At 45.0% G+C, this 144,179-nt stretch overlaps 3 long non-coding RNA genes across 4 annotated transcripts; 1 reads left to right on the forward strand and 2 right to left on the reverse strand.

The window, feature by feature from the left end:
* Positions 1-6,603: 6,603 nt before the first annotated feature.
* LOC128345900 (uncharacterized) lies at positions 6,604-17,282 on the reverse strand. The gene is made up of 5 exons (XR_008316689.1): positions 17,067-17,282; positions 15,624-15,707; positions 14,086-14,174; positions 7,361-7,486; positions 6,604-6,938 (listed from the first exon to the last, which is right to left on the reverse strand). It is a non-coding gene; the product is annotated as an uncharacterized LOC128345900 (long non-coding RNA).
* A 6,753-nt stretch (positions 17,283-24,035) lies between these two features.
* LOC128345903 (uncharacterized) lies at positions 24,036-67,367 on the forward strand. The gene is made up of 3 exons (XR_008316691.1): positions 24,036-24,144; positions 66,106-66,192; positions 67,115-67,367. It is a non-coding gene; the product is annotated as an uncharacterized LOC128345903 (long non-coding RNA).
* Positions 67,368-98,707: 31,340 nt separating this feature from the next.
* Positions 98,708-106,410, reverse strand: LOC128345904 (uncharacterized). 2 transcript variants are annotated; one of them, XR_008316692.1, is made up of 3 exons: positions 106,268-106,410; positions 103,925-104,948; positions 98,708-99,990 (listed from the first exon to the last, which is right to left on the reverse strand). It is a non-coding gene; the product is annotated as an uncharacterized LOC128345904 (long non-coding RNA). The 2 variants fall into 2 exon arrangements; XR_008316694.1 differs by having other exon boundaries at positions 106,206-106,410.
* Between the last annotated feature and the right edge of the window lie 37,769 nt (positions 106,411-144,179).

Below are 144,179 nucleotides of genomic sequence, written 5' to 3' on the forward strand. Positions count from 1 at the left end.
ACATTTTTAACAAGATACTACCCATTGACCTGGACATACCACACTTTGCATGAACAGTCCTGTCACTTAAATTAGCTGAATGTGTTACGTTTTACTCCAAAACATGCTCAAGGAAAGCTGGAAACTTTTTTTTTTTTTTTTTTTGGTATTTTTGTATTTTGAGAAGAAATTATGAATAGGATACTTCCCACTGAGCTGCACATACCACCACATCTTGAGCCAAGGAGCACATGCTGGCCTGGCTGGCTTGCAGATGCTGCTGCAGTGCCTCTCTTTTTTTTCTCCCCGCTGCCACTGCTGCTTGGGGAGTGAGCTCCGGAGTCTCAGCCTCCAAGAGTGTCAGACTTACCTGCTGCCCCCACCCCCCGCCGCCAGTCAGTGATAGCTCGGCTCTTCTGATTACCTCTCAGTGCTTGTGCATGCAGCATGCCAAATGGCTGAATGACGCATGCTGAAGCAGCTCGTGCGTTCGTGCGTGCAAGTATGACAAGTGCACACAGTGCAGGTGCTGCATGCTGCCTCAGAATGACCAGACAGGGAGAAGCTGCTGCCTGCTCTTTGGCAGCTTCTCTCACCCGGTCCAGCCCACTGCTACCCTGAGTGCTCCGTGGACAGAGCCTGGCTCTGAATGGTCTGGAGGGAGAGATTGGCCTGACTGGCACGCTTGGCCACCTGGTATGGCATGAGTGGTCTATTGTGGTCCACCACATCTCTGCTGCTGCTCCTTAACACAAGCAGCAGAATTTGGGGTCCCCCAAACTCAGTGGTAGAGAGGCGGGGCGTATCTAGGGAAATAGTGCCTAGGGCAAGCACTGAAATTGTACCCCCGTCCAAACAGGGATGATGGGACTTGTAGCCAACAATATCTGGAAATCCCTGTTAAAAGGAACACTGTACCATCTAGACTAGAACACTGTACCATCTAGACATGGTTGTTGATCAAAACCTGAAAACATGAGCCATCTCTGTTAAAGACTTAGAACAACAGCCAGAATTTATGTGAGGATTCCAAGTGTCATTTTCTGTCTCATCTCATACTTTTTAAAAAACATGACTTTGTCCTAGAGGATCACCTGCCCAAATAGCCACTAGCAAAATAGGGGAAGAAGGTGGCGGGGAGCCTATAAACCAGTGAATGATTCCTGCCAGCCTTTGTCTTGTGATGACTGTTGGCTCATGATGGGGTATATGTGCATTCACCACACTAGCAATAGCAATAGCACTTACATTTATATACCGCTCTATAGCTGGAAGCTCTCTAAGCGGTTTACAATGATTTAGCATATTGCCCCCCAACATTCTGGGTACTCATTTTACCGACCTCGGAAGGATGGAAGGCTGAGTCAACCTTGAGCCCTTGGTCAGGATCAAACTTGTAACCTTCTGGTTACAGGGCAGCAGTTTTACCACTGCGCCACCAGGGGCTCTATATACCTAGTATATATATAGTATATATACTATATACTAGTGCTTACTTTGGCACCAGGAGGGGGAGGATACATTAGTTTGCCACACTAGACAGAAGAATTTGCAACAGGAGCAGACAGACAGCTTCTGCCAGGGCCAAAACCAGCCCTTTCCAGATGAAGAAATCATTGTAATTTGCCCCCTTCATGTCACAAGCAATGTGCTGTTCTTTTATTATTGACTCTAACTCTCAGATGTCCCAGTTATGGATGGAGAATTCAGGGTCAATTTACAAGAGACACATTTTCTACATGGAAGTTTCTTCTGTGCAGGTGTTATGCAGAAACCCATGTGTAGTATCTATTCTGCCAGGGGCATAGCAAGGTTGGAATGGGCCCAGAAACGAGATTTTAAAATTGGCCTCCAGCCCATCAAAGTTCAGGGCCTCCACACACCCCAGGCCCCCAAGGATTTAAGTCTGATATTTCAAAATAAGTATGCTGCCTGGAAATACATTCCACTGAATACGCACACGCACACTTCACAATATATAGTGATATACATTGAGTACTATTTATTTGTGCTACTTTTAATGCCTAGAACACACTAGAAACACTAATTATTAAAATGGCCCCCTTGCTGCAGATTAGCAAAGGAGACTTTCAACCATGCAGTGCGAGCCTATGTATGTTTTCTCAGAATTCTGAACAAATTCAGTAAAGTTTGATTCCAGGAGGTTTTTCACACTATTAAAGCCCTTTAACACACATCTCTTCTAGAATGGAGGTGCTGCATTCACATGTTAGCCAGATTTACCCTGATGTCCCTGCGAAATATTGGGGAGCAGTTCACACACAATTCAGGTTTTTCACTGCTCGTTAGAACGTAGCCTGATTTATATCTGGAGTTTAAAAAAAAATCCACTATTATGCGTTGGTTCTTTAGGACAGCTTCAGTTTCGCAGTAAAGCCTCTCAGTAAACTTGCAGTAAAGCCTGCTGTGTGTAAAAGTCCCAGGTAAGTGTGTGGAGAATTGCAGCCTCAGGCAGCATATCTAACCACATTTAGGTCGAAGTACATTTCATTGAAACCTAAAGGACTTCCTGGCAAGAAAAGCATGTCTACTTAAACTGTCTGAGATCCTTCCCTAGTAAGTGCATATAGGATTGCACATGCTCAGGGATGTAAACCAAACCAAACTAATTTGTGCTCCCAGCATATTTTGCTCCCTACAGGAGACCAGTAAGTCCCACTGAAGCAAGGAAGATAGGTGGGGAGAAATAGAGAAAAGAGCAAGAATTACCACCATTCCTCAGGAGAAAAAGAGGTGGGGGAAAGCGAATGAGGAATCTGCCTCTTCTTGGTAAAATTTTAAGATAGATGAGACATGCCGGGGCTCAAGGAGCTCCTGAAGCTGTGCCCTAGTCTGTCCTAAAATTCATTCTCCCTGCTCCCCAATGTGGAAGTCGGGCTGGTTGTGGTCTCTCACTGTACTGAGATAAAAAACACTCTCTGCAGGCAGGCGTGCCTCGTGAACTCTCCTCGGGGGGTGGGGGGGAGGGTGGCTTCTTTAAGGTAAACGGAGCTGGTGCTCCATGCCGCCCAGCAGCCCCCACGGCGGGGAATAGCCTCTGCCACTCACCTGGATGCTGGCGGGGGCTCGCCTCCGCGGGAGCCAGGTGAGTGGCTGAGGCGATTCCCCACCGCCTGGGCTGCTGGGTGGCATGGAGCACCGGCTCCGTTTACCTTAAAGAAGCCCCCCCCCCCCCCCGGAAGCGCGTTCACAAGCTGCGCCTGTCTGCAGGTGCTCAGAAGCAGGGTCATCCCTAGTGGGGTGTGGGGCAAATCAGCATGTGCAGGGCCTCCTTAGCATTTCATATCATTACAGAATCATACTGACTGATGACATACAATGTAAATAGTGTGAGGTTTTTGGACATGTCCAACCAGCTTTGACATATAATGCATTTCTAAAGAAATAAAAATAAAACACCCAACATATGCTTCACAGTTCTCACTCAGACCTTCTGGGTTGCAAAACAACTTGAACATAAGTGCGTTTATAAATGAATGAATGAATGAATGAATGAATATAATATTGTTTGTTCCAGAAGTTTTTGTAATTTTCTGCCATGAAACAAGCCACTTATAGGGCTTTTTAGACAGTTTTTTAAAAAGGCATCAACTTTTCCAATCTGTTTCAAGTTAAATATTCAGACTTCTCAGGCCCCCCCCACCCCAATCAAAGCCCTATAGCAAGCAGAGCCCTATATATCGGGGGGGGCGGGGGGGAGGAAGAGCAGCTGGCACTCAAGTTCAGGCTTCAAGGAGGCCTGCACGGAGGCCTCTCTGGAAGCCCCGCCCACCCACCAATCAGCTGAGAGGTGGGGAGAGAAGGAGCTGTGTTGCAGTTTGCAGGCTGCTCAGATTGTAGGCCAGAGGGAAAGGCAAGCAGGAGAGAAGGCGAACAGGGCAAGTGGCTGAGGGGCCCTGGGCTGGGCAGGTGGGCAATGGGGTGGGGTTAGCAGGCACTGGTGTGGCACCCCCCTCAGTAACGCCTACGGCAGGTGCCCTGGCTGCCCCTCCCAGTTACACCAACGAGAGAGGGTCCCTAGCATTTCCAGGTAGGGATGTTCTGGCGTTTGAGCTGGTTCGGAGGGATCCTTTAAGGGGCAGGAAGGGTGCCTCTTACCTGCCCATCCCTGCCCTGCCGCTTTCCCCCTGCCGACACACTGCTAAAAAGCATGGCTGCGGGGCTGCAGCGTTCCTCCTCGCAGCCCCGTTCAGTGTCAACACAGAAGTGGCCAACACGTTCAGCATCAACAGGAATACCAGCAAGTCCACCATCTCTGCCAAGTTAGTGGTCTTCCACAAGACCACCGACCACCAAGCGGTGGGGAAAACAGAAGAGGCCTGGCTGGCTTGGCTTGCTCTCCGCACCTCTTCTGCAGCTGCTTTCTGGCCAGGAGTGCGGGTGGGTTGGGGAGGGAGGGAGGCCGCCAGCTGGGTGATCTTGCGGAAGACCACCAAAATACAAGTTTGTTTATTTTATTTTATTTTTAAAAAGTTTTTTATTCATTGAAGTGAACATTTTTAGAAGTGCACACCACACATGCATGGTAGGAGGGGGGGGGGAAAGAAGGTACAGCATCCCACCTACTCTTGAAAGCCATTGGCCAGAGAAAGTGGTATGAATGGTCCACGGGAAAAATGGGAAAGGAATGGAGGGGACACCTCATCAAAGCAGCCCTATGCGAACACCCTCAGTATTGTTACTATTTCATTTTCAGGCTGCGGTTTCTGTGTGACTAATGATTAGTCCTGAAATCCCGCAATTAAGCCTGCCGTCTGGGAAAGCCCAAGAGAAAGCACACGGCATACCTCTGGCCATCCTGAGGGTGGCACCAGAAGGCTGCTTCTGAAAAGCACCACATTCAGTTGGACTTCCCTGTGTGAGAGAGCTAGAAGCTATGGGGGAAATATAGGATTCACAATCCTGTTTTTACCCTCTTGATTGATGCTGGGAGGGTGCTGGTGGGGGGTCATTTGCAGGAGAGAAAATGGGAGGGGGTTGTGCTCTGAAGCCAAAACTCAGCCTGCCTTGGGGAAGTACTTGTAGGGGAGAATTAGCAAGTGCAGAAGAAGTTAAGCATCTCTCCTTCTTAGCAATCGTGCTCTGTAAGTCCCCCCCACCTGCCCCCATTGCCTGTTGTCTTGGCAAAAGTGGGGTGTGGACTGCTCATTTGCTGAGAATAATGTATTTTTGGTCCTGAGATTTTACACTTGAAGAATTTATGAAGCCTTCTGCATGTGAAACTTTCGGTAACTGTGTACAGTGTGCATGGTTACAAATGCTCCCTGAAAGCGCTGCCCCTGCTCTGACGCATCATCGTGTAAGCCCCGCATCCACTCACCACGAGGAGATTGTGGGGAGTGGGGGTGGGGTTGGACTTAGTGATGCTGCAGCATGGGAGCAGAGCTTGTGAGGAGTGGCTGACATCCTGACCAAAGCTGGGTGCATGCTTCTAATAACAGTGTGTACACAGTGCTAGTCCCCACACTTCCAAAATGCTGATACTCTAACACAAGAGCATGACTACTTTGAGCACTCTCCTCATTCTCCAGAAGTGCTCCATTACAGTGGCACATCCCTCATCCTACTGTGCTTATGGAGTGTGGGGAGAGTGCTGAAAATAGACTCTCTTGCTCAAGATTGCCCATGCTTTGGAAGTGCAGGGGCTAGCGCTGCATGCTGTTAGAAGCACGCATGCAATGTTAGTCAGAATGTCTGGCAGTGTTCATAACAATGTACCCTCTACACGGCTACTGAATGACTGCAAGAGCTTAAGTAAACAAGTGAGGGACTACATAGGAACAGAGGAAGCTACCTTATACCAAGTCAGACCATTGGTCTATCTAACTCACTGTTGTCTACACTGACTGGCTTCAGCTCTCTGGGGTTTCAGGCAGGAGTCCACCCACCGGTGGGGGCAGAAGAGGCCCATCTGGAGATGGCAGGAATTGAACCTAGGACCTTCTGCATGCAAATCAGATGCTCCATCCTCTGAGCTGCAGCCCCATCCCACTATATGGGATCTAGCTTTCATAACGAGAAGATGAAATGGAAAGCCTGTGTCCCAACTCTACCACCCCAACAGCAAATTGTGACTCACAAAGGTGGACTGCTTCTTTTTAAAAAATATTCCCCGCACATAGACTGCAGTCCTATACCAGTTTGCATGGTGGTAAGTCTTATTGAAAGCATATTTTGAAAACATGTGTTGGTTTGGATGTCATTCCCTCATTCCCAAATGAGTAATTATTTGATCCAATGGTGTAGGAAGGACATAGGAGGCCTGTGTTTGGGCCGTTCACCCCCAACCTAGCTGCACCCCCCATGTGGTGCCCCCCTCAGCTGTGGTGGAGTGGCAGCAGCCTCGCTGACCATTTGAGTGGCATGTGCGGCAGTGAGGGCAGGGCAGCCTACCCCGGAGGGAGACCGAGGCATCTCTGGGAGAGAAGGGGCACCACATGGGGGCACCGCTGCTGGATGCCCACCGCAGCAGCGGCAGGGAGAGAAAGGGCGAGAGTGGCGACTCCAGAAAGATCCGGAGGCGGCCCTGGCGGCAGCTCTGCATGTTCGTTGTGTTGCAGAGTCATTACTTATCCTCTATAAGTAATTGAACAAGATGCCAACTTTAACTGAGAAACAGGAGTTTGATATTTATTACTAACTAAACATAGGCTAAGAGAACAATAAACAGACTAGCAGTCTCTTCTGCAGAAGGAGGGAAAACCTCTCAGTTTGAATTCAAGGCAACAAATGAGCAGACAAACAAACTTTGACTCCACCCTCGAGCCAGTACACAGAGACATTCAAACAGAGAAGCATGCCCTGTATAAAGGACTGAGACAATGTTTGTAGCAAATCCCAACACGTTGAACCCTGTGTACAATTACAGCTCCGTCTCTGCTTGGATCCACAATAGTGATTTTATTCAATCTACGAAACACATAATAGTTGCGGTTTACCTAAATCAATCAGAAAATACCATTAGAAACATCTTTTATACAATGTAATTAAGCTACTTGTATTTACCATAGGTCCACCAGGCAGTGTCTGTCCTCAGTGACAAATCTAAGCTCAGGACAATTTCTTTAGGCTCTGCAAAGTTATTCTGGGGTCAGGCAAGATTAAAAGAAAGCAGTTTTTTTTTTTACTTTCTAGTGTTGGGATAATGTAATAATTAAGAGTGCAAGCTGTGTAATTCTCGATCAAATCTCACCTCACCCCCAACTCTCTATAGTACTTCATATACTTTACCTTAAAAACCACCACAACAAAAACAGTCTTCCATTTTTGTAACAGATATTCTAAATTCATTGGTTGCAACTTATTTTATTCATGTGTCTCCTGCTGTTCATGTTAGACCTAATGCCTGACAAGATGTTACCTTTGGCTGGCAGCCATTTTTCCAAGTTGAATGTTCATGGCAACTTTCTCCCATGAGGCCTCTTGTGGTGTGTCCTTTGTCCCCTTTTAAAGCAAGAGAAGACTGTGCTGATAGGAATATGCAGCCCTAGCACACAAAACAGGGGTGGTTATTATGAAGTAATGTCTGCACCACGACATGCTCTTGTGTAATTCAGGGCTAGGACAAATATTCAGTTGACCTTTTACGGTGACATCATCTTATTTATCCACGTTAGGGAAACAGAGTGCAAGTTGGCTAAAGTTCAACCCTGACAGAATGTAGGCTGTTATCAGTATTGCAAACAAACAACTGCTGCTTTATTTTATGGGGAGGAAGGGAGTTGACTTTTTTTTTTTAATGATTACTTTTGGGGATGCCCTGTTGGAAAGTCTATTTTCTCTTCCTCATACGTATGCATCATCCCCATTCTGAGCCAAATTCTGCCCTTGAGGCTCTGCTTGTTTTGCACCATGTTGAATATCTGAGGGATTGCCAGCACGTCTATGTTTAAAGCATGATTGACCAGATCCTTATCTAAACTTGTACAAGCTGAATGGGAAAATGTTTTGTGAAGGCAATAAATGTCCAAACTGGTTCCATTGTAAATCTCTCTCCATACTGATAACAGAATCATCAGAATAATTCTTGGAGAGGGAAAGATTATCCCACTTTATGACAGTGATGGCCTATTGGTTGCCTGTGAACCAAATCCAGCCCCAAAACAATTTTATATGGCCCTTGGTGCTCCATTAAATTTTCGTCAAGATATAGTGAAAAGTTTTCCCACAGTTTCAAACAGGGGGAAAACATTTTCAAATGGTAAGAAATAGCAACATGATATCCCACACTTCTAATATTACCTCTCCCATTTGGATTTTGAATGCAGTTTCTAAGTGTTTGCATGTTATGTAATCCTATGCCTGAGTTCCATAACTGTGAAGCCCTTAATGTCAGGTGGTTGGCACCAGCTTTATTATGAAGGTGAACTGGTAATAAGAAATCAGTTTGTGCAGCAAAATATATTTCTAGTCCCTGGATTACTGTTGGGAGAATAGATTGACACTCAAACATTCAGCATTAGACCATCCCTGGCCAAAGAGCTGCTCATTATCTCCCAGTAGCACTTTAAATATCAGCAAACCCTGCCCTTTTTAATTATACAAAACCTATAGCAGGCAGGCACAGTGACTGCTAATCCAATAGCTTCAGAATTAGTGTAAAGAGTGGGCATTTCTTTCTTTTTCCTTGACTGTATTGAAATCTAAACCCCTTAAGAAAGTTTTGTGCATGAAGGGGTCTAGCTATTGAGACTGGATCCTTGTGCAAGTATGAAGGATTGTGCTTAGGATAAAGGAAATTTCATTAGGTTTCAAGGCGAGATATTATTTGGGTTAATTTTTTAGATCTGGACATCTGTCCATGTTGGAGAACTAATTAGCAATGATATCCTATCTTGCAGCTGAGCTTTTCGTTACCAGTGATTATATTCAATTCTCTTTGAAACCTTCTGGCAGGTTAGTTTCAGTCCCATTGTGAATGCCTGTTTCCTCAAAGCTACAGATAATACTTAATATGTATTTAAGTTATGTTTTTCTAAAGTGTAATTAATATATTCTTAGAATATTTAGTCAGCCAATTATTTGTTAAGCAAATTATTGGCAATGGCCCATCAATGCATCCTTAATGGGAGGTATCCAGGAGATTTTCCTGGAAGGTGGGAAACCATCAGAACTTGTCACTTCCTACCCCTGCAACTGATGGAAGGGACTGATTGGTGTGTAAAGAGGCTGCCTTTTCCAGATTCTGGATGAGACAGAGAGAGAGCGAGACTGAAAATTAGGGAAAGAAAGCTGGAAGGAACCTTTGGGATGCAGGATCTTTCTCTGAAGAACTGATATGGATTTGCTGCCTTTTAGGAATATGCATGCTCTTTACCTCCACCTAGTAGTCAAATTGTACATTTGTAGGTTAACTAATGCTTACAAAGACATCTGGAGTCTGTATTATTATCATCATGTTATAGATGAGATGGAGGGGGTCTGAAAATGAAGATCAAACTAGATATGATGTTAAACATGTCATAATCTTGTTTAGGGCTTATTTTGATTTTAAAATAGCAGCCATGTGGATGTCTGATCTGGATTGGGACTATGTGGTGCAGGGATTCTCAACGTTGGGTCCCCAGATGTTACTGGACTTCAACTCCCATAATCCCCAACCAAAGGTCATTGGGGCTGGGGACTATGGGAGTTGAGTCCAATAACACCTGGGGACCCAACGTTGAGAATCTCTGGTGTGATGGATGTAGGGGCTGTTTAACCCTTTTCTTTGTGCTGCCTTCTGCCAAAAACCACCCCTCTCCCAAACAGAGCCAACAGCAGGTTAACATAGTTGGGCAGTGGCTGAGGACCCAAGACCCCTAGAAGGGCTACTCCTGATACCTGAGACCACCTCTGAGCTCATAGCCTTCACATGGCGGTGGTGGTAGAGTCACATTCTTCTTAGGGTTTTCTCAGGTTAGAGGGGGCATGTAATGGAAGGTCCCATTATAACTGAAGCTGGCCCTACCCCCAAACTGCTGCGGGTGCCAAATGGACTATTGTAGCAAATGGCACCTTTGGGGGCTCATAACATCATAGCAAATTTGGGTGGCGCAATGGTGCAGAAGAAAAGGATTAAACACCCCCTATCTCAGCAACACAGTCTCTGTGCAAATCAAGTCCTTGCACAGCTGCTATTTTTAAGTAAAAGAACACTCCAAGCTAGACAATTGTATGTTTAACATCACGTCTCATTGGCCCTGAGATAATGTGATTTGCCTAATACAGCCCAATCAGATAATGAGATTTAAACCAAGGGCTTTTAGTTCATAGCTTATACCCATAAAAGTTACACCAGCTTGCTGGCTGAACAGCTGCCTTTCACTGAATCAGACTGTTAGTCTGTCTACTAGCCCCACACTCTCTGGCAGTGCATCTCCAGAGTCTCAGATACAGCTTTTCCAGCTCTGCTGCTTGAGATATTTTCAATTCAAGGTGCCAACGACTAAAGCTGGGACTTTGTGAATGTGAAATATGTGCTTGGATGCTTCTCAAACTTCACGAAAGCATGCTTACTAGATCTTCCATGACCTCCTTCTGAATCTATAAACACCATTGGATATACCTGCCTGTATACCCGCTCCTGTATACCTGGAGCACTTCTCCTTATCATTCCTATACATACCGTCTCCTCACATCAGTTTCTTTCCTTCCTGAAATAATTGGGCCCACAGCATTTAAAAACTTCTCCCTGCTACTGCAGTTCTGTTTCTCCCTCCTAATTATCAGTGGAGCTATGACCTACACTTTCGGAGCATTCTTCACTGTCTTGGTCTAACCATGTAATCTCCTGCTTACCTGGTGTTCCATTCCTATTCTGAATGCAGAGGTACTCAGTGATACAGTTCTTTTGCTTAATGATATTTTAATATATTTGTTTTCCAAGTTAAATGTGTTTCTGTATATTTTGAATTCTATCCAAGACAATGGGTGCTTTTTCTCTGAACTATAGGTTAATTGAAGATGATTTTTGGAAAATATATTCCCCATTTATCTCCTTAGATCTTCACTCATGTTTCTGGCACTTGTTGCAAGAAAACTGGTTGTGTCTTGAGCTAGGTATGAGGGTGAGCATGCACACACACACACACACACACACACACAGTTCCTGCTGAGGTTGTTTTGAAAACAGGAAGAGTTTTTAATTTCTGTCCAGAATTGAGATATTTAGTAACTTGTGCAAATGCTTCCCTAGTCATTCTGAAGCTTGGTTTTAGTGATGCTAAGTTTTGATCTTTTATTTCTACTGATCTGGGTTATGGCACAGGCTAGAAAACCATTCCTTGAGATAATCCAAATAACATGAATATGAAGTATTAGCAAAGGCTGTGTAATGAAGAAAGGGGAAAAATGTTTTCCATATAAAAGTAGTGTCACGATATGTGATCAGTTTATAGCTCAATACAGTTCTTTTTAATTGGAGACTTTTCCTTGAAGTAGCGCTTTACAGGCATCATACAAATCCCCAGCACTCAAAGTGAGATATTTTGTAGCTGGGAAAATATAGTTCTTTCCCCAGATAACATATCAATAGCAATAGCACACACTGTGTGGAATGTGTTTGTCTGAACATCACAAGGACCTACTGGATAGTGCATATGACATCAGAAACAACAACTCACCCATTCCATTTTAAGAACTTTTCTTTAAAGGCTTGTGCTCCCGCACTAACCAGCTTAGGCTTGGGTACACTCATAGAGCTCTTACAAAATAAAGTGACAAACTGTAAGACTACCTTTGCCTCTAGAAATGCATTACTCCACAGCAAATTTGTGAACCTTCTTCATTTTTGTTAACCTGAAAGTTTTAACCACTATTATTGGAAGACTAACAATAAATACTGTAGATGATTATTCAGTGAGGATAAATTGTCATCAGTGAGACTGAAGGACACATGTTTTTGAAGCCAGGGATCCCTTCAGTCAGGGGTGTTCTGAACAATTTTGGAGTCCCTTGTGGGCTGCACTGAATTAAAATGAAAACATGTTGAGAGAGTCCATATGTCTCCCATGTCATGTCTACTTTTGCCTTAAAAAACAAACCGTGCTGACATAACAGACTGATGATGACAAAAAGTATGTTGCATCATTGAAACAGGCTGATAAATTGACTGCCTGGGTTGCTTGGGATACTCTGTTGAGAAGGAAACTGGCAGATCACTTCTGGGAATGAGAAACAAATAAAATTAATGCTGAAAAGAATGTGCTTGGTATGGGAAGGTTCAGCTTTCTCTCCTGGGTGCAATAATGCCAACTTTATGTCTTGATCTCATTTGGAAATATCCCTTCCTCATTCTAGTAACATGCCTCAGCTGTGCTGTCACCGTCACTTGCTACTGTGCATCTGTTTGGTGAAATGGAAGGTGTGTGGAATTGCAAATCGGGTAAGTTTAATGGAGTGCTCCTTTTTGGCATACAGTGGCCAGGACAGATGGCGTGTAGATTTTCAATAGCACACTGGACAGGATGATTTGATCTGTGCAGTCTGCTTCATAATCATTGTGCCTCCTGAGACATCAAATCTGATTCTGAAGAGACTCCTGGGCTTTGTGTTGCTTGTTGGTATGAGCTTCTGAGTATTCTATCCAGAACTGAACTATCACACTTCTTTCACATTCAAGGTAATGGCTGGAATGACGTATTCTCTTCAGAGATTGGCAGACTAACGTGTTGGCAGACTCTATCATTGATGAGAAATGAATGTTGGCTGACTCAGATGAAATCGCCTTGGGGTTTTCTTTTAACGAAAGGCGGTATAAAAATGTAAAAATAAAATAAATAAAATAAATAAAAAATCAGCCTTCCAACATTTGGATATTTGTGCAAAGCTTAAAAGCTTACCTAAGCTGATCCAAATCTGATTGGAAGTCTCCAGTCCTAATTGACCCAACAAAGGTTACACCTACCTTTAAAAACAAATTCTCTTTGCTTACGATCATTTTAAACCACTCCCCGTCCCACCACCCGAGGTAACACTGATCATTCTGCAAATGGCAGCAACATCAATAATGGGAGCCCTTTCTCACAAGCAGTGAGAAAGGGCTACCTGGTTTGTGGGGAGGAAGCCTGAAAGTGCTTACCTCCCCGCAGATGATCGTTCTGTTATCCTTGGGTGACCAGATCACCCGCCCAGATGAGCACCAACTGCTGCTGGCAGCTCCAAGGGTTGAGATGCCGGGACGTGCTGCCCCGCACTGCCCCACCCCCTCAGCTCCAATAATGCACCACACGGTGCATGCTACATTATGGGGATCCCCCCCCCCGCCTCTATCCGAGTCTGCCAGCTGCGGCTGCTTGCAGCCATGGCTGACACGCGAGCAGAAAAACGGGGTTAAGGGAAAACTCACTCAATCTCATTTTAAAGGGTGGCTCAGTAGGCAGGCTTGCTGCCATGGTGCCGCTGGGATTGGGCCCAATCCTGGTGGTTCACACGTGCATGAAAAACCAGGCTGGACTCCCTTAGCCCAGTTTTGCACACGTGTATGAATAGCCTTTGGACACACAAACAGGACTTCACAGAATCAGTTGTATTTTGTTGTGTTGTCTGGTTCTCCTGGGCAAAAATGAGAGATGGGTGATCCTGACACAGGTCTTCACTTAGGGTGGGTTCAGACAACACTGCGGCAAAGCCAGTTCTGCCAACTGTCAGCTCCTGGCAAGTGCATGCTCCCTCTGCAAGCTACTAGTTCCCTGCCTTCTATGTCATCCAAACTTAATGATCTTGGGTGGCTGAGCAGCACTTTCCTGTGCCACCCAACTACAAATCTTGGTGACAGATGTTGGGAGTGCAGGGAAGTGCACTCAGCCACCTGACATTGGTGGGTTCAGATGACAGAAGGTGGGGAATTAGCTTCTTCTTTATTTATTTTTCTATGTAAACCACTTTGGAAACTTCTGTTGAAAAGCTGCTCACAGCAGCAGGAGTGCGTACTACAGTGGCGGCACCGGGGGTGGCGGGGACTGGGAGTGGGCACAGAAGGGGCAAAGAGCATTTATGAGTGAGTGAGCCATGTGACACATGTTAGATTTCTGAAACAAATCTGGGGGCAGGTGGGGGTGCGCTTGCCCCCCTGCCTCCCTCTGCAGCTGCCCTTGGGGTACTCACCATCAGGAACCAGTAGTGGGCAAAACCCAACTTGCCATTGTCTTTTCCGGATCTGCAGCTAGGGAACTCTTTTCTCCGCTTTCTACATCCTGGTTAAAAAAAAAAGGGGGGGGGGTTAAGCACTTGCAAAATCATCATTCAAAGGTTGAACAAGAAAATGCAAGTACATTTTCCTGTGTGTTGGCAGTTTGAACATCTGAACCCTTTTACGATTAAGAAGATAGGCTATAACAATGAGAGCAGTCTGGAGAAGTATTTACTCTTTGGCTTAGTTGTTCATTTGCTGTGTTCAAAGTACTTGCATCTCAAGACGTTTTGCACAAATGTTGTTTTGCACAGTACTTTTGCGTGTGTTACTTATTTGTGACGTGCAAGCCAAATGTCTTCTTTAAGGTTACCCTTTTGAATGCAGGGATGTCAGAGCAGATACTTATCATATGTTTTGGTATATTTCTTAGCCTCTGCTCCTTTCCCCCCAACACCCTCTGTTTCCTTTCTGTATCTGTTGTAGTCTATATCTTCCCTTTTTGGATCTTGTATGGTTCATTTTACTCATTCATTCATTCGATTTCTATACTGCCCTTCCAAAAATGGCTCAGGGTGGTTTACACAAAGAAATATTAAATAAATAAGATGGATCCCTGTCCCCAAAGGGCTCAAAATCTAAAAACAAACATAAGACACACACCAGCAACAGTCACTGGAGGTACTGTGCTGGGGGTGGATAGGGCCAGTTACTCCCTCCCTACTAAATAAAGAGAATGACTACATCAAAAGGTGCCTCTCTGCCAAGTTAGCAGGGGTTATTTTCCGGCAAACCCATTCACACCTGTATAATCTGAACTTTTGTTCAGCCTCATTTTGTTGGAGAAAACCATTGTTGTTAACTAGATTTATATATACCACTTAAAAAAAAAAGTTCTCAAAGCAATTTACAAAGAACAAGAATAAGAAGATGGTTCCCTGTGTCCCCAAAGGGCTTGCTACCTAAAAAGAAACACAAAGTGGATACCAGCAACAGCTAGTGGAGGGATGCCGTGCTGGGGTTGAACAGGGACAGTTGCTATCCCCCCCCCCCTAAATATAAGAGAGTTACCACTTTAAAAGGTGTCCCTTTTTGCAGGGGTTAAAATCACACAGGCTGACATTCTGCCTGCCTTGTTCTGGAATGTGCACGCAGTTGCACTAGAGCACTTGTGTGCAAACATGGGAAATTGTGCAAATGCAGTTGCACATTTTATGGCCTTTGGAAATAATGGCCATCAATCGCACCACTGTGTTTGCACAATGTCCTGCATTGTTCTTGTGCAACTGCGCGCATGTCCCTTTACAACGCAGATAGAATGTTGCACAGTATGTCAGCCACAGTTCTTTTGGCAATGTGTGCCTGTTTCCTATGCAGGCAATTCTGAACCATCCACACTGCTGCAGGTGTCTAAAGCAATGTCAGCTCTTTACCTTCCCCAATCATACCCATATGATTGCTAAGAAGGCCCTCATTCCTTCTTAAGCCACAGTACTACACTTGATATAATCACCTGTAATGCATCCCATCTCTCAGCCTTGGGGCTCACTCCTCTGCACTGATCGCTGGAGAAAAAGGGATTGTTTTGGTGGTGTTGCTTTAAAAAATGATAATAATAGTAATCAGTGAACAACAGCAAAGCTGTTCCTCTGTAAGAGGGTACAACTCAACCACTTCTGTTATGCCTGCCATATATTTATTTATTCACAGTTACATTTCTATGCCACCTTTCATAAAACCAACCCAAGGTGGTTTACCAAAACACATTTAAAAACAATACACAATAAAATCCATTTTAAAAAATCAATACAATTACCAACAATAACAAAACCACCATACGCACAGGGGCGTGGCAAGGTTGTAGTGGGCCCAGAGACAAGATTTTAAAATGCCTCTCCCTCACTGAAGCTCAGCTCATGAAGTAAAGAAAGATTTTGTAAATTGTGAATGATGCAAGTCATCTAATGGTACTAGAGAAAGACATGCTGTTCTGGTAGCTCCAGGTCTTAACAATTATATCAATTTAGGAGGATGAATACAACTGAAGGAAGCCCGGATGGGTGGGCAGCTGGAGGAGTCAGTCATGTGACTTGCCTCTGGGGGGCCTCCCAAGGCATCCCCTTGCCCTATTATAGTTACGCCCCTGCATACGCAGCATTAATAGAAGCAAGATATTGTGCTATTATTGCTGAAACCTCACTTTCAGGACCATTGCGGAATGGCTAAACATGCAGTTGGGGCAGGCGATTCAACAAGGACCTAAGAATAATTGCCACAGTGCCATTTGTTGATATTTTCACTAGGTGGCATTGCTTCAGAAAGTATACTGTGCTATCTGGAAAAACACAGTAGGAGAATATGAGATATGACAGGGGTTAAAGATCAAGAGGCAAGTGCTTGCAGAGGGGGTGGGAGGGAGCAAGGGAGATTTTTGAATAGTCTACAAAATGCTTTTGCAAGTTCCCCTCTTCGAGTAAAGACTTGTTAAATCAGGCATATAATTCTTAACTGTCTGTGTGGATTGCTAACCAGGCCTCTTTACAGGAACTAGCTTTCAACTTTTCTAGTCTTTGAAATGGAACTGTCCTGCTTGGAATTAATGGGGGAAGAGATGATAAGGAGTTGTTTTATTTGGGGCATGGCACGAGGCAAGGTGGAGAGTGCAGCTGGAAAGGACTTTGCAGAGAGACTCTCCCATTAAATTTTTGATGATTATCAGAAGGACTTTGAATTCTCAAGGCGTTTCACATCTTTATTTCTTTAATGTCTCTTGCACACACCCAAACGTCTGCAGTGTAACAGTATAGCTCTCTGATATGCAAACTTTTGAAAATGACTGATTTGCCCTTTGTGTATGTTGTAGAACTTAAAAGAACATTCCATCCCAGTCAATTCTGCAAAACCAAAAGAGTTAATGAAATTATTCTGTTGAATTTTTGGATAGGCATAGACTCACTGGCCATATTTAGATGTAATAAGAAACTGGAGGTCCTTTTATCTCTGATTTCCATAGCTGCATGTCCAAATGCTGGAAAACGGAGTTAAGGGTGAAAAGGGACCCACTGTTTCCCTCCCTGAACTCCACTCTGAACCTTTGGTCAGAGTGGATTTTGCCGCCTTTAAGTCTGGTTTTGTGGTACCAGTGTTACATCCAAAAGGTGGCACTGCAGTTTTGGCCTCATGGAACCAGAGTTGAGGGAGGAGGAAACTCTTCCCTCACTCCGGCCTGATTGGCTGTGCGGGCTGTCCTTCTGTCAAGAAGGAAGCCCACAAAGCCAGCCCTCCCCTTGCCTCTCTGCAGTCTTGCTGCCTGCAGAGAGACAGCATTCCTGAACGGAGGTGCTGCTAGGTAATTTTGGAGCCTGGACCTAAAGGCCTTTGGAGGCCCCCTCTCCCCTGCAAATTGAGCATCATCATTCTTGGCTGAGTGACCATACTACCCAGGAGAAACTAAAGAGGATTTGGGGGGCCCCAGGGGCTGTGAGGCCCTGGACCTTGGCCCAGAAGTCCAGGGGTAAGAGCGCCTCTGCTCCTGATCATCTGGATATGGACGGGAGAGCAGGGCGAGTGTGGAAAATGGGTCCATGTGAAGCCATAGAGTTGAAGGGGACTTGTCGGCCTTCTAGTTCATCCACCTGCTTGATGAAGGAAATGCAGAGCTAGACGTTCTCCACCAAGAGATGGCTGTCCATCTTCTGCTTGAAGACCTCCAGCAGGGGAGAGCACCCTCCCTAAGTAACTGGTTCCATTGTCTTTACACTTTCCATTAGAAGTTTCTCTAAATGTTTGACCAAAATCTACCCTCCTGGGCACACAAATCTAGTAATCCAAAGCAGTCAGTATAATCTAGCAAATATTATTATTAGTTACATTTCTGTGCTATTATAGTCTTTGTTTTTAAGAAAAAGATGCATTCAAAAATGGTATCTCCTTTAGTAATCTGAAACAGTACAATCCCTTCTACACCTTAAGCATTCTACCAGCTCATCCTGTTCCTTGTGTCAATCCAGTTTACCTTTACTTGGAATGCGCCCAGTTTGCTCCATGCTAATATTACATGGTCTCTGTTTCTAATTGGCTAGACCTACAACAGCAGTTGCCAGTTGTCTCATTGTCTGACACCAGCATTTTAATCAGCCCCCTTTCCAGACGGTCAGGTCTGAATTTGGCAAATCATGTGCTATTAAGTGCAACGTCCTCTGCTGTTGCCTCAGCAGTTTCCATTGTCAAAGAAGGACTTGTCATGCAGATCACACCACTGGTTTCTCAGGCCCAACATTCCCCTCTGGTGGATATTAGATCAGCGATTTAGTGGGAGAAATACTGTTGAAGTGGATGGTGCCATTGTGCCTAGATTCAAGACAAGAAACAAAATGGTTTTAAAATTCTCTACCTGTGCTATCTCATACCATGCAGAGAAACACTGAAAGGTAAGAGAGGCTCCCATGCTGCTGGGAGGTGCGCTGCTTTATGGCTACTAAGCGCTGCACATTCTCACTTGTGATGCTACTTTCATTGGGAATAATGGAAAGAGCATCACAACTGCAATCGTGAAATGCTTAATAGGCATGGAGTAGCCCACCTCTACAGCAGTGCTTATGTGCTTTGGAGAGCCTCACAGCAGTGTGGGCACCTCTCTTGCCCGTCAACGTTTCTTTGTATGGTCTGTGAGTGATTTAATTTAAGACTGCAGTCCTAAGCATATTTCTTGGGAATAAGTTCAAGGAAGCTCAATGGGGCTTCCTTGAACTTATTCCCAATAAGTAATAGGGCTTACTTCTGAATAAATATGTTCAGGGGTGAACTGCAAGGCACATGGTCCAGCAAATTCTGGCAAGTATTCTGTTTCAGTAGATATGTATATTATTATGATACATGGACGCATCCTGAAATAAGAAGGTGTGGAAGAAGTAATTGGTTGTCAGGGGACAGTTAACTCTAATATTCCTTCTCATTCTATGTGGAAATCTGCATCAAGTAATAGTCACAGCACTGATCACAGATGCTGCAAGCATAAAAGGGCTTTCCAACACTCAAGGAAAGGCCTGTGCTTTCCTACATGTTGGAAAGGGCAGGCCTCATTAAAATAATTGAATGCTTCCAAAAACTTTAGAAAGTATTAGTAATGGAAAAAGTGACACAAAATTAATGTCCTCATGGAAGGGTGGCGAGAGAACCTTAGAAAGACCCTGTTGGAACCTCCTGGTATCTAAGGAAGAAATAATAAACAACTACTAATTACTACTACTACTACAACAAATATTTATATACCACTTTTTAACAAAAGTTTCCAAAGTGGTTTACATAGAGAAATAATAAATACATAAATAAGATGTCCCCAAAGGGCTAACAGTCTAAAAAAAACCCATTAGACAGACACCAGCAACAGTCACTGGAGGTACTGTGCTGGGGGTGGATAGGGCCAGTTAACCTCCTCCTGCTAAATAAAGAGAATCAACACATTTAGATAGCTGGGCTTCCTGCTAGCCCACCTCCATTTTTATTTGTTTTGTTTTGTTTTATCATATTTTTATACTGACTGATAAGTACATCTCTAGGCGATGCACAAAGATTAAAATATTTAAAAGTCACAGATTAAAATACATGACACAATAAAAACAATAGCATAAAATAGTTATTAAAACAAATTATTAAAATTATTCAAATTTGAAGTTTATCCTGAAAACAAACGGAGAAGGAGATGCTCTTATTTTAGGAGGGAGCATATTCCAAAGCCCTGGAACAGCCACAGAGAAAGTTCGGCCCTGGGTTGCCACAAAACGAGCCGGTGGCAACCGTAACCGGACCTCTCCAGAAGATCGTAACAGGTGGCAGGGTTTATGACGAAGGAGGCGCTCTCTTAAATAGTCTGGAACCAAGCCGTTAAGGGCTTTATAGGTAATAACCAGCACTTTGTATTTCACCCGGTAACATTTTAGGCAGCGAGTCAGGGGGAAGGAGTGGCCACGCAGAGAGGAGCAGCTACTCTACTGAGAGTAGCCACTCTGCTGCTCACGTGATGCACACTGGGATGCAGGACTTCCTCCTCCCAATCCAAGCTTAGGACTCTGTGGGCGCACTGACCGTGTGGGCTCACAGTGTGGTGGAGTCCGAGAGGACAGCCACTCATATGAGGGGGAGACAGGTAAGCTCCTGTCTTCTCCCCAGGCCTTCCCAGCTCTGCAGAAACGGTCATGAGAACTGAGTATGCCTAACAACCTTTCCTAGGGGAAGATGCTACAAGCATGTCCTTAAAGTCTCATATATTATACAGAATGGGAGTTCTAGAACACAGAAGACCATAAAGTGAGCCACAGATGAAGATTTTGTTATGGATGTGAAGATGTTTGACAGTGGGGAAAGAAGAGGGGGAGAAGAGGGTTGATAGAGAAAAGCGTAACGAGGGATTCATATGAATACATGTTGTCTGATGTTTTTAGATGTGGTTTAGTATAAAGACAGTGTTGTGGAGAAGCAAAGGCATAACAGGAAATGAAGTAAGTTTTGAGGAAGGATGGGATGGAATAGATAAAGAGGTGGCTTCAGGCAGGAAGAGGTAGAGAGGTGACCCCAGGCATGTTGGGAATTCTCTCTGGTAAGAGATACCCTTCTATTACAGCAGAGTGCACAGAGGCAAAATGCAGCAACAGGGGCGTAACTACTATTAGGCAAGGGGAGGCGGCTGCCTGGGAGCCCCCATGCCTCAAGGGGCCCCCCAGAGGCGTCACATGTGAAGTGTGTGTGTGTGTGTGTGTGTGTGTGTGTGTGTGTGTATCAGCGAGGGGCCCATTTTAAAGTTTTGTCTCTGGGCCCACTCCAGCCTTGTTACGCCCCTGCGCAGCACAGTCTGCCCAGGCATGCGTGTTTGCTGAGAGCAAAAGAAACTTGGAGCCAGTTCATAGTTTCAAATCAATATAAGGAGTCTTTATTAGAGAACTCCATTCTAGATAGGAAAGTGGAGAGATAGAGTCTCTAATCTCTCTAGCTCGGTGGATGCAGAGAGATGCTGTTTGCATCTCTGCACACATGGTGCAGAGAGAGAGGCGAGTGTGTGTGATGGAGAGAAGAAGGGAGGCAGAAAGGAAGGAAGTCCCTGAGAGTAGCAATCTACAAAACAAAGGGATAGTGTCAGAGCAGTAGAGAGGAGGAATCACCAATGTCTTGACCCCTCTAGCCCTCTGACTGCCCCCCTCTGTCATTGAGGCATGAGGCAGAGCAGAGTCCTTCACTTCCAACAAGGCAAACGTTCTGAAAAGGAATTCTAAGCATATGAGCAAAGGAGAATTCGTAGAGTAATTTAAGGGAGCAGCTTACTTAGCAGCTTACTTAGAATAAGTAAGGATGGTAGAGCTGGGTTCCACAGGTGAACCCATGACTGTGAACATGATTTATGTTTCTAGGGTGGACATGCCCAGAGTGGGGTGGGGAACCCACCACCTGATTTTGAAGCAGAGTGGCTATAAGATCTGAGAAAATGTTGTTAACCTGAGATACTAACCTCAAGTTAACAACATTGTAATCCCTGGATGGTGTATATCAACCCATGCCGAGACATCTTTTATTTTTCTCATTTTGATAGTGAAAACAAATGCCCTAATTTGACATAATTTCACCTGAGCCAGAATTAGACAAACAGCAGGTTTCATACAGATAGTAAGATAAATGTTGGACATTCTGTAATCGGTAATTTGGTGAAATAGATGGCCCAAAGAGTGGCAAAAAGAGGAGGAAAAAGTTGCTCTTCCAAGTAGCAAAAACAAGGGGCATTTCAAGAGAAAATCTTTTTGGAAATTTTGATAGGAAAAAGAGAATGTCCATATATTTTGTATGTAAGTGTCTAATAAGAAGATCTGTTCTTGAGTAATGCAATAATATAAAAGAAAAATTGATTCACTGACAGCGCTAAGGGAAGATGGAAGAGGTAGGAATTACAAATCTCAGATAGAGGCAAGATGAAGAACAGTATCAATTTGGTTTTGCAGCTATCATTAGTTCTACAGATTCCTTTCAAATGGTACTGTAGTTAGAACAATAAATAATAAGACTTTCTCTGTTTTTCTATCAGCTGCCATAGAAGCAATTTTCTGTGCTGTAAAAGTTTTGAACATCTATCACTCAAAACTCAACCACTTGAGACACTGCTCTGTGAATGCCACAGAAAACATTTATAAAATCAAGCTACCTGTGATGTTCCATTTTAATGTGTGTATAATAATTTATGTAAATTAAATAATTGACCTACCCTGTGTCTAAATAATGGAGTAATTTTCAAGAGTAATTATGCATGCAAAAACATGAGTGATTTGGGTTTTCTACTTGTTTACATGAATGTAATGTAAATTACTATGTGAGTTTTGCCTGTGTTGCCCTAGAGGGAAAACTAAAGACACTGTAACCATTGAAGTGGTTTGCTGGTGAGTATCAATCCATATCCTCCAACACCCTGATCAGCAGGCATTGCACTGTGGCAGCAGAGGCATGTAGGCTGCTAGATCACTTTTATGACCCACTGCTTGTTTTAAGAGGTCTTAGTAGAGCTTATACAAATCACACTAAACACTATGTTAGCAAAAGCACAGTAGATGCTTGGTGCTACTATAAACATTACTCCCCATTATGTCAAAATCCCCAAAAGTGTACAAGTTTGTGGTACCTAGATATTTTGTTCCAAGTATAACTTTCTTCCTTGGTTGTTCATCCATTACTTTTGTTATCTAGTGAGGCCATTCTCACTGCCAGCCCTACCCAGGTCATGAGGACTGCCAGGATTGGTCCCGATCCTGGTGCTCCTGGGCAACAAAATGGCAAATGCGGTTCAGTGTTGGCAAGTGTAAAGTGATGCACATTGGGACAAAAACCCCCAACTTCAAGTATATGCGGATGGGACCTGAGTTGTTGGTGACTGACCAGGAGAGGGATCTTGGGGTCGTGGTGGACAGCTCGTTGAAAGTGTCAACTCAATGTGTGGCAGCTGTGAAAAAGGCCAATTCCATGCTAGGGATCATTAGGAAGGGGACTGAAAATAAAACTGCTAATATTATAATGTCATTATACAAAACTATGGTGCGGCCGCACCTGGAGTACTGCATACAGTTCTGCTCACCACGTCTAAAAAAGGACATTGTAGAACTGGAAAAGGTGCAGAAGAGGGCAACCAAGATGATCAGGGGCCTAGAGCACCTTTTTTATGAGGCTAGGCTACAACACCTAGGGCTATTTAGTTTAGAAAAAAGACGACTGCAGGGAGACATGATAGAGGTCTATAAAATCATGCATGGTGTGGAGAAAATGGATAGAGATAAATTTTTCTCCCTCTCATATAACACTAGAACAGGGGTCATCCCATGAAATTGATTGCCAGGAAATTTAGGACCAAAAAACAGAAGTACTTTTTCACACAATGCATCATCAACTTGTGGAATTCTCTGCCACAAGATATGGCGACAGACAACAACCTGGATGGCTTTAAGAGGGGTTTGGATAACTTCATGGAGGAGAGGTCTGTCAACAGCTACTAGTCTGAGGGCTACAGGCCACCTCCAGCCTCAAGGGCAGGATGTTTCTAAATACCAGTTGCAGGGGAGTAACAGCAGGAGAGAGGGCATGCCCTCAACTCCTGCCTTTAGGCTCCCAGGGGCATCTGGTGGGCCACTGTGTGAAACAGGATGCTGGACAAGATTGGCCATAGGCCTGATCCAGCAGGGCTGTTCTTATGTTCTCCTCCACTGGTTAGTCCAGGTTTTATACCCAGGCTATAAGTGAGGTATGAGGGCACATGTGCACCCTCCTACCTCACCACCCAGGCATGTGGAAACTTGGGCTGCCAACAGCCTGAGCTTCCATAGAGCTGAGAAGAAGGAGTATCTGGCAGCGTGGAACTCCCTCAATATACTGCACTTCTTGTGCAGTGCATTGTGGGACAGCAGAGGACTTCCTCCTCCAGATTCCAGCTTTGCCGATCACCTCTGCACCAGTCATCTGGATGCACAATTGGCAGAGATAAGAGGAGCCTCCAATGATCTGGGAGGAGGCAGGTAGGAGACTGGAGTGCTTTGCTGTTCTCAAGGGCGGCTGGGCCAGCCGGTTGGGCTCAGTGGCTGCTCCTGCTCCACCCACTGCTGCCGCCACAGGGGGGTGCTCGGCTCACCCCCCACTCATGCCCATGGCGGCTAGAATTATTTTAAAGATCAGCAGTTTAGCCTCGTGGCGGTGGGGGGGGGGGTTCATGGTGGCAGCGGCAGAGGGGAGCCTCATGGCAGGGGCCCCAATTTTTCTCCCCACTAGGGCCCGAACCCGCGCTCGGCAGCCCTGTCCACATGAGGAGATCCAAGGGAACAAGTTGACTCAGACACAGGCTGAACCCTTAAATACCACTGAGCCTAGACTACCCTTCTTGGGCTATGCCTCCAGGCCTGGAGGTTATTCACACATGGCTTTATGCCTCAGGGTATCTGAAGAGCGAATCTGCTTCGCAGCAGATTTGCAAGATGTTTACTTCAGGGGATTAAATTGACAGTTCACATAGCTGTCGGTTCCTCCCCGCACTCCCTGGCAGGTATTTTTCCTGTGCATTTGCAAATTGCACCTCCCTGGTCCGGGTTTTCCCTCCAACCAGTCAGAAATCACACCACAAAGGAAGAGGCGAGAGAGCTTTTAGAAAATAGTTTGACAGCTAAGAGCACAAGACCAGCATAACGAGTTGCCGAAGAGCTGGATCAAACAGCAGGATGCTTAACTCTTGCCTTTGTGAATGACTGCCTTCATCACGTAATGTTTACACACACCCCACACCCCTAATAGGGATGCGTACAAGCCTGTTTGGAGGCCCTTTTATGGGCCTCCGAACAGGTTCAAACACTGGCCGGTTCGAATGTTCAGCGGTGTGGGGAATAGGACTTTAAGGGGGAGGGGGGCTGCCGGCACTGAAGTTCTGTAAAATCCCTTGGGGCGGCAGTGTACCTCCCTGCTGCCCCTTCCCCTCTTTGGCTGGAAGTGGCTGGAAGTGCCAGGCGTGCACCCGGGGGGAGGTTTAAGTGCACCCTTCACCACCCTTAAAGTCCTACCCCTTCAAGCCAACCCTGCCTGGTTCCGTGCACATCCCTAACCCATAATAGAATCAGCTTAGACAACAAAGAGTTCAGGTTACATCCATTTTGCATATCTAAAGCCTATCTAAAACATAGCAAGACACACATTTTGCAGTCTGTGCTTGTCTTTAACTCAGGAATTTCTCCCTCCCCCTCCCCCAGCAATTTCTCTCTCCCCCTCCCTCAACAGAGTATCAGGCAATCTTCAACACCCCCCACCCAGCACTTACAATTGCAAATCACTTAGAGAAGACCATACCCCAAAGAGCTGTCAAATTCCCCTTCATTGAGTTTTGAAAACACGCATTTACTGGCATGACCACCCCAAACATAACAGAGAAAACTGCGGGGCAAAATAGAAAGCCACAGATCCCCACCCCCCAAAGCCTCTGAAACTAGAGGATTAGACATGCTTTGGGCTAAGCCAGAATTCACAGCCTCCATTCGGGGGGAAACAAAGTCCTGTCTGCCCTGGTCCCTGATAGCCTGCAGGGACCTTGGGGCAAACCGTCCATGTTGTCGTAAACCAACCCGAGACTTGTGTTTTGAGTGGTATAGAAATGCTTTAAATAATAAATAAATCAATCCAGCTAATATGTGGGCTGGCACGGCACACTCCAATCAGGAGTGGATTCGAAATAAAAGCCCTGTGTGAAAAGCCTCCTGTGGGAGCCTTACCTTCTGGGGTCTGGCACATCTCCTCTGTCCCTGCCGAGCTTGTTCCTGGCACTGGCATGCAGCCCAGCCCTGAGGTGCTCTCAGGTTTAGGATCCAGGGATAGGGCTTGCGCTGGTCTTGCCTTCTCAGCATCTGAGTCAGTCCCAGCTGTGAGCGGGGATTGTGACCATGACAGGGAGTAGAGATGTCATACTTTGGGGTGCTGGCTACTCTGGAGGTAGGCCAACCTAACTGACTAATACTGATGACAGCTATTTACTCACAGTGCTCAAGAAGTGGAAGGAAGCATCCATGGCAGAGTCCACTTTGTCTTTCAAGTGCAGTAGTAGGGCATAAGCCACCTAATGGCGCAGTGGGGAAATGCTTGACTAACAAGCAGAAGGTTGTCGGTTCGAATCCTCGCTGGTACTGTATTGGGCAGCAGTGATATAGGAAGATGCGGAAAGGCATCATCTCATACTGAGCAGGAGGAGGCAATGGCAGGCATTGAGCCAGCCAAGCAGCGGCCTAGGTCCAGCCCCGCCTGCGAAGAGCCCGAGCGAGCGCTTCCGTATCATTTCAGGCAGCGCTTGCTCCTCTCTCTCTGGAGGGAGAGAAAGGGGAATAGATGCTTGCCTGAAAAGGGTAGGCAAGCCAGGGCTCGCTTGGGGCTCCTGGTAGCCCGGGCGGGGGCGGGGGGGTTTCATTCGGGGCTCTTCCGGAGCACGAGCCATGCCCCCTGGGGGCCTACCATTGGTGGCACGGTTTCTTTGAACCCGTTCGCACAATGGTGGCTACATCCCTGGGCAATGGTAAACCTCTCCTGTATTCTACCAAAAGAAAAGCACAGGGCTCTGTGGGCGCCAAGCGTTGAAATCGACTTGATGGCACACTTTACCTAGTAGGGCATTAAGGCTAACACTGCAAAAATTCTTTAGCAAGTAGCAACAGATCAACTAATCAACAAATACTTCTAGGTTTTTTGGATTTTTTTAGATTTTCTATTTTCTGAAGCAGGAGAAATAAAGCATCCTAGTCAGCCATATTACAGGAACATATCTCATGCCCCCTTTTTACATGTTTCCTGAAACAAGCATGGGTCTGTATCTTCCACATACATGTGCAACATCTGGAACAGCTAGGGGGATAATGCATGTAACAGCCTGGGACTTTACCACAGCAATCTCAGACCCGCTGTGACAGTTAGAACCATAGGTGGTCTATACAAAAAAAGAAAGAAAACCCAGGCAATGATGCCCAAATTGGGCCCGAATCACCAGGAGGGCAGGCAGAGGGAAAACTTGAGGAGTAACTCCATGCTTAAAGGCAGGAGGGTGCGTGGATGAAAGACATTTTGGGAGAGATATGGGTTATTAGATTTGGCAGGGAAAGAGTTTTGTAAAATGAGGGGTAGAATTCCTCAAATGCTGAGGGCGGACTTGTACCACTGTTGCAAGCCACCAAGGTTGTTTTGCAGATCAGGAGATGGAAGTATGCAGATGAAGCAGAATAATTCTCCAAAAAGGAAAGCATTTCCTTTGCTTGCCCCTAGGTGGCAAAGTCCAACAGGGCTACAAATAAAAAAGACTGGGGGGGAGGGCACTTGCATTCCCATCTTTTTTATCACACTATGTGTGTACAGGTGGTTAAAAGGATGTTCATGGCCACCTAATCTATATTAGGTGATCTCATGCAGGGAACCCCATTGATTCTATCTAAGTGGTGATGTACCAAATAACAACAGAATAATTAAGTGTGCAATCTTATCCTTCATTTAGCTCTTTAGCACTTTGCATGCAGAAAATCCTAGGTTCAGTCCTTACCCTAACATCTCCAGTTGAAAGATCTCATCAGATTAGTAGTGATGGGCAAAGCTGCTGCCAGGCATAACAGACAATAGTGGGCTATTTGAACCAGTGGTCTCATTCTATATATTCATAAGACTGTCTCCTTGTTCATCTGTGTCCATGTGTTATGTTATTGCACTATCGACATTGGAAGGATACTTGCAGATATAAATGAGGCATATATAAGGCCTTTCCAGTTGTGAGCTTCTCCAGCAACCATGGCATTGGGAAGGGAGCTTTGGCTCACTGTCAGAGCATCTGCTTGCATGTAGAAGGCCCCAAGTTCAATCCCTGGCATCTGCAGGTTGGGCTGGGATTGGGAAAGAACCCTGCCTGAAATCCTGAAGAGCTGCTTCCAGTCAGAATAGACAATACTGAGCTAGGTGGACCAATGGTCTGACTTTGTATAAGGCAGCTTCCTGTGTGCCAACGTGGAAGATATATATATATACACACACACACTTTGTTGGTTTTCCCATTGCTGTACTAACTTTTGATCTTGTTGGTCTATTTCAGGCCTGCTCCACATAGGCCCCCCAGCTCTTTTTGGACTACAACTCCCATAATCCCCAGCCACAATGGCCAATAGCCAGGGATTATGGGAATTGTAGGCCAACATCTGCAGGCGGGCCAAAGTTGAGTAGCCTTGGAAGAGCATCAATCAATGCAGAGACTGACACATAGCCTCCAGATAGCTTGTGGGAGCCGGGTATGCTGATTCAGACACCTTACACTTGAACATATGCCCAGACATGCTAGAGTCTGCTCTTGGCTGAGCCAGGTTTTGAACTCAAGTTTCCAGAGAAGAGTGAGCTGTTCAGGCACTATAAACACTGTACTTGTGGAGAGCTTCTTCCCATGACTGGAGCACTAGTGGAAGAGAAGCTGCTCATGAGAACAGCATTTGTCCCTGTAGAGACAAGCATGGACTTTGGGGGGGGGGTGGAGCTTCTGAGCATGTCACTCTGTGGGTGGGGCTTCAGAATGTACTGTCAGGGATGTTGTATGTTGTACAAGTTGTACATGAGTACAGTGTCCCTGCTTTTATAACACTTGAAAAGGCCTTTATGCCTAAGTCAAGTGGTTATCTTACTCTCATGGTTATCTCACTCTCTCTGCTTATTATGAAGTGCCTCGTCCTCTGTGCACTGCTGAATCAATACTTGGTGGTAGTGCCCCAACTGGGGAGCTCCCTGCCTATGGAGGCTTGCCAGGCAGCCTCCTTATTGCCAGGGTATCTGTAGGATCATGTTCATCCATATGAACCTGCCAGCTCTCTGTTCATCGTCTCAGGGCCTGCTCATGGCCCCACCACTAACAGAGATCCAGTTGGCGGGGACTAGAGACAGGGTCTTTTCGGTTGTGGCCCCTCAGCTTTTTTCAGCCCTCCCTGAAGAGCTTTGCCATGCTCCCTCCCTCAGTGTTTGTAAAAAAACAACTAAAAACACATCTTTTAAAAGAGGCTTTTTAATGCCCCTTCTGTGGTTATATCTGGTAGGTTCTTTAGTTTTTAGCTTTTATAATTCTCACTTTTTAGTTTTTTAAATTTTTAATCTGCAGTTTAATACTGATTGTGGTTTTTAACCTGACTTTTAACTTATTCACTTAATTTGGTTAATTTTATTGCTTTTATTGTATATTGTATCAATTTTATTGTTGTGAGCCTCCGCGAGCAGTAGTGTATTGGAGGGGCGGGGTATAAATAGTTTGAATGAATGAATAAATGAGTGAATGAATAAATGAATAAATAAATGAATAAATGAATGCAGGTAGTAAAAACTGGATCATTTAAAAAAAATATTTCATAGAACTTACAGTTGAGTTAGATTTTAAGCTGGAAATAGGTTTTCATCCTTGCCATTGTTATTGATCTTTGTACTGTTTCATTTGCTTTGATGATGTTTATTATTTCCTTTATTTTAATGTTGTGAATTGGTTTGAGAGCTCTGCTATAGAGCAGTCAAGGCATTTTAAACACAGACACACACCCCCCTTTGCTGGATTTGCTTAACAACAGTTTTGCACTGTGAAAGTCTAAAGTAAGTAAGACTTTCCGAGTTTATTTCAGCAGAAGATTGAGGGGCAGGGAAAGTGATAGTCTATCTATGGCTTTTCCTCCCCGCTCCCTCCCCACCCCCATTTACTGAATTTGGGCATTCTTTCCCCATAGCCTCTTCTCTGAAACGGTACAATGTATTAGCTGGTATCAGGCTGTGGGAAGCTCTGCTTTGCAATGACTTCAGCGCACAAGGTTGTGTGTGGGAGGGAAGAAGAGAGGCTGGGAGGGAACCAGCTCATACATTCACTTAAGGTTCAGTAAAAGCAAATGACCACACAGATACAAGTTCTACAGATGTGATCAGTGGTCTTTAAACCAAACCAAACCAAACAAAAAAACACTTCACCATGATCGCTCAGCAATTTCCAGTCTATAGGTTCCACTGTCTGGGGCAAGCTAGGAAAAATGCTTTAAAGTTTATGCATACAATATATTATAATTATTCTAACATATATATTCACATACTGCAAGACTTTATTGTGCCATTCAGAATAGACTCAAGCAGCATATGGATGTGTGGCTATAATTGAACAATGGGGAACAAAAGTCCCTGGGCCCCGGGGGGGGGGCAGTTTCCACTGGCTAGGTGGCAGTTTGTACTTTGCTCTCTGCCTCTGTAGCGGCCACACTTGGAGTACTGCATACAATTCTGGCCACCACATCTTAAAAAAGGACATTGTAGAACTGGAAAAGGTGCAGAAGAGGGCAACCAAGATGATCAGGGGCCCCTAGAGCACTTTTCTTATGAGGCAAGACTACAACACCTGGGGCTTTTTAGTTTAGAAAAAAGACGGTTGCGGGGAGACATGATAGAGGTCTATAAAATCATGCATGGTGTGGAGAAAGTGGATAGGGAGAAATTCTTCTCCCTCTCACATAACACTAGAACCAGGGGTCATCCCATGAAATTGATAGCCAGGAAATCTAGGACCAACAAACAGAAGTACTTTTTCACACAATGCATCATCAACTTGTGGAATTCTCTGCCACAAGATGTGGTGACAGCTAACAACCTGGATGGCTTTAAGAGAGGTTTGTATAACTTCATGGAGGAGCGGTCTATCATCAGCTACTAGTCGTAGGGCTATAGGCCACCTCCAGCCTCAGAGGCAGGATGCCTCCAAGTACCAGCTGCAGGGGTGTAACAGCAGGAGAAAGGGCGTGCCCTCAGCTCCTTCCTGTAGGCTTCTAGCGGCATCTGGTGGGCCACTGTGTGAAACAGGATGCTAGACTAGATGGGCCTTTGGCCTGATCCAGCAGGGCTGTTCTTATGTTCTCATAAGGGGGGCGGTGGGTAGGGGTGTGCAAGGTCCGGAGGCCCCCCGGTCAAGCACGGGGGGGGCTGTTACTTTAAGGGGTGGTGGTGGTACTTAACCCCCCCACTGCTCTTCCCACTCCGGCACTGTTCCATTTAAAGATCTTCTTGGGGCGGCAGGGAGCTCTGCCACCCCTGCCCCCGTCATTAGTCCTTAAGGCTTAAAAGCAATGAGTGCTAGTGGCGCGCTTGCGCGCGCGCGTGCCACAAAGTCATGTGACGTATGTGGCGCGCGCACCAGCATCATAAACACGTGCGCCGCACAAGACGCATGTGCGCTGCTAGCGCTCGTTGCTTTTAAGCCTTCAGGACTAACGACGGGGGCAGGGGCAGCAGAGCTCCCTGCCGCCCCAAGAAGACCTTTAAACGGAGCAGCGCCGGAGGGGGAAGAGCGGCGGGGGGGGGAGTACCCCCCCTTAAAGTAACAGGCCCCCGCCCATCCGGACTGCCGGACTGCCAAATCGGTCCGGAGGTCTGTACAAGTATGCCGGACCGAACCATGCACACTACTAGTGGCAGGGACAGTGGCCCATGTTCACCTTTTGTCCCAGGGCCCACTCCAACCTTGCTATGTCCCTATTTGGAATTGTCCTTGTATGGCTTGGAAGTGTAAGGCCTGCCCCCCTTATTGGCATCACACTTGAAAACAATTTGTCTGGAAACATATTTATGTTTATGTTATTAGCGTAATGCCTCACAGGTTGGTGGCTGTAGTTTTGATCAGCCCATGCTGCTTTTTAGCTGTGCAGTCACTGGCTGAGATAGACATATGACTACCAACCAGCAAACTGATTTGGTTTTAATCTTCAAAACCAGCCATTCCCAAAGAGCAGTTCTAAACATATGGTAAAGAGATTGCAATCACAGTGCTGACTGACTGTTGTTTGGTTACCTTAATAGTTGAGGAGGCCAGTTGTTGTTTCTTATGGTGAACTAATGGCTGAGAGATTGCCCTGGAGTATCCTGAACAGGAAAGTTCCTTAAAAGGTGGGGGGAACCCATCAGAGTCTCTCCAGATCAGATGTCATATATCTGCCACCTGATGGGAGGGGCTGGTGTGTACAAAAGCAGCAGCTTGGGACAGACAGGCAGCTTCTGCATGAGACAGAGACTATGGCCAAATTCAGACGTAATAGGAAACTGGAGGTCCCTTCACCTCTAGTTTCCGTAGGTGCATGTCCGAATGCTGGAAACTGGAGTTAAGGGCAAAAAGGGACCCATGGTTTCCCTCCCTAGATTCCAATCTGAATTTTTGATTCAGAGTGGAGTTTCACCACCTTTACATCCAGTCTTGCTGTGCCAGCATTACACCCGAACACTGGCACTGCAGTTTCAGCCCCATGGACCTAGAGTTGAGGGAAGAAGCACCTCCCTCACTCTGGCCTGACTGGTTGTCCTGCCAAGCAGGAAGCACAGCCATCCCCCTCTCATCTCTCTGCAGTCTCATTGACTGCAGAAACAGGTCTCCTGAACATCTGGATTCGGATGGGAGAGTGGGTGGGGAGGGGTCAAGGAACCGCAGGTCCACTGGACCCACAGTTCCACATTACATCTGAAGGCAGCCTGTGTTTTGAAACGACTGGAATGGAGAAGCTGAGGAAAGGACTTAAGCACTTTGGAGTCCAGGGTCTGTTCTCTAGGAACTGACAGAACCTGCTGCTGACTTGTAGGAGCACTCTGCTATTTCAGCTCCATCAGCCTGTATATTTGGAAATAAACCTAAAGTTACACAAACACCATAAGCCTCCAGTGATCTCCAAAGAAGCCAGAAACTAAGTAGTGCTGCACACACCCCTGGAACCTCTTGCCACATAGGGAATTGGAGAGTGCATAACACAATACAAGATCAGATGTGCCCAGAACCTATATAGGAACATAGGAAGCTGCCATATACTGAGTCAGACCTTTGGTCTATCTAGCTCAGTGTTGTCTACACAGACTGGCAGCATCTTCTCCAATGTTGCAGGCAGGAATCTCTCTCAGCCCTATCTTGGAGAAGCCAGGGAGGGAGCTTGGAACCTAGGTACTCTTCCCAGAGCGGCTCCATCCCCTAAAGTGAATATCTTACAGTGCTCACATGTAGACTCCCATTCAAATGCAACCAGGGCAGACCCTGCTTAGCTCAAGGGATAAGTCATGCTTGCTACCATAAGACCAGCTCTCCTCTTCTTATATGGCAGCATGAGTTAAATGAAAGCTGTAGCTATTATGTTATGACATGAGGCTGTTATGTGACTGGGCCCTTTGTCCTTTCACAAAGTGATAGAGGGGATATGGATATGCTTTTTTGCCTTCTCATTGTAGAATTATCTGATTTATTCTTATTATGGCCATCGCTGACACTATGCGAAGCCTGACGCTGATGTTTCCCTTCTGTCAGGGCTACTGCACATGTAAAATTCCACTCCAGCAGTGTTGTACAAGAATGTAGTTGTACAATGACTCAGAAATGTGCACCCACACTTGTGCAAGGCAGGTTCCTGAAAACTATAGAAGCTCCATTGCATGAGTGCAGGTGCACATTTTTGAGTCAATGTGCAACTGTGCTCTTCTGTAACTCTGCCAGGGCTAGATTTTGCATATGTAGCATCCCTAGCAGAAGGGAAATGCCAGCATTAGGTTTCACATAATTATGGATTATATGCAGACTCACACGATTCTGAGTGTAGCCATCTTGATTACTGTGAATAGGTCTACTTGAGAAGTGTGGCAAATAACTGGACAGGTTTTCTTTAAAGTGCCATTCAGTGGATAGTCATTTATCCGCATTACTGTTCCTTGATAGCTAGGAATCCCTCTCTAATATTTGGAATGCATCAGCCATAAGAATTTGGAGAAGGTGACACCTTTATGGAGATGAGATAGAGAAACATCTTGGAGAAAATCAAACAGAAAGAGCCTGATGTATCTTTAGGGTGCTATTGCCCTCTTGAGGAACCTGATGCAAGATTAGTGGCCGTGCTGTTTGCTGAAGGCAACTATTTGCCTCCATTGTGCTCCACATGTACATCTGTAAATAAAATAGATATTCCAAGATCTCTAAAACTCCCCTGTACTCTCTCACCCAAAGGAAGCAAAACCCTGTAGCACTAACCCTGGACATTCTCACCATTCACAAGTGTGTGGGGACAGTTATTAGTATTAAAGAACAACATGCAGAAGCTTTCTGAAAGAGGCTCTATAATTATGTGTTGTGTGTAAGAAATACCAACATCCTGTTGAGAGGCCAGGGTTCACGGAGAATTATGGGGGGAAACAGATGATCTTGGTTTGAGGGGAAAGGCTTGGAAGCCCTATTGGGACTTCCAACATCCCACTTGAACAGATGGGATTGGTGAAAGGAGACTGCTGGCTCCAGGAGTGGACATGAGTGTGATACAAGGACACCTCATTCAGAATGTTCAAAATGGTTGACGCTGGTGTTCGTTTCCCTTTCCCTGCTTGAGAAGTGTGGCAAATCACTGGCCTGGGCTGGCACTTCTCCCCGATAGTAATTAAAATTTATCTCTAAGGTCTAACACACTGTGTAATGTGCTGGTACCAGAACAATGGCTGGCATCTGGACTAACGCTACATGAATGTGCCAGTCTTTTCTGCCATGCAGTGGGAAGGGGCAATTTTCAATTATTTCCCCTTCCCTCTGCAGTCACATATGCCTCCTGAAATTATGTCTTTCAGGGTCCCCCTACTCCCAGGGACATCATTTCAGGAGGTACCAGCAGCTGCAGAAGGAAGGGAAGATTGTCAAAATCACTGGCACATTGGCGCAATGTTAGTCTGGATGTCAGCCAATGTGTTTACCCAGAAGTAAATTTTACTGGACAGCATCCAATCTAATGCACCCTCATGTAAGAATGTTTTGCTCATGTGGTGGTGAAGGGATTATTTTTGCCAATCCCTCCTTTCCTTTGCTTCTCCTGATGCCTGCCAAAAGTATGTCCCTGAGGGCTGAGGAACCTTCAGGGACATATTTTTGTGGGGCATTGGGGCAGCAGACGGACCAGGGTTCAATGAAAATTGCCATCCCCATTGCACCAGTGAAACATTCTTATGTGGGCTCAGCATTAGTCTTGTTGCTGCCTCAATGTGTTCAGCGAGACTTACTCCCAAATAAATATGCTAAGCACACATGTGAGGAGGTAAGTCTCTTTGGACTCAGTGAAATGAACTTTTGAGTAAACATCTGAAGAACTGCACTGTACAGATCTATTAAGTAAGTCAGAGTAGCAGAAATTTTACGGTCTAAAAAGCAACTTTCAAAACTAGCCAGGAAAGCAAGTTTTGATAAAAGCAGTCACACTTTAAGGCATGTTGTTGCTAAGGCTGCTTTTCTGTGTTCACTTGGCATTCTTTTACTATCCTTGATTATGACCAATCATTGGCAATGAAAGCTGGCAGGAGCATTAATTTTACTCATTTGATTTCCTGTTCAACATTTGCTCTGGCAGCAATCATAATATTTTGTAACTTTTGAATGCCCTGGTTACCTGCTTTTCTTGTCAATCCATAAATAGAATGCTTTCTTGGAAACCACTTCAGTTCCCCCCAAATCTGATATCCAAATTCCCCAGCTTACCTCTAGCGTAAATGGTGCTTGTCTCTTTCTTTGTTTTGGATGCCTTTGTACTTGTGTATTTGTGATCATGACACAAATGGAGGCACAGACTGCCTCTCGAGGTGCCTTTAATCCTTCCTTCTCATTAGAGGCATTTAAAAAATACTAGCGAGCATTTCTCAAACCAAAGAATGAACAACAAAGAAAGGAGGCATTAGGATAATTATTTCATATTTAAATACTTTTGTGGCTTGGCTCTGATGCCAAGCATGGACTTATTTCAGCTCTTGCTGCTTGGCCTGGCTGATGCTTTGCTCTTGGGCAGCTGCACATTGTTTTCTGCTGTGGTAGTCCAAAAACTATGGAGAAGCCAGTATGGGGCTGTCAGTTATCATGAAGTACAAATGCCCACAGTAAGCCACATGTTTATTATTGGGAGCTACTCCAACATACATATTTGGACTGGTCAAAGGGAACACATCTTGCCAGTCTTGAAACAATTGGCACACACTACAGGTATTTTTCCAGGCACCATTCAAAGTGCTGCTTCTCTTACCTTGAAAGTTCTAGGTGGCATGGGACTTGGCTATCTTATAAACCACATTCTGCTGCACAAATACTGTCCTGCTCAGTATTAAAATACTCCTCAGAGGTCCTGCTGCACATATCTCTACCCTCAGAGGTGAGGGAGATAGTGACTGAGGTTAGAGTCTTCTTTTCTGTGGCACCCTGGCATTGGAATATTTTCTCCCCAAGGAGGCTCTCCTGGTGCCAAAGCTGATAGTCTTTCAGCACCAGGAGAAGACCTATTTATTTTCCTAGGAGCTTTCCCAGATGGACAGTTCTACTGCAGCAGGAAATGCCTAAAGTTAAGCCATTTTGAACACTGCACTAAAGTGCTACTTTAAAGGGACGTGTATAATGTACTGTGTCTGGTGGTCACCCCTGTTGGCCTTACCAGAGCAGCCGCAGTGATGACTCCAGGGGCCGAGAGAGCCTCCTGGCGTGAGCAAGGCGGTGAAGGCCGAAGGCAGCACAGCTGGCTGGGAGGCTCCTGTAGAGAGGAGTCTTGACAAGGGGGCAGAGCTCGAGGTACATCGTTATGATGTCAGCAACACGTTTTGGGATTATAGGGGAAGAACGGCAGTTCTGTCCCCAAATAGTAAAGCAAAACCAGTTTGGTGAGAAAGCAGCAAAGCAAGAGGTCTTGAGACAGTTCTTTAGGATTGACAAACTACACAGATTTATTTAAAGACAAGGTTACAAACAAATGTGGAAAAGCCTGCAGCTTAATTTCAGCAGTAGCTCATGGCTGAAGAGAGAGACCAAAACAAACAGCCATCTCTGGAGAGACAAAATGGAGATTAACACTGGAAGAACAAAGAGGGAGACATTGCAGTTGAGAGCTGATGCTGCCAAGGTCCTAGCTCCAACAGGGATGGAGGGTGGTGGTTGATGAGGGGAGGAGGGAGGATAGGGGAAGGTGAGTTATGTAAAGGCAATACAGGGGTAATAAAGGAGGGTGGGGGCTTAATCCAGGGGGGTTGGAGACACGAATCATCTGAGGGGGGCTATAAAAGGGAGACAGCCAGGAATGAGGAGGTGGAAAGAGAATGTGTCATAGAACTCCGGTGAGAGGCTGACACTGTGACCGCCAAGCCCAAGAAGGAGGACCAGGATGACAAGCAACCCCCTCCCCTTTTTACTCTGAGGCCTGATCAAAGTGCCTTCCTCAGGGCCAGGTTGGTGTGGACCTGTTTGGACACACAGTTACTGCGAATCACCAGGAGCAAAGCTGAATAATGCCATTGGCTGTATGAATGGCACCTTCTGTCAGTGTCCTGACACTGCTATAAATGGTTCCCTCATCCGAACTCATCTCCCACCCCACCAGCCTAAGCATATGAAAGCTGCGTTCAATTGCTGTTTGGAAAAGGTTTTTAAAGATCTTTTAGACCTATTAGTGTTTTAATCTGCCATTGTCTATTTCCCCCACTCATATTCTCTCCCTGAGAATTTTTGGGGGACATATTCTCCCCTTGCCATGCTAAAAGAAAGGAGACAAGATGTCAACATCTTGTGCTTAAATCTGAAGAACTATTAGGTTCTAGTTTGCCATTAAGCGGTATTGCAAAATCCCACTTGTTTTCTCATGCCAATCAGTTTTCTTTTGACTGGAAAATGATCATCATTTTTCATCATGGGCAAGGACAGTTTGTTGTACTCTATCCAGTGATCTTTTGCAATTTGTTTGTTTGGACATTTTCCCCAGTGGGGATCCTGTAGAGAGTGTGGGGGAGGCATCAGAAAGGGAAAGGGAGGGAAAGGAGAAGAAGAAAATGGAGTTGTTGCTGAATAAACCTTTAGTTAAATCGACATTTCCTTGTGTTTATGAGGGAAGCAGCTATAAAACCCAGTTGTGTAGAATTTGTGCCCTGGGTGAATGATAGCTTAATAAGGCTGTCTCTTAAATCTATTTCAACCCATCACAGTTAGATATACTAGAAGTTTTAAGTGCATGAATAAAAAACTTCCTTTGCACTTCTTTGTACAACCAGACAGGATAATCTGCAGGGGTGCCTGCATGTAGCACTGAGCAGTAAATGTATTGCTTTGACAAATGTTCAGAGGAGAAAGAAGGACATAGACAATTGCCACGAAATTAATGCGTGGCAAGTTTGCTTTCAAGCCTGATGGAACTAAACATATCAAACTATACATCCTCAGGCAATTTGGACATAGGAGAAGCAGTAGCAATAGCAGAGATAATGTCACACTTTTAGTGTCCTGAGAGGCTGGGGGAAATTCTGTGTGGCTGAAGGAATGCTAAAATCAGTGCTCACAAGTCTAATGTGCCTTTAATGTCTTGGTTATTTTACATGAAATAGGATGAGACATGTCTGATCCTAAATTCTCCCTAGACCCAATTAGCTCAGTGGTAATTTACTTGCTGCTTTTACTGTCCACTTCATTCAGGTATCACTGCTACAAGTAAATCAAGTTGTTTTAAAAAGAAGTTGCCATTGCACTGGTCACTCAGAATTCTTGATGTATTGAGCAGCAATGAATCACAGAGAGAGATTTGCAGAATACAGGTACAGCCTAGGATCCACATCCTAGGTATGCCCAGCTGTAGATTCTCAGCATCCCTCACTGTGCCTCATGGGTAGATATGGATATAAATCCTTCCCAAGTTATGATTTTGCAGAAGCACCTCCTGAACAAAAGCAATAACATAGGAAGTGACCCTTCACATACTTTGACCATGTGTCAGTGAGTGAGTGCATAGGTAGTTTATGTTCAGCTGATGGTAACATATTATTTCTGACCTGTGTGTGTACAGGAGTTTTCAGCATACTGACAAGAGACTCCTGAATTCTCCATGTGTGTCCTGAAGCCCAAGATTAAACTTCAACAGCATGCAGTTTTACTGTTATTGAAAATGCCACTGTATGTGCATAATAATGATAGTATTCTTGCAGTACTTTCCCCAAGTGCTTCACACAGTTTATCTTTGTAAATCTTACAACAACCCTGTGAGGTAGGTCAGCTCTAGTTTCTTCAGAGTATGGATGGCAGGCTGACAGTGGCTTGCCTAAAAGTCTAACTAGGTGTGATGGTGGCCTATGTTTTAGAACATTGATTGCTTCCAACAGATATAAATTGAAGTGGGTGGGTGATTTCTTGTGAAGAAAGAAAGGCAAACAGAGAGTGCTGAATCCTCCCCCTGCTGGTTCTTTGCTCTCTCTTCCAGCTGCTGGTTTTTCTCAGCTGGGCTCCAAGACTGGGAATATTCTCCAGTGAGAATGAAACAGCTGGAGTGAAGTGGTTTCAGGACAGGGGAAAGCACAGGGGCAGGGGCGGTCCTTCTATGAGGCAGGGTAAAGCAGTTTCCTCAGGTGCAAGCATGAAGAGGAGTGCAGAGGGATGCAAGTGTTATCCCCTGACCACTACAGGCACCTCCTTATGCCCCCCCATCAGCACTGCCCTTTCTCACCCCACTGGCATGCTGTTCATTTTCTCCTCCTCACCCTGCTGGGGCACATCTCTTCTTTCCTCTCTTACCCCCACCAGTGCAACCTAGAAATACACACTGTCCACCATGGCCTGGTTTGATGGCATAGCCTGGGAGTGTTCACATGTCACTGGCACTGTCTTGGCAGCATCTGTGCCCGCCCACAGATGGGGGACATTGTCTCCTCCTCCTCTGACAACAAAATGTCTCGGATCTCCCCTAATGGGCATGGGAGGGAGGGTTCAGCACCCTCTTCTTTGCATGAAACCTCCTCATTCTCCTACTTCATATATTTGTTAAGTGTGACCCATGTTATAACACAGCGTTTCTCAATTTTGTTCCCTCCAAGGCACAGAGTAGGAAAAAAAGGGTGGTAGCCATTCATTCATTCATTCACCCACCCTCTTGTTGCATTAACAGAGAGAGTCAGCAGTAAAAAAATGGCTTTGCAGTTGACTTACTCTTTTATGTATCAGGAAGGGGGTGCATCCTTCCCAGTGCATCATGGGATAAATCAGCAGCAAAAGTGGGGAACTCTCCACCTTTGCAGCTAACTCAGAGTGAGTTATCTAGTGTGTCACAGCACACCGGTTGGGAAGCACTGTTATAACACACCAGTAATTTTGCCATCACGTCTAGTTTGAGCTGCGATTGGAACCAGGAACTTTTAGCTTGTAGTTTTCATTCCTCACTAGTTCCCAACATGTATGTAGAGCATGGAAGAGCAAGGCTCCAATTCTATCCCTTTGTTTATCCATGTGCTCCGATTTGGTCCAAGGAGCTGCAATGTCAGTATGATTTTTCCACTGCCCAGATAGAAGTCCCATTTGTGACCTCAAGGTAAACACTGACTGTGAACACAGCTTTGAAAGGTGTTGTGAATTAAAGCTGACACTCTCTCTGAAATATTAGCCACAAATTACCTGTAAGAAATTGTGTAACCATCAGTATTTTAAATCAATACACTGTTTCAGCATCTCCAGTGCCCAAATACACAAAAGCGGGCATGCTTCAACTTGTGCGAGCTGCTTGCAGCCAACCTTACCATGAAAAAGTGGTTTTAGGCAGCAGATTCTGGAGAACACCCTTTTCTAGCTTCCAGTCTCTATGTGTGTATGTGTGTGTGTTTTCTCTCTCTCAAGACTGTATGAGCCCCTTTAGGACAGGGGACTGCCTTATCATTCTTTTGCTAGGTAAACCACTTTGTGTACTTCTTTGGTTTATACAGAAGTCCTGAATTCAAATCCCAACTCAGCTATAAAGCTCACCGGATGAACCTGGGCCAGACACTTCCTCACACTTACAGGGCTGTTGTTGTGAGGACATGAAGGGGCTATCCCATATATGCTGCCCTGAACTCCTTGGAGGAAGGCTATAAATGCAAATAAATTACTAATAACATCTTTAAACTTGCTCTGTAGGAATTCTACATAAATAACTCTCCATGGTTTATTCTGTCTCAAAAAGCAACTGCAGGGTTGGAGAGACAAAAATCTTGAGAGACAAAAATATATGGGGAGTTCTACTGATGGAATTCCCATGTAATGAGTACCTTTGCCCTAAGGCTAAGGTTGAAACTTAATTTTGACGGCATTCTTATACCATTAACAGTTGCGCAACAAAAATTCAACAGGTGCAGCTTTGCACCCCGTTGCATCTTCATGGCAAAAAAGTAGTTGAATTTCTTCATGTGCAGCTATATGTTCAAAATCTGCACATTTACATCAGAAAAGGTACACAGGTGGCTGCTTTCTACTGTCACACCATTGATCCATGTAGTTCATTATTGTCTATGCTGACTGGCAGCAACTCTTCAGGGTTTCATACAGGAGTTTTCCCTAGTGCTGACTGGAGATGCTAAGGCTTGAACCCGGAACCTTCTAGATGCAAAGCAGATGTTTTATCAGTGAGCCCGGCCCCACCCCCACTCTCCTGAATTCAGATGTAACAGAGAGCAGGCTCTTTGCAGTCAGAGAGACTGTAGAGAGAAGGGGGAATTGGTTGTGTGGGCTTGCATGAAGGACAGCTTGCACAGCCAATCACAGCCAGAGACATGGAGGGCTTCTGCCTCCTCAACTCCAGTTCTAGATAGCCGAGCCTGCAGTTTCACATTCGCATGTAACACAGGCTGTGGCTAACCTCAGCTTCGAGCGACGGAACTCACTACAACCCAAGGGTTCAAATTGGAGTTTGGAGTGCAAAACCTTGGGTCGCTCTTCATGCAGAACCAGAGTTTTGTGGGGTGTCCTGCATTCAAATGTACAGGTCAGGGGTGTAACTATAATAGGGCAAGGGGAGACAGTTGCCTGGGAGCCCACTGCCTTGCCCCCCCCCCCGAGGCAAGTCACACGACTGACTCCCCCAGCTGCACACCTGCCTGGGCTTCCTTCAGTTGTATTCATCCTCCAAAACTGATGTGGGTGTTAAGACCTGGAGCTACCAGAACAGCATGTCTTATGCCTTTCTCTAGTACCATTAAATGACTAGATAATTTAGGATGATGTTCTATTGTGACACATAGGTGTGTGTGTGTGTGTGTGTGTGTGTATGTGTGTGTGTGTATATATATATATATATATATATATATATATATATATATATATATATATATATATATGACTTCTTTACTGCATGAGCCGAGCTTCAGTGAGGGGGGGCCATTTTAAAATCTTGTCTCTGGGCCCACTCCAACCTTGCTACGCCCTTGGTACAGGTTTGGCAACCTCTGGCCCCTGCAGCTCTGGTTTCGTGTTATGTGTGAATGGGGTGAATGGATTAATTACTAGGTTAGCTTATATATCTGCTTTTCAACTCGGCTACATGACTTTCATACATGTACAGCAATTTTCAAATACATGTATTTACAATTTTCATTGAATTGAACTATGAAAGGGATAGGATGTTTTTAGACCTGCAGAACAAATACCAGAAGAGAAAAGGGGAGTTTGATGGGCTTGTACAGTGTGATAGAAAAAAGAATAGCTTCATTGATATAAAGCTGTCAGGTGACTGAAAGCTAACTGTACTGCTGCCCTCCCTTCACTTCCCCTGCTGTTACTATGGTTTCTTTGCATTCAGAGAGCAAACAGACAGGGAGGAAGGGCCATTTTCTCCATTTACAGTTTTACAAGCTTCTCAACAATGCTTCTGTTGTGGCACATAAAAATATGGCCTAATTCTGACACCATTGTATTCCAGACCAAAATCGGCCCAGCAAAAGCAGGACAGGGTTCTTATCTCCCTGCCTATTGTTAAAATATTGCTTTACAGGATACCTTTGTTTCGGTGCAGCTTTCTCACCAGAGCAATGTATCAGCTGCAGGTGAATATACCATGCAGCATCCCACAGGCAGTTTCTGCACTGCCCGTGTTGCTGCGGCGTTTAAACAAAATCAGTGTAATTGTGCAAGAATGCTCTTGTGTAAATGCTGAAAGTTGCACAAATGCAGGTGTTTATATCACCCTGCTGTGCTACAGTTTCTGTTCCTAGAGAAGAAGGGCTCTCAATCTTGGGTCCCCAGATGTTGTTGGACTACAACTCCCATCATCCTTTTACTTTTCTGGATCAACACACTACCACCAAAGTAGCATCCAAAAAATGGACAAGTTAAAAGTCCATTGGGGATTGTGGTAGAGCTGAGAAAGAACCCCATCTGAAATGTTTAAGAGCTGCTATAGCATCTCTTTTTGAAGTACATCAGTTTGCCTGCTGTGTTATCAATTGGATAGTAGCCTGGACAATGGTTAGACTGGCCTTGCTTACATGGCTGGATATTTTGGCTCCAGATAAGGACAGGAGAACTGGTCGTGTGGTAGCAAGCATGACTTGTCCCCTTAGCTAAGCAGGGTCTGCTCTGATTGCATATGAAAGGGAGACTAGAAGTGTGAGCATTGTAAGATATTCCCCTCCGGGAAGAGCAGAAGGTTCCAAGTTCCCTCCCTAGCTTTTCCAGGATAGGGCTGATAGAGATTCCTCCCGGCAACCCTAGAGAAGCCGCTGCCAGTCTGTGTAGACAATACTGAGCTAAATAGACCAATGGTCTGACTTGGTATATGGCAGCTTCATATATTCCTAAGTCAGCCTGTGTACTCCCCTCCTAGTCTGTCAACTTGTTCTGGACCTCTTTGGTGGAGAAATTCTCAACTCAGGCTTTTGGCCTATACTTGAATGCCTTCTGAGTGCCCCTCATGGGGATGTGTTCCAGCAAACTCAATTTCCAATCTGTCAGAACTCAACTCTTGAAAGCCCCCTGCATGCTCGGCTGCCTGTAGTCTGGCAGGGACACTTCTGTATGCCAGCCATTGCAAATTATTGTTTTCATTCTAATTTCATTGAACTGGATTCTCCTTTCTCTTTTTGTTGTTGTCAGAAAGATGTTCCAGCCTATGTGGAATTCTTATGGATTTACTGGCTGAGAACAGAGATTGGTCTTCTTGCTGTTTCCATAGCAATGGCTTCATTTTATTGAAAGGAAATCTGTTTTCAAATTAAATATCCATCTAAACACACCAAAAACAATGGTATAAACTACAGGAAAACTATAACACCTGTAACATCTCAAGGCTAGTCTGACTGACCATTGTTCTCCCTCATATTTTATTGAGGTCAAGGATGGTGTCTTGGAGGAAGATGGTGGAGACTGGAGGAAGTGTAAAATACTGTGAACAAAGGCTACCACCATTCTTAGAAAGCAAGGCCATATTTAGTATTTTGTTTTTCTTTCAAAATCACAATCCTCAACTCCGGAAAGGATAGTGGACATGCAGTCCCTTGCCTGGAATGAAAGAGCCATGCTCTCTCTGGTGATCACAAAAAAGAAACCTTCTAGGTCATTAGGGCTGCCAACTCCAACTGAAGTTATTCCTGGAGATTTCCCCCCAATATTTTTCATAATATCAAGATAGTAAAATCTCCAGGATTGCTTTCACTAGTCACCCAGAAATTTATCCCAATTCTTGGCGACTCCAGGCCAATCTTGCAAAGCTAGCAATCCTATTGGTCAATCTTCATCAAAACGTTCACTCCTCTAGGGGTTGAGGACTCCTCCGCAGAGCAGCTACAGAGAATTGGACTGTTTTCCACATATGCCCCCATTAAGCCCTTCAACCCCCTTTAGTCTTTTGTATTACTGTCTTATTCTGTGTAAAAAAAGACAGAAACTAGTAAAATACACCAAAACATATATTATTGTTCATTCACTATTACAGTAACATTTCAGAACCCGTACCCCCTGTCCAATAGAAATGTGAGCCCTTTACTTCATCCCTCACCAATCCCAATTGTTCCATCTGTCTCTATATGCCAAGAATAGTTCCCATTTTCTGGTAATATCCCTGGTAAATCACCCTCCTTGTTTTGTCCCGAAATCAGACATTCAGACTGTTCAGACAAACAGCAGTCCCAACATACAACCATATCAGGTCTGTTGTGAGAATGCGCCCACTCTGATGTCATTAAAGGATGTGCTGATGTGTTCTTGGCCCTTCCTTTACTTGCATGTAAGGGGTGATAATCTGATTTGCCCCTCTTCTTTGCTGTGCATATAGAGGGGTGATTTGGATGATCAGCCCTTAGATGTGAGTAAAAAACATGCTGAGAATACATCAACATGTTCTTTAATGATGTCAGATTGGGCATGTTCTGTCAGCAATCCCAACGCATTGCGTGTCAGGACTGCTGTTCAATTAAACCAGCCCATTATGTTGTACAAGTGCATAGATATCTGTACACTCGTATGGTTGTACAGTGACTGTGCCTGTGTTCATTTTAAATGGAACCGGTTTGGCTGGTTCAATCTAAACTGGATTCAAACTGAGCTGGCCCAGCCCAGTTCCAGATCCAGCCAAACCTGATGGATGATCTCCAATTGGGAACTGACAGAGGAAGTGTGACTCTGTTGGTCCTTTTGGACCTCTCGGCAGCTTTCGATACTATTGACCATAGTATCCTTCTGGAACATCTGAGGGGATTGGGGGTGAGAGGCACTGCTTTGCAGTGGTTCCACTCTTACCTCTTGGGCAGATTCCAGATGGTGTCCCTTGGGGACTGTTGTTCTTCCAAATCTGAACTTTCCTATGGTGTCCCTCAAGGCTCCATATTGTCTCCAATGTTGTTTAACATCTACATAAAACTGCTGGGAGAGAGCATCAAGAGATTTGGTGCAGGGTGTTATCAGTATGCTGATGACCCCCCAATCTATTTCTCCATGTCAACCTCATCAGGAGAAGGCATAACCTCCCTAAATGCCTACCCAGAGGCAGTAATGGGCTGGATGACGGATAACAAACTGAGGCTGAATCCAGATAAGATGGAGGTACTTATTGTGCGAGGTCAGAACTCAGGAGACAATACTGATCTGCCAGTTCTGGATGGGGTCACGCTCTCCTGGAAGGAACTGTTAGAGGTTTTTGTTTTTTACTCACAATAGGTAAAACAGCAGAGCACTAAGGAATGAGCACACACTCCAGTTACAGAGTAGGTAGCAGAGGATGGTTTGGATATTGCAGCTATTTAGAGAAAACACATGGAGATCCTTGTATGACTAAACACTAAACATTTATTGGTTAAATACACTTAGATAGGAAAGACCTATATCTAATCTAAAGGACTGACTACATAGTGGATAGGTAAGGAGAGAGAGAGATGTTTCCATCTGCTCTCTAGGAAGAAAGGAAGGATTGTGACTCAGCACAGGAAGTGCTGCAGAGTCAGTTCAGGGGTCATAGAGTAGGGATAGATAGGGAGACCCTGACTGACTGTCTCTACTCCCAATGCCCCTAGTGGTCATTAGGACAGTTGGTGCAAAAGGTCAATGCACTGGAAGTTCATCTCCAGCAGGAACAGGTTTGCAGTCTTAAGGGTGCTTCTAGGGTCCAAACCTCTCCCTAGTGTCCCAGGCTGAGGTGGTGGCCAGAGGTGCTTTTTATGAGCTTCGGCTGATATGCCAGCTGCATCCGTTTCTTGAGTTGAACACTCTCAAATGGTGGTACATATGCTGGTAACCTCTAGGCTGGATTACTACAATGCACTCTATGTGGGGCTGCCTTTGTACATAGTCCGGAAACTGCAGTTGGTCCAGAATGTGGTGGCCAGGTTGGTCCCTGGATAATCTAGGAGAGACCATATTACTTCTGTGTTGAAAGAATTACACTGGCTGCCGATACGTTTCTGGGCAAAATATAAGGTGCTGGTTATTACCTATAAAGCCCTAAATAGCTTAGGCCCTGGGTATTTAAGAGAACATCTCCTTCACCATGAGCCCTACCACCTGTTGAGATCATCTAGAGAGGTTCCTCTGCAGTTGCCGCCAGCTCGTTTGGCGGCTACTCGGGAATGGGCCTTCTCTGTTGCTGCCCCTCGACTTTGGAATGCGCTCCCTGTTGAAATAAGAGCCTCCCCATCTCTGGCAACTTTTCAAAAGGTTGCATTTATTCACCCAGGCTTGTAATTAGATTTATGATTTAAATGTTTAATGCAGGTTTTAAATTATTTTAATGTTAATGTTTTAATGGTTAAATGATTTTAATTGTTTGATTTAGTTTTGAGTGTTAACTGTTAATTGATTTTAATTGTTTTTATTTGTTGTAAACCACCCTGAGCCATTTTTGGAGGGGAATTTGCCATTCTTAAGGCTACAGCCCACCTTTAACTTCTATAGAAGCTAAAGCTTGGAATCGAGGGTGGTGGAGGAAGCACCTTGCCTCTAAATGACACACATGGAAATGCACAGACATGAACATTAAAAGGCCCATGTAGTACTGCTTCCTGTTAAAAATGCTTGTAAAATTCATTTTGAAGTGTGTCATAATGGTATGGAGAGCAATTATGTTTTACTTTCTATATTAACTTCAAGAGCAAGCATTGTCTCAGCTTCTCAAACAATGCAGGACAGAATATTCCTGAGTACATTATATAGCAGCCAGCAGGTAGAGGAGAGGCTTCAGCAATTTCTAACAGGAGGAAGAGGCTTGAGCACAGATCCTTGGGATGAGAATCAGGACATTAGACGTGTATTCCTGTTTGCATCTGTGAAATATAGCCTATGCAATTAATCATCTAAAGCTTCGTCTGTGTATCAGACTGATTATGGGGGTTCATATGAGGAAAGATACTTTCTGAGGTATGCCCCAAAGGCACTGTTTTGTTAAATATTGTCAGAGGGGGAGAGAAAGGGATGGGGCAGAGAGAGAAGGGAAAATGGAACATATTTGAACAGGGACAGTTAATCCCTTTATCTAGCAATCAATATGAGGCCTAAAATGGCAAAAGAGCTTAAAAGTAATTCAAAATTCAATTTCTGTCCATTCCTTTGAAGTTATGACATAACTCTTGTTCTCAGCTCCATATGGCTGCATACGGACCTTCTTTCTAATACCCTTCCCGTTTGCTTTATTTATTCACATATTAATGTCCAGGCTGCCTGCCAACAGATTGCCTCCAGGGGAATTGGGTTTTTTTGAAATTCAGCAGAGTGGCTAACATTCAAAGTAGAAAAAAACCATAAACAAAAAAATATAAGGGTTTTCTTTTGGATTCTGTCATAATTATTCTTATAACAAAAAACATTTTACTATATTATTGCACAAGAAACCATACATATCTCAACTGACACTTAGCAACTATATAGTCCCTATGCAGGGAATTTCAGTACAAGTATGCACAACTCTATACTGTCTGTACATAGCTCTATACTGTAGTGTATTTGGCCACACCTGTGAGTGAAATGTGAATATAAAATGCCAGTTTCTGACAATCCAATAGGATTGTAAGTCTCTGGGTAGGACCTCTGGGCCATTTCAGATGACCAAACTGTAGCTTGTTTGGTCATGAACACGATCTATTCTAAAGCTTTCCAAGTCCATTCACTCCCTGCTTCCCCTTCTTTCCTCTCCTTACCTCCTCAGCTCATATGCCTGCCGTATCCAAACTTGGGAGCTGTGTTTTTGGAATGGTAAACTGTTTAGTTGCCACCATGATATATACAGCAAGTGCATATTAGTTCTGTTCCCATCTGATTTATCAGCAGTACATGATAAAGAACATTGAAAAACAAGTTCCATCAGCAAAGTATGTAGGGCTTTAAAATGTTAAATGGTTGAGGTTGAGACACTTCCTTTGTTATCCCAAATTTCAAATTTCTAGGGCAAGACTGTGCCCTAGAACATTTGGTCTTGGAACCAACCAGAGAGAAGGCGACCTCGGTCTTAATCCTGAGTGGCACCCAGGACCTGGTGCATGATGTCAGTGTCATCGACCCTTTAGGGAACAGTGACCATAGTGCAATCAAATTCAGCATACATGTGGGGAGAGGATCGCCAAGGAAGTCTAACAAAGATGTTTTGAATTTTAGAAGAGGAAACTTCTCCAAAAGTGAAAAGAAAGTTGAAAAGGAAAATCAGCAGAGTCACTTCACTCCAGAGTGCATGGAGTTTACTCAAAACAACAATACTAGAAGCCCAGTTAGATTGTATACCTAAAAGGAGGAAAGATACTACTAAGTTCAGGAGGATGCCAGCATGGCTATCAGGTAAAGTCAAGGAAGCCATAAAAGGGAAAAAGACTTCCTTCCAAAATTGGAAGGCCTGTCCAAATGAAGAGAACAGAAAGAAACACAAACTCTGGCAAAAGAAATGCAAAGTGACAATAAGGGAGGCAAAAAGAGAGTATGAGGAACATTTAGCTAAAAGCATCAAGGGGAATAACAAAAACTTCTTCAAATACATCAGAAGCAGGAAACTTGCCAGGGAGGCGGTTGGACCATTAGACAATGAGGGAGTGAAAGGGATTAATAAGGAGGATATGGAGGTTGCAGAGAAGCTAAATGAGTTCTTTGCGTCTGTCTTCACGGCAGAGGATACTGAGCATATACCTGTTCCTGAACCAGGCTTTTTGGGGATGGAGGCTAAAGAATGGAGTCAGATAGAAGGGATGATGTTCTAAACTGTCTGGAAAAACTGAAAGCTAACAAATCGCTAGGGCTGGATGGCATCCATCCAAGAGTCCTCAAAGAACTCAAATGTGAAATTGCCGAACTCCTTGCTAAAATATATAACTTATCCCTGCAATCAGGCTCTGTACTGGAGGACTAGAAAGTAGCAAATGTAACACCAATTTTCAAAAAGGGATCTAGGGGTGACCCGGGAAATTACAGGCCAGTTAGCTTAACGTCCATTCCGGGCAAATTGATGCAAAGCATCCTCAAGGATAAAATTGTAAAGCACATAGAAGAACAGGCCCTGCTGGGAGTTAACCAGCATGGGTTCCGCAAAGGTAAAGCTTGCCTCACAAACTTTTGGAGTTCTATGAGAGTGTCAACAAGTGTGTTGATCAAGGTGATCCAGTTGACATGGTATACCTGGACTTCCAAAACACTTTTCACAAAGTTCCTCATCAAAGACTCCTGAGGAAACTTAGTGGTCATGGAATAAGGGGACAAATACATGTGTGGATTGCTAACTGGTTGAAAGACAGGAAACAGTGGGTAGGTATAAATGGAGAGTTTTCACAATGGAGGGAAGTAAGAAGTGGGGTCCCCCAGGGATCTGTACTGGGACCGGTGCTTTTTAATTTATTCATAAGTGATCTGGAAGCAGGGGTAAGCAGCGAGGTGGCCAAATTTTCAGATGATACCAAACTCTTTCGGGTAGTGAAATCCAAAACAGATTGTGAAGAGCTCCAAAAGGATCTCTCCAGACTGGGTGAGTGGGTGACAAAGTGGCAAATGCGGTTCAGTGTTGGCAAGTGTAAAGTGATGCACATTGGGACGAAAAACCCCAACTTCAAGTATACACTGATGGGATCTGAGCTGTCAGTGACTGACCAGGAGAAGGATCTTGGGGTCATGGTGGACAGCTCGTTTAAAGTGTGGACTCAATGTGCAGCAGCTGTGAAAAAGGCCAATTCCATGCTAGGGATCATTAGGAAGAGGATTGAAAATAAAACGGCTAATATTACAATGCCCTTATACAAAACTATGGTGTGGCCACACATGGAATACTGTGTACAATTCTGCTCACAACATCTAAAAAAGGACATTGTAGAACTGGGAAAGGTACAGAAGACGGCAACCAAGATGATCAGGGGCCTAGAGCACCTTTCTTATGAGGCAAGGCTACAACACCTGGGGCTATTTAGTTTAGAAAAAGATGACTGTGGGGAGACATGATAGAGGTCTACAAAATCATGCATGGTCTGGAGAAAATAGATGGAGAGAAATTCTTCTCCCTCTCATATAACACTAGAACCAGGGGTCATCTCATGAAATTGATTGCCAGGAAATCTAGGACCTACCAACAGAAGTACTTTTGCACATAACGCATAATCAATTTGTGGAATTCTCTGCCACGAGATGTGGTGACTGCCAACAACCTGGATGGCTTTAAGAGGGGTTTGTATAACTTCATGGAGCAGAGGTCTATCATCGGCTACTAGTTGAAGGGCTATAGGCCACTTCCAGCCTCAAAGGCAGGATGCTTCTAAGTACCAGTTGCACGGGATTAACAGCAAGAGTGAAGGCATGCCCTCAACTCCTGCCTTTGGCTTCCAGCGGCATCTGGTGGGCCACTGTGTGAAACAGGATGCTGGACTAGATGGGCCTTGGACCTGATCCAGCAAGGCTGTTCTTATGTTCTTATCTAGTGCCAGAAAGGATAATTTATAATTATCTACCCTGACCATCTCAATGTCTTGGGTCACTCACAGCATTTGACTCACCAATTCTTGCATTATCTCCACCACTTCAACAGGAGAAGGAGCTTATATTTTGGGAAAAGATAAACTTTCTGAAGTCTGGGGCAATTCTGACTATTCTTTCCCACTCATGCATTTATTTTTTTAAAAATTTTTTTAAAATGTTTTTATTAGTAATATAAGTAAAAAACAGAAATGTTATATCTCTGGGATTTCGACAAAAATACAAGTTTACAAACAAGATCTTATCCATCCAAGAAAAACAACAACACCCAGTCATAATAATGATACAAAGGTAGTGATATCTTATATAAGGAGTAGAATATATGTAATTAAATAGCCACGCAGAATCTAAATCTAGGCATCCATATAGAATTTTTGGCCTCCCAGGGAACCAGCTAGACAGAGCGAGGAGAACCAACCCTTCCACATAGGTAAACACCCATTGTGTTCTGCAATAAAAATACCTATCGCAAAAATTAAACTATATTCTTTATTCTTTAGAAAGAATATAAATTTCCCCACTGCCAGTTCATCCTTCCTCTGATTTAAATCCTATATGAAAGAAAAGGAAAGAAAAGAAAGAGAAAGAAAAAGAGAAGAAAGGAGGGGGGATCTAAAAGCTATTCAGAAACTTCAAAATCCTAAATCTAATGAATGATGAAAAAAGGTAAATTTAAAAGTTTTACTATACTAAATGATAATTTTCCAAATAATCCAAGAGATTTTTAAAAGGTCAAGGATCTTTTTCATCCCAACATCTCTCTGAACAGCAAATAAACGTTCCATTCAGAGTAATGAATGATTTATGCAGTGAATATAAGTTCCTTTAATTACGTTGTTCATTAGGTTGATGGGCGAATTGAATCCTAAATAATCTAAAAAGAATCCGAAAGTCTAGAGAAAAAACCCCCAGAAATATTCAGTATCACTAGAAATCCTTATTCTGGTAGGACAAGGACATTGAAAAGCTTCTGTTACAAACTTCTGCAGTAAAAAGCTATAAATCCACATACACCTGTCTCAATGCTGTACCTAGCAGATGGAGAAATTCATAAATTCAATTCTGTTTGTAAAATCTCTAAAATAGGAATGTAATTTTCATAACTCCATCAGAGTAAAACATAAGCTGGATAGAATAAGTATCCAACTTTGTACCATAATTATACCACAAAATCTTAGGCAGATCACATCAATCACTTCATATTGGCTCTGCTTTCCATAACCAACCTCAGTGGGAGGTCCAAAAATAATGGGAACACAGAAAAAGAAACAACAATGCAAAGAATCATATTGAAATCTATAAGCTCAGAAGGTGTTATCTATAAGAATGTCACTAAAAACAAACACACAAAGGAAATAACTACAGAAATGAATCTGTTTGACAATAATATAAAAATAGAAAATGGATCTTGAGCCTCCCATCCGATTCTCCAGTTAGGCTTAGGAGAGAAAGGAGTTGCTTACCAAGAGGAAAAGACTGATCAGCAAAGACCTGAAACTTAAATATTATAGACGTAAGGCCATGGTTGAATTCTCATCCCATGCAGCCCAAGTGCAAAACGCATTGACAAATAGGAACATAGGAACATAGGAAACTGCCATATACTGACTCAGACCATTGGTCTATCTAGCTCAGTATTGTCTTCACAGACTGGCAGCAGCTTCTCCAAGGTTGCAGGCAGGAATCTCTCAGGACATTTCAAAATGAGCTGCGGCACAGGCGTTTAGAAAATAAGCGGTATCGCTTCAAAGGGTCTGTAGTTGAAAAAGGGGAGTGGGCAAAGGACAAGATGCATGCATCTAGTTTGACATTCCAAGGCCTGCGATCGGATGGAAGTAACCCACTAATGGCCGAACCCCACGATATGTTAAAGATCATGGCCCAGTTTTATACATTGAAGGATATTTCTGTAAAGGACATTCAATCCTATCTAGATAGGTTCTGCAGTCTGAATGGATATGGTCTCAGCTATTCCCTCACTGAGGGGGAAAAAAGCTCTTTGACCCATCCTGTAACGATAGAAGAGGTCAGAGCAGTTATCTCAGCGGGAAAGAACACATTGGCCCCGGGGCCTGATGGTCTGACATGGCCTTTCTATAAGATTTACGCAGACCAGCTACTACCAGTTTTAGTAAAATTATTTAATTTTGTCCTAGACAATGGGCGTTTAAATAAGTCCTTTGGGGACGGCCTCTTAATTTTCCCCCCCAAGAAAGGTGACACCACTTTACCACAAAACTGGAGACCGATAACCCACACAAATATCGATTACAGAATCTTTGCCAAAATCCTAAATAATAGATTGGCAAAAGTGGCCCCTAAATTGGTCCACAGCTTGCAGACAAGCGCTATCTCGGGAAGAAAGATGACAGACTCATTGTGTCTGTTGAAAGAACTTTATACAGAATGAAAGTTGGAAAGGTCACCTCCTCTTATTGGATCAAGTTAAGGCCTTTGACAAAGTGAACCACAATTATCTGTGGACATTGTCGAAAGCTAAAGATATACCACCCCTACTTGGATACAGCTGCTCTATACGAATGCAAAGGTGACACCACAGATTAATGGATGGCGGGGTGACCTGATCATTCTGCATTTGGGTGTCCGCCAAGGATGCCCACTGAGCCCAGTACTGTATGTTTTTGCGCTGGATCTGATCCTGATCAGGATTCAGAGAGAACCCCATCTGCAAGGACTCTCAGTCTCTATCCCTCCGCCCTGCGAGATCTTCCCAGGAGGGAGGAAGAGGGAGAGTGATGGGATAGCCGAACCACCTGTCCACTCAGAACCGCATACTGAGTTTAGGGTAAAATTTGTAGCTCATGCCGATGATGTTACATTACAGTTATCGAATGAAAATGAAATCTCTGTAATACTAGACCTCTTCTGGGAATATGGCAAGATCTTGGGCTCAGAATTAAATGCTGACAAAAGTGTATCTGTTAAAATGGACCCCGGACGCCAGCAACTCTCGTGCCTACCCATCTCTGAATGTAAAAGCGAAGGGGCCCCAGAGTCCAAACTGAAGTGGGTAGATACAGTAAACATTTTGGGGATTGAATATGGATTAAGGAAAAAGTCGGGGGGGGGGGGTAATTGGACAGATTGGGAAGGAAAAGTAATGCTTAAAATCACCATGTGGAAAAAATGGAGCCTTGCCATGTACCAGGAAGCGGTTTACATCTGGACTTACCTGATACCCCCGGTGCATAACCTGGCGGTAGTCTATCCTCCCCTGCTCGATCTCCTTCGGAGAGTTGAAAGCCAGATCTTCCGTCTAGTATGGCACACAGCGTCCTTCCCTTTGGCCCCTGCGGTAGCATTTAAGGAGGTTGAGCGGGGAGGCCTAGCCCTACCTGCCCTGCAACCCTATTTTGTAGCTGAATTCATGTCCTACAATTTTGGAAACTGCATTTTTGTGAATGTCCATAACATGTCCAACCTCCTGCAAAAAACCTGGGTCTCGCTTTTTGCTTTGCGTTGGCGCAAGTCAGCATGGGGCATAGTGTGAGGGCTGGAAAAAGCTGTGTTTTGCCTTTGGCATAACTGTAGCCATTTTGCTTCTGTAATACTGCTAAAAGCTGATTAGGAAATAAATGATAGTAAGAAATTGCAAGCAAATCTCTTTTTGGGTGTTGTAAGCATTTCTGAGTTCCAGACAGGACAGGAAGATAACACTTGAGAAATGCTTAAGCTTAGAAACCGCAAGCGGAAAGACAGGAAGCCACCTCTTGATATATGTGACACCATGTCTGGAACGACAACTTATTTGAATATAGCCAATAGCATTGATTCTACAGAAAAGGGGAACTGAGGGAGGGGGCTTGTTGCTTGTCACTGCTTGTTAAGGTATAAAATTGATTGTAACTGTTCCTGCGGTGTGCCATTTCTCTCTTGCATTGAAATGGACACCCTTTACTCAGCTGAATAAAGATACTTAATTCTCCTTTCTGGCTTCTTATTGAATTGGGCTGATTAATCATAAGAGTCCAGAGCCAAAATCCCACCAGACTAGCTGGAGGGCTTTTAGCCTTCCCGGAAAACTGACCCCAACATTTCTTGGTGCATTGGCCGGGAAATTGAAGGCAAAAATTGTGAGGCTGCCATTTGCAGCAAAGGGCGCCTTCAGACTGGTACCTGGGTGAAACCGGAGTTGCCCATTGGTCGTCTCAAAGCGCGCTCCAGCATCCTTTCGCTGGGAGACCACGTTTGAGCAGTTTCTGGCAGATCCCAGTGTTACCACGAACGAATGCAAGGAGAGTGACAGGGAACAAGGAGGTTGATGCTGTGATTTGGACCAGAACTTGAGGGGGTAAGTATAAAATTATTATTTGGGGAAAAGGGGGGAGGTGTGTGAATTTTGTGACCCTGTGTGCAAGAGATTTCCATACGGAAGCGTGAAAGAGGAGGGCCAGTACCGCAGTTCTGTCCCTTCGCGAGAAGGCCAGTCGGGAAAAGCCCGAGCGCAAGTGTGTGTGAATGTGAAAAGGGTCCATACTTAGGAGGTTGGCCTGGGAATAGCTGTTCGACCGGGGGGTGAGAGGCCTGACCCCGTTTCTGACCCCACCTGTCCACCACAGTCGGTACGCTTAAAGGAGGGGACAAGTGTTCCCAGACCCAAGCCTGAGGGGGGCGGACGACGTGCGCCAAGGCCCAGCCCGGTGTTAGTGGAGATAAGGGAGGCAGAGGCGAAAAAACCCGTTAGGCTATTCTTGCAGTGGTTTGGTTAGGTTGGATTGGTTAGGTTGGGAAAATTAAGTTAAGGAAACTGGAAATTGGGAAGTTAGTGAGAATAGGGACAAGGGTTAATAGTTAGGGGAGATAGGGAACAATAGGGAAATAATTAGAACACCCCCTTCAGCACCTCCTAGATAAATTTAACTATATTAAAAGAATTATTAAAAGCTCATGAGCGTTAATTAAGTAAATCTATGGTCTGACCACCCACATCTTGGTCAGGATTTGCCTCATTGGCCACTAAGAAACTGCCATCGACGTGTGAGTAAATTAGCTCACAAAGTTATCAAGTTTTAAAGCCTTAAAGATGCAAGACCAGAGAGTCAGGGATGAGGATGGTTTTCCACCGCCCCATATGAATGCCCCATCCCACATTCAACCAAATCTACCTCAGCGGGCACCCTTTTTCTATTTTTCTGCCCCACGATTCCCATGGGCACCGCCACCCCGACTTCCCACTCCCAATATGAGACCAGTCCCGGGAAGACTGTCAGGGAGCCTGCCATCTGGCCCGTCAAGGGGATATGCTCCACCTGGACCTAGAGCGGGACCGTCTTCTCCCAGTGCCCCTAGTTTTAGAAGTGGGAGTGTTGGCTCCGACTTGGGAGGGGATAGAAGCTCAACCCCTGGGGAATCAGCTAGGGATATGAGAAGGTGCCCACCCCAGAGACCCATGGCCACGGGCACACCAAGGAGTCAGTTGGGAACAATGGTTGTGGGGGATGGATTGCTCCTAGTCCCTTTCCACCTTGGACCTTTAAAACCGGAGACAAGAACTTCTGCCCTATTGGCATCAGCCGTGCAGCTGACTATTGGCCAACCAGGCCATGTCCCGGACAGGGGAAGAAGGGGACGGGGACCACGGGGAAGTCGCTGTTTCTGCTGTGGCCGGACAGGCCACTGGAAGAGGGAATGTCCTGACCTTAAGGAGGGAGAGGGTGCTGTCTCTCCACCACAGGCAGAGAAAAGCGGGGAACAACCAAATCCCCAATCAAAAACGGAACCCATTGCTGTTCCAAGCCTTTCTTTGTGGACGGATGGGACATCCTTTTTCTTTAATGGACAGAAATATATGGGATATGGAGTGAAGACTGAAGAGCACTTGGTGTTCTTAACAAGAATATTCCTACCATGCTCTACTCCAGAGACCGAACCATTGGGAAGGGAGAAAGACATGAAATAAGACAATGGCCCTGATGCCAGAGAAGATCAGCTGGCAGAAATGGGTGCTTAATAAGCAGCCTAAATAAAAAGGGAGGTCTGTTAATAGTTGAGCATTCAATGGCTTTTGTACTCTGCATGCCATTTAGAAAACTAGGAATAGATAACATCTAAAAGCGCTTTTACATATATATATATATTTTATGAACTCGAGTTAGAGGCCCTTTTTGGCCCCAAGAATAACATCTTTTTGCAATTGCTTTTATTATATACCGGTAAAATTCTAATAAAACACTACATGTGTGGGCCCACCAAGGAAACTCCCCTTATACCATCATGCTCCAAGCACACGCTATGGAGAAAGGAGGGGGGGAAGGAAAGAGCCCCCTGAGCCTGTGAGAAAGGCTAAGGGAGATTTTTGGGGAAGAAAACAGTGCTGTCTGTGCTTTCTCTAAGCTCAAAGCAGCTAACTTCCTGTCTGTTTCTGTGTGTGTTAATCTTGGCCCAAAGCCAACGCTGCTGCTGCTTTTGTCGTATGAGCTATTGTCCTGTTTGTGTGTTTGTGTGTATGTGTGTTCAACTTGGCTAAGAGCCAACACAGTATTGCTGCTACTGTTCAATTGTACCTGTTGCAGCAAAAACCAAGAATAGGCTTCTCCAAATGGAGGCTGTTTCTTGTTCTCTTTTTTTCCTTTCTCTCTTTTTCTTGTCCCAGCTGTAGCGTTACGGTTGGGGGAAGGAAATGAGGAAGTGGAGTTAGAGGGAAGCCAGCTTAACTGCCGCTCCTAAAAGTTGTACAACCAGCCTAAAGTTTTGCTGCCACATGAAATGAAAATTGAAGGATGTTGAGCTCTGTACAAGAGACCACAAAGCAGAGAAATGGGAAATATGTAAAAGGATTTTGGTTGAAGGTGGTTAGCAAGGCAAAGAAAAGAAATGGATATTAACATCTGAGTGTGTCCTCCAGATTCGGAGAAAGCTCCCTTGCACCTGCAGGAACTCACTTGCTGGCTGCAGGCTTTTTTTTTCCTTTTGTCTTTGTGATCAGGTTGAAAAAAAGGACTAAGAGTCTCCTCCAGGTCATCCAGCAGAGCCAGCCAGGAACTCTTTTTTTTCCTCCTCAGGCAACTTCTGCATTTTGTTAAAGGCAAACAGGCTCTTCTGCCTCTCATCTCATATTTTTGTCAGACACCAGTAAGTTGTAAGGCATGTGGAAGGTGGAATTGGAGGGAGGTGTAATTGCAAGGAAAGGACTTGGGTTGTTGGAAGGGTTGAGACTGGTTGATTGAAGTCTATGGGTGGACTGTAGCTTTATACCACCTTGTGTGTGATGTGGAAGGGTGGTGTGGAGTTGCGGACCGTTCTGTGACTTGCTGTGGGGGATAGTTTTGTCTGGCCTTTATCCTGTGCCTGCTCATGGGCAGGAGGAGTTCCGCGGGGGTTACGGAGGATTTTAAAAATAATGATGTGAGTCCTTTGTGGCGCACGTGGAATGTCTTTTGTCTAAGCCCCTATTCTGTAAGCTGTTTTGATGGGTTTGTGTGCATGAGTTGCTGGAGTAAATACATTCACGGGAATGGCAGAGAAATAGTTCTGCTGTGTTCGTGGGTGTGTAATTCCGGTGATATGTTTCTTCTTGTGAACTGAAACAAAACTTAGGGAACTAAGTGCTGCTCAAGGCTGACTGAAAATATATTAATGGCAAGCTTTGCATCATGCATTTTTAAAATTGAGCTGAAACTCTTATGTTGCTGCTATTGAAGAAGCTGCTACACTTGTTCTAAACCGGAAGTTTTTCTTTTAACTCTCTCACCACCGAGAGACAAGTCTTTGAATAATTAGCAGTGGCAACCCTGCCCAAGTTAAGATGGGGGAGGGAAAAGGGCTTTCTGTGAAGCAATTGCGTTCCAACTGGCAGTTGCGCGGATTTTTACAGAACACAGTGGTCCTGCGATGTTAAATTGGTTAATTGTATGCTGCTGTGTTTTTGCAAAATCTATGTGACATTTCTGCTGCCTTTTTGGGAAAGCTTAAATCTTGCCCCAAACTAAGGGTTTTCTTTATGATTGGTCGACAAGTGCTTGGATTTTGTGGAACATGACAGCAGTACAATGTAAGGGAAGTTAGTCTGATTGTATTCCTGTCATGCTTTCGGAAGATCTATGTAACATTCTGCTGACTTGTCTTGAAATGTACACTGAGAAGCTATTTATTCAATTGGTCTAAGGTCCAAAATTTTTAAATTGGTGTCATAAAGCAGCCCTGCTTTGCCTTCACAACAGCTGAGTTTTTGAAGTTCCAGGTTCCAGATGCAAGATTGGATGAAGAGAATTGTTTTTTTTTTGAAAGTCGAGCCTGTTATCATTGTTTCTACAAAGATCATGGACAATTTTTATAACACCTTTTGCAAAAGAGAGACTTTAACTTGCTTATAAGAACCTAAGCCTTATCCAGAAGATTAATCCTATTTTAACCAGGTTTTGCTAAGTCAGGAGGCTAAAAGATGGAAACAGAGACATCACAATAAAATACATGTGACCTAAATGGAAGTTCCAAAACCAGATGTCACTGACGAATCATCCCTGTATGGAGAATGAAGTCAGGAATGCTGGAATAAAGATTGTGAGCCCTGATGAAGGTCTGTAAGTATGATTGTCAACCAAGCGTTGTGCAAGCAGTTAGAGTGTGGGAATAGGACCGAAGAAACTGAGTCCAAAACCCCATTCAGCTGTGATATTTGCTGGGTGACACAGAGCCTGCCACTCAAAAGGTTTGACCTACCTCACGGGGTTGTTGTTATACAAGGGAAAATGGGATACGGAAGCCATATGGAAACGGGACTCTGTGAGCAGTCATGCCCAGAGAGGGTTCTGGTGAAACTCAAACGCTGAACTTATATGCTACAGCCTTTTGATTGATAAGACTATATTGAATCTGAAAAAGTTTAATGCCTCCTCAACACCTAAAAACTCATGAGAAGAGTGTATGCAGAAAAATGTGAATGCCTTTTTCTTTTTTGATCTTGTTGTTTGCTTTTTGCCTAGGAACACCTTTTGTTTGAAGACATTGTTTTTTGTTTTTGGCTTCGGGAAAAGGGCACAGGCCCGGGGCAAGCAGGGAAACAAAAGCATAAATTGGGAAGATTAACATGCCAAAGGACCAAATTGAAAGTGGCCTCAGGATTTATCTATCTTTGTATTACTTGTCTTGAAAACTTTACCTTTTCTGTTTTGGCTAGTATTGACACCCAGGGACTTGATTTTAGGATGCCTTCTCTATGGGAGGAGGGAGAATATTGGCAACTCACTTGTCTGTTTTCTCTCAAGTAAACAGGGTTTTGTAACCAACAGTGCCTTGAATTATCTTTCCAAGAAGGGTTTTCCTCAGATGACAGAAGTATCCTGCATATAATCATTAGACTGTGGTCCCAAAGGAACCTCCAAAGGGACATCAACAGTGACCCAGGAGATTAGCTGCCAGCGACAACCATCCAATGGCAACAGATTGTTCACCTGCTAATTTGTCTTGTGTTGAATAAATTCTGGGCATATAAAGGAGATTCATGAAGCCTACAGCTTCAGAATCTTGAAACTAAAAAGGGAGGAATGTGAGGGCTGGAAAAAGCTGTGTTTTGCCTTTGGCATAACTGTAGCCATTTTGCTTCTGTAATACTGCTAAAAGCTGATTAGGAAATAAATGATAGTAAGAAATTGCAAGCAAATCTCTTTTTGGGTGTTGTAAGCATTTCTGAGTTCCAGACAGGACAGGAAGATAACACTTGAGAAATGCTTAAGCTTAGAAACCGCAAGCGGAAAGACAGGAAGCCACCTCTTGATATATGTGACACCATGTCTGGAACGACAACTTATTTGAATATAGCCAATAGCATTGATTCTACAGAAAAGGGGAACTGAGGGAGGGGGCTTGTTGCTTGTCACTGCTTGTTAAGGTATAAAATTGATTGTAACTGTTCCTGCGGTGTGCCATTTCTCTCTTGCATTGAAATGGACACCCTTTACTCAGCTGAATAAAGATACTTAATTCTCCTTTCTGGCTTCTTATTGAATTGGGCTGATTAATCATAAGAGTCCAGAGCCAAAATCCCACCAGACTAGCTGGAGGGCTTTTAGCCTTCCCGGAAAACTGACGCCAACAATAGCATGGTGGGGGAAAGGATCTTTCAATGGTAATATCACACAAGTATTAAAAAGAGAACACCCGGACTACTTGAGAGATTTGTTATTCACACTTAAAAAATGGAAGGTTGAACCGGATCTATTTAAAGGATCCTCCTCAATTAAGCAGCTAAGGAAAACAATTTATGGAGAGATTCTAGAAGTGGGTTTCTTAAAACCTGATTTAGAACGAAAATGCTACAAACACCGCACTTCACAGTACTTGTTGCAACCCGATCACCCTATCGCTCTCTTTAAGGAGAAAAAAGTCCCTTTCCATTTATGGGAAACAAGGTGGCGCTTATACCATCAAGTACTACCACTTAATGTGCCTAAGACATGGCTCCCAGAGGACCAGCAAGAGTGCCCTAAAATCACTTGCAAACAGAAAGCTAGTGACAGGGGCGTAACGATAGGGGGGGCAGGCAGGGCACGTACCCTGGGCGCCACCCCGACGGGTCATGGGGGGGGTGCCCAAAAGTGGCTTCCCCACCGCCCCCCCTGGATCGCCCGCCGAGTGTGGCAGCGGGCGTGCGGCGGCGATTTGGCGGTGGTGGGCGGCGGTGGGTCGCCCGCCGAGTGCGGCGGTGGCTGGTGGCGATGGGCTGTAGCGTGGCCCGAGCGGCGGCAGATCGCCCGTCGCTCTGCCTGCACTCCTCGGCGGGCGATCCGCCGCCGCCACTGGGGCCGCGCTACAGCTCGCCGCCAGCCACCAGCCACCGCTGCACTTGGCGGGCGACCCGCCGCTGCCCGCTGCCGCCAAATCGCCGCCACACGCCCGCCGCAATCGGCGGGTGACCCACCACCGCCGAATCCCCGCCACCGCCGGCGATCTGCCGCCTGGGGGGTGCCGCCGTGCCCTCACAGGTATGGGGGGCGGGGGGGCCGGGGGGCACCATTTCAGGGCCAGAGCTTGCCCTGGGCGCCGTTTCCCCCTGATACGCCACTGGCTAGTGAGCTAGGTAAAACATTCAGGGAAACCCACTCACATTTCTTAAAAGAGTGTGTGGTAGCCAAAAGAGTGTGGCAGGGAGTAAGCAAGCTGTTAGAGTGGCCTGATTTGGAAAAACAGACTTGGGAAGAACTAACCTCGGGTTTGAGCGATAGAACCTCCTTTCGAGATCCCAGAAAGAAACCTTCAAGGAAACGGGACGGAACGGGTGCCCTCATACTAGGGAACTGGAACGTTCCCCTTCTCATAATCAAGTTAGTAAACCTGTATGTCATTTATGCAATGCTCCTGCATAGGAATAGGGAGGGAAGACGTGACCAAGAGGTTCACACAGATGAGACAGTAAATCTCTTTTGGAAAATTTTGTATGGTTATGTGCAAAAAGACAAGAGTATATCTTCTAAACAGCAATGGGACAAATTGTGGAAATGGACGTCGGACGTAACCCCCCCGATTACCTGATGTGCCTTGAAATCCCCCACCCCCGAGTTACAGTACTACCTGCATAGACTTCATAACCTTGTTGGTTTCAAAATCCTTGTGTGTAAATCTTTGTAGATATATCATGTACAAACAACCACTTTGTATATAATTGTGCTTTGGCAACGTACTGTATATGCTTTCGTAGTTTGTTGGTTCAATTAAAAAATCTTGTCCTATATTAAAAAAATAAAAATAAATAAATCTTGTCCTATCTTGGAGAAGCCAGGGAGGGAACTTGAAACCTTCTGGCTCTTCCCAGAGCAGCTTCATCCCCTGAGGGGAATATCTTGCAGTGCTCACACATCAAGTCTCCCATTCATATGCAACCAGGGCAGACCCTGCTTAGCTATGGGGACAAGTCTTGCTTGCTATGACAAGACCAGCTCTCCTCTCCTAAATGTTCATGACTGGTATCCAAAACCTATTATGTATAGAAGAAATGAATAATAGTATGGGATTTAAAAAGGAGGAAAGAAAAGAAGAAAGGGGAAAGAAAAAAGTTAATTCCAAGAGAAAAAGTGTTTTATGAAATGTTAATATAAAGTCTGGGACTCTCAGTCTTCTGAAAGTCAGATAATTCCACTCATGCAATTAAAGGGGGACATGCTGAGAGTTCAGCCCATTGCGATGTCTTTTGCAGGGGTCCCAGAGTCATCCCCGCATGTCCATTTGTTATGTGGGGAGGACACACATTGCCACTCAACATGCCACCCAAATACTGATTTAGACTAGTTTAAACACATACTAGTATGTAATCACATGGGTGCAGGGGGCATTTCCGGTGTGTCCCTTTGTCACATGGGAGGGGCAAGTTCATCCAAACTGCATGCAATCCCCGCATGCCCAGAAGCTGGTGAGTGGTGGGAGCTGGCCTGGGAGAGGTGGGGTGGATCTGGCCCGGCTGGCCCAGTCTTCTGATGCTGGCATCTGCATCATGGAGCGTGGCCAGTGTAAGAGATGTGGCCGGCTGTGCCAGCACTGGATCCCCTCCTATCTGGGTGAGATCTCCCTAAGATTCATAGAGGGGCTTACCTTGGCAGATAGGATAAGTGAGATGAGGTGATGACACAGTGGCTCTTTTATCCAGCAGTGTACTGCATGAAGGATATGGGCCCAGAGGTGGTCTGAAGGGCTCCTTCTGAGGAGGGCTCTGACCTTTGGGAGCAATGCAACAATGTCGACCCTTAAGACCAGCCCTGATCTGGATGTGTAGCCTACATCATCAAATGCTTGATATGGATTAGGAAGATGACGTATATACACATACCCATCTTCCTGATCCATGTCAAGCATTTGATGAAGTACACTGTTGCCTAGGAAAGCTCTGTCTACAATGGACAAGTTTTTAAGACACAAGAGTCTTCCTTTATTTTTCTTCAACAGATTGCTTCTTTTTAGAATTTGCTTCTAGCAGTTCTTCTCCTTTTACCTTTGTTGGATTATGAACCTAACCATTTACATTAGGCCTTCTCAATTTAGCCCCCCTGCCAGCTGTTTTTGGACTACAACTCCTATAATCCCCAGTCACAGTGGCCAATAGCCAGGGATTATGGGAGCTGTAGGCCAACGTCTGCAGGAGAGCTGAAGTTGAGCAGCCCTGATTTACATAGACAGACACTTAAGTATCAAGCCAAAGCAGAAAAACATTGAGATGAGTTCTGAAGTGAAAGTTAAATGAGGACATGTGTGATATTACCACTGTTGATTTATGATGTGTGAGGGCCAGATGTTTAACCTTAACTTTACTCCGACATGATATAAATTGTAGCACCACTTGGTAGCAATGTTATACAGAACAGCAAGATGGTACAATCCAGTTCATGACTTTTAGTCTTTGCTGAAGTACTTGATGTGATTAAGAATGACTGCAAATCTGTTGTTATAATTAGAAGTTGGCCTTTAGCCATAGGCCTTTCCCCTGGGGTGGGAGTGGGGGCTTGGAATCTGGGAGGCCTTACATCTCAGCTTGATATTTCCTGAAGCTTCTCCCATTCTTGCTGTTAAATTTTACACCCAATGATTCTGCATGTTAAGACTGAAATTGTACAGGCCTTGCAGAGGCAGAGCAAACAACATGGTTCATACTGATGCCCAATAGAGCAAAAACAGACCAGAGCAAATTTCTGATTTTAAAAACTTGATTTATCATTATTCTTTTCCCATTAGCAGCATTATCTTCATCACCATTATTGATTACCAAATATTTTGGCAAATCCTCAGAAACATAGGATGTCTATAAAATACATCCGAGAGACTTCAGGCCTCCTTTCAGCCCTCCAGTTCTATAAGCAAAAGGATGAAGAAGAGATTTCCTTACAGGAAGCATGAAATATATCAAAGGAAAGGTCTTTCTTTCCACTGTCTTCAGAGGGAAATGATAATCTATCAAGATGGAAAATCTGGCTGAGTAAGAATAAGGCCAGAGAATGGTAGTAACAGCCAGTTTCAGCAGCTGGATGGGAACTGTACAAGTGTGCTGGGGGTGGGGGTTATATGCTGGCAGGGAATGAATGAAATCTTGTATGAGGTGAAGGTAGATGTAATGTACAAAGATGTCATTAAAAAGAAGGAATTACAACATATGATCTAAGTAATTAAATGATTTGGGAGATAAACGAAGCCAAATGAAATACAAATGACATTTTAGAGGCATAAGATCAACTGAAAAAACAACACCCATATCAAGCCATAGGAACACAGGAAGCTGCCATATACTGACTCAGACCATTGGTCTATCAAACTCAGTATTGTCTTCACAGACTGGCAGCAGCTTCTCCAAGGTTACAGGCAGGAATCTCTCCCAGCCTTATCTTGGAGAAGCCATGGAGGGAACTTCAAACCTTCTGCTCTTCCCAGAGTGGCTCCATCCCCTGAGGGGAATATCTTACAGTGCTCACACTTCTAGTCTCCCATTCATATGCAACCAGGGTGGACCCTGCTTAGCTAAGGGGACAAGTCATACTTGCTACCACAAGACCAGCTCTCCTCTGGTCTTGTGGCTGTGGCCAAAAGCCAATTTTTGCATTCCATTCTGGCATCTGAGAGCAATGCTTTCTAGAGGCAGCTATCTACTAGCTATATTTGTTTAAGTAATGCTTAAGATGGACCAGGCTGGGACTGGATGGAATCACAGCTCACAGCTCACACCTTGCCTCACCACATGCTACCCAGTGCCCCTTCTTTCCCCGGTGATGTGTGCCTCCTCTCCTTCCCTCCATTTCTCTGGCAGGGCACACACATCCTCTTATCTTCCCTGCAGGCATGCGGCTCTCCCTCTCACTTCCTAGATTTTAGGAAGACATATGAGGAACAAAGAAGAAAAGGAAGTCTGGAGGAGAGGAGAGTGGTGAGTAAAGAGTCTTCGTTCAAGCCCTGCATGCTACTTTCTTGCTTCCAACCTGCCCTCCTTTGAATTTTTAAAAACCAGGGAGTGGGAGGAGGAGGAGGAAAGGCGAGGAGGAGGGGCAATGTGCTACCAGGGAAGATGAGGGGGTACGTATTGTAGGGGAAGAATGGCAGTTCAGTCCCCAAATAGCAAAGCAAAAGCAGTTTGGTGAGAAAGCAGCAAAGCAACAGGTCTTGAGACAGTTCTTTAGTATTGAAGAACAACAAGGATTTAGTTAAAGACAAGGTTACAAACAAATGTGAAAAAGCTTGCAGCTTAATTTCAGCTGTAACTCATGGCTGAAGAGAGAGACCAAAACAAAGAGCCATATCTGGAGAGACAAAATGGAGACTTAATACTGGAAGAACAAAGAGGGGAGGAGTCCAGCACTTTTATCCATGACCCTAAACCCTCCCCGCCATGGTCACTATGAGACATTGTAGCTGGGAGCTGACGCTGCCAGCGTCCTAGCTCCAACAAGTTTCGCCTCAGTGTGCCTCATTAGTGGGCCAGCCCTGTGTGGTGATGGCGTAACTGGAGCTCTGCCCATGAGGTAGAAGTTTACTCCTAGGTCTTGAAATGTTCCGCCTTTCCTCCTCCACCACCTGTCTGCAGGTGTGTGGCACACTTTTGGGATTCACATAATTCCTGTCAAACACTGGCAGTGATGTGACTGAGTGGATATGCTTATAATGATGAACAGATTCATCAGTACTTTGTGGAAAGGGTTCTATAGGTCTGCCATGCTTGATTCTGTGATGCCACAGGAAAGGAATAAGGAGAGGCCAGACCAGATGAAATAGTGCTGCATTTGAAGAGAATATGAAACTTAGTACCTTGATTGCATTCCCCCTTGATACTGACAAAAACCCTGTTAAAACAGAATGAACAGAAACTGAAAGGAACCATAAGGAACTGGAGTATTGCCACTTCTGGAAATCTCTGCACGGCTGCTATGATTATTTCTCTTTCTTCTCCTGCTAGTTATGTTGTGACACATATCGATATTAAAATGAATGCTCTAAGCTCAGGAATTCCTTGGCCTAGATTTGGCAGTAACGTTAACCTGTCTATCTTGGTCTATTGTTTTTGTTTAAAGGTTATTTCTCTTAAGCATGACTGTATATTGTACTGTACCTAACAGTTTGGTTGACCACATGGCATTTATAACTATATTAGAACATCAAATAAAATGCTAACAATTGTGCAAGGACAGAGTGAGAATTAATTAGTCAATGAAACATAATGTAATATTTCTCATTGGTTGGTTACATAGCTTATATTTATCAGCACATCTTAAAATAGTCTGGTTATGGGTTGTTTTCATTTAAAAAAAATACTGAAGTAAATAAATACTTCAGCAAATACAACTATACATTTCTGATTATAATTATTGAGGGGCCCTAATAGCTTGAGGGAATTATTAAGTGAAGGCAGTACTTTCATGAAAGGGACTAATTATAACTATGATGCTGGTTTTATTAATTATAGAGGAAAGCCTCCTTTTCCTTTTCTGTGTCACACTGAGGTTTTCACAATCAGAGCTGTTCTTGAAAGAAAGTACTTTAAGGCTATTATTGCTTTTCTAGACAACTTTGTGTATGTCCTGGGATGGTACAATGCTTACTATGCTTACAGTGTGCAGAATCCAGATGAAGCTTCGCCAACAAGTGTTTCCCTTGCAAAAGGATCAGTCACCCTTTGCTCCAACTGCAACACTGTTGCTGGACACTTCAGTCCCTTTCCCAGGCAAGTGCCTCCATTGCATTGATATGTGGCAGCGGTGATAACTGCTGCTTGATTTCATGCAGATGTTCGCACAATTTCACTCCTCTCCACCTTCTCCTTTGCAGTGGTGATAGCTGAGTCTCACATGTCCTTCTCCACTTCCTCCCTCTTGTGTCACTTGGCTGATTATGAAGGGTGGGGGAGTGGAATTCACAGCAATGTAGCAGTGCATAAGGGTAGTGGAAGAAGATGCGCATATACCCTGTGCCAAAGTGGGCTACCCCCGCTAAATGGGCCAATCGGGATCAAAGTGGTGACTATCTTTATATTAAGCAAAGGGAGAGCAACTGGCCCTGTTCATTCCCAGTACAGCATCTCTCCGGTGGCTGTTGCTGGTGTTTCTTTTTAGAATGTGAGCCCTTTGGGGATAGGGAGCCATCTTATTTCTTTTCCTATGTAAACCAATTTGAGAACAACATCTTTTATTGAAAAGCAGTATCATCATCATTATCATCATTGTTGTTGTCATATGCGAAAAAAATGTGTATTGATTTTTACTGATGGTATTTCTTTCCCTCCCTCAAGATGGATGTTCAGCATGCTGTGTACACTGTGAAAGGAGTAATTGGTGCCTTTAAGATACCTTGCACTGCTACATAATGCACTACGTGATGAGCAGCTGTGTACACACCAGCAATTTTCCATAGAACTGGCTGGCCTTAATCTAGTTGAGCCAAACTAGCAGGATTGTTTTGCCTTTTATCCAGCTTGGAATAGGTCTGAGTCAGCCACTGTCAGTTTCTTTTTCGTTCCCCATTACTGTAACCCACCACAAATGGAGTCTCAACAAATGGACAAGTATGCTCTTTGCTCAGTTAAAATCAGATATGAAGCTGCCATCTACTGAGTCAGGCAATGCGTCTGTCTCGCTCAGTATTGTCTGCACTGACTAGCAGCAGCTCTCCAGGGTTTCAGACAAAGGTCTTTCCCAGCCCTGTTTGGAGATCTACCACTGAGCCACACCCCATCCCCCAACTAATGCCAAGCAAAGCTTTAGTTGACTCATTTTCTAATTATCAGCACAATCCTATGCCTATTTAGTCAAAAGAAAGCCCCTGCTGCGTTCAGTAGAGCACACTCCCAGGTATGCATGCATCAGATTACAGCCTAAGCCTCTTAAAAGCCAGCAAGCCCAGTTTTTATACATCTCTCCGTTTTCTGCATCAGTGTGTATGTAGAAACCAGTCCCTGACTAATTTCTTTCACATTTCGAAGTTCAAACCTATCACTTTGGTTATTGGCAGGAAGGGAAGCTGTGAGTGCATTTACTTTGCGGAAATTTGCCATGCAGGGCATACGGTAAGATGACCTGTTGTCTCTTGTGAGCAGTGAATTCCCTCGCAATGATCTTTCTATAATGCAGCTTTTGCAGACCACTTGGTACCTAAGATAGGCCATTATTAATGCAAAAGAAAGAGAAAAAGCCATTTTAGTTCATGCTTTTTGTGCAGATCTAGAATAGATAGGCTTTGTAAATGCTGTGCTTAATAGCAATGGTCTTGAATCTGCAATAAATGGTCTTGAATCTTTGTAAATGCTGTGCTTAATAGCAATGGTCTTGAATCTGCAATATCGTTTCAAATGACATCTGAATGAAATTTTTTTATCCACCTACACTCTATGATCTTGCTGATTGGATCCGGTGGATTTAAATTGAATCGTGGCCAGTCATAATCCAACTATTTTCCTACCAAGAGCACAGGGAAAACTCATCAGTTACTTGCTTTCTCTCTCCATCCCACCGTAAGGTGCTTGATGAAATTAACAGCTGCTCTGTGAAGGAAATATAGGAGATGACTGCTTCACACTGCATGTCATCACCAGTGGCCTCTGGAATTGCACTATAGCTGGAGGTCATGCGAACAAACAGCTTCTTTCCCTGCTCTAGGGGCAGAAATATGTACTGTGTGCACGGTACTACGGCAAGAGGCATCCAAGCTCAGACTCCAAAACAGAGATGAATGCCCACAGAATCCAGGGATTCTTTTTAACTTTGTGCAGCACCCCTTTTGCCCAGATGTTGTGCTGGTGTGTGCCAGACCTTCTTAAGTCTTTGACTAGAAGGACACCCCAATAGAACAGGGCTTTTATCTGGGCTGGGCTGCCAGTCTCGCACTCCTTTAGGTGGGAACTTGGGGTCACACTACGTGTTATGTGTGCTAATGCAAAAACTGCAAGGGAAAGGACCACAGTGCAAGAATAGGTTGGACTTCCCCCCAGTGCAGCAGTGCTATTTCTCCAGCTTGAATCATCCCCCCCTCTGCAAGGCTGCTATTTGCCCCATTATTTGCCACTACAGATGACAAACCCATGTGACATTTACCCAGCAGCCCACCTTGGGTAATGTCTAGTTCAGCTTGCCTTGTGTACTGATGCATTTTCATGTGCATTTCCTCATCCCTGCACCCACATCGTTGGTTGCCACTGGCTGAGGAAGGGAAGCAAACAGGAATATTTAACATCAGGATATGGGAGAACTCAACACAGGACTGGAACTTTTGGTGGTAGTCCTTGCTCTTTTCAGGCATTTGAAAGCCACAAACAGTGTACCCAGCTACAGCATGCCAGCAAACTCCACCCGCCAATACACTCTTAAACCACAACTCCCTGTTCTCCACAGATAGATCATTTGTCTATGGAGATAAACATACTGGAGGGCCTGCTTGTGGCTGGGAACACAGCATTCTCAAATGCTCTGTCTGTGAAGAGTGGAGAGGTGAGTGGGTGGTTTAAAAGTGCTTTGGGGCAAGGGGCTGGGCTTGCTGGTGGGTGTTGTACCTGAACATAGCATCCATAGTTCGATAGTATCAGAGGAGAGCTCCTAATTCTTTGGAATAGGTTCTGCCATTGGGGGCATTCAGCAGATTCATGGAGTTACACCAGGTCCTGTGCTGACTGCATCAGGTCTTACTTTCCTGATACTTGCCATCCCTCAGGCAAAGTAATTTTGCACTGAACAACTGCTGGTTAAGCTGAAACCCAGCACTCCCATATTTGCCTTGAAGCTTCTAGTTCCCGCATCCCGCCTGTTCATTCAGCCCCTCTTTTGTTAAATAGAGAGCAAAAGGCCACAGGCTTCTCCAAGGATCAGATGGTCATCAGGCGGCTTCTACAGCCACCTCTCTCTCTCTCTCTCTCTCTCCCCGCACATACACCAGCTTTTACCACAGGATTGCGCTGATTGTATAAACCAGCCCTCAGATAGATGGGCTTATCTACAGAGTGTGAGCTTGTCTTTCTTCTTATCTATTGAATTCATTAGGGTTGTGAGCAGAGGTATACCTAGGTAATTTTGGAGCCCAGACCTAAAGGCCTTTGGAGGGCACATCATCCTAAATTATTTGTAAAAAGGATTTGTAAATTGTGGACGATGCAAGTCATTTAATGGTTCTAGAGGAAGACATGCTGTTCTGGTAGTTCCAGGTCTTAACACTCACATCAATTTTGGAGGATGAATACAACTGAAGGAAGCCCAGGCAAGTGCGTGGCTGGGGGAGTCAGTCATGTGACTTGCCTCTGGGGGTCCCCCAAGGCAGGGGGCCCCCAGACAACTGTCTCCCCTTGCCCTATTATAGTTATGCCCCTGCTTGAGGCCACAAGCAGCAACTGAACTCACAAGAATGTAAGAATATAAAACAGCCGTATTTATGCAAATATGCATTAGCAGAAACATTGCAACACGCAGCTTAACATATCCCATCCCACATATTTCTTTCCCCACTCCCCCCTCTGTTGCTAAAGCAGAAGTCATACTCGGCTACCTGGCACAGGCCACAGTCATGCTCAGCCGCCTGGTGTGGTGCAGGCTGGCGGTGTAGTGACCACACCACGCAAGATAGACTAAAGAGGATTTGGGGGCCCCCCAGGGGTATGGAGGCCCTGGACTTCAGCCCGGCTGTTTTTGAAAAGCAGCCATAGATGTCAAAGAGCGGACATTCACTGGGAGAGCATTCCAGAACCTGGGGGCAACAACAGTGAATGCCCTTTCCCACACGCATGACAGTTTAGCCTCTCTTAACATTGGCAAATAGAGTAAAAGCCCCTCTGACATCCGTGTTGGATGGGCAGAAACCCTTGGGAGTAGACGGTCCCTCTGGTATCCAAACTGTTAAGTGGACTTAAAGGTAATAACCAGCACCTTGCTAGCTTTCTATGCAAGGGGATTCCCCCCACTCCCAGCAAACATGCAGTTCCCCATCTGCAGCCCAAAGTGGTACAGTCCAGGAAACAGTTCATCACATTATATAAACTGGCAGCTGCTTTTGTACCATGTAATATAGCAGACTTTCATGACGTGCAGCACAATCCAGGAGTGCACTGCAGTGTGTATTCCATCCACACAAATCTGTATGGCCTGTAATTTATCACAGGAAACCACTCAAAACATACAATTACACAAGACAGGTGGTAACAAATGTCTTTGCTAAAAGGCAGAAACAAAATGATAGCCTCTAGTTCTACTTTAAAAGAAGAGATGAAGAGCAGTTAATGGGCGGAAGAGGTAGACCAGTGGCATTTTCTATAGAGCAACATTGGCATTTGACAAGCTAATTGAATGTTTTGTGCACACAAAGATATATTCCCCTTTCTAAGGCATTGGGTAGATGACCTTTGTAAGAAACATAGGCAGAAATGGCAATAAGAGACCAGCCAGAGAAAACGAATAGCTATTTAAAAGTTATTATGGTATGGATATCATTGAGCGCTTTGCAGCCTCCAGGGTTTTCAAATGAAAATGTTCCATGTGGCTACTGCAGAATAACTTAGGTTGAGTCTACTTATGCAGCAGAATGAGGTGATAGTGTTCTGAAATAGCAAAATGGGTTATTATAGATGTGGCTCGGCTAGTAGATGGTGTACAAGCCATTTTCTACCATTTTCTACTTGCTTTGCAGCCTCCAGGGTTTTCAAATGAAAATGTTCCATGTGGCTACTGCAGAATAACTTAGGTTGAGTCTACTTATGCAGCAGAATGAGGTGATAGTGTTCTGAAATAGCAAAATGGGTTATTATAGATGTGGCTCGGCTAGTAGATGGTGTACAAGCCATTTTCTACTTGTTGGGAGAGCTTTACATGAGCAGGCCTTCAATAATGAGATAAGCACACCTGGAGGCTTTACAGACATGGCTTTTACCCCGAATCTCCTTCGGAAGAGAGTGTGTGCATTCACACACCAGTCAAACTTATCCCGAAGTCCCTTCAAGACCCTTGGACCCACTCCACACACAAGTTGGGCTTTGTCTTGCGAATTCTAGCTTATTTCGAAGTATTTCCAGGATTTTAAAATTCTGGTTTTAAGCTACTTTTTCTGCAAACACCAGAGCAAATAGGGAGAGGCACTGATGTAGAATCAGTAGCATGATAAATGCAGATAGCATTAGAAATGCAGATATTGCTCTTTAGAAAACTCTCACCACCACCACCACATTGGCTAGAAGGAAATCACGGAGGCATGCCATGTGACGTTGCATCGAGCAAAACCCAAGAGTAGAGGGGAGGGGCTGCTTCCCTCAATGCTACGAGTGTTATTCTAACTAACATATGTGCATGCAATCAGTAATTACAGCTATCTAATAATCTAACAAAGCCTAATAAAACATTTAGCGAGAAGAAGGAAGGAGGGAGGGCTTAGGAGAGGGATGGCAGTGATTAGTAGAAAGGAGGGAAGAGGGATCCAAGGCTTGTGAAGGCAGCATATTACCAGGAGCAGAGGCTTGAGAGCAGTGGGGCTTTAAGCTGAAGGAGCGAGGCTGTGGCTTGAGACAGGAGCTTTTTAGAGTGATGATCAAGCATGCAGTTTGCTCAGAGCAAGGCTGAGTGTCAGAGCACCATGGTTGGGGAAGTCTTGACTTCTCACTGTGCAGCATAAGTCACAGAGTTCATGTCCATGGACAGAGTTCCTGCTTGTTGCCCCGCAGCTTAGCAGCAAACTCTGGGATGGCTCTTGAGCAAGTATGCTTGTTAGGCAAGATTGCTAGCTCTCTGTCCAGTAGGTCTCATTCTTTATAGTTGTATCTTCCTTTGATCTCCCATAGAGTCTATTCAAAATCTCCTCATCTTTCCTGGGTCCCAAAAGGTGACAACTTGCTGTTACCTTCTGGATATCGTCTTTTAATTATTCAGGCAGTCCAGGGAGATCTGAATCCCATCTTCTGTAAGCTGTAAATTTAGAAGGGGGGGGACATTGCCCAAAGCAAATCTGCATCTCTGAGCTGCAAATGGGCACCTTCTCTTCTCCCAGATTTGCCAGCCTGGTCCCAAAAGGTGTTAAAAGGTGTTAGTACAAGGATTTAATCTACAGGTGTTTTCTTTGTGTGCATTTACCTAGAGTGGAATTTCTATAGAGAGCAATTGAGTATAGCAGAGCAATCATTGACAAAGATTAACAGAGACCTTGCAGGAGGAAGTGAGAGCTCAGCTTCTCACTTCTTCTAGACATTATCTGATAATGGGTCAGATTTTAACATTTGGGTTGTTCTGGCCTGGCTTTTGTGCTTCTTTGAGTACCCATTTCACAATACAATGCTGGATCGCCTCTTCCTTCACAGAGCAGTTGAGACCTGGGTGTCAGTTCACCCTGAGTCCAGGCATTTAATTCATTTCTTAATAAAATGAAATCAGACACAGGCCTGAATTCCATATACTTCTGGGTTGGTATCTCTGGGTCTAATGTTGGGGGGGGGCAATGGGGGGGACGTCCCCAACACCAGCAGGGTGGCAGCATACCTCCTTGCCACCCCAGTGCCTCCTTGGACAGCAAATGACCGGAAGTTGCTGCTGCACGTTTGCATGTCACAACTGGACCTCCGGTTCTGTGCATATCCCTACCACACCCTTCTCCAGACTCCTCAGGGCCACACTGGCAACCAGGTAACATGGCATCCCGACAGGCTTCGAAAAAGAGGAATCATCTCCAAGAAGTATATATGGAGGGGGAGGGGGATCCCCATGGGTGTCCACAGGTTTTTTTCAAGGGAGGGGACAAAGCCAGCAATCCTATACCCCATTGCTAGGAGAATGCCCCATTGAATTAAATGAGAACTGGCTTGATCCAGGTGGTGGGGAGGGCAACTGCCTCCTCTTGCCCCCTCCCCAGAAACACATGTATGTCTGAGCCAGGGGGATGCACAAATGCAAGTTTGTGTGTGAAAGTGTCTGTGGATGGGAAATGTTTGATATTATTTACATAGGCATGAGATAAAGGGTGTGATAAAAAATGTTTTGGTTTTCATCATATCCTTATAGTTCTGCAACTAAGATATGGGACAAGGGAAGCAGGTGGGGAGTGGGGACAGGAGCCCAACTACACATTTGTCCCGGGGACCACTCCAGCCTTACTATGCCCCTCTCCCACCTATCCCAAGTGGTCTCAGGACCAACACATGCTGCTGGTCACATGCTTGATCTGGTCTTTTACTCTGATCAGGATGGTGTTCCATGGGTGGGGACTTCTGTGATTTCCCCATTTGACATAGACGGACCACTATCTGGTTAAGGTTGGACTTACAACCATGTCCCACCTCTGCAGGGGTGAGGGGTCTATTAGGATGGTCCGCCCAAGAAGTTTATTGGATCAAATAGGATTCCAAGAATCCTTGGAAGGATTTAGTATTGGCTCTGCCGGTGATCCTGTAGATGCCCCGGTAGAGAATTGGAATAACAAACTCACCAGGGCAGTAGACATGATCACTTTTAAGCATCCTCTCCAATGTGCTTCAAAATTGACCCCTTAGTATACGGAAGAACTATGGAGGTTGAAGTAGCAAGGTGGACTGGAGCACAAGTAGAGAAAGACTCAACTCGAATCTGACAGATTACAACATAGAGTGCATTTGAAGATCTATGCTCAGGCAATACAGGCAACAAAGAAACTATTCTTTGCCACAAGCTCACATCTAGCAGAGTGGTTCAGGGTTGTAAGAGGGCTAGTATGTACCCCTCCTCCCATGAATCAGAATTTGGAACCATCAATTACCCACTGTGACATTTTAAATGAATTCTTTGTGGATAAACTCTCAAATTTGAGCCAATTTAGACTCAGACCCCACAATTACTGCAGTGTCTGATGTGGAGGTGTCCAGCAACTCCTCTTATGAAGTTAGGCTGTATCAGTTTCAGTTTGTAACTCCTGAGGTTTTGGACAAGCTGCTTGGAACAGTACAGCCTACCACCTTTTCTCTTGACCCTTGTCCGGCATGGCTTATATTATCTGGCAGGGGGATTGTTGTAGAAGGCCTGGCGCACCTGTTCACCCAGGCTTTTAACTGATACTGTTTTGATTGTTTTTAATGTTGTTTTAGAATATTGGTTTTAAAAAAATTAATTGTCATATTTTAAATTTCTTGTTTTTTGTTTTTAACTAATGTTTTAATGTTGTTTTTTATTTTGTTGTAAACCGCCCAGAGACGTAAGTTTTGGGTGGTATAAAAATATGTAAAATCAATCAATCAATCAATCAATCAATCAATATATTATAAAAGCCTCTTTGAGTGGGGGACAGGATACCTTCTTGTCTTAAGGAGGCAATAATTAGATCTCTTCTGGAAAAGCCTGCATTGGATCTCCAATTAAGCAACTACAGGCCTGTCTCCAACCTTCCATGGTTGGGCAAGGTAGTTGATAGTGTGGTGGCCTCCCAGCTCCAGGCAGTCTTGGAAACTGATTAACTAGACCCATTTCAAACTGGCTTTCGGGTGGGCTATGGGGTAGAGACTGCCTTGGTCGATCTGATGGATGATCTCCAATAAGGTATTGTCAGAGCAAGTTTGATTCTGTTGGTCCTTTTGGATCTCTCAGCAGCTTTAGATACTATCAATCATAGCATTCTTCTGAGGGGGGTGGGGGGGGAGGCACTAATTTGTAGTGGTGATTTGAATGGGAGATTACATGTGTTAGCATTGTAAGATATTCTCCTTAGGGGATGGGGCCGCTCTGGGAAGAGCATCTGCATGCTTGCATGCAGAAGGTTTCAAGTTCCCTCCCTGGCATCTATGAGATAGGGCTGAGAGAGACTCCTGTCTGCAACCTTGGAGAAGCTGCTGCCAGTCTGTGTATTCAATACTGAGCTAGGTGGACCAATGTTCTGACTCCGTATATGACAGCTTCCCATATTCCTGTGTTATCTCCTTTTTCCCTGTTGGAGATGAGCAAAGTTTTGCATTATTTCACATGCTCTTGTGTCTCAAGATATAAGATAATATTGTTCCTTTCTATTCTCTCTCCATCTCTTTATTTTGATTCTGAGTGCTTTCCAGACTAGGCGCTACAATGGGTTCAGGGCGCATCTCAGAAGTGTGCTTCCACGCGTCCTGTGTCATGACACAGCAGTCCCTACAGGGACAGCATGGCATCGTTCACATTTCCAATGCCTTGTTGTAAATTTAATTGCTGCGATACAGAGCAAGGACGTCGTATATTCGGGTTGAAAACGTTGCTGTTTTTTCAGGTTGTTAGTTGCTGCGAGACTGCTCCCCCTACTGTTTACGATCCGAATGCAACTTGCCTGAATGGAGGCATTTTGCTGGTGTTCCAGCAGCTAGTCTGGAAATAGCCTAGATGGATTAAGAGATTCTGCAAAGACCTGTTCCTGGAAATGGGATACAATCTCATGAATTCTGCTTGCGCACCAGACCTTTTATACTCATAATCTTTGGAAGCATTAAACCTGGAAGGCACGGTAGAGCATGGCAGTTTAGTGTCGTTTGCTTAAAATCTTCACGGAGGAGCATTATTGCCAACAGTTATTGCTACAAAGGTGCTGAGACTTTGGATCTAGAAGTTGTGTGGTGTGTGCTTAGCCTCTAGGACTGAGTTTTCTGCAGACTCTCAGATGGCAACAATGTGTCAGTTTGGTGGGGAAATAGGAACAACAGTCCTAACAGTCTGAACTGTCAATAGGGATCAAAGCTATGTTATTTCCCATATTAATGCCTTGGAAACAACCAGACACTGTCTGGGTCATCAGACCATACACTAGATTAGGAAGGTGGTGCTTTTGTGTCTAAATGATAAAACTGCTGAAGAGTTAAATGAGGGGGAGGGGAGGGGGAGGTTATGTAAATATGTGGCACATCACTCACTTTGAAAACAATAATTAGATGAGACTCCAGTTTCAGTGGCACAGCCAGCCAAATAACTAAGTTGTCGCTCACCTCTATCAAAGCACACAGTTAAATCTTGTGGCTGCTGAAATAAAACTTACAAATTTACCTTGACATTTGCAAGCTCCTGGGCTGATGCATTTCATTTCTCTCACAAGCTACACATGCATAAAGCATTGACATGCAAATTCTTCAGTGTGCTACATGGGCAGTGAGGAGGGCCGGTTTGTGTTTGTGTTGGTTGCAGCCTGCTCAGTGGCCTCTTCTAGGCACTGTGGGGGGGAAGTCACATCTGGAACTAGAGTGACCTAGTGAGTTAGCCCAGACATCCACCTGCCCACTCTCTAATCTGCCATCAAAATTGGGATTTTTCTGGAATTCAGCAGCAACCCTTGTTCCAATATCATAGACGAAAGGTTGCATAAGTGCCTACTTTTTAGGAGAGATGCTTATACTCCAATCCAGCTAAAAACATTGTCAGCCTCCCTGGGAAACAGCTGAGTGTAAGCGATGTAAAGTGATACCGCTTTATTATGTGAATGTGTTCAATAGCTGCAGACCAGGGAGTCATGAATATAAAATAAATTCTTTTTTTATTAAAGATTTTTATTTATAAATAGAAACAGAAAAAACAAAAACAAAAAAAAACCCACCACATTCTCCACTCTTGAGCTTCAAACAGTTACATATGGCATGTTTCATATAACAATCCAAAATTTCACATCCCCCCACGATGATAATCTTTCCCTCTCAACAAATATCACAAAAGGCAAAAATAGAAATATGAGTAATACAGTCAGTGATTACCAATCTGCTAATACGCTGCCCTCAACCCTCAATTAAAACAAAACAAAACCCAAATCTTGGATGTGGAGGAAGACCTTGTGCTATGTTAAAGTTTATAAAAGGTTCCCAAATTGCCACAAAAATAAATTCTTTCTTCTGCCATACAGGCTCATGATGGAAGCTGTTTGAACAGGCCACTGGATTCTAGTAAAAGGTTCACAATAACTAAGGCTATTACTTCTGCAAGATTAAATGATTTCTGTTCAGTTCAGTTTAATGTAAGAAGAGAACACAGTAATAGAGCTGCCTATTAATAAGTGAATCACCAAATAATTAATTAGCAATTTGTCAGGATACACCCAGACTCAGACCCCAAGGAGGCCCTCTTGGACAAAGAGGAAAACTGAGCCACACCCAAGACCCTCGGCCCTGTTGGAAACCCACCCACCCCAGTCCCATGAACTCAGACCTGCTAAAGCCCATTCCGCTAGTAGCCCCTACTAGCAGAAGCTGAAGACCAAGCAACCCCAGGAAGACCCCAGTTCCATTTCTGGGACCCCCTCCATCACCACCGGAATTCCAGGAGCAGAGGCAGGACACCAGCACTGGAGTAGAGTGACAGCCCATGGTCTGGCTTGCAATGGGCTCACTAGGAAGGAGAGGGAGGCCACCTCAGGCACCTGCCTTGAACTGGGCCATTCTGAAGTTCCAGGAAAGGGTGGGACTCCTGACAGTGTTCCCTTTAACAGAGATTCCCAGATGTTGTTGACTATAACTCCCATAATCCTCAGCCAAAGGCCATTGAAGCTGGGGATGCTGGGAGATGTAGTCAACAACATCTGGAAATCCCTGTTAAAGGGAACACTGCTCCTGACTTGCATATAGGTCTGTCAGCTGGGAGTCTGCTCTTTGCTGGTGCAATAGCTCCCTTCCTGAGTTTCTCATGGCTCCAGCTGCTGCCTAGCCCAGGATCTCTTAGACTCAGCCCAGGAACTATTATTTGAACAAGAAGAAAGCAAGATGTGGTTGCTTTCTGTACCCTGCTTACTTGAGTCATGCTGATGTGAGCAGAGTACAGAAAGCTGGCATGAGCAGCACAGGAATGAAGTGCAAAAGAGGTCAAATTAGCCTGATCCATGGCCAGGAAAGCAGATGTTTACCCTAAATATGTTTTCCAAATCCTGTTGATTTTGAGCTTGCCACAACAGCTTGTTACACAGCTTGGCGATAAGGCTGGTAAATTCTCAGTTGGTCTTGCTATTTCTGAAAGTTTTCTCCCTCATTGAACAGAAGAACTTGAAACAGCATCTACCTGTTCAGGGAAAGGCTGGAAGCCTGCCCATGTTAAAGACGTTTGAACTTCTATTAAAATAGAAGTCTATTAAAGACTGTAGAACTCTCCATGCTAAAGTTGTTCCCTTTGATGTGGTCAGATTTTCCGGAAGCCAAAACAGCAGGTATTTCTTCTTTAAGGAACATCAATAACCATCATTCATTATGCAAACCAGTTTATTTCACAATTTGCTTTATCATGGACTTGCTTCTAAGTTCACATAATTTGAAAAACGAAACTTGCTCAGACTGGGGAGTCAAGCCCTAGACAGAAGTTATATAAGACCAGCAAGGCTCTTATTGGTTCCCCAGATCATACAAACTGCCTAGCTTGACAGGCTGCAGTTTCTCTTCTCACTACTACTGAGATGGTGCTGTAGAGCAGCAAGGTTTCAGGCCAGTCATTTCAGGCTTCAGGCCTTGCCCCCTGGTCTGCTAAATAGGGATGTGCCCGAATTTGCTTCAGCACCAGCGGGGGTAGTTCTTTAACGGCAGGGGAAGGTGCACTCAACCCTCCCGCCACATTTTCCCCGCCGGCACTCCATTATTTTCAAGCCCCTTGGGGTAGCAGTGTTCCTCCCTGCTGCCCCGTTGTCTTCATCAGCCGGAAGTGACCAGAAGTACCAATTGCTCGTGCGCCCATCACGCATGCATGCACACAGCAAACAGGCACGCACACACGCAATGGGCACATGCACGATCAGTACTTCTAGACACTTCCGGTCGATGAGGACAATGGGGCGGCAGGGAGGAATGCTGCTGCCCCGAGGGGCTTGAAAATAACGGAGCGCTGGTGGGGGAAATGTGGCTGGAGGGGTGAGTGCACCTTCCTCCACCGTTAAAGAACTACCCCCGTTGGCATCGAAGCGCCAAAACAGCCCCTGGAGCCGAAACGTTTCGGAGGCCAGATCTAGTACTCCCAAACTACATGCCTGATCTTTCAGGAGGAGTGGAACCCCATCCAGAACAAGCAGATCTAAACCACTTCCCAAGTTTAGGCCTCTCACAATGAATACCTCCATCTTGTTTGGATTCAACTCCCTCATTCCCATTACTGATTCCTGGCAAACATTTAGAGAGGTTAAGTCATCTCCTGATGAAGTTGCTATGGAGAAATAGATTTGGGTGGCATCAGCAAATTGATAACACCCTGCATCCAAACTCCTGATGTTCTCTCCCAATATCTTCATGTAGATTTTAAAAGCATTGGAGATAAAATGGAGTCCTGCAAGACTCCATAAAGTAGCTCTCATTTGAAGAGCAACAATCTCCAAGCGACACCATCTGGACTTTACCCGAGAGGTAGGAGCAAAACCACAGCAAAGCAGTGCCTTCCATCCCCAACTCCCTCAGGCGGTCCAGGATACCATTGTTGATGGTATTGAAAGCCGCCAAGAGATCCAAGAGGACCAACAGTTGCACTTCCCCTGTTCCTAATTGAGGATCTTTCATCAGGCCTACCTGATCCATCAGGCTGACTTTTTCACAATCAATTTGCAGTACATATCCACACATCAACTATCTTTATACAAATTGGACAGAATATTAAAGTAGGTACTGCAGGGGAATCACTCATCATCTTGCCAGCAATTAACTAGCCCTATTTAGACATTATCCTATTTGTGTATACAGAGATCTGCACATAAGTACATGTTTTGTGTGTGAATGACTGTATATGCATGCATTTTAAAAGTGAATCTACTAGGTGCAGGGTACTGTGCATTGATCTGAATAACTATGTGTGTATACATCCATACATGCATACATTGTACAGAGATTGTACCTGTGTTGAATGATTGTAATGTGTGAATAGGGCTTCTGTGTTGTTACGTAGCATTCAAAGCCAAATATACGATGCAAGTTCCAAGATTTCTAGTACTGAAAGAAAGCAGTGTTTACAACCCAGCCAATCCTTCCCCAACATAGAATCATTTTGTTGTGAAACCTGGACCCAGCGATGAATGACTCACAGTTGGCATCTCTGTCATCTCAGTAGGCTTCTCTAGCAGAACTGGGGACTGATGATTGATAGCATCTCTGGCCTTTTTGCTCACAGAATGGTAATGAGTAACAGTACACTCGAGCCTCTATTGACCAGCCCTTTATTTATTCCAGGCTTTTACTGGTCACTGCACAAAATCACACCAAAACATGGAAACCGCATTGTCCCTAGGCACAAAAATGTTCTTTTTTTTCATAAGGTTCTTTTTCCTACTTGTCAGTCCTTTCAAAATTTATTTCTCAATTAGCCATACATTTTCTACCACAATAAAGAGCAGAATGATTTGGTGTTGGATGGCTAGGAAAATAGAAGCAGCTGATAAAAGAGATTACTGATGATCTCCAGGTTAGTGATTCAAAACAAAACCTAGCTGAAGCTCGCTCAGGCTGGAGGTCACTAACACAGATTTGTAGGTCTGGAAGGGCCCTGCAGGTCATTTTGCTGAACTCCTCACTCTGATAACTCTCTACCATCTGCCAGTGAATTGTATGCTATCCAGAATGACCTTCTCTTTATCTCATTGCTCAGGCTAGATGAAAATGTTATTAAAACATCAACTACAAATACCTAGCATTGCTTTTTAAAATATGTTTTTGCTAAACCCACTGAGAAATTAGTTCAATAATTGTGAGTCCGTTGTTCTACACCATTGTTCTAGTTTTACCAGAGATATGGCACTTTTAATTGGCAGTGTGCATGGCAATATTCATTGCACTTTGCCTCCAGAATTCTGGCCTGGTGTAGAGATGGGAAGGGATTTCCTGCATGGAAAAGCTCCCTGCATGTAGAAAACTAGTACACCAGGGAGAAAGGATTAGCAGAGCCCACGCCATGACATCTAGTTTACTGCACGCAGGGAGGTTTTTTTTTTTAAATTTTAAAAAATAAGGAGAGTATTTAAAAATATGCCCTCTCTGCAAACCCCTACAGTCTGTAGTAGTACCGTCCAAAATTCCATTACCCGTTAGATTTGTAGAAAAGATGTTTAGATTACTTGAGGCAGCAAAATGCAGCTCATTTCTGCTCATCCTAGATATTTTGGTGGAACTCTATCAATTTCACCTCAGATCCTGCCTGAAGCACCCACCAGTCTATTGACAAACAACCAGATGCTGCATTTTCCTATGTGTTAGGATGGTGGCCCTCTTTCTAAATGTGTCTGGACTATGTATTCTGCTGGGCCATTGACATACCCAGACCCCAAGCACTTGGCAGCGGTCACACTTCAAAAGAGGTAATATCACAGCTGATGTACCATTGGTGGTCATTTTTATGGGGCCCCTGTCACTGCAGAGGAAGAAAACATTTATTAGCTTCAGCTGCTTGCTGCACATTTCGTTTCCCAGCCTAGTAGCAATATTGACATATGGTCTCTGGGTGTTCAATTAATGGCAAAACGTCGGTGTTTCTTTAAACAGTTTGTCAGTGGGATTCCAGTTGCCTTAATCCAGGTACCTTGTTATCTTAATTAAAACCGAAAATCAGCTTTGATCAAATACAACTTTATTGCATAAGCCATTTCAATACACTATTGTCTGGCTCACTCACTTTGCCACAGATGAAAAGGATTTGTATTTCACACTGGGCAGGAAGTCTCATTTAAATGTTTCCTGGTTTTGATCTCCTTAGGGGGAATTAATTTGTATTCCTGCTTGAAAAAATAACAAGGAGCATGGCAAACAGATTACTGAGTAGTTTAAGCAACCTTAATGTGAGCCACTGGACTAATGGGGTACGCACCAAGATTCCAGTTCTGAGCAGTTTACCATTTTGCCTGAGGCTTGGCACAAGTATGGGGAGAAGGGGGGAAAACTAGGAAGATGAATTTAATACACCATTTTTACTGTTTGTACTATGGAAAGTACTAAGCACCAGCCTGGGCCTTTGGAAAGAGTATGGTCTATCAGCATAGAGATAACGATATCTGTTGAAGAGCATCTGTGACTCATCCCACAAAGCCAGAAATGAGTCTGAAAGTGAGCCCCGTCTTGCTGTGCAGTCTGAATAATAGGGTTGCACTAATTTTCACTCACAGACATGGGAGAGGGGCACAAAAGAAGCTGTTTCAGAAGGATAATTTAAGGCACTTCTTACTTACCCTTTTCATGTGCTGTTTGCCACCTGTTAATGACTTCAATCCCATAGCTGCAACTTTGGTGCCACTTAAAAAACAACAACACAGGGTCTTCTTCCTGAAGTAATTCATGCCAATTAAGATCACCCAATATGTGGATATCATGCCAACGCAGAACCTGAACTACAGAATGACATCACAAAGTCAAATCAGAATGACCTAGGAAGCATTGCTCTCACTCTGAATAGGCATCCTAATTAAGGCATAAAGTCATCAGATTTGGCTTGGTGATGACATTGCAAAGTCAAAGCAGAATGATAGTCTGAATAGGTGACTATTTTCACCCCATTTCATAACACTTTGAATAAGAACCAAGGTACATTTCAGAGGAGATTATTTCTTCCCAAAATGCTCCCCACCAATTTTAGAACAACTTCACTAAAAGGGGCTCGAACAAGAAAGAGGTGGTGACATTTGAGCCTCAGCTAAAGTGATATCTCTGCCTTTCTCTGCTTTTAATAAAGAACAAATCAAAAAAATGCAATGTAAATGAAAAAGGGGGACACCCTGATGTTTCTTTGGCAGCATTCACATGTAGTGTGAAACCGGAGGTTGCCAAACCTGATGTTTTGGAACTGTGAATTACATCACAGACATTCATCCAACCACAGCCCAGCAACCTCTGGTTTGAGGCTAAGGGAGCCACTCCCTCTTCATGGTCCACCATCCCAGCAAGCTCCATAGTGCTTTTTTCGCTAGACTGTGGGCAAAGTGCTGGAATGTCTGCAGGGGGCAGCCATTGGCCATGATCTACAAGGGGGCATGCCGAATGTGATCGTGCCTTTTCAGAAAGAATGGACCGCTCACCCACAGCAGGGAAAGGCATTTCAATCCCTTTAAATGACATTTAAGCCATTCATTGCCTCTCTGCCCCTGTTAGTGCCCCACACCAAAACAGTCTCCCACAAGCACAATTACTGGCAATAGGGGGATGCAAGGGGGCACTATTTTTCTGTTATTCCAGGAAAGGATCATGAGAACTTCCTAGGAGGGAATATGTATATGATGGAGAGCAAAGGATCCTGAGGTCAGGCCCACTGTGACCAAGGATGCTCTTGTGGTGGTTGAACCCAGGGACAGTCCAGTCCCACAAGCACAATTACTGGCAATAGGGGGATGCAAGGGGGCACTATTTTTCTGTTATTCCAGGAAAGGATCATGAGAACTTTCTAGGAGGGAATATGAATATGATGGAGAGCAAAGGATCCTGAGGTCAGGCCCACTGTGACCAAGGATGCTCTTGTGGTGGTTGAACCCAGGGACAGTCCAGTCCCACAAGCACAATTACTGGCAATAGGGGGATGCAAGGGGGCACTATTTTTCTGTTATTCCAGGAAAGGATCATGAGAACTTCCTAGGAGGGAATATGTATATGATGGAGAGCAAAGGCTCCTGAGGTCAGGCCCACTGTGACCAAGGATGCTCTTGTGGTGGTTGAACCCAGGGACAGTCCAGTCCCACAAGCACAATTACTGGCAATAGGGGGATGCAAGGGGGCACTATTTTTCTGTTATTCCAGGAAAGGATCATGAGAACTTCCTAGGAGGGAATATGTATATGATGGAGAGCAAAGGCTCCTGAGGTCAGGCCCACTGTGACCAAGGATGCTCTTGTGGTGGTTGAACCCAGGGACAGTCCAGTCCCACAAGCACAATTACTGGCAATAGGGGGATGCAAGGGGGCACTATTTTTCTGTTATTCCAGGAAAGGATCATGAGAACTTCCTAGGAGGGAATATGTATATGATGGAGAGCAAAGGCTCCTGAGGTCAGGCCCACTGTGACCAAGGATGCTCTTGTGGTGGTTGAACCCAGCAAAGCAGTCCAGGGACACCGAACCACACTCCTGCCCCTGTGTTGGCTTGCCACCTGAGGATTAGCCCTTTCATCAGAGGGCCAGTCCACTGGGGAGGACCAGAGACTCCAAGACCTTCAGTCCTCCGTCAGACTACGCTCTCGTGAGTTAGCCCATCCAAATCAAGGGGGCCCCCACTTGTGTGGGACCACTGTTCTCTCTGGTAAATAAGAGAACTCGTACACCATGACCCCCTCCTCTCTGAGCAACCCTTTCATGCCTCCCAAAAGAACAGCTGCCATTCTATGTGCCTGGGAGGTACTGGGTGGTCAGACTAGGGGAACACTGGGCCTGGGGGTCGACCTTGGCTCTCATTCAAATTTCCTGGGTTTGGACTGGCATTGTGGAGTATGTAGATTGGCTGCCGTGGGGAATCGCGGGAGAGCAGCCCTGATTATTAGTGATCCCATGAGAGCAGAGTTGTTGTGATGGTGGAAAAAACGAATAAGGAGATATACAAATGGACAGGCAGAGGGACTGCTTGGACTACTTCATCGTGGCAGTTGTCAAGAGAGGGAGAGGTGTTGCCAGGGAACCTGACCCTATGGCTTGCTTGTGTTGAGCAATCAGGCTACGCAGCAGCTGTCATCCAGCCTGCATGCATGTCATGAGAGAGCGGTCCTGGGGAGAAGGGCTATCATCGCACATTAGCAATAGCAATAGCACTTACATTTATATACCGCTCTATAGCCGGAGCTCTCTAAGCGGTTTACAATGATTTTTAGCATATTGCCCCCAACATTCTGGGTACTCATTTTACTGACCTCGGAAGGATGGAAGGCTGAGTCAGCCTTGAGCCCCTGGTCAGGATCGAACTTGTAACCTTCTGGTTACAGGGTGGCAGTTTTACCACTGCGCCACCAGGGGCTCTTATTAATGATTCAGCCCCACCCCTGTCTACTCCTGGACGGTTCTTCTCATGAGTTGTGAATGGGTCTCTACATGGCCATCCACTCTCATGTGAGAGTGGTCTGCTCCAGAGCAGCATCTTTCACCACCACATAGGAGGAATCTCTCATGGGGAGCAAATAGGAACATAGGAAGATGCATTATAAAGTCATATCATTTGTCCATCTAGCTCAGTATTGTCTACACAGACTGGCAGTGGCTTCTCCAAGGTTGCAGTCAGGAGTCTCTTTCAGCCCTATCTTGGAGAAACCAGGGAGGAAAATTGGAACCTTCTGCATGCAAACATGTAGATGCCCTTTCCAGAGCAACTGGAGACACTACTGATCCAGTTTGTCTTTTGAGTAATGCCAAATAGTGCATGCTTGCACCCAAGGTAACTTCTTTATTGTACAAACAATAAAGAAGAGCCATTAGATAATTCCTGTATGGGCCAGCCTTGTAAACCTGTCCCGGGGTATCGCTGCCCTGCCATATGTTATATTTCCAGCGATTGGCTTGCCTGTGTTGTGAACATGTCTGATTTGTATACTAGATATCCTCGGGAGCTAGCATAGGAATCTAGGCTTGTCTCACCAGTGACACAAAATGACCAGTTCTTTGTACGGTGACCATGTATATTCTGGGCTTGAAGGCAGAAAGAAGACCAAACACTCTCAAATAATTTAATGGGCTTTATTGAGTACAAAAGATTGTCAGAGCAACAGCATCAGTCTAACTGACTGAGTAGAAAACAACACAACCACATATAGCTAATAGTAATAATAATATCAGAGCATTATTTAATTGTAGCTACTAGTAATATCAAAGCAGAGTTCCTAAATATCACACGTGTGTGTAAGGTCAATATTAAATCTTTCTAAAACCTAACATAAATCAGAGGCAGACAGAAAGAGGAAGGGCAAGGTAAGGAAGGCATTCAGGAATGGGATGGCGGGGAGCCAGGAGTTAGTAGGGGATGGAGAAAAGGGGAAAGGACCAGGGACCAGGGGAGTGGAGACCGAGGCTGTAGAAGCAGCATCCAGGTCTTGGTGTGGAACAGCAAGTGTGCATAGCTTGGGCCCGATGCTCTAGAGCAGAGTTCAGGCAGGCCTCATGCAACCATGTTGGATCTTGCTGGAAGTAGGTAGATATCACTTTGATCTCTAGCCCCATGGTAGGATCACAAGTGACTTCTTGCCTATGTCAGAAAGAACCTGTGCTTCTGCCTCGCAGTTTAGCAACAGGTTCAATAAGTGAGCAGCTTTGCTTGTTAGGCAAAAGCTATCTGGCTGGCCATGTCTGAGGTGGCTTCTTTTATACAGGCTGGTCCTTTTGATCTAGCATAGAGTTTATTCAAGATGTCATGAATCCCAAAAGTGTCAATTGCTGTTATCCTCTAGATCCTGTGTCATCTCAGGATATCAGTCCAGGATAACAAGATATCAGCATCCTTCCTGAATCTCAAAGTGTTAATCACTCATGACTATAAGCAGGAGAAGAGTCTAAACTATGTGTGTGAGACAGCAATTCGATCACATGATGGACTGGGTCTCACAATCAGAGAGACCCGTTTTTTACGGGTGAGTGGGAAGAGCGGGCTAAGCCCGCTCTCCCCACTCACGAGTGAGCAGGGAGCCCTGGGCGGCCGGATCGGCCGCCCACAGGGGCTGGGGAGTTCGGAGGCCGTGCGGCCCCCGGAAGCCCCAGTATGCCCTGCGCGAGTGTGCAGGGCATACTGGGGGACCCCCGAGCCGGGAGGCTGTTTTAAGCCTCCTGGCCGGGGGTCTACTTATGAATAGCTGCAACGCGGAGCCGCACCATGGCTACTCACGAGCAGATAGCCCGGGTTTGTGGAGCGCTCGCTCCGCAAACCCAGGCTAAGGGGCGGGCTACAGGAGCGGTTTAGCCGCTCCAGAACCACTGGGCTCGGCTGCGAGCCCGGTGGTTCTGATGATCACAAAAATCGGGCTAGGATTTTCCTAGCCCGATTTTTGTGATCATAAGAATAGCCCCATTGTGTAAATCTACCCAGTGGTAATTCTAAAAACATTCTCACAGCCTCACAAATATTATGGTATGGGTACACACATCCTGCCAATGCTGTGCATTACTGTTATAACTTTCTGAAAATCACATTATGAAGAAACCTGTATTGGATCCCTCAGAGTTAAGCAACTATAGGTTTGTCTCCAACCTTCCATGGTTGTGCAAGGTAATTGAGAGGGTGATGGCCTCCTAGCACCAGGCAGTCTTGGAGGAAACATTATTTAGACCAATTTCAAACTGGTTTTTGGGCAGGCTATGGGGTGGAGACTGCCTTGGTCAGCCTGATGGATGATCTCCAGTAAGGAATTGATAGAGCGAGTTTGACACTGTTGGTCCTTTTGGATCTCTTGGCAGATTTCAATACTATCCTTCTAGACTGTCTAAGAGGGTTGGGAGTGGGAGGCATTGCTTTGCGGTGGTTACGTTCCTACCTCTCTGGCAGATTTCAGATAGTGTCACTTGGAGACTGTTGCTCTTCAATAAAACGTAAACTTTTATATGGTGTCCCTCAAAGCTCCATACTGTCTCCAATGATTTTTAACATCTACATGAAACCCCTGGGAGAGATCATCAGGAGATTTGGTGCAGGGAGGGTGTTATCAGTATGCTGATGACACTCAAATTTTTTTCTCCATGACAACATCATCAGGAGAAGGCATAAACTCCCTAAATGCCTGCCTGGAGGGGGTGATGGGCTGGTTGAGGGATAACAAACTGAGACCAAATCCAAATAAGATGAAGTACTTATGTAGGGTTAGAACTTGAGAGACGATTTTGATCTGCTGGTTCTGGATGGGGTCACATTTCCCCAGAAGGAACAGGTACACAGTCTGGGGGTGCTTCTGGATCCAAACCTCTCCCTGGTGTCTCAGGTTGAGGCAATGGCCAGAGGTGCTTTCTATCAGCTTCGGCTGATACGCCAGCTGCGTCTGTTTCTTGATATAAACAGTCTCAGAACAGTAGTACATAGGCTGGTAACCTCCTGACTAGTGCAATGCACTCTTTGTGGGGCTGCCTTTCCACATAGTCTGAAAAGTGCAGTTGGTACACAATGCAGCAGCCAGGTTGGTCTCTGGGTCATTTTGGTCATCAATTGATATGTTAAGAAAAACTACACTGGCTACCAATAAGTTTCTGGGCAAAATAGAAGGTGCTGATTATAACCTATAAAGCCCTAAAGAGCTTAGGCCCTGGATATTTAAGAGAACATCTTCTTCACTATGAGCCCCATCGCCCATTGAAATCATCTGGAGAGGTTCATCTGCATTTGCCACACAGGGATGGGCCTTCTGGTTGCTGCCCCAAGACTCTGGAATGCCCTCCCTGCTGGAATAAGAGCCTCCCCCCATTTCTGACAACTTAAAAGTATTTAGAGACACATTCATTCACTCAAGCTTTTTAACTAGACTTGTGTTTTTAAATTATTTTAAAGTTGTAATTTCTGTTTTAATTTGTTTTATGTTGCTGTAAACCTCCCAGAGATGTATGTTTGGGGTGGTGTACAAATAAAATAAAATAAAATAAAATAAAATAATTTAGTAAACAAGTTGCTTGCTTTAAAAAAAAAGGCCACCCGTAAGTACTGAGTTAGTAATAAGCTGGTTTTCTAAGAAAGAAAGAAAGAAAGAAAGAAAGAAAGAAAGAAAGACTGAAAAAATCAATTAATATTAAAAATGTGACATTCACAAGTTAAATGTTTCATGGGAAAGGATCACAGTTGAATCTTAAATTCTATGCTAATACAATGGCTGTTTCTCAGTGAGTTGCCTGCTGTATAAGAAGCTTCATGTGGAGCTAGCGTGTAAGAAAGCAGGAACAAATGTGTGTAAAATTCAAATTTGGTTTTTGATGCTGACTATAGCTCAGTGGGCAGCGTATTTGCCTTGAGGCTAGAAATCCCTAGATTAAGCTCCTGACTGGGAATGTGCATATGTCACTTAAGGCCACACTTTGAGATCACTGCAGGGGGAGGCCTCCATTGCCATTGTCCTGTACCCTAGATCTTGCAAGTAGAATCTGCTGGTAGCATTTGTGAATCTAAAAGCACTGGCTAGATGGTGTGTCTTGCAGAGAAGATGAGAGGAACTGGTTTGCAAGAATCAGTGAAATGTGACTTTTCTGTGGACACCTCTGGTTTTTAGTCAAATGCAGCTTTCCTGGAAATGGAGACAACCAGTTGTCTTTAGATGCAAGCCATCAGGCATTATCTTGTGCATCTTCTTCTAATGAGATTCAGTTGAGATTCTTTAATGTCAAGAGTGATTATTCCCAAGGCCCACACTGGTGACCTTGAATACCACTAGCATGCTCATGTACAGACACCCATTTATATTTATATATACTTGTGACACACCAGTATTAATAACAATTATCAGGTTGTAAGTGTTAACTTGTAAACTGCTCAGAGATGTGAGTTTTGGGTGGTATAAAAATATGTTAAATAAATAAAATTAAAATAAAATAAATAAATAAAGCTGTAGTAGTTGATGCAGTTAATGCCCCTTAGCTTATGGATATACTTTGCTGCATAAACTAGAGTGCAGATGTGATGGCTCCTGAATCTGCTACCGCCATTTATCTTATTTATTTTTATATTTTATTTAGTTATTTATCACATTTATATACTACCTATAACTGGGTCTCAAGGCAGTTTACAAACTACGTAAAACATCTATGAACGTTAAAATCAACAGTTAAAACAATAAACAAATTAAAATTTAGAATCAGATTTTTAAAAATCAACTAAAAGCCAGACTGAACAGGTCCCCAGTGCTCTTCTGAAGGCCTTCAGAGATAGTACAGCTCTTACTTTGACAGGGAGTGCATTCCACAGCCCTGGGGCAACTACAGAAAAGGCTCATGAACCAGTGGTGATTGCGAATGAACCTCCTCTGATTATCTTAATTCGTGGTGGGGTTCATAATGAGGTGGGCATTCTCTTAAATACCCTGGGCCCAAACCGTTAAGGGCTTTATAGGTAATAACCTGCACTTTGTATTTTGCCTGGGAACATATGGGCTTCAGCAGCCAGTGTTCCATAATATTTTCATAATATCTTCTTCCATAATATTTACTGCCTTCAATAGTGGGGGCATGCTATAGGCACAGGGTGTTACTCCAATAGAGAAAGTACATTACATTAAAGATAAAGAAGATTTATTGTTTCACAAAAACAAAAGTTGACCCTTTTCAAGAAATACACAGTTCACATCACAACCAGTTACAGTTTACTCTCATTCAGACTTGAGTCTCTTTCCTCCCAGCTTCTTCCTTGCCAGTTAGTTTCCAACTGACTTTACAGCACACATCTATAGAACTCCTCCAATTAGTCCAAGTACCTGACAACAGTTGCCATGCTTTACTCACTAATCGCCCACCCCACCCCAGCCCAAGCAACATATAAAAATATAAATGACTCTTTACTAAAACTTTTGTTTTGGGGAGTCAGTTCTTCACAGCAGAAATAGAAGCTTCCTGCCTGTCCTAGATCCTGAGGGCAGCCCCAGTTCTGTGCTACAGTTAGTGTAAAGAGAATATCCATCTTCTTTGATGCCTATCCTGCTTTTTATGGTCACTTCAAAGATCAAGGTCATTCGCTCAATCAAAACCTGTGTTTTACTTGGGTTTGGGAGGTGTGTGTGTTCTCAATTTTGGGCTGTGTTGAAGCAAGGTAAGAAGAAAACCTGGGTAGAACTGATTGTGTGGAAGCACAGTAGAAGGAAAATCTGGGTAGCTTTTCTTCCTACCTTGCTTCCACACAATCACTTCTACTCAGGTTTTCCTTTTACCTTGCTTCCACACAACCTAAAATTGGGAGTGTACACGACTCCCAAACCCAGGTAGAACACAGTTTTTGATTGTGTGAATGACCTCAGGTAGAACACAGTTTTTGATTGTGTGAATGACCTCATCCTGTGATGGCAAAGATGTGGCAGGGGTTGCAACCAATCCCACTTCCCTGGTGTGTGTGTTTGTGTGTGTACCTGAATGAAAGAGATGCTGCTACATCATGTTTGTTGTGTGCACGTATGTGTTAAAAATGTAATGTGTATTGCTATACAGCAAATAGTTGTAAATAATAGATGGGTAGCTCCTCCCCTGATCTGAGATTTGGGATGGGAGAAGATCTTCTCTCCTTTACAGCAATCCAATCTTGGAGTACCAGGCTCAAAATATATGCAGAATTGAGCAAATGGTGAGACTGGGATTGCACCCTATCCCAGCAGCACTTCGGCAGCAAACCCTCCTGCAGAGCCAGCCTCTTAAATAAGGTTAAGGAACTGAGCACTCCCATTTTCCTGATCATGTGGCTCTGCAACACTGATAGGTGCCTGCCCATCACTGTGGGGGTATCCCCACAATGCACCACACACTCATGCATTACATTGTGGGAGTTACAGGGGGCAGGATGACATGCCCTGATCCCTGCACCTCCGTGCTGCTGGGGGAAGCAGCAGAATGTCTGGGCATGCGGGATCACATGCTTTGACCCTCCCAGATCTGGTTGCCAGATTGTCTGCAGGGAAGGTAAGCTTCTGCTACCTTCCCTGCCACCTGCCCCTAAGCCCTCTCATGTGATCATGAGAAAGGGATCGGTGAGTAGCCAAATTACTCTTGCAGGTATGAGCAAATCTCTCAGTATTGTGCCTATGTCTGAGCAGCCTAAAAGGCAAATATTATCATCATCATCATCATCATTGCCGCCACCACCACCACCACAGCACTGTCAATATACGTGGTGTGTAGAAACTTTCATAAGTAAAAAAGGGCATGCCCCTAAAGAGCTTACAAGACACTGAGGAAGACCACGAAGAGAGTTGGGTAGGAGAGGTAATGGCAGCAAAGGATAATGTGAGCGAATGCAGTTCTATGCTCAAGTCAGGCAGTATACCACACATTTTGGCCAGTGTCCATCCCATGTCAGAAGACACCATAAGTTATGTTGTTAGTAGTAGCAGTCCATTTTGGTATGCTTTCTTCTCCTAAGAAGAGGAGATTTCACAGAGACTGATCCAGCCTTTCCTGCAACATGCTCCCAAGATGTGATGGGGTGCCATGGACCTTTGGGGAAAGAAGGTTGCCTCTCTAGGATCTTTTATCATTCCTGTCTTTCACTCTTTCCCCCCATTTCAGGAAAGAACTGAGATGGGGAAATGGTGCTGAGGAATGGTTCACTCTGCATTCCCCTCTCCTAGACTAAGAGCTCATGCTTCTAAAGACCCTCTGAATAGGTGGCATTCTTGTTGGTGTATATAAATCCTGACCTGTAACCTGGCTAAAGAATATCAATGTAAAAGTCATTAAAGTGTTCACGAGGGGAAGAAAAATCATCCTAATAAATGGCAGCACCATGAAAGGTTTGGGATGGGAGGGTGGAAGCCATTTGGGAAGAATCAAAAGAAGCAGAGGTACAGCTTGGAAATAACAAACAGATGTCATTAGGTAAGAAACAAGGCATTATTTAGCCAGTACAATTCATGTACCACTCCTATTATAGTACAAGGTGCCCATAAACTGCGAGTGTGCTCTCATAAACCTGTGTGACCCATGTAGAGCCCACATGTGTTGAGTGAACCAATTAAATGGTTATAAATCAAGCCTGTCCACTCCAATGTGACAAAGACGTCTTGGTGTTTCTGTGGCTAGGAGAACAAAGTTAATTTAAAGCCAACAGCTTCACCACAACAACCTTCACTTTTCCTAATGGGGCTATTGCTTGGAAGTACTTACATATGTGCAGAGAAGGGCCCAGTGTGAATAATCACAATTAAGTTATGTGCAAGGCATATACCTTTCCGAGGGTGTATCTTGAGAAAATAGGAAATGAGCTTCATTGTCTATGTAAAACTGGGAGCAACAATTTCACCAATTTCCTTGGTGTTAATTTAAAAAAGAAAATCAGCAGCCATCTAATATGCATGCCTAAACTAAATAATAATTTTGATTGGATTAAGCATGCATCATAGTGTAGTGGTTAGAGTGTTGGACTAGGACCAGAAAGACCAAATCCCCATTCAACCATGAAACTCACTGGGTGACTCTGGGCTAGTCATGTATCTCTCAGCCTAACCTACCTCACAGGGTTGTTGTGAGGATAAAAATAACCATGTACTCTGCTCTGAGCTCCTCAGAAGAAGAGTGGGATATAAGTCTAAAAATAGATAGATAGATAGATAGATAGATAGATAGATAGATAGATAGATAGATATTGGATGTGGCCAGTGGCCCTTGACCCAGCTTAAGTTATTTGTGACTAAGGATTCCAAGAAGCCTTGGAGGGACTCATAGGCCTGAGTCACATAACCATTCAAACAGGGGCATAACTTGGGGGGGGGGGGGCAGGCAGGGCATGTGCCCTGGGCGCCACTTGGGAGGGGGCACAGAAGTGCCATGTGGACCCCCCCCCGCACTGCCCACACCCACCCAAAATTTCTAGTTTAGCTTGGGCACGCCACAGTGGTGCCCTGGCAAGCTCAGCTCCGGCCGGGCACCATGCTGTCTGCCTGATGACCGACCTCTTCCTCCTGGTATGCCCGCCCCGCCCCCGCCACTCACGCATGCGTCGAATCACCAGGTGCTGCTGCATTGCGCGCTGTGGTGGCTGGCGGGAGTAGAGCGTGTGTTTGCTGCTCCGGGAGGGAGCACGAGGAGGATGACGATGAGCCAGGACTGGAGCAGAACAGAGGAGCCTTGCTGTTGTTTCTCTCAACAACTACAATAAAGTGTGTGCATTCATCCAAGAAGACCAAGGTGTGTGTGTATTTTTTTATTTTTTTATTAATTTACAGGGGGGCTTGTTGTTTGGAGCTGGCTTGGCTGAGGGCGGAGGTCTCGGAGGTGGCGGGGGCTGGGGGTGGCTGTTGTTGCTTGCTTGCTACTTGCTTGAATCTTGGCTGAGACTGAGAGGGGGTGGTGTGGCACGTTGGGGCGGCTGGGGTTGCTGTTGTGGTTGCCTGTTTGTGTATATCTCTTGGCACTGGGGTGGTGAGTTGGGGTGGTGGCAGTTGCCGGGGACTTGTTGTTGCTGAGGCGGGTGGGGTGGCGTGTTGGGGCTGCCGTACCCGTCCGTGATCCGATTCCTGGATCAATCAGTTTGTTGCTAGCTGCTCTGCTGCTTCTCCTAGCGACAACCACCTAATATCTCTTTCAAGTCAAGTGTGCGTGTGTGCAGAAAAAGGTTCACTTGGTTGAACCTTGGTTCTGAGTCTTTTAAAATGTCACCACGTGTGCTAAGCAAGCTGTGGGAGGGTACGGTGCGGGGGGGGCAAACAAACCCACTCTGTTTTTTCATCCTGACGGGGGTGTTGAAAACACTTGTTCTCGCTTGCATTTGTGTGTGTTTGTTGTTTTTCTTTTTTTAAAAAAAGTTGTATACCCCAGGAGGTGGGGGGAGGGAGGGGGTTGAGGAAACGGTTAGCTGGCTTCTCTGGTGGGGGTGTCCCGCGGGGCGGCGGCGGGTGACCCGAACCCTCTTTCTCTGCTTTGGTAATGAAATTTCCATCCATCCATGATGTTCCGCCCCCAGCCCCTCTGCCCTCTCTCTGCCTAATGCGCCTGTGTGAAGGGGCAAAGGAGGAATTCAAGCTTCGATATGGACAGACTTTGAACAGAGAATCAGGTGGGGGGCGGTGGCATGCGCTCAAGTTAGGGAGGGCTCCCTAACTTGAGCACATGCCACCGCCCCCCGCCCGATTCTCCATTCAAAGTTTGTCCATATGGAAGCTTGAATTCCTCCTTTGCCCCTTCACACACGTCAGTCTGCCCACACTGCTGCCCGAGACGGAGAAGTGCCAGAGAGGCGCTGTGCGGCGGCAGTTGCTACTGCAACTGGAGGGGTGCCGCTGCTGCTTCTCTCCTCCTGCTGCCTGCATGGCACGTGCTGGTGCCCGGTGGAGAAGAGGCTGAGCCGGCAGCAGCTGTTCTTGCTACTGCCGCTGCTGCGTGTTCCTTCCCGCCCTGCAGCTGCGGGGCCACAGCTACCCCACCCCGGGCAGGCTCTCCCTCTCCCCCGTGCTCTGCTCCAGAGCCCAGGCAAGGGCAGCAAGGTGGGGGAAGAAGCGACAGTGACCCCTGCCCAAGGAGATGTGGTGGTGTCAGAAGCCGAGGGGGCAGGTGGAGGGAAAGCTGGATGCGTCTCTTTCTAATTGTTAACAGCCAGCACAGGCAGCATCTGTGAAGCCGGGATCCGGTGGGGGTTGAGTGGGGATTGAGTAGGGAGCAGGGCAGGCTGTCTGTATTTTGTCCCAAATGTCTTGGGAACAAACAATGTACTCCTGCGAACACAGCCGGAGAGCACTGCACAGACCCTGCCTGTTTGGTCTGCTTTCTCCGGCCCCTGGATTTCTCTGGGAGATCTTGCTGCTGCACCTGGCTAGCCGGCCAGCAGCCACCGTTTCATGCCAGCCGTGAGCACCATTTGTCCTTCTTGGACTACATCCTGTTCTCCTCTGCCCAACTCATTCCTGTAACTGGCACAGACAGATTTCCTCTTGCACCAGGTTAGTCGGGAAAGGAGGGGGGAGGGATGGGCTGTTCTCCTCAGCCACAGTTTGCCTGCTGCTGACCGGCACCAGCCCAGCTCAGCATAGAAGGGGGAAGTTTCCAGTTGTATTTCTTGCCACCAGTTTCCCTTTTTGCTCATTCAAGTCTCTCCTCCCCTATAATCTAACCACGTTTTAACTGAAAAAGTTCAAGGAGGGGGAGATGGGGGGGATGTGGAACCCGTGGTTCCACATCCCCCCCATCTCCCCCACCCTGAATTTTTTCACTATGTAATGCATGCTAATTTAATTCTGTGCCATCATCAAAGTGGATTAGCTGCTTCAGCCCATCAGGTAAGTCTAAACCTCCACCAGTTTAATTAACTAGACTGAAAATCAGATGAACAGTGAATAAAAATATCATTAGGAGCAATTAGTGATTATTTAAGCATGGTGCTGCCAAACAGTTGGTAAATAAAACTAGTAGCCCTTGAAAAAAATAGCTGGAATTAATTGTAGGTTGGGGCAGGGGGAGAAAGTATATACTTCTAAACATTTAGAAGATCAAGTGAGTCTTTTTATGTTCACTAAAAAAAAATTGCAAGTGCAAAAAACAAAATTTGCTTACACTTATGAATTATGATTCCATGTGGTTTCTTCCACGTGACATGGAAGAAACCACATGGAATCATAATTCATAATTGTAAGCAAAGTTACTTTGAGTTGCTTGCACAGAAATAGGAACAGCTTAGTAAAAGCTAATCATGCTGGATGAGAAAGCTGAGTTACATGCTTGGATGGAGAGAGTGCAGTCAGTGTTTGTGTGTGCTGGTATGCAGGAATGGATCAACCTCTCAATCCCACCCACCCCCCACCCCCTCTACTATTTGCTGAGTAACAATAACAACTGAATAACGAACTATATTTCTTAGCAAACACAAAATTTAAAATGCCATTATCCATATATTTGAATCTACTCACACAGGCAGACTGTAGGTTAAACAGGTCAGCTCAACATTACCATCACATAGCAAAATGTTTTTGTGAAAACAACTCCACATGACATTTTCAAGGGCATAATAACCTGTATTACATTGTCAAGTTGTTTTGTTTCATGAGACACATTAATTGTGTTAATGTTGGGTCAAGTCCTGGAAACACAGGTGCTTCAAATGTGCTCAAATCAGCCCCCAGTTATTCAAAATATTAAGTCTATAACTGAAACAAAGAGTTAAAAAATACTGGTGAACTACAGTTAAATCCAAATGTTTAACGGTTCATTATCTTCTCTCTCATACACAGTATGATTTAGAGAAAATAAGAACACACCACAACTCCTTTTCCTTTCTCTACAACCAGCAGCAACACATGAAAACAAGTTTTCTGAAAGATGGGTGTCAGATGTTGGGGGGGGGGGGGGTGCAATTTCAGTGTTTGCCCTAGGCGCCATTTTCCCTAGTTACGCCTCTGCATTCAAATCTAGGTTAACAACAATGTGATTGTATGCATCCACATCAAGTTGGTTTTTGACTTGAGATGAATCTGAGACTCCCACCTTGGCATGGGTTCACGGAATCACACTACTATTTGTAACCCATATTAAAACTAGTGTTGAACAAATGTGAGAACCAGGCCATCATGCTAAAACCTCATTGAGCTTGTCTTGTGTTATTTGCGGATGGTTAGACATGGCTAGAATAGGACAGAAGTGAGCATATTATAACCAGATGTACATTTTACCCAATGTAAAATTTAGATTTTGTGTGACAGACTTGGGAAAGATAAGCTGATTTAAAGCTTCTGGGCTTAAGTGTAACACACCCTCCACTACGTATAATGTGTAATGCACCCTCCACTATATGGTCATGTCAATTCAATCCTATGGAAATAATACTTCCAAACATTTGATTATTTAGAGGGTCTGGATGCCTTCAGACCATTGTGATTAAAGAAGTGGTAATGTATTGTAATGAGGAGTAGGACATTTGTGAGTCACATCCTTTATACATCAGTGCAGCTTCATAGCACTAACCTGGCTTAGCTCAGGGCTGAAGAGCAGCCCAAAGGGACGATAACAACCAAAACATTTTCCAGTTCAGTTCTGGATAAGTGCCCAGTTAAGCAACTGCTTATCTGAAGTGTAAAAACATAGAGCTGTGTCAATGTTATGACTAATTTCTTTGCATTGCAGCTGTAACATCCAGGGTGTTTGCTCAGCTGTAAAGATGATTGCCACATGAGAGGAAAGACTGCACTATAAACTGTTGTGCACCTTGAGCTTGTTCCTGTGGGTGCTGTTGATGGAGAAAATGGATGTGGAAAGTCCTTGTTGACTGTGCAATGTATTGCTATGGGGAAACATGAGAGAAATGTATACAATTATGCATGGAGTAGAGCGAGTGGACAGAGAAAATTTTCCCCCCCTCTCTCACAACACTAGAACCAGGGGTCATCCCATGAAACCAAAGGCCGGGAATTTCAGGACCAGCATGAGGAAGTACTTCCCACAGCACAGAATTAATCTATGGAATTCTCTGCCATCGGATGTGATGATGGCCACTAGCTTGGATGGCTTTAAAAGGGGCTTAGACAAATTCACGGAGGACAGGTCTATCAATGGCTACTAGTCTGGTGGCTATAGGATACCTCCAGCTTCAGAGGCTAGATGCCTCTAAATGCCAGTTGCAGGGGAACAACAACAAGAAAGAGGGTATGCCCTCTGCTCTTGCCTGTGGGCTTCCCAGAGGCATCTCGTAGGCCACTGTGTGAAACAGGATGTTGGACTGGATGGGCCTTGGGCCTGATGCAGCAGGGCTGTTCTTATGTAGACCTGCAGCTTTTCATATGTGTGATACTCTGAAGTGACCATTATTGGTAACACACTTACAGGATACCATACTGTATACCATACTGGGAATGGTGCCGTAGCTTAGTGGTAAAACATATGGAGGTAGTTCACACAATCAAAAACTGTGTTCTTGCTCCACACAACCAAAAATTGGGAGCATGCTCAGCTCCCAAACCCAGATAGAACACAGTTTTTGATTGTCTGAATGGCCTCATGCTTTGCATGCAGAAGGTCCCAGATTCAATCCTTGGCATCTCCAGGTAGGGCTGGGAGAGTCTTTTGCCTAAAACTGTGGAGAGCCACTGCTAGTCAGTGTGGACAGTGAGCTACATGAACCAATGCCCTGACTCAAGATAAGATAGCTTCCTATTTTCCTATACTGCTGAAATGTAAAATCATGTTATCCTTAAGGGGAACGTCACTCATGCGAAAAACCAGTGTAATATCCAGAAATTCATGGAAGGAAGGACTTCTTATAGAGATATGGGACAGGGCATAACAGAAACATGGAGGAACAGTGAGAACCGGTGGGACACTGTTATCCCTGGGTATAAACTCTATAGGAAGGACAGGGAGGGGCGCCTTGGAGGAGGGGTAGCACTGTATGTTAAAGAAGGGATAGAATCTAACAAGCTAGAAAACCTAGGTGGACTGGAGTCCTCCACAGAAACCCTGTGGGTGACTATACAAGGTCGGAAACGTGCTACTGGGGACGTGCTATCGCCCTCCAGATCAAAATGATGACAGTGACTGGGAGTTGCAGGAGGAAATCAGGGAGGCGTCAAGGAGAGGCAGGGCTGTAATAATGGGTGATTTCAACTACCCACACATAGACAGGGTAAATTCACATTCAAGTCAGGACAAAGAGGTCAAATTTCTAGATACGCTAAATGACTGTGCCCTAGAACAGTTGGTCATGGAACCGACCAGAGAGAAGGCGACCTTGGATCTAATTCTGAGTGACACCCAGGACCTGGTGCGTGATGTCAGTGTCATCGACCCTTTAGGGAACATCAAATTCAACATACATGCGGGGAGAGAATCACCAAGGATGTCAAACACAGACATTTTAAATTTCAAGAGGAAACTTCTCCAAAATGAGGAGTATGGTGAAAAGAAAGCTGAGGGGGGAAGTCAGGAGAGTCACTTCACTCCAGAGTGCATGGCGTTTACTCAAAACCACAATACTAGAAGCCCAGTTAGATTGTATACCCAAAAGGAGGAAAGGTACCACTAAGTCCAGGAGGATGCCAGCATGGCTAACGGGTACCGTCAAGGAAGCCATAAAAGGGAAGAAGACTTCCTTCCGAAATTGGAAGGCCTGTCCAAACGAAAAGAACAGAAAGGAACACAAACTCTGGCAAAAGAAATGCAAGGTGACAATAAGGGAGGCAAAAAGAGAGTTTGAGGAACATTTAGCCAAAAGTATCAAGGGGAATAACAAAAACTTCTTTAAGTACATCAGAAGCAGGAAACCTGCCAGGGAGGCGGTTGGGCCATTAGACAATGAGGGAGTAAAAGGGATTATTAAGGAGGATATGGAGGTTGCAGAGAAACTGAATGAGTTCTTTGCATCTGTCTTCACGGCAGAGGATACTGAGCATATACCTGTTCCTGAACCAGGCTTTTTAGGGATGGAGGCTAGAGAGCTTAGTCTGATAGAAGTGACAAGGGATGATGTTCTAAACTGTCTGGAAAAACTGAAAGCTAACAAATCAGCAGGGCCGGATGGCATCCATCCAAGAGTCCTCAAAGAACTAAAATGTGAAATTGCCGACCTCCTTGCTAAAATATTTAACTTATCCCTGAAATCGGGCTCTGTACCAGAGGACTGGAGAGTAGCAAATGTAACACTGATTTTCAAAAAGGGATCCAGGGGCGATCCGGGAAATTACAGGCCAGTTAGCCTAACGTCCGTTCCAGGCAAATTGATGGAAAGCATCCTCAAGGATAAAATTGTAAAGCACCTAGAGGAACAGACCCTGCTGGGAGTGAGCCAGCATGGCTTCCGCAAAGGTAAATCTTGCCTCACCAACCTTTTGGACTTCTTTGAGAGTGTCAACAAGTATGTGGATAAAGGTGATCCAGTTGACATAGTCTACCTGGACTTCCAAAAAGCTTTTGACAAAGTTCCTCATCAAAGACTCCTGAGGAAACTTAGCTGTCATGGAATAAAGGGACAAGTACATGTGTGGATTGCTAACTGGTTGAAAGACAGAAAACAGAGGGTAGGTATAAATGGAGAGTTTTCACAATGGAGGGAAGTAAGAAGTGGGGTCCCCCAGGAATCTGTACTGGGACCGGTGCTTTTTAATTTATTCATAAATGATCTAGAAGCAGGGGTAAGCAGCGATGTGGCCAAATTTGCAGATGTTACCAAACTCTTCCGGGTAGTGAAATCCAAAACGGATTGTGAGCAGCTCCAAAAGGATCTCTCCAAACTGGGGGAGTGGGCGACAAAATGGCAAATGTGGTTCAGTGTTAGCAAGTGTAAAGTGATGCACATTGGGACGAAAAACCCCAACTTCAAGTATATGCTGATGGGATCTGAGCTGTCGGTGACGGACCAGGAAAGGGATCTTGGGGTTGTGGTTGACAGCTCGTTGAAAGTGTCTATTCAATGTGCAGCAGCTGTGAAAAAGGCAAATTCCATGCTAGGGATCATTAGGAAGGGGATTGAAAATAAAACGGCTAACATTATAATGCCCTTATACAAAACTATGGTGCGACCACACTTGGAGTAGTGCGTACAATTCTGGTCACCACATCTTAAAAAGGACATTGTTGAACTGGAGAAGGTACAGAAGAGGGCAACCAAGATGATCAGGGGCCTAGAGCACCTTTCTTACGAGGCAAGACTACAACACCTGGGGCTTTTTAGTTTAGAAAAAAGATGACTGTGGGGAGACATGATAGAGGTCTATAAAATCATGCATGGCGTGGAGAAAGTGGAGAGAGAGAGATTCTTTTCCCTCTCACACAACACTAGAACCAGGGGTCACTCCATGAAATTGATTGCCAGGAGGTCTAGGACCAACAAACGGAAGTACTTTTTCACACAACGCGTGATCCACTTGTGGAACTCTCTGCCACAGGATGTGGTGACTGCCAACAACCTGGATGGCTTTAAGAGGGGTTTGGATGACTTCATGGAGGAGAGGTCTATCAATGGCTACTAGTCAGAGGGCTGTGGGCCACCTCCAGCCTCAAGGGTGTGCCTCTGAGTACCAGTTGCAGGGGAGTAATGGCAGGAGAGAGGGCATGCCCTCAACTCCTGCCTGTGGCTTCCAGCGGCATCTGGTGGGCCACTGTGCGAAACAGGATGCTGGACTAGATGGGCCTTGAGCCTGATCCAGCAGGGCTATTCTTATGTTCTTATGGAGTGTAAAAAGAAAACTAGCAGGTTAAAAAAAACTGTAGTAGCTTTTCCTCACCTCCTCCTCCTCCTTTTTCTTTTTCAAATTCTAGGCCAACTCAGTTTCCATCCAGACAAAGACAACTGAGGCATTAATGAGGCCCCCACCTGTTACCTCAGAGTTATGGGGAAACCAACAGATGGTAAACGGAACTGACAGCTCCTGGAGAAACCTTGACATCCATGAAAGTTTGAGGAAACAGAAGAAACAAAGCTTGCAATTAGTGACTCATGACAAGTCCAACAGCCCTACTTCTATTAATGCAATTAGAGTCAATGTCATGGGAGCGCTAATGCTTGCCCGAACGCAAGGCTTCCATTATATCAAGGATTTGTAATAGCTTTATTACTCCATTTAACCCTGTTAACATGAAAATATATTAAAAGTATGAAAACAAAAGAGATGGCAAATTAAGATGGTTGCAGCAATCAATTTTATGCAAATGCTGAAAAGCATGTATTGCTTATGTTCTGTATTATTATTATTTATTATTAATAAGAGAGCCTGCATTAGATAAGGGGGAGGGATATTTTTTTTTAACATCCTGCCATTTTCCAGCTTCAAAATTCTATTCATTATACAATCAAGAACATATTTATAGAGTCACAGTTCTGTACAAGATGCTTCACAGTGTAACACATTAGCCTCATTCACACAGTTTGAATCTAGGCTTAATGTGGGTTACCAGCATTAGCATAATTGTGTGAACCCATGCCAAGGTGATTTATGGCCCAAGAGGAGTCTGAGATTCCTGCCTTGGTGTGAGTTCACACAAACACTGTGATGAGTGGCACTCTTCTCATCCACCTGGGACACTGCTAGTGCAAGGGGTCTGTATTCAAAACTGGAGAGGTTAACAACTTTATACTTATGTCGACCAATATTACTGAGAAATATGTATTTATCTCTACTTCCCTGTGTCTAGCTTTCATTGCCGCGACCAAGTTCTTCCTGCTTGGGTTTTTTTATCCTGACAACCGATAGTAGAGTAGCTGAGGGCTATGTGAGGATAAAGTATAGAGCATGGGACACGGGATGAACTCTAAATAAAACAAAACCAAGTATATTTATGTACAAGCAGCTTAAAGATTTCTTTCTGCCAAAGCAGTACTTCACACTCATAATGGTTCTTTAACAACAATAACAAGGCTTGGCTAAAGTGTAAATAATATGAGATGTAAGATTATGACACACAGACTTCACCCACTGGCAGATGTTCTACACAGTGTACATGGACAAACAGATGACTGAGGTAGCCACAGTTGGATCGCCTATCACCTATAGACACAGATCCTTTCCTACCCAGTCCCTCCCAGGAACCCCACCAGTCCCAGAACAGACCCTGTCTCTCTAGAGATCCTCTCTCTAGCCCTATCCGTCCCTATTCCTAGGCTTCTCTAAGCCCTATCTAATACACCGAGCTTACAGTAAGACAGTTTAACTGCCACTCTCTTCTCCATTCAAAAACCCCTCCCTTAGGAATCCCATCTGGAAGGCAGTTCCTTGGGCTTTAAAAGATGATTGACAGGACTGGAGCTGTTGCCAACCAATGCAGCAACCCACATTATTTATTTACTAGCCGACCTCTCACAGAGCATCTGTGTCCTCTTTGGGGCCAGCGGTTACCTCTTCCCCCCCTTCTGCCCCAGTCTCTGCTTCCTGGCCCAGCCACATCTCCTCCCCAACGCCACTTCTGCCCTCCCACTTTCTTTCCCCACTCCTGAGCCTTGCCTCCATGGCCGGGCCGGGCCGCCGCCTCTGGCCTCTGTGTCCTGGGTGTGCCTCAGCCAATCAGGTGCATCCGCTGCCCAGCCAATCAGCTGGGCACCGGGAAACACACTCTCCCTCCCCCCTCCTGCCCCACTCTCTTGGTCCCCTCCCCCTTCCCACTGTTCCACTCTCTTGCCCTCCCTCCCCCTCCTGCCCAACTCTCTCTTGCCCTCCCTCCCCCTCCCACCCCTCTCTCTCACCCTCCTTCCCCCTCCTGTCCCACTCTCTCTTGCCCTCCCTCCGCCTCCCACCCCTCTCTCTCACCCTCCTTCCCCCTCCTGCCCCACTCTCTCTTCCCCACCCTCCCTCCCCTCCCACCGCTCTCTCTCACCCTCCTTCCCCCTCCTGCCCCACTCTCTCTTGCCCTCCCTCCCCTCCCACCCCTCTCTCTCACCCTCCTTCCCCCTCCTGCCCCACTCTCTCTTGCCCTCCCTCCCTCCCCCTCCCACCGCTCTCTCTCACCCTCCTTCCCCCTGCTGCCCAACTCTCTCTTGCCCTCCCTCCCCCATGCCCACACTGAATATTTTACCTCACCGGACAGCAGGTGGCCATTTTCGGCCAGACCTCACAGCCGCCACAGGCCTTCCTTACCAGGCAGCAGGCAGCCGAAAAGGGCCCTGCCACTGCCCTTCCTCCTCCCAGGTGGCGAAGAGGGAAGTCCCGCCGCCCGTCTCCCTCCTGCCCCAGCCTCCAATGGGCACCTGGCCTCCACAGCCACCGCCGCCTGGCCCGCCGCCGCCCAATCCTCCTGGGTATGCTTCAGCCAATCAGGCGCCTCCGCCGCCCAGCCAATCAGCTGGGCGCCGGGACGCACATTCCAAGGCACACCCAGGAGAATTAATATAATAGATTTGTGTATTTAAACAAACAAACAAACAAGATGGATCCCTGCCCTCAAAGGGCTCACCATCATTAAACCTAGATTTGAATGATTGAGTAAATCAGCCACTAGCAAAAAAAAAAAAAAAAAAAAGACTAGTCTCTGTCCTGAAGAGTTTGCCATGCACATAGTTTAATAAGGAGGGAGAGGAGGAAAGGATGGAAATGGAGGCAAAAATAGCAGGTGAAGAATATGTATGCAAATGTTGTTACACACACTTAGACTTCATTTCACTTGGTAATAAGGTAGTTCTTTTGTACAAGGGCAGGGTTTAGATGAGTTTAGCAAAACTAAGGACCAGTCAAGGGGAAACGGTGGAGATCTGTGACTGGATAACCATCTGTTTAGATTTTGGTAAAAAGCAGTTGTGGTGGGTGACAAGTAGGATTGGGACTGAAGTGGTAGGGGTTTAGCCTGTGCCGTTTTCCCAGTGAAAAACACTCCCCTCAGCCTTCCTCAGTGCTGGATTCCTGATTCACCACAACTGCTTTTACTAACATTAAAGAGATGGAAGATCTGATTATAGATCACCACCATCTCTATTTTGGCCCAACAAAGATCTTGCAAAGATGGAATATGCACCCCATAAAACAAAACAGACAAAAATGACTGGTATTGGATTGAAATACTTCATGAGACTACAGGGTTCTTTGCTGTAACTGAAACTTGCACTGTGCTTCTAGTTCTAAAATATTAAAAATGGCTTGCATTTTGTTCATTTCACAGCAAATTGCTAAATAAATATTTCACAAGCATCTAAACTGCCTTTTCATATGGAGAAATCTGGTGACTTGGGCAGAATTATGTGATGGCTCCTTATGCCTGCTCTCTCCTTGGGAAAATGGCTCTCTGCTACTCACAAACACCTCACAGACATTGACAGAACATTTCTATAAACAATAATTTGTTTCAAAAAGCACATTATATCACTAAGTAACAGCAACTCTAAAGAATTCTGTCATATATATGCAAAAGATTAAATGCTAGGAAAAATAGTTAACAGTTCCATAAATCTTTCACTGTACACATAAAAATGTTAGGAGTTTATATTCTTATCAGTTCTAAAGAAAAGCATGATTCATTGCCACAGAGTTTTAACTGAGATTTTGCTTAAGGAACTGCCAAGCTTTTGAACTGTTTCTCTGTCCTGTGTAATGTCATGTATGCCAGAGGGCGCTCCTGTTCATGTCAGTATTTTTGGACTTATTTGGTTCCTTTGGTTCTCACTGTAGGGGCTGGTGGGTGGAATTTTCTTCCGGAGATCTTATACAGCAATGTTATCAATTAAATGCATTCGTGTTTGAAAGCATGACTTGATCATTGCCCGCTCCCCTGCAACCCAACCCAATGCTTCTCTGACTAAAGAAGACAAGCAGAGAGTGTAATCCACTGTGGAATGTTTCCTTTGCAAGCCCCAAAGAAATAAAAAAGACGGTCATGCTTTAGCACAGCTCCCTTTCATTGCAACCGGCTGGTGGTTGTGCTGTGCCTTTGGTATTTTACAGTGACCTGGGAGTGGCACGGTAGGGTGACCCGCTTCTTCAAATGCAAATGGGTACAGCAGGAGTCTTCAGCCTTTTAAAACAAGTATACCCCTTCTGTCTGAAGGCTCAGGTACCCCATAGAGACTTTTAGTGTGTATGTGTACACACACACACACACACACACACAAATAGAAATATTAGTTAGGAGACAGGCTATTTCTAGTGGTGGCAGGTACGGACAGGCTACAAAGGCAGAAAATGAGCCACAGGTGCAGTCGGTCCACTCTGGTCTCCCTTCAGCTCGGCTGCCACTCTGCCACTGGCCTTGCCTTGCCATGCCATTAACCTCAGACATGCCAGCTGGTATTTGCTGGGTTGGGAAATACATTCCCCACCCAGGTGAATACTAGCTCATGCATCTGGGGATAATGGCAGGGTGGGATGAGGCAAGAGACAGAGAGGCAGCTGGGAAAGGGCAAGACAAGTGCAAAAGAGCCACATCTGTGGCCAGCTTCCTGTCCCCCGTCCAGCCCTTCCCCCACCAGCTGCCACGAGCTATTACAGTCACCAGCTTACATTCAGACTTCCAGTTGAAATGAACAGGAGAAGTAAATGCATCCCACTAATTCAATAGCAAGGACATGTGGAGGGAGGGACACTTCCTAATACTTCTCCCCTCTGCCCCCACTCCTGGAGTCAGCTTGAGGCTGAGACAAGTCCTCTGATCCGGAAGCTACAGAGCTGTGTCCTGGTCCCTATGCAGTGAGCTGGGGAGGTGGGAGGGCTTTAAGTACCCCTTACAAGCCTGAAAAGTACTCCCAGGGGTATGTGTACCATCAGTTGGGAACCACGGGAGTACAGAACAGTCCATATTAATAATGACTGGAATTGCTATCATCTCAACCATAGATTCAGTGTGGGTGATTTTAGGCAAACCACCATCAATCAGCCTTAAGTTTCCATCAGCAATAAGAGCATAATAATGCTGAGCATCTTTTGGGGCTGGTGTCAGGATTGCCGAGATAATTTTATTGATTTAAAATGTTTCTATCCTGACTCTCAATTGTAGTTTCCAAAGCAGCTTACAACACAATTAAAATCAACCTATTAAACAACAACTAGAGCCATTACACACAGTTTTAAACAGAAACAGCTTCAAAACAGTGTTTAAAAGAGCAGTCAAAAAACCAATGAAGGGCTATTTAAACCCCATTACAAGCTTGTGCAAAGAGCCGTGTCTTCAGCTGGCATCTAAGAGCCATCACTGCATGCCCAATGCTTTGAACACTGAAAATATGCTCTGTAGAAGTTGTGTTGCTATTGCCATGCTACTGCTGCTGGTCTGAGGGTACCATAAGCATAATGCTAATGTTAAAAACTGGTGTGCCCTTTTTTTAATGTCTGGGAAGGCTTTTGGGGAGAGAAGGGTCACCTTCTCATATAATGCCAAACCACAGGCGGATGAACCTGTGGTTAATCCTTGAACCCGAGAATCATCCCACAGACAACCTTCTAACCCGGGTCAGGCAGCCTCTGGTTTTAGGGCTAAGCAGCCCCTCCCTCTCCCTGGTCTGCTGAGGCTGCATCCCAGCTAGCTCTGTAGTGCTCATGTCACCAGACTGCGGGCAATGCATCAGCACATCAGGAGGGCGGCGACCATTGGCCATGATCTTTGAGGGGGCGTGCCCAGCATGAACGTGTCTTTTCGGCATCGGCCGCCCACTCTCAGCAGAGAAACAGCATTTAAACCCTTTTAAATGGCATTTAAACACTTCTCCTCACAACACTTGTGCTGCCACCCTCACAAGAACCCCGTGACCAGTCTCACACAAACATGATTACTGGTAATGGGTGGACAGAGAAGGGCACTATTTTCCTGTTACTCCGGGGAGGGTTCATGATGACTTCCTAGGAGAGGATATATATATATATATATATATATAGAGAGAGAGAGAGAGAGAGAGAGAGAGAGAGAGAGAGAGAGAGAGAGAGAGAGAGAGATCCTGGGGTCTGGTCCACTGTGTCAAAGGATGCTCTAAGGATGGCAGAACCAACCCCCAACACACTCCTGCCCCTGTGTTGGCTTGCCAGGTGAGGATGGAGCCAGGGATGGAGCCAGCGTGGTGTAGTGGTTAGAGTGCTGGACTAGGACCAGGGAGACCTGAGTTCGAATCACGATTCAGCCATGATACTAGCTGGGTGACTCTGGGCCAGTCACTTCTCTCGCAGCTTAACCTACTTCACAGGGTTGTTGTGTGGAGAAACCCAAGTATGTAATACACCACTCTGGGCTTCTTGGAGGAAGAGCAGGATATAAATGTAAAAATATAAATAAATAAATAAATATTAGCCCTGTCATGAGCAAGCCAGTCCACTGGGAAGGATCAGAGGCTCCGTGAGCTTTGGATCTCCAAAGGACTGCACCCTCACGAGATAGGCTGTCCAACTATAGGGGCACCCACTGATGTGGGCCCCCTGGTATATCTGTTTTAAAAATAGAACTCATACTCCTCACCTCTCCCTCAACACTCAACCCCTGCATACTCCCAAGGAGTCCAGGTTGCTCCATGTGTCTGGCCGTATCCCTGTGAGCTCAGTCTGGCAAGATCAGGTATGGCTCCTAGTACACGTTCAACATTCCCGGGTTGGGACCGGCGTTGTGACATATGCAAATTGGCCACCGCAGGGAATCACAGGTGAGGGGCTCCCCTATTTTCAGCAAATCCTGACAAGCCTGGTAGCCATAGTGGACACTGGTTCGTGCACTCCTGGGAAGTTGGGGGGGGTCTTTTAAGGGGCTGGGAGGGTGTTCTTACCTTCCCCGCTGCTTTTCCCCTGCTGGTGCTCTCCCCCAAAACCGTTGCTGAGAGGCTACAGTGTACCTCCTTGCAGCCCTGTTCATTGTCTTACTGGAAGTGGCCAACATGCGTGTGCTTGTGTGCCATGTGTACGTGCGCCAGCCACTTCCAGTACGATGATGAACAGGGCTGCAAGGAGGTATGCTGCAGCCCTGAGGCAACGGTTTTGGGGAGAGCACTGGCGGGGGCAAAGTGGCGGGGGAGGTAAGGGCACCCTCCCAGCCTCTTAAAGGACCCCCACCTCCGAACTGGCTTGAACGCTGGACTTCCAAACTGGTTTGGCGCTCCACAAAAGGAGAGACTGGGGAAGGAGGCAGGCGGGGGGAGTGTAGAAGAAACAACCAACCAGTTGAATTCTCCCAACTAAACCCCTAAAAGTAAGTAAACTACCTCACAGATGCACTGTGCAGTTTCAGCTAGTAGCATAATATTATAGTGCTGTGTGGAACGTGTGTTTCAATTCTGCTTCCATATTTGTAGAAAAGCAGAATCTTAGTAGTGCTACAAGTCTCTAAGGGTTTCCAGCCCTCTAAAGTGTTACGGAAGAATATAATGCTCTCTGCAGTAAACTGTAGCAATCCTCCTGATTGCTACGTGCATTTCTTCAGCATCCTCCTTGCCTGTGTTCTGAAAAGGCCTAATGTCTGGTTTCTGGGGCCCACCCTATTCCCTTCTTATCATGGCTGTGATTTCCCAAGGTGTACTAAAAGCTCTGGGAAAAGTCTGATATGCACAGATGTTCAGACTTTATAATTTCTGTGTGTCACTTTTTACCCTGAAGTTTTATAGGCATTGCAAATTTATCTTGAAGTCATAAAATGAATCCACTGAAATGTGATGTCTGGAACTGCCTTGAAGATTGCTCAGAAGTTCCAGCTAAAGGAGGAATGAGCAGTGACACAACTCCTAATAATGGCATATAGCTGGAGATACACTGACTGACATACTGCACAAGGGTGTAGTAATGTGTGTTGGCAAATTGCAGAGGTTATGCAAATTGCACAAAAAATTGCACACATGTCATTACACTGGAGTAAGTCCATTATTTCTAGTGGGCTTACTCCTGGGTAACGTCACTTGAGCACACACATCATAGGGCTGATGTACCCTTGTGCAATATGCCAACCACTATGCCAATATTCTAGTGCAAAGGCAGCCAACCTGAGGCTCTCCAGCTGTTGTTGAACTACAACTCCCATCATTCTCAGCAGCAATGTATTGCAGCTAGAGATGATGGGAGCTGAATCAACAACCGCTAGAGAGCCTCAGCTTATCCACCCCTGCTCTAGTGCCTGCATTGGCTGACGTCCTAGAGCAATGTGGGGCATACTTCATAGTTTTAAAAATTTCTGTTTTAAAATAAAAAGCTTGGGGCATACATGTCTCTGAGAATACCTCCTTCAGAGTGTCATGACACAAGGCAAAACCAGAGAGAGCAGGTTCTTGAAGGTGCCCTCCATATGCCAGGCCAAATAGCATGGGCTTGTAGAGTCATTCTTGGCTTTGGAACTTCCTCCCTCAGATGTTCAAAAGTACCCAAGTATGAGTATCTTTCAGAAATAAGAACTTTTAAAAAAAATCTTAGGCAAGCAATCTGTGGCTTGGCAGAAGAAGGGATGGGAGTAGCTCTGTACAGCAAGCTACAGGCAAATAGTTAGCCTGAGAGGTAGCTTCCCCAGTTGCCCCAACAATGTGTAAAGTTATTTACTGGTTAACCAGTTTATTTTATTTGTACTGAGATATGTATTTTATACCCTACTTTTAAGTACGGTAAAAATGGGCTCCAACCAACTTGGTTAAATTACAAATATGGAACAAGACAAATGGATCATAGAAATCAATCCAGAATTTTCACTTGAGGCACAAATGACTAGCCTCAAACTATCATACTTCGGACACATTATGCAAAGATCCAGCTCCCTAAAGAAGTCCATAATGCCAGGAAAAGTTGAAGGAAAGAGAAAAAGAGGACAACCAGCAGCAAGGTGGATGGACTTGATTACGACAACAGTGAATGCACCACTGAGAGACCTTAAAGGCCAAGCTGAAGACAGATCATCCTGGAGAGAATCTATCTATGTGGTCGCTCAGAGTTGACACCAACTTGATGGCACTTAATCAAGCAAATCAATCAATAGACTTGATGACTATAGGCTACCTCCAGGTTCATTCTTAGGATCTCTCTGATACCAGTTGCAAGGGAGTAACAGCAGGGCAAGGAGCATGCCTCAGGGGCATAGCAAGGTTACAGTGGACCACGGACAAGAAGTGAGGATGGTTCCTTACCCTGGGCCCCCTGACTTCTTCTCTCCCCTTCTTGTCTTTGCTAATGAAGACATGGTGCATGGTGAAAAAATAAAACAATCTCAGTATGCCGTTTCTCTTGTTCCTATTCAAATAATATCACACACTCTCCACACTCTGATCTGGAGCCAGCAGCTTGCCACTAAGTCAGGGAGATAGGAGGGAAAATTGATGAGTGGACTGTTTTCCAGCCAGTGGGGGGCCTCACCCTCATGGGCCCAGGGACATTTGTGTCCCCTGCATTCAATTATATGCCCCTGGCATGCCTTCATCTCTTGCTTTTGGACTTCCCAGAGGCATCTGGTGAGCCACTTTGGGAAACAGGATGCTGGAATAGATAAAGCTTGAGCTTGATCCAGTAAGGTTGTTCTTATGTCTATCTGATGCCACATCTTCTGTACTAAACACACACAAAAAAGAGCTTTTTGTGTCTGATAATTTTTCAGTCTTTAGTCTTAAGGAGAAATTGGTTTAAATAGTATTATTTCATCTTGCTATATTCATACTTGCATACTTCCCCCTGCTTATTCCTGCCTCCAATTCCCTTCCCATCCTCTATTGCTTCCCTGTATCTATATCTAGATTGTAAGTCTGTCAGGCCACGGACTTGGCTCTCCTTCTTTGTAAAGCATAATGTGCATGGAGGGCGCAATGTAAATAAATAACGATAAGAATAATACACACTATTCCCAATGTGCTGTTTTCTTGCCCTCTCTTGTTCAGATGTCCTCACCCATATTTTGATGGCACCGGCAGACTATCTTCTGTGGAATGAGCGGCAACTACGAATTTTTACAAAAGGATGTAAAAATAGGTATTTTAGCTAGGAACAGGATATATTTCCAGAAAGCAGTCTGAAATTTCTAGCACATTCTATAAGCCAAAGCTCTTATGCCCACGTCCTACACATGCTTAATCATCAGGAGATTCTCTTCCTGTTATTGGCTAGTTCTAATTCTAGTTATGAAATGTAATATATCTGATCAAAAGTGTTTTATGCATCAGAGAGCCAAGTTAGGAAGAGAGTCAATTGTTACAAGGTGTGACTCTGCAGATTTGAGCCAAGCTACAATGCGCTTAACCATAGAAGACTCATTTAGAAGACTAAATGAGATGCAGTTGGGAACTGTCTTTCCCACCCCTCATCATTCATAAACACTCACTCTGGGAAGTCAAGCAAACCCCCAGCTGTGACCTGTTTCTCTTGACTCTTTGAGCAGATAGCTTCACTGCAACTTGGCTGTGCTTACAGTAGTCACAGCTTACAATATGTTTCATTGGTTTCACCAAAATATACAAAAAAGGGAAAAGAAAATAAACTGGAAAAGAAGAAGAAACAAAATACAGAATTTGATTCTAAAACAACTCACAGAAATAATAGGTAATGTTATTGGTCCATAAGAATTCAATCCAAAAGCCACAGTCTGATAATACCTTTATCAAGACTTACCAAAATGACACAAAGTTGTAAGCAGCAAGGTCTTCAGAATTCTTTATCACTCTAGATGGTAAAGCACCAAAGGAAGGAAGGAAGGAAGGAAGGGTGGGTGAGCTGTGTCCCACATATTAGATTTCTGAAACAGAAATTGGGGGGGAGGGGGTGATGGGGGGGCAGAGTCTGACGAGGGAGTGCAGAAACTGTTTTGCAGACTTAAGTTACACAGGAACATAGGAAGCTGCCATATAGTGAGTCAGACCCTTGGTCCATCTAGCTCAATATTGTCGACACTGACTGGCAGTGGCTCTCCAGGGTTTCAGGAAGGAGTCTTTCACATCCCTACCTGGAGATGCCAGAGATTTAACCTTGGACATTCTGCATGCAAAGCAGATGTTCTACCATTGAGCTATGGCCTCATCCCCCCACCCCCGCATAAGGGGATGGGGCTGTATTTTTAAGTAAGGACAAATGACGTGCACATAAATGCATACCACAGAGGCATACTTCCAACCGGCATGCCTCCCTCCCTCCCTCCCTCTCATCAAAAATAACTGCAGGGGGTGGGTGGGGAGAGGCACGTTTTCCCACTTGAATTACCCCCTTGAAATGGGGGGCTTCTGAGGTGCCCCCCCATGTGGCTGTTTTTAATCAAAGTAAAGAGACACGTCCAGTTGTAAGTGCCTTTATAGCATGCAAACTGCGCAGATGCAGTTTGACCCTTAAATGCTTTATTGGGAGTTAAATATAGGATACAGATAATTTAGCAATTGTCTCCAGCCCTAACTGGAGCATTAATATGTCTCTTGCGAGGGAGAGAACAGAAGTATAAGAAACATGGCAGAGCACTTACAAACACCTATTTGAAGCACGTTCAGTGTTGATTTCCCCAGAGGATGTTGCTGCAGAGTACATGACGCATTAGGAAATCCATGCTTTGCTGGCACGAATGACCCCCAAATCTATGTGAGAAGTGGAGTAAAAAAACACCTGGTTTTATTGAGCTGAATGCGTTAGGGGAGGAGCTGCACAAATGGAGACTCTTTCCAACCCGCTGGGATAAAAGAAGCTGAGAAGGTTTGTGTGTAGGTGTGTGTGTGTGTTCCCTTTTAAGTGCCCCCCCCCCCGGTCTCCCTGGGCCACTTACTGTTCTCTCCGGGCCCCCGAATGGGACTCTCCTCCCCACTCCTTTTCCTAAACCCAAGCACGGCGTGTGCTCTCTCTCTCTCTCTTCCCCAGCTGACACACACACACACACACACACATATCACCTGCCAACATTCTGTGGCTTCTCAAAGCTGTCTGTTTCCAGTGTTTGTGCTAGAAGGGGCATCCTTACACTCAGAATCGCCTGCTCAACCACCATGTCAATTTTTTTCCCATTGAATCTATGGAAAAAATGACTAAGGTGTGAGGAGTAAAAGTTGATAATCAGACATGAAATCTCAAGACCACAGTTAGGCCTTTTTCCCCTCCTATCTTTATAATGGGATTTATTTATTTATTTATTTTAGTTTAAAATAAAGAAGCACAGACTGACTCAGTTTCTTCAGGCAAGGTCTATTTGGATGGTCTGTCTTCCATATGAGGGCCTTTTGTAGACTTGTTGAAGAAAATATGTTTTGAATTTCTACATATTGAGAAAAAGAGGGCCCTGTAATTTAACATCAAAATCGGACATGCTCAGATCAGTCAGAATATCCATGAAGATAAAAGGGGAGGAGGAAGGAAGTGAGTGGGCACAGAAGAGAGTGGGGAGTAAGCAGTTTCTGCTCTTGTTTGTTTGTTTAATTATATTTTTATACCACCTGATATGTACATCTCAAGATGGTATACACAATTTAAAATGATATTTAAAAATTACAGATAAAATACATGAAACAATTAAAACAGTAGAATAAAACAGAAATAAAAACAGCAGCATAACACAATTATTATTTTTTAAAATTAACTCGAATTAAAAGCCTATGAGAACAGGTGAGTCTTGAGGGTCTTCGCGAAAACAAACAGAGAAGGAGATGCTCTTAATTCAGCAGGGAGCATATTCCAAAGCCCTGGGGCAGCCACAGAGAAAGCCCGGTCCTGGGTTGCCACCAAATGAGCAGGTGGCAACCATAACCGGACCTCTCCAGAAGATCGTAACAGGTGGCAGGGTTTATGACAAAGGAGGCGTTCTCTTAAATAGCCTGGACTCAAGCTATTAAGAGCATAATAGGTAATAACCAGCACTTTGTATTTCACCCGGAAACATATCGGCAGCCAGCACAGTTCCCTTAAAACCAGTGTCATGTGGTCCCTTCAAGTTGTCCCAGAGACCAATCGGGCTATTGCATTCTGTACCATTATAGTTTCATGACTATGTAGAAAGGCAGCCCCATGTAGAGTGCATTACAGTAGTCAAGCCTGGAGGTTACCAGCATATGAACCACTGTTTTAAAGTCATTTACCTCCAGAAATGGACGTAGCTGTTGTATCAACCAAAGCTGATACAAAGCGCTCCGGGCCACTGCCTCAACCTGAGAAACCAGGGAGAGCTTTGGGCCCAGGAGCACTCCCAAGCTATGTACCTGATCTTTCAGGGGGAGTGCTACCCCATCCAGAACAGGAAGATCTAAATAATCTCTTGGGTCTCAACCCCCCAGAGTCAGTACCTCTGTTTTATTTGGATTCAACTTGAGTTTGTTATCCTTCACCCAGCCCATTACCGCCTTCAAGCAGGCATTTAGAGAAGATATGCCATTTCCTGATGAGGTTGACATGGAGAAATAGATCTGGGTGTCATCAGCATACTGATAACACCCAGCACCAAACCTCCTGATAATCTGTCCCAGCGGTTTCATGTAGCTGTTTCATTGGAGACAGTATGGAGACTTCTGGAACTCCACACTTTAGTTTTTGCTTTGCAGAACAGCAGTCTCCAAGCGACACCATCTGGAATCTACCAGAGAGGTAGGAACGGGACCACTGTATAACAGTGCCACCCAATCCCACCTCCCTCAGGCGGTCCAGAAGGATACCATGGTCAATGTTATCAAAAGCTGCAAAGAGATCCAAAAGGCTTGTTGCCTTGGATGTGAAAGGGGCCTTTGGCAGTGCTAGCTGGGGAAATCTTTCCCCACTCCCAAAGAAGGAGAAATGTCTTGAAAGGGTAACCACTATTACAGCTGAATGGTTTAACTCATGTCTCTGAAGTAAAGAGGAGAACAGGCTCAGTCATACAGGCCTTGCTTCTTACCCCGGTTGCTTCTGTTTTGCTTCATTTTACTTCAGAACTGAAGTATTTTCATTTTCCTTGTTCTTTTCAAACTTATACTGAGTGTGGCACATATGGCACCCTCTATTTTAAAAAGCAAAGATATTCCATTAAAGGCAAAAACAACCCCCCAAAACAACCCCACCCTTTGGTTTATAGGATAATTGTGGGCATGGCAGCTCCAAATGAGATCCAAAAAATGAAGAAATTCAGTGGTCCATGATGTTCACACCATGAGGTTTGCCTGTAAATTCCTCTTTTTGTGTTCATTGGCTAGAACAGCTGCTACTCAAGCTCCAGCTTCTGGTTCCTAGGGAGCGCCTCCTGGCACCGCCCCCAAGAAGAAATAAAATAATGGGTTAAAAACCCCACTTCCTGGTTGCTTCAGAGGATTCCCTGGATGCCGATAAGTCTGATCTTTTACTAGATTGTTTATTTCTGTTTATTTGGTGGGAGGAGGGATGCAATCACTGCTTTCTCCCTTCTGTCATTTTTTGCTTTTCCTTTTCTGCTTTCTGTCTTCCCCCAACTTTTCTGTTTTCTGCACAGGAGAGAAAAATGAATTTAAAAAACAATTCTGAAGTGCAGCAGAATGGCATTTGCTGCATCATGAGATGTTTGGTCTCAGGGGGAAATGCATTTTGAAGCCACTTTCACAGGATGTTTGTGTTCAGAGATGGAGGCTGGTAGGAAAGGGCTACAGCTACAGCAGCATGATACCATCATCTGTCATAGTAAAGATGAATGTGAGAGCAGTGGCCACTATAATGTGGAGATGGGATGCTTGTTTGAAAAGATGTGGTAAACTTCAGCCAGAGCCCATAATTTGGCTGAGGCTCCCATAGTGTTTTGAGTGCTTCCACAAATGACAAGGAGGCTATTCTCACGATGGGGGGAACCAGGCTAAAGAAGCCCAGCCTGGTTTTCCCCCATCGTGAGAACCAGTGTGCTCGTGGGCAGGCCTGGTGATTCTCTGGCGGCTAGCCTGCCAAAGTAGCCCTCCTCTTAGCCCAGGTTAGCAGAGCGAGTGCTCCGCTAACCCGGGTTTTCCGATCGTGTGCCACCACGGCTCGGCTCCGCACCATGGCGACACACAAGGAAACCCCCGCCGGGAGGCTGAAAGCAGCCTCTCAGGTTTGGAGGTCTCTCCAGGATGCCCCACGCACTCGTGTGGAATGGGACTCTGCGTGAGTGGCATGGGATTTCTCCTCGGGGATACACTAGCACTCTGTTTCATCATTTCCACTGACCTTCCTAAGCAAGGAGCTGTTAAATGGGCTATGGGCTAAATGGGCTATGAATTTCAAAAGGCACTAATTCCCAAGAGCCACTGTGCAGAGCATAAGCTCGTGTCTCTGGCTAGTAGTAGTGTAGGATAGGGATGCACACAGCTTTGAAGATTTCTCCCTATCATTTTGCCATGTCTGGCAAGAGGGCAAAATGGTGTGTGTGTGTGTGTGTGAGAGAGAGAGAGAGAGAGAGACTGTTTATACCTACATAAAACAGGGATGCAGATGGCCAGCAATACCCCAGAGTACAGCTTTGCAAAATTTGAGTCTTGGAAAAGATGCTCACCACTGAAATAAAAACAGCGTGCAGTAATTCTGGCAAACTGGCAACTAGAGGTTCAAACTTCCTGTCCCCAGGGAACCTTTTTTGCGTCGATCCATCTGCTGTGGAAATGCTGCAATGGATTCTGGGATACTTTCTAGGATGCACTCTTGGCTCATACAGAGCCATTGCTCCACATAAACAAAGGCATACTCTAGCACACATCCAACACTCTGTGACTGCCACTGTATAAGGAGAGTGGCAAGATCTCTTTTGGGAAACTTCAGTCTTGCTGTGGAACTCTGGATAAGAGTCTATGAAACCCCAGGGTTTGGCTGAACACAATTGGAATCACTGCAAGAAACAGATTAGCTTTAAATGTACATTTCCCCACCTCAGGAAATGAGCTTGGCATGGGCTTGGAAAGAAATGTTTTTTTAAGTTTACTCCTTCGTCAGCATATCACAAGGATTTATTTATCTTTTGTACTTTTATCCCACCCAGTTCCAAGACTTATAACAAGAAAATATACAAAGCCATTGGCATAAAAGTAAAAACAGTAGAAGTAGGGAAGGGGAATTAAGCCCTTAGTGAATATTCAAAAGTTTGCCTACAATTTAGGATCCAGTTTTTAAAAATTATCTAATATTAATGTGCAACTATTAATATAGTATCAATGAAATCAAAACTTGATGTGAAAAAAAATGTTGATGAATATGAACATAATCCCAAAATTTCTTTCAGGCCTGCAGTGGTTATAAGATCAAACAATGGTTTGCAAATTTGTCTCACTAAAGCCATTGTTTGGTGGTTTGAATGTAAGGGCAATCTATGGAAGTAATTGATTGAGATGCAGGTGAGAGAGAGGAAGCAAGAAAAGGTCAGGGGAGGAGGAAATGCATGACCACAGGAACTTATTCCTACAAACCTTGGTGGAGGTAACAGTACAACCATGGGGGATCATTTAATGTAGCCAACATTGCACATACATAAATAATTTCAAATTTTATTGAAATGAAATTATATAGCCCTCTTCTGCTGCTTTGTTCTAAATTAATTTTAGAGAGTTAATAACTTCATAACTTCAGACTATGTTGTCAGTGGTCAGGTTTTTTTTTTAATATCATAAATTCCATATAAGATTCTAACGATCTGGCAGTTAATATAGCAACCCCCTCTACTTTCAATGCCTTTCCCTCCATCTTCAGTAAATTTGAGCTTCAGTACAGTCAATTCAATTCCAGCCTGGCAAAAAATAGTTCTCGTTAATAACAATTTAAAAACAAACAAACTTAGAACCAGCCTTTAGCAGCTTTCCCTTATTGAAGTATTGTCAGATTTGTTTTTGTTTTTATTTTATTTATTTATTTTGCTGTATAACAATGCCTAACTTCCAAGATTTCTAGACTGGTCAGAACTATATTTATTTCCAGATTGGAATTCAGCTGAGGGCAGTCAGGTCCACAGTACTGATTCTGATATTTATGACAGTGTTTTCATCCAGTATTATTAATACTGGCTGACATGATGCGCAGCAATACAGAGCTGTAATGCCATGACCTGGGGCTGAGGCAGACTCCTAAGGCAGCCTGCAAGCAGCACTTCTGCAGTTTCCTCCATGTGGAAGCACTGCATAATGCCAGCCACTGTAATAATAAATCTTACACATGACTACTCTCTGAGGCTGTGCACATGAGCAGCCCAGCTCAGGCTAGGGCAGCCCCAACTGAATTGGGCTGATTGTGTGCAGCGCCAGGATCAAGGCTGATCCCAACTCTGCCTCTGCCGCAAGCCCGACTTTTAACCCAGGCCCTTAACTGAGATTAAAGGGCGCAAGTGCCTGTGTGTGTGCAAGTGCTTGTGTGTGTGCTTGGGCTGCACGCAGCCCCAGCACACACAGTGTCAGGTGCCTAGAATGCCCGATTTACAGGGGATTCTCCCAATGCACTGCACACATCACCAGGACTCATTTTCCCGGCCTCCAGCAATCCACGCTGTTCAGAGCAGCACAAATCATATGGGCACTCAGTCCATGCTGCTCTGAGCAGCAGCACAAATGTCTGGGGGGAAGGTAGTTGAAACCCTGCTTTCCTCTGCTCGCCCTCCCTGCCCAACCAATGGTCATGTGTATGATCTCTTTCTCTCCCTGTGTGCATATATGTGTGTGTGTGTGTAATCTTTTTAAAAAATGGACTTTGAGAAATATAGCGGGGTCTTGGAGATGATCAGAAGGAGGTGGTCTGGGGCAGGCGTGTGATGCCAGTGATGTCACGTGCTCATGATGTCACGTGCATGTGGGTGTGGCTGGATTGCTGGAGGACCCGTACGAGCCCTCCAGAGTGCATTCCCAACCAGCATTTGCTAGCTGGGTTCACTTATTTCTCTTCCTCTCCCTAGCAAAATGAATGCAGCCAGCCAGCAAACGTTGGATGGAAATCAGCTCTGGAGAGTTCTCACGGGCTCTCTGGAGCCTGGGCCACGCCACATGTGTATGCTATCATGTGTAAAAGGGCCATGGCTCAATGGCTAAAGGGGCCACCCAAGCCCTCCGGAGCGCTTTCTGAAATCAATGGCAAAACTGATTAAGTCAAGACGTGCCCAGTGCTGATTACATAATGTATGTATGGCTTCTCTTTTTATCGACTGACATTTTATACATGCAAATTCAAATCCATAGAGTTTGGTGGGGGCCAATCAACAAGACACATTGCCAGATTAATCTAGTAAAAGGTTTGCATGCAACCCCGGGTTAGAGGCAAATAACCTAGGTTTAGATGCTCATGTGAAGAGGCTTAGTGAGTTGCAAACTCCATCCCACAACAGCTGGGGAGTGGGATTTAAACAGGGGATTCCTGTATCCAACCCTAAAACTCGAGCTGCTGCACCATACTATCACTCCAAATAACAAGGCCAGATATCACTACTAATAGAACCAAAGTAAAACTAAAAGAATGCCTGAAAATATTTATTAATATTTCCTAAAAGATGGTAAACTTTGAAGGGAGGCCCACAACATGAGGACCACCACTAAGCTCATTTAAAATCAATCAATTAATTAATGAAGTACCACTTCTTAATTTAAAAAAAAAAATTCTCAAAGCAGTTTACATAGCAAACGTAATGAGAAGACAGTTCCCTATCTTTAAGGGGCTCATACACATACACCTCACCAGCAACAGCTACTGGGAGCAGAGGTGCTCTTACCCTGGACTTCATGGCTTAAATCCCAGGCCTTCACAGCCTCTGGGGGCCCTCAAATCCTCTTTAGTCTGTCCTGTGTTGTGTGGTCACTTGGCAGAGCATGGTGACGCTTAATTTGCAGCGGAGGGGGGCATCCAAAGGCCTTTAGGTCCAGGCTTCAAAATTAACTAGGTGCAACTCTGACTGGGAGGTACCCTGTTCTTGGCTGAATAGGGACTTGTGATATGCATCTCCATAGACACACCGAATGACAGAATCTCAAGGGTCTTGTGTGGGGATGGGGATGGTGGGAGAGAAACTCCACTGAGAGAAAGGAAGGGGAGATACAGTATGTGTGTGCATGTATGATTGACAGCATGTGTGATTTCCCCATGCCGCTTTCCCCCCTCTTACCATTTTGACAGATTTTTTTGTTCCCTCAGCTCTGCAATTACACTCACAACCATGCAACTGAAAGGCATGATGATCACTTTTAGGTTTAGCGGGAAGATTTATTGCCCAAGTAAAAAATCCAATTCTCTCTTCTCAGTGATCTGGTAGTTATTCAGTTGGGTTGTATTGCTGTTGCTAATTTCAATAAACAATCAACCCCACATTCACTTTATTATGAGCTGCTGATGCAGCATTGTGAAGTCGGAGCCCTTTGTGTGTATTTTGGCAGGAACAGCACTATTTTCCAGCTCAGCGTGCATGTTGATTTGGCCAAGAAACGCAGCTCACTCTTGGGGACACCTCTTTCTGAAATCAATGGCAAAACTGAATGAATCAATATGTGCCCAGCCAGTGCTGATTACATATTGTATGCGTGGTTTCTCTCTTTATTGACTGACATTTTGTACATGCAAATTCAAATCCACAGAGTTTGGTGGGGGCCAATCAACAAGACACAATGCCAGATTAATCTAGTAAAAGGTTTGCATGTTCTTCTGCCCATAGGTATTATGTCTGATTGCTTTCTTACCATGTTTGCTCACTACACATGTGTGTATCTATGCTGTTGGGGCAATTTGAGAGAATATACTCAAACTGAACTTTCAAGTTGAATAACAAATGGACTGTAGTCTGGACAGATCCAAGACAAAGTTAGGACACCCCAGAAGAGCAAAAGATTTTGAAAGCGAGATAAAAAGGTTGTTTTCACAACCAGCCACAACAGGGTAGAAGTGGGAAAACCCATATAGAGATGCACAAGTGGTGCCTCAGGACCTGCTCCTACCCTGCTGCTCCAGATCAGGGCTATCCTGTTATTTAGCTTGGCTTTTACCAAGGTAAGGGGGCAAAGTGCGATCTTACCTCACAGCCCTGATCGTGTGTGCAATCACAGCTGTCTGCAGCAGCTCCCAGCAGCCTGTCTCACTTCCAGCAATATTTATTTATTTATCATATTTTTATACCACCTGATATGTATATCTCTAGGTGGTGATAGAGTGCTGCTTATAGAGTGGCCAGGAAGTCAGGTACTCTGCTGCCCACGCAATGCATTGTGGGATACTGGAGGACTTGCTCCTCCAGATTCCTGTAAAGAGATCTCCACCGCACTGATTGTGTGGGCGCATGGCGAGGCAGAATGCATGCAACTCCTCAGTCATGTGGAGAAAGGTTGGTATAATCCTGCCTTTCCCCCAGTCCTTCCTAGCCACCAGGGATTTTGGTTGTGTGAACGACCTTAAAGCTTATTTGTAAAATGCAGAGGCACAGTGTAAATTGTGGTAGTTAGCAGTGTGGCCAGAACCTAAGGGGTATACTCGTGAGTCAAATGGGCCGTAACCCAAAATCTGGCTTTAAAAAAGCCAAATCTGGCAACAGAGCTGTGTAGGGAAGTGAAAGCAACTCCCCGGATGAGATGAGGGGGAGGGAATGAGGGAGTAAAGGCTCTAACAGGCTGCTGGTTGGAGGGCATTGCAATGTGGGCAGAAAGAGGAGGAGAAAGATGGAGGCGGAAGAGAGATAGAGAAGAGAGAGTGCCAAGAGCAGCTGTAGCTGTCCTCAATCTTCTATTTCGTGTTCAGTGCCAAAAGGGCTGACTTGCTTGTACTAGGTGAGATTCAAAGGGGTCCTGGCTGCAAAGGTTATACCAAAGCAGCACACAAGGAGAGGCAGCACAGCAGGATGCTGGCTTGGCATCAATTCCAAAATCTGTAGCACTCCATGTGCCTAGTGGTTGCCAGATTGGCTTTTTTTAAGCCAAATTTTGGGTTACAGCCCATTTGACCCATGAGTATACCCCTTAGGTTTTGGCAACCAGCAGTCAGGTGCAGGGTTTAGTCTACAATAAGCCCAAGTAGGGTATCATCCAGCCTCTGCTGATCAAGGATTTCACTCCAGGTGCTCTCAGGGAGTCAAAGATTGCCTAGATTTCAAAGATTGCAAACAAAGATTGGTTTGTGGCAGGTCCATGCAGAGAGAGATAAAGAAACCTAAAGGCCCTTTAGTTCTAAGAGTGTCCAGGGCAGTCTTGTGTAGGTAGCCCTACTGGAAGCTCATGCAAGGACCTCTTAAGGGTATTCATATGACTGTGAAGGAGGCTGCAAAACTTTACTCCCCCCCCCAAACAATCTAGTAAATGTTGCTGGCAGCATGGGCCTCCAAGGTATCATTTTATCCTGTTCTGTGATAAGCCAGAATCTCGATCAAGGAATTGATAGGAACATAGGAAGCTACCATATACTGAGGCTATTCCCACAATCCCTGGAAAGCGGGCTAAGGGAGCTTAGCCGGCTTTCCAGGGATCGTGGGAACCACCAAATTCGCAGGTGAGCCCAGTGCTCCCAAGGCTGCACGAGGCGACACACGAGTAGACCCCTGACCGGGAGGCTGCAAGCAGCCTCCCAGGCTCAGGGATCTCTCCAGGATGCCCCATGCACTCAAGTGGGGCATCCTGGACCTTACAGGGGCCATGCAGCCCCAATCCCCACAGCCCCCACTGGCTCTGTGACAGAGCTGGCAGCCGGGGGGGGGGGCAATCTGGCTTCCCAGCTACAAGTGGCTGCTCGTCTGTGGGGAGAGTGGGCTGAGCCTGCTCTCCCCGCAGACCTGGAAAAAGCCCTTCTCACCAATTGTGAGAAGAGCTTCACTGAGTCAGACCATTGGTCTATCTAGCTCAGTATTGTCTTCACAGAATGGCAGTGGCTTCTCCAAGCTTGCAGGCAGGAATCTCTCTCAGCCCTATCTTGGAGAAGCCAGGGAGGGAACTCTTATTCCTGCTTCCCAGGCTGTCCTTCCCCTTGACCAACACTCCTCCAACCCCAAGGGGAAGATGTATATGCATTTATTTATTTTTTTAAAAACCAGTTTTTGCAAATGATTTGCTGATATCTCAGGAGCTTATCCTGTAGTTGCCCAGTCCTCAGTGGGGCCATCTAATCGCCTCACCCACCACCCGCCTTGGCTCCTGAGCCCCTTTGCCTCCATCGGAGCTGGGAGTGTACTGGGAATGAGGGCACACATGCGCCCTCTGTCTTCATCAGGGTGCATGCACACCCTTATTTCCACAAAGCTCCCAGCCCTAAAGGAGCCAGAGGGGCTCAGGAACCAGCGTGGGCGGACCGAGAGGTGAGCAGTGCAGCACCCTGCCACTGTTGGTGAGTGATGCTTTCATCGCCGGCCATTCAAAACATGCCCGTGGGCTAGATCCTGCCCATGGGCCTTATGTTGTGCAGGCCTGGGTTAAACCGAGAGATGTCCTACAGGGTTTCAAAGTGATATTATTGATAGAGCATTTATTGTTTGGATATACAAATGAACCCATTGATAACATTTTCCATCAATACCAAAATGAGAGTTTAGCAGTACTTGAAAACTGCTGGAGAATGAAATACCCTAAGAGATTAATGAGGAGGCTGTTTCTAGAAAGATGCTCTCTGATTTCACTGAGTTGCTGACCTTGTCCATACATACACATATCTGCACAGGAATGTTTCGTCTCCTGACAGACTCACTGTAGACCTTCTTTTTACCAAATTCCAGAGATATTACGTACCCTGCAGAAATGAAGAACTATTTATGCCCTAGGCATAGATAAATCCAAAAAATGTTTGCAATAATACAGAATGCTTAGAAGAGCATCTTTTTCCATCATGGGGTCACGCACACACGCAGGCACACACACACACACACACACACACACACACAATCCCACTGGCTTTCATTGATCAGGTCAAGAACAACGATACAAGAAATATCACCTGAAAAAGAAAAAAAAGAGAGTCTGAAGTTCAAATGAATGCATAAGAAGTGTTCCATAGTGAAGGTCTCAGTTCACATTTTGCCTTCCTGCTTCCAGCTTTGAATACCATATAAGCCTTTACTCTGAGAGACTTGAGGAATTCAAACAGTTGGTAGTGAAGGCATTGCAAACATACTACTAGCAACTTGAAATCTCAGCCAGGAACTCTTGTTCACTTAGGTATTTCTAAAGATTATTGAAGTTTCTAAATATCTTTTCTCATGGACCCCCATGATGCTGTTAGCTTCTGGTTGTAACTGTGTAGGTGGATTCAGAAAATTATTTTCACCCAACATACAAGTCTCATATTCACCTTTTAGTGGGGATCAGGTGAGATTAAGCAGCTTGCATGGGTTCAGTGCATGATGATGAATGCAGGTAGGGTACATTTGACAAGCTAGATTTTTGCAGTGGGTCCTATGAATGTGCTGCCATATGTAATTTGTTCCCTGGAATTTTTGGCTGTGTGCCCACTTCTGCATTAAAGTGTGGGCATGTAACAGAGGAGGTGTCTCATGTAATGCAGCCTGGGATCCAGTTCATACATTTAGAAAAAGCATGTGGCACAACCTTGCCTGGACTATACCATTTAGAATACAGATGGATGTCATGGCCCAGCCTGTAATAGCTCCTGCTCACAGTTGTGATTCTGAGTTGAATGCAGAAGAGGCAAGACCTGCTGTAGCTCCAGCCCTGGATCATGACACCAGACCTGAGGCTGGAGTATTCTGAGGAAGCGCCCTCCATGGGGCAGCTCTCCCAGAACCTGTACCCACTACAGAGCCAGCCTCTCCCACACCATCACACACCCTGATATCTGCACATCAGCACTGATAGCAAGCTCAGCAGGAGCAGGCAGAGAGGAGGGCAAGTGCCAGATGTCAGAAGGCTATCTCTTCTACAGGCAGGGAGGTGGAGCCCAGGAGGGGTCGTCTGCCCTCAGAGATACTTACTGTATGCTTCTTGAGTCAAATTGTTCTCTTGGACCTCTGCAAGGTCCTGTAGTCTTGCCTTGCCTCACTGTAACCAGGACAAGACAATAGGGGGATTTGTATATTTAAATGCTCCCCCCCTCATTCTCAAAAACTCTCTGCATAGGGAAAGCACACATGTCCAGGAGAAAGCTAAGTTTCTTACTAGGAACCCTTCTCCCAGATGCACTGTTTCCACACAGAGAGAGCTTTTCATACAGAGGAGCAGTAAAACATTCCACTCCCACATGAAGTTTTCGTGGACCCGTAGTCCGGTTCGAATTCAAACCAAACCATGAAAAATGGTCCGCACACACCTCTAGCAAGTTGCACACCATTTCTCATCTTGGAAGTTCCTCATTTGTAAAATAGAGATTATCTGCAACTTGTCTTTGTAGGAATGCATTTTACACATCATATATCTAGAAAATATCATTGATAGTGGCCTGATTGACACAATTGTTTGAATCCAGGTTTAATGTGTGTTACTGACATTAGTGATTGTGTGAACCCATCCCAGGATGGGTCATGGCCTGAGATGAATCTGAAATTTCTGCCTTGTTGTGGGGTTACATAATCATGCTAAAGTTGGCGGCACACATTAAACCTAGATTCAAATTATTGTGTGAACCAGGCCTATATTTGCTTCAGAGTAACATAATTATTTCATACTTCAGAAGGGGATATTTTGTTTTATCATTTCTTCTACATAGTATCATAAGGCCTTTTGGCTGGATCAGACTAAAGGTCCCATCCAGAGAGGCATCCTACTTACCATAGTGGCCAGCCAGCTGCCTCTGGGAAGTCCACAAGTTGAGCTTGAAGGCAACAGACCCTCTCCTGCTATTGTTCCCCAGCAAGTGGTATTCAGAGCAAAGTGCTATTTGCCTCTGAACTTGAAGGGTCCATGAGTAACAGCCAACAGTATTAGTTCTGGTGTTTGCTCAGGCAGGAACTTGACATCCCAAACATCTTTCTGAAATGTGGAGTGTCAGTAGTGAAATAGGAATGTTCTTGTTATCTGATAGGATGTCAGCTTTTTGCATGGTGTATAACAGATATTTTGGTACATGTCTTTTCTCTGAGTTGTGCTTCATTCAGAGTATTTGGGAGAACTCCTGTAGGTGATACTGAGATGAGGACTTATTATGTGTCTGAATTATCACACATGCTTCATTTTCAAGGCTAGCTTATGTTTGTTTATGCTTTAAGTTCCAATGTTTATTTGTTGTTGTTCATCATCATCATCATCATCATCAGTTTATTTATTTGCATTCTCTAGTGCTTTTCAATGTACAGCATCTTTTATGGATTTTTATTAATGCTCTGAATCTAAAATAAATGAGAATTTCCAGTTGTGTTTAAAGTGGAGCAGGCTACAACACTAATTTTCTCTTCTGAAACCATGCTGCAGTTCTGTGGTCTGTAGTGTGATTTATAGAAAAATGCTGTTACATGTTTGTTTGTTTGTTTGTTTGTTTGTTTAATCAGTCCTGTTCCAGACAGGCTGGAATGGAATGGAATCATCCCATGGAATGATAGCAAGGTCTGGAGAGAACTGACCTGGAGCAGAGGGCAACTAACTGGGTGCATAATAAGGAGCAGCAAGCTGGTTACAGATTTCCCTGGGTGGCAGTTTGAGCCAGAACAGAGTAACAGAAAGTAACTCTGTAACAGAGTAACTCTGGAAAAAGAAGTGCAAGGAGACAGTAAGGGAGGCGAAAAGAGAATTTGAGGAACATTTAGCTAAAAGCATCACGGGGAATAACAAAAACTTCTTTAAATACAGTAGAAGCAGGAAACCTGCCAGGGAGGTAGTTGGTCTGTTAGATGATGAGGGAGTGAAAGGGAGTATTAAAGAGGATATGGAGATTGCAGAGAAGCTAAATGAGTTCTTTGCATTTGTCTTCATGGCAGAGCATACTGAGCATATACCTGTGCCTGAACCAAGCTTCCCAGGGACAGAGGCTAAAGAACCGAGATAGAGGTGATGAGAGATGGGGTTCTAGACTGTCTGGAAAAATTAAAATTTAACAAATCACCAGGGCCAGATGACATGCACCCTAGAGTCCTTAAATAACTCAAATGTGAAATTGCTGACCTCCTTGCAGAACTATTTAATTTATCTCTACAATCAGGCTCTGTACCAGAGAACTGGAACGTAGCCAATGTAACACCAGTTTTTTAAAAAAAGATTTTCAAAAAGAGGCAGGGGTGGATTTGGGAAATTTCAGGTCAGTTAACTTAACATCTGTGCTGGGCAAATTGATGGAAAGCATTCTGAAAGATAAAATTGTTAAGCATATATAAGAACAGGCCCTGCTGAAGGAGAACCAGTATGGTTTCTGCAAAAGTAAATCTTGCCTCACAAACCTTTTGAGGTTCTTTGAGAGTGTCAACAGGTGTGTGGATAAAGATCCAGTTAACATAGTATACTTGGACTTTCAAAAAGCTCTCAACCAAGTTCCTCATCAAAGACTCCTGAGAAAACTTAGCAGTCATGGGATATGGGGACAGGTTCATGCGTGGATTGGTAACTGGTTGAAGGACAGGAAACAGAGGATAGGTATAAATGGAAAGTTTTCACAATGGAGGGAAGTAAGAAGTAGGGTCCCCCAGGGATCTGTACTGAGACCAGTGCCCTTTCATTTATTCATAAATGATCTAGAAGGGGTAAGCAGTGAGGTGGCCAAATTTGCAGATGACACTAAACTATTTAGGGTAGTGAAATCCAAAAAAGATTTTGAGGAATTCCCAAAGGATCTCTCCAAACTGGGGGAGTGGGCAACAAAATGGCAAACGTGGTTCAATATTAGCAAGTGCAAAGTGATGAATATTGGGGTAAAAAAACCCAAGTTCACATGTATGCTAATGGAATCTGAAGTATCAGTGACTGACCAGGAGAGAGATCTTGGGGTTGTGGTGGACAGCTCATTGAAAGTGTTGACACCATGCACAGCAGCTGTGAAAAAGACAGATTCTATGCTAAGGCTCATTAGGAAGGGGGTTGAAAACAAAACTGCTAATATCATAATGCCCTTATACAAATCTATGGTGTGGCCACATTTAGTTCTGGTCACCATAACTCAAAAAGGACCTTATAGCTGGAGAAGGTGTGGAAGAGAGCAATCGAGATGATTAGGGGCCTAGAGCACCTTCCTTCCTTACGAGGTAAGGCTACAACACCTGGGGGATTTTAGTTTAGAAAAAAGACTGAGGGGTGACATCATAGCAATCTATAACATTATTTGTGGAGTGGAGAGAGAAATTTCTTTCCCTCTTGCATAACACTAGAACTGAGGTTATCCCATGAAACTGATTGCCAAGAAATTTAGGGCTGACAAAAGGAAGTACTTTTTCATACAACACTTAATTAACCTATGGAATTCTCTGCCACAAGGTGTGGTAGCCTGATTGTCTTTAAGAAGGGCTTGGATAAATTCATGGAGGACGTCTATTAATGGCTACTAGGCTGAGGACTATAGGCCACCTCTAAGAGGCGAGATTAAATACCTGTTGCAAGGGGGCAACAGCAGGAGGGAGGGCATGGCCTCAGCTCTTGCATGTGGGCTTCCTTCCTGGGGCATCTGGTGGGCCACTCTGAAACAGGATGCTGGACTAGATAGGCCTTGGGTCTGATCCAGTAAGACTGTTCCTATGTTCTTAGGGGAGGCAGATCATAATGTTCCCATTAGATCTAATGTTGAAGACAGACCCATACATTGGAGATTTTCAAATATTAAATTAACGGTTTCATAGTCTTCCTCTCCAACTCAAGGAATCAGTGTGGGTTACAATATTGTTATATCTCATCTTATTTTCACAATACCTCTTCAAGATAGTTTAAGCTGCGAGATATTAGTGATTGCAATGTGGGTTTTTTTTAAGTGGCCACCCAACATGTTTCATTTTTGTGGCAAAATTTGGCTTTGGGCCACTGTCTCACAGACATCCAAACTCAACAGTATATTCACAGCAGGACACTAACTCAGATTCTGCATGAAATTTTATGTGAGCAGAGCCCCAGCAAATGATGATGTGAAGAGAAAATGCCATTGGAGAAAGAACAAAACTAAACAGAGATGCTGAATTCTCCAGAACAGATTTGCTGCTATGGACTGTAACAGCTGGGAGAAGCGCCAGCCCAAACTCAGGTCTGTTTCAACTGGCAAGGATCTGTGTATAATCAATATGGGTGTTTACACAAAGAACCCCTTTGTTAAATGAAGAACATCAATTTCCCAAATCAGCATTTTTTTAAATAAATGCAAGGGCAGGGAGCAAGTTAAGCTTAGCAACAATTCCCTTCAGATGCAAATCTCATTAGTTGTGTATTGGGGAGTGTAAACATAATACCAGGGAAGGCATTTAAATTAACTTGTCAAGGTTGTGTGAATGAGTAGCTGGAAATAAAAGCCAACTTTTGCACTGTCATGTAGACAATTAAACGCCAAACATTTGTCTTTACTTTGACATCATGGTTCATCTCAAAATTGGTCCAAAAAATCACACAAATCCTGGCAAGTCCGCAAAAATAAGTGGCTGGCATCTGGAATAGCACTTCGGGGCTATAATGCAATTGCCCCGACATTCAGACCAGTGTTGTGCTTTCACAGGAGGAGGGGAGGAGTGTTTTTTGATGATCCCCCCTTCCCTCTGAAACCCACTGTACCTCCTGAAAATACATTCCTGAAGGCTGTGCAACCCTCAGGGACATCATTTCAGGAGCTTCAAAGGGGATAATAGAAAAAAAAAATCCTCCCCCCTTGCGTGACAGTGCACCATTAGTCTGGACAGCAGCACAGTGTGTTGCATCTGCATAACACGGCTCTGTCATCAGTGCTCTTTCATGCATGCAGTGGACCCATGCAGATTCTCATGTGTGTCTACCTTTCCTCCTTCGTTGCAGAAGGAGGCCACGCTAAAACTCTTCTCCCACCCCAACATAGCATGGAACCTTCCCCCACTACACACACACACACACACACACACACACACACACACACACACACACACACACACACAAAGCATAATGCCTAGCAACAGCCTGTCAGGGAAGACCTTCCTCCATCAAGGGTTGAGTGAGTGTCAGCAGCTCAGCCCGACCCACCTGCTTCAATATTCCTGAATAGGAGCTGCTACCTGGAAAGCAGTGGCCAGAGAGGGATATCCCATGGTGATCAGGGAAAACCAAGGAGAAGGGCAGGAAACGCTGCCTCAAAGTCAATAATCCTGGCACTGTGTGGAGACCATGCTATTTCTGTCCCTGATGCTAGACTTCCATATGCTTTTATTTTGGGGATTTTTTGTAAGCTGCCTCGAAAGCCCCTTGAGGCAATTATCATTACAGGATGACATACCACGCAAGGGTACATTAGCCCAGTAACATAGTGTGCATTCAAGCAGCGCAAACACAAAAATTGCAAATGATGTTACACAGCCATGAACCCATTATTTCCAATGGGTTTACTCTTGCATATTTGTGAAAATTTTGCATTTGTACAATATGCATGCACATAATGTTGCTGGGCTGACATACCCTTATGCAGTATGTCAGCTGCTATTACTTATATGCTGCTTTTCAACAAACAGGTTCTTAGAGCGGTTTAGGCTATGAAGTGGGATATATGCAGTTTGGCATCCAGATTTCTGCATGCTTGGATTGACGATAGACAGAGCTACGTGGTTGTTTTTGCCACAGTGAGGGAAATTCTTTGACAGCCATCCCAGGTGGCAGAGTTTTGTGAGTGCTTCCATGGCATAGTGAGATTGTGGATCAATACACACATGACAGGCTTAAATTGTACCACACGTGGAACCCATTTGTGAGAACCCCAGCTGCATAGCAACTACTATATGCTCCAGGCTGAAGCCATGCTGAAACACTCTGATATGAACACAGAAAGCTGTCTTGACCATTTGCTCTTTGGAAGTTTGTGTGTATGTTTGTTAGTGGAATAGAATATCACTTTGCTTTCATCTCTCCCCCTCCCCCCGTTTCCTGGTTACATCATACCTCATTTCTGGACCATTGGACTAGGTTTTGTTATTGACTGGACCTGATTCAAAGTGGAAGCAGGTGTTTGCTCAAAGCAATGCCATCCCTGGAGTTTGGGGAGTACAAGACATTGGGAGTAGGGTTGCCAACATTCCATTGCCTGAATAAGGGGCACAAGGCCAGGGGGGACTATGCAGGTGTAATCAGGAGCCTGAGTAGCAGTGTTGTATGTGTTTTAACCACTTTTGACTTAAACTAGCCACAACTTCGATTGCTTCTCTTCTGCTTATTGATATAACCATGGTTAGCAGAACTGGGTGTGATGTAATTTTATCTCTAGAAAGATAATTTCTTTGAACTTATATAAACAAACAAATATCTATATATTTAATTCTCTTAGGCGCACCTGTTGCTAATCTCATGCTTGGCAGCTCTTGCAAGAGAGCTGCCGATTAGCGACAGGGGACCGGCGGGGGGGGGGGGGGGGGGGAAGTGGCGGCCCAGTGAATGGCCGGCCGCCGGGGGCGAGCAGGGAGAAGACAGGTGGCTGGTGGACAGGGAGGTGGCCCCGGCAGGCAGCCGGCCAGAGAGGCCGTGACTGATGAGTGAGCCCAGCAGATGGGCAGCCACGAATGGCGGCCACGAACTGCAGGTGGGCCTGGCAGGCGGGTGACCACAATCAGCAGCTGGGCAGCCGGAGCGGCTGCAGTGGCCACGACAGGCGAGTGGGCCCAGCAAACGGGCAGCTGCAAATAGCGGGCTGCGGGCTGGCCGTGACCAGTGGGTGCTGCAACCAATGGGCGGGTGGCTGGAGCAGCATATGGAGGCCGGCCGAAGCAGCCGCGAGTGACAAGTGGGCCCGGCAGGTGGGCGGACACAGCAGCTCTGGGCCGGGGGAGAAGAAGAGGGGTGGTGGGGAAGAATGCAGTGGGGGGCACTAGGGGCACAGATGCTCTGAGCTGGATCAGCTAGTATATATGAAATTACTGATCATGATCATCACCCTTATTTCATTATTAGTGAAAATAACTGGTTTGATCTGGGTCATCGGTTCTTGCCATTAGCTGAAAATAAGGGACAAATGGCACCCTGTATGGGATAGACAATTTTGGGCTGAAATAATGGATGTCTCTGCTAATAAGGGCCTGTTGGTAACCCTAAGAGGGGGTTGCCTTACTCTAAATGAGATTTGTGGTGTGCTGGGACAGGTGGAATGTGCTGATTCAGCAAATCCATGGAGCTGTAATGTGCATGATGAGTACTTAATTTTGTTCCCTTTCTTTTCATGCTCAGATGCTATGTGCTTCTTTCTTTCCCCCAATCTGAGCTCCTGCCAAATAGGATTCTGCTCATCTCAAGGCCTTTGGCAGGCAGTTGATATTGCTGGGCTGTGAGCTCAGCCAGAGGCAAGGTGCGTAACTAATCCTTAAATACAATAAACTGGTTTCTTCATGGATTATGCCAAATGTACTAAACGTGCACGTTTATTGTTTACTTGTGTAATGAGGCAGCCGGGGCTTTGTACAGTGTGAAAATATTAATATTCATAAACATGATCCCCTTTAAATAATAGATCAAGCTAAATTTGCCTTGATTCAAACAAACCCTGGCATGATAAAGTCTGCTTTTGATGTGGAAAGTAAAGGCCTTTTCCTTATCTGTGTAATTAAGTGGTTCACATTAGTTATTTAGGCAAAAATAAATGAATAAGGACTTGCCTACACTGTGAGTTGATTACTGGTCAGCATTGAAAAGGAAATTTAGCCCCAAACTCAACTAAGGCATCTACACCAAAGTTACATTATAATTAATGTAAGTCAGAGATTCTCAGTGTTGTGTTCCCAGATGTTATTGGACTTCAACCCCCATAATCCCCAACCACTGGGGCTGGGGATTATGGGAGCTGAAGTCCAATAACATCAGGGCACCCAACGTTGAAAATCCCTGGTTTAGGTGATGTTCGATTCAAGTTGTAGCACCCTGAAGAAGGGCAAATGCCAGGGTCCTTGAAGGGTCATGCCAGGCCACACAGAGGCCCATTGCGTAGGCACGGCGGCCTTCAAAATAGCCTCCACACCAGAGGGAAAGGCCTGAATGGGCCAAAGAATGGCCGAATGGGCCGGTTTTAGAAGAAAGGGAGGAGGGGTAACCTCCACGGACCCCCCCCCGACCTCCTTGGAGAACTGCCCCCAGAGGGCGTAAGTTTTTTTAAAAAAATAAATTAAAAAAAACCTGCTCATGAACCCACCCCACCCCCAATGGGCTGGCGGTGTCTCTCTGTGTGTGTGTCTCCAGTCCAAGGTTGGACCGAACAGTGGGTGGTTTGCACATCCCTACCTAGCACTAGAAAAGTCTAATTATAGGACAGTTTTCTAATGAATGAAACTCGGGATGCAAAGTATATGTACCTCATAACAGCAGCAGAGAGAAACCAATTCACATATGGATGGAATGCAAATCTGTGAGAATCAGCCTTAGATGTTGGAAGGGCATCCACAGCCTCTTTATATTTAATGGGTGCAACTGGTTGTAGATGGTGAGGAATTCTAGTCTCCACCTTTTTCAGGCCGCCTGCAATGAAATAACAGAATTTAAAAACATTGGTTGACATCCTGACTAAGGAAGCACTAGGTGCACCAGGGAAGGAGCGGATTTTGATGAACACCAGGAAGCCCTCTGTGCCACACAAAAATATGCACCTGCAGACAGGCTCCACAGTTCTCAGAGACATATTTTTGAGTGGCCCAGAGCGCTTCCTGGGGAAGGAGAAGTAATCAAAAATCACTCCTCCCCTGGTGCAGTTAGTGTGGAAGTGCTGTTATTCTGATCCTTACTGCACAGGCATTTCTTTAGTCAAGATGTCATCCAATTGTAAGGGAGTTAACCAAGTGACCAATGGGAGAGACATTTGACTCTCCTGATCTTGCTTCCAGTTCCTGCCTCAAAAATGGACCAATGTCAGTTCAAAGATGCCTTTTGAAAGGTTTCAAAAACATTACTAATTTGAAGCTGAAGTTACCTTTCTTAGATAATGGACATTTACAGAAGTCTCATTATCTCTCTGACATCACTGCAGTTCTGGGAACACGTGAGGGACAGACTGGTCTGACTTCAAAATTTTGAAAAATATATGATGTTGGAGCATCTTTCTGAGTTGGCACTGAATCTGTTTGGTGGTAGCAGAGTGACATATAACAAGGATTAGATAGCACAGTATAAGACATGTACTAACAAAGGGCTGCTTGATGGTGTAGTGGGGGTGTAGTGATCAGTCACCCCTCCCCTAAAGAGTTAACCAGAAGTCAACCCTGTCCTGACTGACAGGCTGGTGAACTCCAGGGCTCAGCCAATCAGCACATCAGGTGGGTGGGACCTAGGGAGCCGTTGGGAGGAAGAAGAGTTTCTTTGTGAGAAGAAGCTGGCTAGGGGTGCAGAGAGGAACACATATGGCCAGGGTGGATGGCTGCTGGAGGATGATTGCAGTTCTTGGAAGATAGAACTGCAGGGGCTTGAATTCTCATCCAGGATATGGTGAGTTCAGCCAGGGCTTTGGCTTCGGGAAGTTTAGTCTAGGGAAAGTCAGATTTTTCATTAGACTTTCTGTTTCTTTGGTGTGTGCTTTGTATGTCCCGGTAACTGTTCTATGATGGTTTACCTGTAATGTAATTAAACTAAGAAACACTAGCCTTCACTCATCCAGCCAGGGCATTGCAAAAGACTCTATAAGCTTTTAAAGGTTCTTTTGTATTTTCCTACATACCTGTCCCTTGCAATTGGGTAATCACGATTTTTAAAGTGTGCCACCCCAACATCTCTCAGGGTGCTTTTTGAAGTAATCTTGTAACTTACTGAGTATTTTTACCTGTAACAAAAAGCTGAAAAAGCCTCAGACGGAAGCAGTCTGTAGCATTTGAATAAAACAGTTTTTCTTTTTGTTCTTTTCTTTGATAAGCCTCTCCAAGTGGATTTCTAACTCAGGAGAAAGGGGAGAGGCTGAAAGGGTCCCCCCCCGCCCGATGCAAACATGCCTCAGGCAGTCAACAGCTATCAGTTTTCTCCCCACATGTAGGCTTGCACGTGGAGGATTTTTGTGTACTTTTCCAATAGCAAAAGAAAGAGAGTTTTCCTGGGGATTCCACCCCAAGTCCAGGGAAGTTCAAGCTTGGTAATAAAGAGGGGTGGTGGTGGCAGCCATTTTTGAACCTACCAAAAGCAAAGAAGAGTTTTAGGAGAAGCCTAGTCATACAGCTCAGCAGGGATGATTCAGCATTTCTTTCCCTCACCTAAGGTTGCTCTGAGACAAAAGCTTTAATCCACTACAGGAGGTAACTACATTAATGAAGTTCAAAGCCTATGGGTTACTTCTCAGGCTACAATAAACATAATGGTAGAAACTGAAGGTAGAATTTTTCAGCAGATGAACATTGTAAGAATTAATGTGGATAAGGCAAGTGAAGAAGCAAAATTTAAGATTTCAATCTGTGATGTTTATCACACACACACACACACACACACACACACACACACACACACACACACAGCATTTATGTCAAAGTCCCCAATATGGTTTGAAACACTGTCACAGGTCACAGACCTGCGCTCTAGGTCACAGACTTGAGGGTAACATTCTGAGAAACAGTCAGCCACAGTGTTATAACTTGTCTCTTACAATTCTCACATAGTCCATCTGCTAACCTATTACCTCATTTCCACCTTTATGGTTATTTCTCTAAGACGTATCCATGGCTAATCCCATGTGTGGCAGCTCTCGCAAGAGTTCAGAAAGCTGCTGGATAGCCATGGGACAGGCTGGAGAAAAAATATGGCGGTGGTGGTGGCAGCCGGTTGGCCGAAGAAGATGGTGGCTGGCAGCCAGCCAGCCATGACCAGTGGACAGATAAGCAGCCATGACCAGCAGGCAGGCCCAGCAGGGGGGCAGCCAGAGTGGCTGTGACCGGCAGGCGGGGCATCTGCCACGACCAGCAGGTGGGCGGCTAGAGCGGCTGCGAATGGCAGGCGGCCTGTCAGACGGGTGTCCAGAGCAGCTGCGGGCAGCCAAGCAGCTGCAACTGGCAGTTGGCTGGCCGGAAGCAGGCAGACAGCCAGGAAATGGCAGTGGCGGGCGGTGCAAAATAAGAAGATGGGGATGGGTGGGCAGCGGGCGGGGAAGAAGACGAAGGCAGTTGTGGTGGGGGGGAGAAGATGGGTGGAGAAAGAATGTAGTGTGGCAGACAATCAAAAAAGTGGCAGCCGGGGTGTGTGTGTGGAGAAAATGGTGGTGGCAGACTAGGAGTGCAGATGCTCTGCTCCTGATCAGCTAGTATAGTTTAATCCCTCAGTCACATCCTCCATTCTGAAGCTGCATAAAACCAGGTGAAATGGTCACATCTGGGCATAGTTCTGGGAGAGAAGGTACCAAATGGCACATGGTCCTAAACAGGCTGATGAACAGGAGTGGTGCAACCAATTTTGGTGCTCAGCATTTTGCAAGCACTCTCAGACTATGCCACCAAGCCAGTGTTTGCAGGGGAGTTCCTAACTCAGGCTGGGGGTGGGGATGGAGGGGTGCATCCCAGTAGGATGAAGAGGGGAAAATGAACAGCATGCCCCAGAGGAAGGCTGCAGCAATTGATGGTGGGTTCCACACAGGATTCAAGGTTTCTACTCAGGAGTCAGCTACAGGGATCAACCCATAGCAAGCCTATGTAGAGAAGAACCCAAGAATGTATTCCACTTGCGGAACTTGTGAACGTGATCCACTTGTGGAACTCTCTGTCACAGGATGTGGTGAAAGCCAGCAGCCTGGATGGCTTCAAAAGGGGTTTGGATGACTTCATGGAGGAGAGGTCTATCAATGGCTACCAGTTGGAGGGCTGTGGGCCACCTCCAGCCTCAAAGGCAGGATGGCTCTGAGCACCAGTTGCAGGGAAGTAAAGGCAGGAGAGAGGGCATGCCCTCAACTCCTGTCTGTGGCTTCCAGCAGCATCTGGTGGGCCACTGTGCAAAACAGGATGCTGGACTAGATGGGCCTTGGGCCTGATCCAGCAGGGCTGTTCTTATGTGTTCCAAGAATGTCCAGAGCAATCTTGTGCAGGTTTCCCCACAGCAAGCCCACACAACAGCCACTCGATGATTGTGGTTTTGGCTCAAATGGGTCTGGAGTCCAGTCCTATCAGTGCTCCAGCTTATGGGCTCAACAGTCCTATGAGTTGGCTTAATGGGAAAGAAAAAAGACTGAGCACATGACAGGCACTCTTCTGGGTAGCAGAAAGCAAATAGTGCCACCAATCTCCTATGCTGATTTCTTTATTTATCATATTTTTATGCCTCCTGGGAGTTATTTGCACATGGCTTCATGCTGCAGGGTAAATGTTGAGTGAAGCCACTTCGAATTACACTCGTGGCATTGAGGGAAGCAACCCCTCCCCTCTGCTCTTGGGTTTGTTTTGATGCAACCGGTATGTAGCTTGGCAGTGCTTTGATCAGGTACGTAGCTTGGGAGTGCTTCTGGACCCAAAGCTCTCCCTGGTTTCTCAGGTTGCGGCAGTGGCCAGGAGCACTTTTTATCAGCTTTTTATCAGCTTCGGCTGATATGTCATCTATGTCCATTTACCTCTAGAAATTGATATCTCAGTGTAGCACAATATTATATCAGAGGGCAATGTGGATATTGGACCGAGAAATATAGGGGTGTCTGAGCCAGCTCGGCTCGAAGGGTTCAAAGTCGGACCAGACTGGCCTCAGCCAAGTTCAAACCAAACCTGGCTCAGTTCAAACCAAGCCAGATCGGAACTCTACTGGCAAAGGGGAATCCAGTGAGGATTCCCCTTTACCAGTAAAGAGGGCTTGCCTAATGTTAGAGCGGATGGGAGTGGAATAAATAGGTACTTACAAGTACCGCCCGCAGCTGCAGAGGCCATGGGAGGGCGGCGGCGGTGGTCTCCCCCAGAGTAGGTAGGGCCAGCAGCGGTTCAGTTTGGTCCTCCCTCAGACCGGTTCAGGCCTCTGCACACACATGGAGGCCATTTTACTTAATTCCATGCATGCCAGAGGCTATTTGTGTGACCATGCAATTTGCATGGCCATGCAAAAGACCTCTGCACTTGCGTGGAGATCAGTAAAATGGCCTCCACATGTGTGCATAAGCCTGAACCAGGCCGCCTCCAGTCCTGCCTACTCTGAGGGAAGCTGTCAGGGATGGAGGGGAGTCACCGCAGCCAATGGCAGTGGCACTCGTTAGTACTTATTTACTCCCCTCCTGCCTGCTCTAACATTAGGTAAGCCCCCTGCCCTTTTATGGGTAAAGGGCAATCCTCACCAGATTCCCCTTTACCAGTAGAGCTCTGAGCCGGTTAAACCAAATTTGGTTTGACTGGGCCAAAACCAGGCCGGATAGGTATAGCTCCAATCTGGTTCGGATTCGAACTGAACCAGCAAAACTGGCACATCCCTAGAGAAATATTAGCAATCTCAAATTTTGAAGCCAAGTGAAAAGTACAACCGAAGGCTTCGGATCAGGGGTGTAGCTATAATTGAGAGGATGGGGGCTCAACCCCTCTCCATTTCCTTCATTATCTCCCTCACTCTGAGGGGCCGCCGAGGAGAGGGGTGAACCCGAGCCCCCTCTCCCCTTGCTATGCCCCTCCTTAAGATAATATTGAAAAAGCTTCTTCCCCTTATAAATCTCGCTCTGAAGCTACTGAAGTTCAACACATATAGCTTGCAACCCGCCCACCCCCGCAGCATGAGGGGGGAAATGAGCATGATATATTAACACAAAAGTTGAAAGTCACCATGGTCTGGATCCAATCTGTTTGTTTGTTTCTTGTGGAAAGAACAGCTTTGGTTCAGGGATTTTCAGCTGGTAAAACTTTCACTCCGTAAATTCAGTGTGAAACAAATGGGCTCCTTGCAGTGGTCCCTTGGAGAACTTTCAAAGAAGCCGACAGGTCAGATGTATCCAATTAGCCATGGGCTGTGGCAGTGTTCAAAGGGGAAAGGAGAGAAAGACCTAAAAGTAGTTTGCATGAACTAAGCTCTACTCCAATATTATTCGTATCATGCTGCAGTATACTTTGGTTGTGTTCAGTAGTCTTAATTTTACTTCTGCAAGAGCTTTGTTAGCAGCCAATTTTCTTTTGTTTTGCTCTCACCCATATAGATTTTTTTGCCACTCATAGGTGCTCACCTATATATCCCTTCAGTCTGACAGTTTGCTCTTTGTACCTGACAGAGACCCTACCTGCAGTGCATCCTGGTGTACAAATTGCTATGGAACTACAGGTGCTGCTCTTCTTGGGAGGAGAACATACCGGAATGGGATACGTCAGCCATACTAACATGTATCATATTTCCCCCTGGGAGTTTAGTACTATGCTTTGGGTATTCACACTACCTGGGGATAAAAACAAATCCTGTGGTGACATATCCCTTAAGAGTATGCATTCATTTGGAACAAATGAAAAAACCAAATAGAGGCAATGCAATGCATAGGAGGAGAGCTGGTCTTGTGGTACCAAGCATGACTTGTCCCCGTAGCTAAGCAGGGTCCACCCTGGCTGCATATGAATGGGAGACTACATATGTGAGCACTGCAAGATATTCCCCTTAGAGGAAGAAGCCACTCTGGGAAGAGCATCTGAGGTTCTAAGTTCCCTCCTTCGCATCTCCAAGACAGGGCTGAGGGAGATGCCTACAACCCTGGAGAAGCCTCTGCCAGTCTGTGTAGACAATACTAAGCTAGATGGACCTATGGTCTGACTCAGTATATGGCAGCTTCCTATGTCCCTAATGCAGGGGGTTTTTGTTCTGAAATGAAGGCCTACATCTGTCACTGTCTTATACCGAGGCAGACCAGAGGTCCATCTAGCATGATATCATCTACAGTGACTGGCAGTGGCTCTCTAGGGTCTCATGGGGGGTTCTTCCTAGCCCTACCTGGACACACCAAGGATTGAACCTGGGACCTTCTGCAGATAAAGCAAGGGATCTACCACTGAGCTATGACCTTCTGTTATGAAAGGATGGCTGAATGAAAGAAATGGCACGTCTTCATTTCATTTCGAGCTTCATTCATTTTTTCTTCGGGGGTTCACCTTGTAGCACAGCAACAGTGGCAGACCTTTTTTCTTTTAACAACTATTTTATGTTTTTAACAGCTTAACAGGTGATGCTTGCAACAGACTTTTTTCTTTTTCTCCCACAATGCCCTGGACATAGTGCCTGGCATCCAGATCAATGGGGGAAGAGTGATTTCTGGCACTCTCGCCATCCCTTTGCAGCCCACTGTGCCTCCCAAAATATGCCCCTGAGGGCTGCAGAACCCTCAGGAACATATTTCTGGGAGGCACAGAGGACTGCAGAAAGAAGGGGAAATTGCAAAGATTACCCCTCCTTTGTTGAGTGCACAAAGCTTTTTTCAGGGCACACAACAGTCTGGATGTCAGTCACTGTCACTCTGAGGCACATGAGAGGGGAAATGGTGGCTGCTTTGGGGGGGGGAACTGCCACAGGCACTACCTCTTTAATCTGAATTTTTAAAAAGGGGGTGAAATTTGTTGTAGCTGCCGCACTATAAGTAAGAATCCCCCCAATGAACACAGATTCAGGAAACAGAACAAATGAAAGAACAACTGAGTAATGAAATGAATGTAATGAGAACAAATAAGAAACTAAATGAATGGTGTGTTAAGAATGGAAATGAATGAAGGAGCAAACTACTACTACTACTACTACTACTACTACTGATATTTGTATACTGCCCTTCAACCAAAGTTCTCAAATTGGTTTACAAAGAAAAATAAATAAGACATAAATAAGATGTCCCCAAAGGGCTCGCAATCTAAAAAGAAACATAAGGTTGACACCAGCAACAGCCACTAGAGGGATGCTGTGCTGGGGTTGGATAGGGCCAAAATGACAAAAAATAAAATAAATAAATTGCACACCCCTAGATCCCATATATCTACAACCCCTGCTAACTTGACAAAGATGCACCTTTTAATGTGGTGATTCTCTTTATTTAGCAGGGGGAGAGTAACTGGCCCTATCCACCCCCAGCACAGTACTTCCAGTGACTGTTGCTCATGTCTATCTTGTGTTTCTTTTTAGATTGTGAGTCCTTTGGGGACAGGGATCCATCTTATTTGTTTATTATTTCTCTGTGTAAACCCCCCCAGAGCCATTTTTGTAAGGGCAGTATAGAAATCAAATGAATGAATAAATAAAATAAATATATACATAGCAAAAAGTACAAATGTGCTCAAAACATCAGCAAAGACTGTCTTCAGCAATGTGCACAAAGGAAATCCTAACAGTATGCTCTGTGCACAACCTTTTATGGA

The sequence above is a fragment of the Hemicordylus capensis genome, chromosome 1, assembly GCF_027244095.1.
Source record: "Hemicordylus capensis ecotype Gifberg chromosome 1, rHemCap1.1.pri, whole genome shotgun sequence".
NCBI lineage: Eukaryota > Metazoa > Chordata > Lepidosauria > Squamata > Cordylidae > Hemicordylus > Hemicordylus capensis.